Source organism: Ursus maritimus, unplaced genomic scaffold, assembly GCF_017311325.1.
Source record: "Ursus maritimus isolate PB19 unplaced genomic scaffold, ASM1731132v1 scaffold_14, whole genome shotgun sequence".
NCBI classification, from domain to species: Eukaryota; Metazoa; Chordata; class Mammalia; order Carnivora; family Ursidae; genus Ursus; species Ursus maritimus.
Genome location: NW_024423786.1, coordinates 33332584 through 33476762, shown reverse-complemented (window position 1 = coordinate 33476762; position 144179 = coordinate 33332584). Strand labels below are relative to the sequence as shown.

Below are 144179 nucleotides of genomic sequence, written 5' to 3'. Positions count from 1 at the left end.
CTATTAATAATGCCATTCAGTGCAACAAATGGGAAATGAAGAAATTTGTGACAAAACTTTTCAATTAATTTTTATGCAGCCTTTACTTTTTTGGCTAAGATTTATTTCAAGAATTATTGAATGAGCTTAGGAGTAGTGAAATGTATGTATACGCCATTAAGCAAGCTGCTCTTTCCATTAACTAAGAAAAGAATCTGAAGGTGGGGATTTAGGAAGGAAAGAAACTCAGCCAGATTCTAATTTCGTCTCCTTTCTATGTATACTTTTTTTTTTTTGACATAAATTTGTTTGAACTCAATCAGCACTCCTTTTGTGAAGGAAGTGTATGAAATGAAGGGGGTTTGAGAACTGGGCCAGTGTCTATGGCAACAAAACATTCTAAGGAACGGCAATGCACGTCAATCTTTCCTATCTGATAGCAGGAGAGGAGCTAGATGTACGTCTGGGGAAAGGTGGCAATCAGCTCCAATTTGTCTTGTGTAAATAAGGATTCTCTTTCCTTCAATGGAAGTTTGAAGCTTTTCATTTTTGTCTTTCCTGTCTACATAAATGTTCATGAAGGAGGGGCGCCTGGGTGGCACAGCGGTTAAGCGTCTGCCTTCGGCTCAGGGCGTGATCCCGGCGTTACGGGATCGAGCCCCACATCAGGCTCCTCCGCTATGAGCCTGCTTCTTCCTCTCCCACTCCCCCTGCTTGTGTTCCCTCTCTCGCTGGCTGTCTCTATCTCTGTCGAATAAATAAATAAATAAAATCTTAAAAAAAAATGTTCATGAAGGAAGCATTAGGCTTAGAGAAGACTCTCACAATTTGTAATTGCTTTATCTTTTCTCTCTTGTTAGTTACATGTTGTGAATACTGTAGGAAGGCTGAGTCGTTAACACTAATTATTTCAATTCTGATATGTTATTCAGCTTTGCAAATGTCAGTCCCCATATGCTTCTGTTTCTACACCTAACTTTGAAGGTTATAGATAAGATAAAGGTACGTATATCAAAATTATCAGTTAACAAATAATTCCAATCTTATACAGACTCTCCAGAAAATAAAAGAAAGTGAACAACAAGACTCAGGTCATTTTGTAAACTTAATACAATCTTGATATCAAAACAAAACAATGAATATTCAGGAAAAGAAAGTTCCAGGCCAATTATATTTACTTTTACACCAAAACAAAAATCCTGAAAAAAAATATTGGTAGACTAAATTATATACTATCATCATGCCAAGTTTGATTTATCCAAGAAATGTAAGGTTGGTCTAACACTAGAATAATTTGCTAGTGTACTTAATCACATTTAGAGACTAAAGGGAAAAAAATAATATAATCAATTTGGTGGGTTCAGAAAAAATATTTGATAAAATTTAACACACTCTTTCAGGATGAAAGTGCGCTTCTTTTTTTTTTTTTTTAAAGATTTTTAATTTATTTATTTGACAGAGAGAGAGACAGCCAGCGAGAGAGGGAACACAAGCAGGGGGAGTGGGAGAGGAGGAAGCAGGCTCCCAGGGGAGGAGCCCCATGTGGGGCTCGATCCCAGAATGCCGGGATCAGGTCCTGAGCCGAAGGCAGACGCTTAATGACTGAGCCACCCGGGAGCCCTGAAAGTGCTCTTCTTTAACCTATAAAAATGTCGACAGCAAATGTCCTTCATAATGGCGAGATCTTGAGCATTCTTATTAAAACAAGAATAAGACAAGCCTACCCTCTATCATCACTTCTATTTAGTGTTACACCAAAGCTCCTAACCAGATGAGCGAGAGATAAAAAAGAAATAAAAGGTATTGAGATTAGATAGTAAAAAAACAAATTGCATTTATTTGAAAATGATATAATTGTTTACATAGAAAACCAATAGAATATATAAATTACTGAAATTAATAGTTATGAGATGTAACTTATGTTTAATAAACAGATATGAATAATAAACATTCAATATTGTTTTTAAAAGGACACTGTTTACAGACACAAAAACAACTATAAAGATACCCTTTGCAAAAAAAAAAAAAGATACCCTTTGCAAAGCCAAAAACTGTGAGGTACTTTTAAATTAATTTAGCAAATATGTTTAAGACTTTTATGAAGAAAATTGTAAAATTTTGTGAAAGACATTTGAAAGTAACTCAGATAAAGAGATATGCCCTGTTCCCAGATAGGAAGCCTCTATATCATAAAAATTTCAGTTCTTCTTAAACTGACCTATAGATTCAGTGCAAGTCCTACCAAGGAACTTGACAAGCTAATGTTAAAATATATATGGAAGGGGGAGGGGAGATAGACAGATAGATAGATACGTTTAAAGGCCTCCCAAGATGAAAATCAAATTGGAAAGACTTGCCATGCTGGAAATCAAGATTTATTTAAAGCTTTAGTGATTAAGGTATTAGGATAAGCAAATATACTGATGGGGGCAAGAAAAAAACAAATAGGCCAATACACATAAGGAAACTTGAGATACGAGAGAAGTGGCAGTGTAGAGCAGTGAAGGAAGGATCCCAAACTCATCCCACACACAAAAAATCAGTCACTGGGGGATTAAAGACTTTAATGTGAGAAATACAACTTTTAGGGGAAGGAGAGATGAATAGGGGGAGAACAGAGGGTTTTTAAAGCAGTGAAAATATTCTGTAGGTTATAATCATAGTTATAGGTCATTATACATTTGTCTGAACCCACAGAATGCACGACACCAAGAGTAAACCTTAATGTCAACTGTGGACTTTGGGTGATTATAATGTGCCAATGTAGCTTCTTTGATTATGACAAATGTACCACTCTGGTGGGGCATAGTGACAGTGGAAGAGGCTGTGTATGTGTGAGGACAAGGTGTATATGGGAAATCTCTGTACCTTCCTCTCAATTTTGCTGTAAACCTAAAACTCTCTTTTTAAAAAATTGTCTTTATTTATTTATTTTTAGGTAAGCTCCACGTCCAGGATGGAGCACAATGCAGGCCTCAAACTCATGACCTTGAGATCAAGACTGAGCTGAAATCAGGAGTCAGACACTTAACTGACTGAGCTACCCAGGTGCCTCCCAAAAACTGACTTTAAATTAAAAACACACACACACACACAAATAAATAAATTAATAAACTAGTTAATTAAAAACAAACATATACAATATGGGAACTTTCTGGGATAGGGAAAATTTCCTTAATTAAGAGGCAACATAAGCAAATAATAAAGGAATATATTTACATATTTTACTACATTAAGACTAAGAATTTCTGTTAACAAATACACCATGAAGAAAGTGAAAAGATAGTTCACAAACTGATTGCAGAAATGTGCAATACATGTAAGCCACACAGGGTTAGTATTCAGAATATATGTAAGAATATGTGAATGAGAAAAAGGTAACCGAATACAAAGAGGAAAATACACAATCTAATATTGAAAGGATTAAAATATAGCAATGTCCACAATGGGCAAACTATGGAAAGAGCCCACAGAGGAATGGATAAAGAAGATGTGATACATATATACAATGGAATATTACTCAGCCATCAAAAAGAATGAAATCTTGCCATTTGCAATAACATGGATGGAACCAAAGGGTATTATGCTAAGTAAAATAAGTCAGAGAAGGACAAATACCATATGATTTCACTCATATGTGGAATTTAAGAAACAAAATAGATGAATATAGGGGAAGGGAAGAAAGAATAAAATAAGATAAAAACAGAGAGGGAGTCAAACCCTAAGAGACTCTTAACTATAGGAAACAAAATGAGGGTTGCTGGAGGGGAGGTGGGTAGGGGGATGGGGAAACTGGGTGATGGGCATTAAGGAAGGCACTTGATGTAATGAGCACTGGGTGTTATATGCAACTGATGAATCACTAAATTCTACCCCTGAAAATAATAATACACTAAATGAAAAGTAAAAAAAAAATAAAGGAGCAAAATATAAATGAATTTTCACAGAATGATATATACACAAATAATAAAAATACAAAGAAGATGAAAAACCTCATCACTAATCAGGAAAATGCCAACTAAAACCAATGAGAAACCATTATATATCTTTCAGATTGGCAAAATGAACACATCTGAAATACCAAAACTTAATGAGGATTTTTAACAACAGAGGTATCTGTGCAATGCTAGTAGCAGTATAATTGGGAACAGTTTTTAAAGAACAGTTTGGCCTTGGGGCCCCTGGGTGGCACAGTTGGTTAAGTGACCAACTCTTGGTTTTGGCTCAGGTCATGATCTCAGGGTCTTGGGATCAGGCCCAATCTGGCTCCCCACTCAGTGCATGAGGTCTGCTTGGGGTTTCTCTGTCCCTCTCCCTTTGCCCCTCCCCACACACATGCACATGCACACGCTTATGCTCGCTCTCTCTCTCTCTCTCTCTCAAAAATAAATTAAAAATCTTGGGGAAAAAAACCCCAAGAACTCTTTGGCCCTTTCTGGTAAAGTTGAGTCTATATGACCAAAAATAGGTATGAAATTATTTGTAGCACCATTGCTCATGAGCGGAAAAACAAAAACTATGAGACAAAAAAAATCATGAAAGTAATCTAATTGTTCGTTAATAGGTAAACGGATTTTTTTTAAATGTGGCATGTTCGAATAAGTAAGTTCTATACAGCAGTGGAAGAGTAAACTGCTCACATGTCAAGATGGATAAGTCTTTGAAACATGACACTAAGTGAAAAAAGCAAGTCACAGGGACTCCTGGCTGGCTGAGTCAGTAAAACATGCAACTCTTGATCTTGAGGTTGTGAGTTTGATTCCCATATTGGGTGTAGAGATGACTTAAAAATAAAATCTTTAAATGGGGTGCCTGGGTGGCTCAATTGGTTAAGTGTCCTCTTCTTGATTTCGGCTCGGGTCATGATCTCAGGGTCGTGAGATTGAGCCCTGCATAGGGCTCCATGCTGAGTGTGGAGCCTGCTTAAGATTCTCTCTCTCCCGGGGCGCCTGGGTGGCACAGCAGTTAAGCGTCTGTCTTCAGCTCAGGGCGTGATCCCGGCCTTATGGGATCGAGCCCCACATCAGGCTTCTCCACTATGAGCCTGCTTCTTCCTCTCCCACTCCCCCTGCTTGTGTTCCCTCTCTCGCTGGCTATCTCTATCTCTGTCAAATAAATAAATAAAATCTTTAAAAAAAAAAAAAAAGATTCTCTCTCTCCCTCTGCCCTTCCCCCATGTACACACGCACGTGCACGCACTTTCTCTCTCAGAAATAAATAGATAGGGTGGGGGAATGGGATAGACCCGTGATGGGTAGTAAGGAGGGCACGTATTGCATGGTGCACTGGGTGTTACACGCAACTAATGAATCATCGAGCCTTACATCGGAAACCGGGGATGTACTGTATGGTGACTAACATAATATAATAAAAAATCATTAAAAAAAAAAGAAAGAAATAGATATATGAATGAATGAATAAATGAATGAATAAATAAATAAAAATTTTTAAAAAGGAAAAAGCAAATCGCAGAAGACTACTTAGAGTATGAAGTATACAAAGTTTAAGAACAAATAAAGAACTATACAACACACTGTTGAGATACTATATTAGTTTGCCAGGGCTACCATAACAAAGTATGTGGATTAAACAACAGAAATTTATTTTGTCACAATTCTGGAGCCTATGATCAATGTGTGAACGGGGTTGGTTTCTTCTGTGGTCTGTCTCATCAGCTTGCATATAAGCTATCTTCTCCCTATGTCTTCACATGGTCTTTCCTCGTATATACATATCCGTGTCCAAATTTCCTCTTCTTGTAAGGGCTCCAGTCATATTACATTGAGGCCCACTTTAATTATCTCATTTTAACTTAATTATATCTTTGAAGACTCTACCTCTAAAGAGTCATATTCTTTTTTTGTAATCTTTTTTTTTTAGTAGGCTGTACACCCAACACGGGCCTTGAAGTCACAAGCCTAAATAAGGAGTCGCGTGCTCTGCCGACTGAGCCAGCTAGATGCCCCCCAGTCATATTCTGAAGTATTAGGAGTTAGGACTTCAACATATGAATTTGGGGGAACAGAATTCAGCCTATAACAGATACCTACATATAGGTCAAGATACAGTGGAAAGCAAAAAAATAAAAAATAAATAAAATCGATAACTAATCAAAACTGTGGGTCTTTTTGGTGGCTAGGAGAGGAATGAGACCAGAAAGTAGCGCACCAGAGTCTCCAGTCATCTCTGTGAAGCTTTGCTTCTTGTGTGAACACTGATGTCCACTTCTTGTATCTATTACGTATGTCCTTTTGTGTGCTTGAAAATTTCATAAAATCAACTTCTTCTAAAAAAAGAAAAATAGGGGGCGCCTGGGTGGCTCAGTCGGTCGGGCATCTGTCTTCAGCTCAGATCATGACCCCAGGGTCCTGGGATTAAGCCCCACGTCATGCTCCCTGCTCAGTGGGGAGCCTGCTTCTCCCTCTCCCTCTGCCTGCCACTCCCCCTGCTTGTGTTCTCTGGCTCTCTCCCTGTCAAATGAATGAATAAAATCTTTAAAAAAAAAAAGAAAAATAGAACATGCATATGTCAGGACGGTTTTGGTTGCATGCAACAGAACTCCAACCAAATTAGCTCAAGTGCAAGGGGAAATTTTTGGCTTAATATCCGAGAATAATAGAAGTCAAAATTGCTTAAACACGGATGGATCCTAGGGATTGATTGGTGCCCTCAGGTTCCTCACTTGCGCATTCTCTCCTCTCGTGCACACTTCCTTCTACCCACAGAAAGAGAAGCCCAAGAAGTTCCTTTGGGTTTGAGCACAAAATGTACTCTCTTCCCCTGAATATTCTTCATTGTCAAATTATCATTCCTTTCAAAATTATTTGGACTGCTTTAAAATATAATAGTAAATTAGTGTCCTAGATAAACATTTATGTCTTGTCAATGCTTTTAAATCTATAAGCAGAGAACATTTGGGGTTCAAGTTATGGTTTTCCTATTTCCATAGTTAATTCACTTCAGACAGTACTTCTGAAAAGAAAATGGGGAGTAATAGTAAGGTCCTCAAGTTCAAAGTCCTGCAGTTTTGGAGCATATAGCTAAATCTACAAAAGATGGAAGGTGAAATTCCTGAACATGTTAACTGTGGAAGTCCCATATTAGTTCATCTTCAAAAAATGAGTGCTTTACCGTAATTACATAACAAATTTTAAAATTTACATGTATTTCTCTTTTGAAACATCCATAACCTGGAAAAACGTAATTATGCATACATGACTACACAATAAAATGTTTAATCTTGAATAGGCAAGCCAATCAATCTCAAAAAACCAATCTCAGAAATAAAGGCCATCAAATTCCTACACTCAGAAAAAATTTATCAAGAAAAGAGAAATAAGGACATTTCATATGATAAAATGAAACTACTTTTGTTTGTTGTTGTAGTAACATTAAACTCAAATAGGCTCAGGCAGACCTGAAGAGAGATCAGGGCTTAACTCCTCTCTAAGCTGATGGTATTTATACCTCAAAGAAAGGACAGTAAATGAGGGGACAATTACAGACAATTGACAATTGACAATGGAAACATTATTCAAGAAGATGTGAATAATGCATCAAGATGGATAGAATTGGATTATATTTCTTCCCTTTGCAATTCTTGAGGGTGTGGTATTTTGCACACTGGCACAAGAAGGAAAGAAATGTTAAAAAGTGATTATAATACATTCAGCATTTACACATTGCATGTACCGAGGACTCCATTTATTGAGCACCTACTATGTGCCATGAACTACATGTTGAACCACATTATATGCAATTTCTCCCACATTTTTCTCTGGCTTAATTGAATTTAACCAGGTCAAAAGCTTCTCTGCAGAGACAAAAAAATAGATCAGTGGTTGCCTGGGGGTAAAGGAGGGAGTGTGGGTTGAATGTCATTTATTTTTGAAATTGGATTTTTGAGACTGATCGGCTTACCTAATCAACAACAAACATTAACATATAAAAATACAGTTGAACCTTGAACTGCGAACCATGGGTCCAGTTACACGTGGATTTTTTTTTGGATGAATATGGTTTAGTACTGCAAATATATTTTCTCTTCCTTATGATTTTCTTTTTTTTAAAAAGATTTTATTTGTTTATTTGAGAGAGAAGTGGGGGGAGAGCACAGAGAATGAAGCAGACTCCCCGCTGAGCAGAGAGCCCAACGTGGGACTCGACCCCAGGACCCTGAGATCATGACCTGAGCCGAAGGCAGATGCTTAACCAACTGAGCCACCCAGACACCGCTATTCCTTTTGATTTTCTTAATAACATTTTCTTTTTTCTAGCTTGCTTTATTATAAGACTACAGAGTACAATGCACGTGACATACAGACTATGTGTTAATCAGCGGTTTACGTTACCCGTCAGGCTTCCAGGCAACAGTAGGCTATTCGTAGTTACGTTTAGGGGACTCAAAACTTGTATGTGGATTTTCAGCTGCTCGCAGGGTCAGCGTCCCTAATCCTTATGTTGTTCAAGGGTCAACCGTAGTGTTTCTTCCAGGTTACAGTTGTTTCAAAAGATACGCATATAAATCTTAGTGGGGACTTTTGGAGTGATGATGGTGCTCTAAAGCCGGGTGGTGGTGAGGAATGACTTCTCGAAAGGTTTTTCCCCAAAACGCTATTCACTTAAAAATCAGGCCCAATGTGATATTGAAACTTGGTACTAATAGTAAAAATACTTAAGTGTATCCGCTATTATGTGAAATAAGTATTTGTGTCACCAGCCAGATCCCCAAGACTTGGCCTTTACCACTCACCTGCTTGTGCTCACTAACCTTTGTCTTACCCATTTCCCTAAACTCCTTTTTCTGGCTTACTTCTAGACTCGGGCCAATGAATCCCCAAAACACCCCCCCCCACGTGATGGCAACCACCCTGACAAGGTCCAGGCCCAGACCACCCACACCTTTTGAGCTAAACCTGAATTGCACCTGCACAGGTGGACCATGGAGTGACCTTTACCTCATTATAATACTAACACCTCCTCCCAAGGAGGAGCCTTAGCTCCATTTACATAACGTACAATGTATGTATAGGCATGTTTCCTTAAGGCACATCCGTGACCTTATGCCCATCTCTACAGAGGATGACAAAGCTTCCCTATCCAAATATTCATCCTAACCCTAAAACAAAAGGAACCCATTCACTCTCTCTCAGGGAGTCAAATCTTTGGAAGCCATTCCCCATGATCTCCTGATTTGCTATAAATGAAAGTTTTCTTTGTGGGAAAACTCAACCTGGTGCATTTTCTGACTCACCAAGGAATGAACTCATTTTGGTTGGGTTACATTTGTGCATGAGAAACGCTTCTAAGGAACAATTATAAAATTTGATCTGGGTTTTCATGACTATTTTATCTTACAGTTAATAATGCATTGCTAGAATTGTTAAAGCTCAAACAATAATTATGTCCATGATCAACATTCAGTTCTATTTAGTAGACAAGTTTTAAGGTGTCATATTTAATTAATGATTACACACACAGCTACGAAAACATCTATCTTGGTTCTTGCAGTTTATGCAAATTCCATGTAATTATTCTCCAAAGAGAATAGTCCACTTAAAATTCTTAAACTTGATTTAAGTTGCTTTTTTTCTTTATTGTGAGTTAGATAACATGATCCTTATTATCAAACGATAGAAAGCTACAGCCTGATAAAATGTGACTTAATTTTTACTGCAAAATTTATGTTCAACCTTTAGAGATGGATCAATCGAGATACACAAGGATTACAATCATTTGTGTCCTCAGAAGAGTAGAAGACCTCATTAAACCCACGTTTAAAATTTTCTGTTATTAATTGACGTATACTGCTATCAAAAATAGGCACAGGTGGAGTCATCTATAAACTGGCACTGGTGTCAAACTTGTCAGAGGCTAAAAGCAAAGGAGTCCCATTTTCAGGGTGTGCTACCATTAGGGTATATCACGGGTTCCCTCCAGCCACAGACGCTTTGCACACACTGTTTGCATGTTTGCCAGGCTCTTCTTTCATCCCTCATATCTGAGTACTGGCATCTCTTCCTGTGGGAAGTCTATCCTCAGCCCCAAGTCAGATCAGACCCCTTGTTAAACCCTCTCCGTTCTCCAAGAGGCCTTCGTTTCCTTCAGAGCATTTCCTTGGTTTGCAATTGCATAATCATTAAGTTAAACATTGAATTCATGCTGATCTCCCACAGTTCTACCCACCAGGGGAGCAGAGTCCTTGTTCCATTTTGCTCTTGATTGACTGTATCTCTTTCTTCTAATGAGTGGCACAGAGCAAACACATGAAGTATTATTCCTTGAAGGAGGAAAGAAAGACAAAAACGGGACACGAGATTATTTTCCTGGAGCCATCCTTCTTGAGGTCCAGCCGACCTCACCAAAGAGGGAAATGGGGTGATTGAAGTCACACATTCAGAAAGCAGTATGATTGTGACCATGTGCCTAGAGGCAAGCCATCAGGCCTGTTCTCTCCCAGGAATTTACATCTTGAGGGGATTATACAGGACAAACGCTTGGAGGTCAAGCCTCTTCTGAAAGGCCTGAGGTCCTACAAAGACAAGCTGTCAGCTTTTGTTCTGTTGGGCCCTAGAGCAGCCTTTGGGCCTTTGCTCTCTGAGACATGGTTCTTCAACTTTTATTTAAATCCTGCGAGCTACTCCAGAATTTTTTATTTTTGCTTAAATTTGCCAGAGTTCCTTTCTTTTGCTCACAGCCAAAGAAACCCAACTGTTACATTTTCCTACCTCCTTTATACTAATCGGATGTAGACTTCTATATTGCAGTACTTCTCAAGGCTAGGGACTGATGCTTTAAGTTTCAAAATTGTAGCTAGAGGAGTATGCTTCGTTTAACCTATACAAATGCTCAAACACGATGATTGCTTGGACCTGTTGGTTTTTTGTGTTTTTTTTTTTGTTTGTTTATTTGTTTGTTTAAAGATTTTATTTATTTATTTGACAGAGATAGAGATAGCCAGCGAGAGAGGGAACACAAGCAGGGGGAGTGGGAGAGGAAGAAGCAGGCTCATAGCAGAGGAGCCTGACGTGGGGCTCGATCCCATAACTCCGGGATCACGCCCTGAGCCGAAGGCAGACGCTTAACTGCTGTGCCACCCAGGCGCCCCTGGACCTGTTGTTTTAAATTGACCCAGGCCACCCCCCCTTTCCAGCCCTCCCTCCAGTGCATTTCTAGCACACCTTCTGCAAGACCCCCTCCATTCTCCATGTCCAAGCTGTGATGTGTGGGGCTTTTTCACATCCAAGTAACCTTTCTCAAAATTCAAACAGCTTTTTTAAGCTTCACATCCCTAAAACATAAAACTTCAGCTCCGTGAACTCTGTCATTTCTCTGGAGCTTCCCCCTCTACCCGATCCTTCCTCCTTCCCTCCTGTCTCACAATGAGAGACTCCTTCCTTGTCAAGACAATCCGTGCCCATCTATCTGTCTCTCACGGGGCCATCCTCCCGGCAGTCACAGCTACCGTTCATTGAGCTAGAGACAGTTCCAGATACTTTGCATTACTTCATTAAATCCTGACAACAGCCTTATGAGACAGGGAATATACGGCAGATCCGGGAAATAAGGCTCAGAGAAGTTAATTAACTCTCGATGAGTTCAGCGTACAACACTTGGCCTACACAATTCAATACCTGAACATGCTTGTGTCCTGAAACACTATGTTTTTCTGCCTCAGTATTTTTCAAATTTCTCATTATTCTGCAAATCCATGGCCCCTGCCAAAATAAAAGTTTTCCTGGATCCTGCATCTTCCTATGGCTTTCTTCTCTTCACTTTCCAGTCACCAAATCTACTATAGTCTAGCTTCTGCCCTTTTTAAAAAAAATTTTTAATTTTTATTTTACAGAGAGAGTGAGCATGCTTGCACGTGCATGTGCACACACACACACACACACACACACAGGTATAAGCGGGGGAGAAGGAAGGGGAGCAGAGGGAGAGGATCTCAAGCAGACTCCTCACGGAGCATGGAGCTTGATGCGGGGCTCAATTGCATGACCCCAAGACCAGGACCTGAGCCAAAATCAAGAGTCAGATGTCTAACCGACTAAGCCACTCAGGCACCCCTAGCTTCCGCCCTTTTGATCCCACTAAATCTGCTCCAAGTCTCATCACAAAAGGGCTCTGCCACACACAGACTATCTCATAACTATTGAATTCATCCATCCATTTGCCAAACTATTTTTTAATTTTATTTTTTATTTTTTAAAGATGTTATTTATTTATTTGTCAGAGAGAGAGAGAGAACGTGCACACGCAAGGGGAACAGCAGGCAGAGGGAGAAGCAAGCTGGCTGCTGAGCAAGGAGCCTGATGCGGGACTCGATCCCAGGACTCTGGGATCATGACCCAAATTGAAGGCAGGCACTTAATCGACTGAGCCACCCAGGCATCCCATTTGCCAAATTATTTTGAGCACCCATTCTGTTCCAGAAAGTGCAGAATATACACTGGGTGAACAAAACAGATAGTGTCCCTTCCATCATATCTGTGACCTCCTACCTGCCAGGTCCAGAGACCACTTTGGCCACTTCTCAGTTTTTTCCTATTTGATCTCTGTAGCACTGGTCATGCCAACTATTTTCTCCTTGAAATTTGGGGCTTTGGCTTCCATGAAGCCTCTTGCACCTGCTCTCCCTCTCCTTCTAGGATCACACCTTCTCAACTGCTCTGATAAGTTCCTCTTTTTTTCTATCAATTCCTTAAATGATGGAGTTCCTCGGAGTTCTATCATGGAGCACTTCAAAGTCAATAGCCCCAAACTCAATTTTCCTCACTCCCATTCACATCTTTCCCTCCTTATTCCCTTGTTCTTGCTAATGGCAGCATTTGACAACCAATCTCCCTCTCCCTTTCTGCCCCTACACTCTCATACAATGGTCAGAAGTGATAGTATTTTTCATCTTTAAAAGTTCAATTTGAGGGGTCCCTGGCTGGCTCAGTCAGTAGGGCATGAGTTCTCTTCATGCTGGGTGAAGAGAGTACTTAAAAATAAAATATTCATTTTTATTTACTTATTTATTTATTCTCTTAAGATTTTATTTTTAAGTAATCTCTACACCCAATGTGGGGCTTGAACTCACAACCCTGAGATCAAGAGCCACATACCCTACCAACTGAGCCAGCCAGGCACCCAAAAATAAAATCTTAAAAAAAAAAAAAAGAAGTTCTATTTGAATCTTTTTTATATCTTCTGTATCTGTACTTAGCTTTTTAAATATGTGTAATATAGTTATAACAATTGTTTTCATGTTTTTTCTCTACTAATTCTACTATCTGCGTGGGTTCCTAGTCAGTTTCAGTTGATTGATTCTTCTTCTTCTTATGGACCATGTTTTCCTACTTCTTTGTATGTGGGGTAATCTTTGATTGGATGCCAGACATTGTAAATGTTACCTTGTTGAGTACTGAATGTTTTTGTAATCCTGTAAGTCCTCTCGAGCTTTGTTCCAGGAGGCAGTTAAGCACCTTGGGAACAGTTTGATCCTTCCTAGTTTTTATGATTTGTTAGGAGGTCCAGAGCTGTGTTCAGTCTAGAGATAATTATCCCTCAATACTGGGGGAAAAAAAAAGAAAGAAAGAAAAATTTTCCTGATTGATCTACCCAATGCCATGAATAATTGGTTTTTCCATTCTGGCTGGTGGGAATGGTTACTGCTCCTGGTCCTGCATGGGTGTCAGGTACTGTTCTTTCTAATCCTTTTGAATGGTTCTTTCCCTGGCCTCATATACATGCTGGTCAGTACTCTGCTGGATAGTGTAGGGGGTGTCTCTGCAAATTTACAGGCTCTCCCTTTCTGTTAGCTCTTTCCTCTCTGGTGTTCTGTTCTATGAACTCAGCTGTCCTGTTCTCCCCAGACTCTTAACTTTCTCTCTTCGATGAGGGTGACCCCTGAACCCCACTTGTTCTCCCCTGCCTGCACTGCAATCTAGAAACTCTCTCAAGGCAGTAAGTTGGGGCGATCAATCAGAGTATTCACCTCATTTGTTTCCTGTTTCACAGGGATCTCTGTCCTTTGTTGCCTGATGTCCAGTGTTTTGAAAACCATATATATATTTGTTGTTTCAGGAAGGAGGGTAAATCAAGGCCTGTTACTCCAACTGAGCCACCCAGACACCCCTACTTCCTTCATCTTTATACGCCTAGTGTTAAATTCATCCAACCAATAAACGTTTCCTGAGCTCCTCACCATGTGCCGGGCATTGTTCTATGTCCTGGATGTACAGCATTGAACGAGACAGAGTCTTTGCATTTATGGAGTTTACATGGGGGTGAAAGAGGCAGCTAATAAACATGTAAAAGTAGAGCATATTTAGAGAGCCCAGTTAGAAGTCTGTTCCAGCCCTCCAGAGAACAGAGATGATATTAGCTTGGAATAGAGTGAGGGAAGGGAGGAGAAAGGAGAGAGAGCTGGATCCACTTGAGACACATTTCTGAGATAAAGTCAGTAGGGTTTGTAGATGGATTTCTTGTGGGTAGGAAGGGAAGGGGGGAAATTAAGAATGACTTTTATATGATAGGTGCCTAGTAAATTTGTGTATGAATAAGCTCCTTGATAATTGAAAACTAGTTTTAAAAAGAAGAACCTGTAGGGGCGCCTGGGTGGCTCAGTTGGTTAAGCGTCTGACTCTCCATGTTGGGTCAGGTCATGATCTCAGAGTTGTGGGATTGAGCCCCACGTCAGGCTTCACACTCAGCAGGGAGTCTGCTTAAGATTCTCTTCCCCTGCCCCTCCCCTGCTCACGCACATGCTCTCTCTCTCTCTCACTCAAATAAATAAATAAATCTTAAAAAAAAAAAAAAAGATGAACCTATAGAATTGATTCAGAATCCAACCGGCTAATTTCACTGGGAAAACTTGCCTTGTACTGACTAGTTACCATAGAATAGAAGCATTGAACAAAGTGGGTGAAGGTGGGCAAAAGGTACAAACTTCTTTTTTTTTTTTTAATGATTTTTTATTATGTTAGTCACCATACAGTACATCCCCGGTATCTGATGTAAAGTTCGATGATTCATTAGTTGTGTATAACACCCAGTGCACCATGCAACACGTGCCCTCCTTACTACCCATCACCAGTCTATCCCATTCCCCCACCCCCTCCCCTCTGAGGCCCTCTGTTTGTTTCTCATAGTCCATAGTCTCTCATGTTTCATTCCCTCTTCTGATTACCCCCCCTTTCTTTATCCCTTTCTTCCCCTACTGATCATCCTAGTTCTTATGTTCCATAGATGAGAGAAATCATATGATAGTTGTCGTTCTCTGCTTGACTTATTTCACTTAGCATTATCTCCTCCGGTGCCGTCCATGTTGCAGCAAATGTTGAGAATTCGTTCTTTCTGATAGCTGAGTAATATTCCATTGTATATATGGACCACATCTTCTTAATCCAGTCATCTGTTGAAGGGCATCTCGGCTCCTTCCACGATTTAGCTATTGTGGACAATGCTGCTATGAACATTGAGGTGCATATGGTCCTTCTCTTCTAAGTATAAGATAAATAAGTCCTGGGATGTAATGTACAGCATGATGACTCTAGCTAATAATACCGGATTGTATATGTGAAAGTTGCTAAGAGAGTAGATCTTAAAAGTTCTCATCACAAGAAAAAAATTATAACTCTACAATAATGGATTTTAACTAGACTTATTGCGGTGATCGTTTTGCAGTATATACACATATAAAAAATCATTATGTTGTACACCTGAAACTAATATAATGGTATACATCAATTATATCTCAATAATAATTAAAAAAGAATATTAGCATTGAGGTTAGACCCCAGAGTTAGACCTAATTTGACTTTATACTTGCTTACTGTCTGAACTTACTCAAGTTATATAACTTTGCAAGGCTTCAGTTTTATCATATGTATTATGGAGATAATATTAGTATCTATAGCTGAAGCGTTTTTTTTAAAACATAAATTGAGAAAAAGAAGAATAAATTGATATAAATGCTTTTCAAGTCCTTAGTACTATGCCTAATATAGTAGGTATTCAATAAAAGGGAGCTTATTTCAAGATAGTACTAGTGAAACAGCCAATTAGTTATTTTGTTTTCTATGTTCAAGGAGAATATCATGATTAAAATTTTTGTTCCTATCTAGTGATTCTCTGTAGAAATAAAGTTAGGTAATTTTTGTCGTGATGTATTTTGTGTTCCGTTAAAATTAACGAAGCTTTCAAAAATACAGACAAAATAAAATACAAAATTAAATGATTACAAAAATCTCTCCAACAGAATGAAAATTCTACAATGATTTAGTACTTTCAAGTACCTTTCTAAAGTGGCCCATTTCCAAAGATTTCTGATATTGAGAGAAGAACCTGTTGGTACATCTTCTAGCTGAGGCAAGGGGTTCTCAGTTCTCCTGAGCCTTTCTCGGGGAAAGGCGGGTGGACCCCAAAGAAAAGAAGGCTGGGTCCCCAGCAGAGAAGCAGCAAACAAGGTCTGTTGCTAAGTTCTTTAGAAATTAGTAGTGAATGAGATGAACACTGGTGAGCAAAATGAGAGACAAGGGGGGTTTCAGAATGGTAAGGACAATGAGAAGGAGGGAAGAAAAAAATCAGGGCCTAATGAAAAGCAGCACATTAGAGAGAGACACATCACTCCAAAGGCTGGGAAGGAAAGACATCAGTTGATGGGTGTTTTTACATATTTTGTAGAAGGGAAGAGAGAGAAAGAGAATATATACAAGAGGATAACAGTAGGAGTGAAGCCTGGCAATCCTCAAGAGCTGTCATCTGTGGTAATACTGTGAACATACTATCCCAGGAACTCTAAAGGCTAACATCTATTATTATCTCCATTTTACAGGGAAAGAAACTGAGACTCAGAGCGGCCAATTAACCTCCCCCACATGACGCAGGTGGTTAGCAGTGAGGCAGAGATTTGAATCTGGTTCTGTTTAACCAGAGCCTATTCTTTCCTGCATCTTCCCATTCTGCCCTTGAAATTTTTGCTAATAGGAGCAAAGCTACAGATTCAAATAGAATCTGAGAAACCAAGGTTGGGGGGCAGGGGGATGCAAAGAAAACGTACTGGCAAAATCTCCTATCTGCAGTTCTTAAATAAAAATTGATTTAATTGAACTCTCTCTGCACTTGATTTTTTTTTTTAAGTCTTGCAAAAAAGTGTAATCTTAAATCATGGTAATGAAACATGAAGATTCTTAAGTAATTTTCTATAAGGGGGTTTATTTTCCAAAGCTAAACTTGAAGTACCAACTAGTTCAGACAATCACTCAAATCTTGTGAGAATGGTAGTTGCTTAGTGTCTCTCTGGAGGGGATGATTCCTATTTCTGCATAAGAATTAGCTTTTACTTTATTAATGAAGTATTTTTAATGAGTTTAATATAATTAGAAAATGCATCTCTAGATGCCCAGGAAGGGAGTCATGACTTTCTACGATTTTATATTTTTTTTGTTAACTATTTAAAACCAAGAATTTTCAGCTTAAGTAGGTTTTGTTGGGACTATGTGTTATTATTGCATAGGAAACTGGACCCACACTGCCATCTGCTGTGTCAAGATTGGGTGAAAAATCACCCACATAAACCAGGCTTGAGGAATGCAAAATATACATATGGAAAGCCTGTATCTCTGTGCTTTATGGGAAATGAGTACAAGGAAAAATAAATGCTTATAGGTATATATTTCAAATTGTATTAAAAGTGTGGGGAGGAATTGTATGTGTGTTTTGAATATGACATGAAAAACGTAATAGAGAATAATATAACAAAACTTGGGTTCCCACCAACTATATGTAAAAAATGAATATTATCAGAGTAGAGCGCTTGGGGGCTCAGTGGGTTGAGTGACCGACTCTTGGTTTTGGCTCAGGTCATGATCTCAAGGTTGTAAGATCAAGCCCAGACTGGGGCTCCGCACTCAGTGCAGAGTCTGCTTGAGATTCTCTCCTTCTGCCCCCCACGCCATGGGCTCTCGCTCTCTCTCTCAAATAAGTAAATAAGTAAATAAGTAAATAAAATCTTAAAAAAAGAAAGAAAGGAAGAATGAATATTACCAATGCCTGTTGGTCTCCTTCGTCCCATTGTCCACCACTCCTACACCCATGCCAAAGAAATCAGTCTCAATGTCATGTTTATCACTAGAAAGGTTTTAATAAGCAAATGTGTACATTTAATAGGTAAATATGTTCACCTTCTACTTTTGTGCGCTTTATCTAGGTTTATCAGTGAAGTGGCCATGGCAGAAACACTTCATCCTGGGAAGCTAGTGGAGAGAGAGCTCTATTCCAAAATACCTGTTCCCAAGAGTATTTTCCCCCAATTTAAGACGTGCAGCTGCCCAGCTAACTTCTCCCTGGTTGTCACTAAGTCTTACGCCAGTCATGGCGCCTCCCCATCTTTGGCATGTCTACGATGCCACATAAATTATCAGCCTCTGTTGTCCCCTTACAGTTCATGGGCAAAGACATGCATTCTAGGTAGAGGAGAGCTAAAGACAAGACACAGAAATGAGACAGAATAAAAAGTGTATGTGGGGAAGAATAAAGAGCTTGTCACAGCTGGAGGATGAGGAGGAAGGGGAAACACAGAGGACATGTCGTACCACTGGTACACCGACTACCAGGGGCCGGGAAAGCCACTGCGTCATTCACAGAATAAAGGGAAACGTGGACACCGAGAGTCACATCGGGGAAAGGATGACACAACCGGTATGACTTCCGTTGCATTTGTATATTTTCAAAGAGCCTGAAAACTGAGGCAGCCGGCAGCTGGCGGACTTTGTAACTAAGGAGAGGAGCGCCTGGCAATTTCAGGGCCACCCTGACACAGGTAAGAGAGTCAAGGTGAGTGAGGGGTGAGCAGTCAGAGGAAGGGCCGAGGAGAAGAGCAGGGGGCGTGCGGGCTAGGACATAAAACTGGAGGAGTCGGTACTGAGACGCCACAGTACGCCACTCTGCAAATGATAAAAATACTGCCACCCCCAATTCTCCCGGCACCTGACCCCTGTTACTGGCTATAACCAGAGCCTTTTTCTTTTGGTTTTATCTTCGAAGTGTCCTTTTGTTCTCATGCACCTGGATAGAGGCAATCCCAGGAAGAAAGATATGGAGCCTGAGACATTGCACCATCTACACTTGCCACGCCTCCTCCAACACTTTTATGTAAGAGCAAACTTGTTTAGATGAATATCAGCCAACCGGAAGGGAAAGCGAAGCGACACCAGAGAGGAGCCCTGCAGAGGCTAGGTTACAGGGAGGAGAAAGCCATCTCCTGAGATGCTGTCACTAACGAGGGATCTCAGGCCTACTTGTGGCAGGCCACATCTTTCTGAATCAGGTGGCTATTTGTGTTTTTATGTTTGCACTCATGGGGTGAAAAGTGTGTGTAGGAGGGTAGGAGATGAAGAAAGTGAGGGGACCCCAAGCCATTCATAGATCTAAAGCAAATTCTATAATTTCTTCATCACAACAGTGACCAGATCTCAGATCTGGGGGCTCAGCTCTTTTTGGGTGCTATACTAGAAAGGAGGTGTGCTTTACAGAACAAACATATGTATTAGCTTTATTATGGCTTCAACAAATTACCACACACTTAGTGGCTTAAAACCACACAGACTTACTGTTTAAAAGCTCTGCGTGGACTGTAAGGGCGGAAGTCTGATAGAGGTCTCGCTGGGCTAACATCAAGGTGTTGGCAGGCCTGCATTCCTTCTGGGGATTTTGGGGGGAAATCCATTTCCTTGCTTTTTCCAGCTTCTAGAGGCTGCCTGCATTCCTTGGCTCATGGTCTCCTTCCACCATCTTCAAAGCCAACAACATAGCATCTTTTTGGCCCTATTTCCATTGTCACATCTCTTTCTCTGACCCTCTTCTGCCTCCCTTTTCCGTGTTTAAGGATGACTGTGATCACTTTGGATCCATTCAGATTATCTAGGATAATCTCCCTATTTTAAGGTGAGCTGAGGAGCAATGTGATTTTGATCTACAACCTTCATTCCCCTGTGTCATGCAAGGTTGCTTATTCATAGGCTCTGGGGACATTCTAGGAATGTCAGGGACATTTTGGGGGTGAGAGGTGGGGAAGCATCATTCTGCCTACTACAATGTGCTTTCATGTATAGGACCCGTCACAAATACAATTAGTTGATGGCACAATTCATTTTCCACAAAGGTTTCACCTTTTACTTCTGTGTGCTTTATTAAGATTGACCAGTGAGGAAGTCTCCATCACAGCAACTTCATCTTGGGGAGTTAGTGGAGAACTCTCCATTCTTATACCCTTGTTACAAAAGAGATTTTTCCCCAAATTTAAGACTCAGAGCTGCCTGGCTAACTTCTCTGTGGTTACCTATCCTCATGTGCCCTTTCTTTGGTTTGTCTAAGAAAACATGTAAATTATGAGCCTCTGTGGCCCCATTAGAGATTCATCTGTAGCACTTTCCCATTCTACCTGATTCCTTTTCTAGCAGGCAGTCATTGGCTTATAGCCATTTTAACGTATCTTCTTTCTGACAAATATTTGTTTAGAACTTACCGTGTATCAGGCTTTGGGGGGAAATGAAGGCAGGTGGCATGTCCTTGCCTTCACGCAGAATACGCTCTAGTGGAACACAGGGCTGATGACACGGGATAACAGATGTTGTCTGGGGAGCAGAGGGTGCGCGCTGGAGGTGCGAGGAGAGAAGGCCGTGAGAAGAGCTTCCCGGCAGGATGTGACATCTCCGCAAAGCCCTGCAGGACTAGCTACTCAGCAAAGTTACTCAAGGAAGTGCCATGAGGAAAACACTCCAGCCAGAAGAAAGAGCTCGAGGAGGGCAGTGATTTTGTCTGTTACTGCTCTATCCTTTGTGCTGAAACAATTCTTGGGACACAACCGGCACCCAATACAATCAGTGGTGCCAAGGATCGTGTAAAGGTGGGAGACAGGAGAAATGGCTACGTTGGAGAAAGTGGAAGATCAGTGTAGGGAGGCCTGGGGCTCGAAGGAGAGTGGTGAGAGGCAAAATCAGGAAGGTCAAGATGGGGCTGGTAAACACGCTAAATCCTTCGGTCTTTCAGGCAAGGGCAACAGAGTTTTTAAATTATTGTGAGATTTTAAGCAGCAGAGTGACTTAAGCAGACTCCCACTTTAGAAATCATTCTGGCCCCAAAATAGAGACTGGTTAGGAGGCTGTGGGCACGGTTCTGGGGAGAGAGGTAGGGGACTTTAAATAGGGTGGAACAGTGGGCCTGGAGACAGATGAGGATAATTTAGAATCATCCACTTAGAAACTGGAAGAAACCTTAGACAGCTCCTCTAATCTTTTGTTTGAAGAATCGGAGGTCAGAGAGGGTTAATTGACTTATTCCTGTAGTGGTTTTCTTTCTCTTCTTCCTTTGCTCTTTTGGTATTTCTTACAATGTTTCTCAAAATTGTGCAATTAAGACCCTCATCCCTTCACACCTGAACAATTTACTTAATTTAATTTTGCTTTTGTCTAATATATTGGTCCTTTGGTTTATATCTTCGGCTCCTGGAGACAGAGAAGACGGCTCGTTAACGGGCTCTGTCGAGGGGTGCTCACACATGAATCGCAAACACTGCACAGCAACGGTGTGTAAGGAGGAAAAGTGAATTCTGCAGATGGAAGATGCAGGAAGGTCTTCTTAGTTATGTATTTCTGAAAGGCTGTTGAACAGTTTCAAGCAAAACTGCAGAAATCAGCCTAGGATGCAACTTTCCAAGGGAGGGCTTTAATTATTTTGTCTCATATCAAAGTGGTTCTGCTGATGTCCTCTAGGAAGAGAACCATAGAAGTCCACAGCAGGGTCCTTAGTCACTGATGGTGAAAAGGGGTTCTAGGTAGTCCTGAGAGTGGCAGGCCTCCCAGTTATAGAGTTCTAAAACCACTGATTTTCACCATCAATCCAAAAGCCCCTGCACCAGCTGCTGATGCTTGATATACATGATATAATCACATTCTAATGTAAATTAAGACCGAGTGGTGCCCTGCCACGCCCTGCCAGGCAGAAATGTTGAAGGGTGTCTGATACATGGGTAGGGTGGAACTGTGGGAGTGAATTTTTCAAAAAGATTTATTTATTAATTGGAGAGTGACAGAGTGAGAGAGAGGTATTAGGGAAAGCCTTGGTAGATATAAAAAATATATGTCAGTTATCAATCTATTGGTTCAGCTTCAAATTCATCCTTTACATCTCTGTAAAGGATGGATCTGGGCCCTTTAAATGTTTCCTTCGTAGCTGACAGCACGTTAAGCTTTCTTAGTAGAGGGGGCTGGACAGACACTGCAGGAGGAAAGAGTCCTGTCCTTGCTTCCAGTGTGTCCCCTTGGCAGGCTCCTTGGCATTCAACAACTTAGTGGACGAGGCTTCCCCCACTTTCCAGTTTCTGCAGCACTGGCAGCTTCTCCAACATCAGGCTCATGCAGCATAGGCAGGATCTCCAGGGTCCAGTCCCCAGAATACAAGGCCTCAGCGTTTAACTCCTGTAGAGCATAGAGGCCAGCAGCCCCCAGTCATCAGCAGATTCCCCCAGCAAAGCCCTGGGGGCTCTATCTAAACTGCTGCTTATATCTGTTATTCCTGTTTTCTTGAGAGTTCTGTTTCTTTCTTACTAGGCAATCTCTCATTATGCCAGACCCCTATTAACTATGATTATAGTTAATACTTCTTTATATTAAATTTTCCCTGTTCAAATTACCATGTGGCTTCTCTCTCTCTTGATTGGACCCAGACTGATACAAATTCCTAGAAGCAAAATAAATACAAAACACCTTTTTAACTTGAAGATACCTTATTGGGCACTTGATAAAAGCACCAGTTTCCATGACAAAAAGTGTTCATTCATACAGAGATAAAATACAGGGGTGCCTGGGTGGCACAGTCGGTTAAGCGTCTGACTCTTGATTTTGGCTCATGTTATGATCTCATGGGTTGTGAGATTGAGCCCCACGTCAGGCTCTGCGTTCAGTGGGGAGTCTGCTTGAGATTCTCTCTCTCCCTTTGCCCTTCCCCACTCTCTCAAATAAGTAAATAAGTCCTTTAAAAAAAGACAGAAATGAAAATATAGTATGCAAAGAAATGGAAATGATTTACACATTCAGGATTTAGATGACTGAGCAAAGTAAGAGCATGGAGTTTTTTTCTGATGCTTTTCTACAGATATAAACAGTTCAAATAATCATAGCCATATTTGTTTACTTTTGGGTAAGCAAGATGTATACCTTTTATTATGTTAGGAGGGTCTGCAGTGCCGTTAAAGTTGGCTTAATCGAAAGTTAAATTCAGGGGAATCAGACAAGCAAATGACTTACAAGCATTCCTTTCTTTGGTAAAACCTAATGTCATCTTGAAGAATACTACATTTTCAAAACCTGCTGTCATCTTTAAGGAAACATTTCTTAATTGTTTAACTAGAAAACTAGAATTGAAGGAGACTAGTTCTGTCAAAGAGAGAAGCACGGTACAGCAGTTAAGATCATGGGCAAGTTATATCCCATCCCTATTGTGCAGAAGAGTGGTATGCAAGAGGGTATAAAACCATGAAAAACATGACTTATTGAAAAATACAGAACATGTACAATAAAGATCACCTCTCACTGTTAGGTGAAGGGGTATTAGGAAACAGGTTATACACAGTACCAAACTATCAGCCACCCAGATTATTTACTAATTTCAAAAGGGAAAATGGACATTTACAATTGAGAGATGGGGCAGTTACCACCTAAGTCTTCAAATTTGGCCGCAGTAACTGGACAGCCTAATGTGCTACACTGTGAACCACAGAGTACCACCTTAAAGTATTCCTAGTAAAAATGTCTAACTTGCTGATTACAGGAAAGATAGAGGATAGAGGAACAAGTTAAACCACACCCTGAGGAAATAATCAGACAAATCCTGATTGTGAGCCATTCTACAGGTGGGGCGACTGGTCTACATTAAAAGGGAGTAAAGAGCAATGACATCAGCAGAATGATGGAGCTGGCAGCTCCAAGCGCTAAGTACCCCTCAAGAAACAAACGAAACAGGCAGGAACTGTGAGCACCAGGGAATCTACTAGGATGGCTAAAATTAAAAACAAACAAAAAATGGAAAACAAGGGTTGGTGAAGATGTGGAGAAATTGGAACCCTCGTACATTGTTGGTAAAAATGTAAAATGGGGCAACTGTGGTGGAAAAGTTCGCCAAGGTCTCAAAAAGCTGGAGATAGACATACCATATGACCAAGTAATTCCATGCCTAGGTAGATACCCAAAATAATTGAAAACAGAGTGAGATGGTGAATTTTCTGCGTCAACGTGACAGGGCCACAGGGTGCCTAGATGTTTGCTTAAGCATCATTTCTCATGTATTTGTCAGGGTGTCTCTGGATGAGATTAGCAATTGCACCGGTAGACCGAATAAAGCAGAGGGGCCTCCCTAGTGTGGCCGGCCATCAACCAACCTGTTGAGGGCCTGGATGGAATGAAAAGGGAAATCAGGGGAGAATTGGCTCTCTGCTCCACTCCTTGAGACATCACTCTTCTCTTGTCCTCTCACTAGGATTTACACCCTGGGCTCTCCTGGTTCTCAGGCCTTTGGACTCAGACTGAACTATATCAGTGGCTTCCCCATGTCTCCAGCTTGCCAATCATGGAACTTCTCAGCTTCCATAATTGAGTGGGCTACTTCCTTATAATTCTCTTTCCTCTCTCTCTGTAGTACACAGACACACACACACACACATATACACACACTGACTAAACATAGGGATGCAAATAGATACCTGTAACCAATGTTCATTATTCACAAGAGCCAAACTGTAGAAACAACCCAAGTGTCCATCAAAAGAAGGATGAATAAACAAACTGTGGGATGTACATACAATGGAATGTTATTTGGCCATAAAAGGGAATGATGCATACTACAACATGGGTGAACCTTGAAAATATTATGCTAAGTGAAAGAAGCCAGACACAAAAGGACAAATACTGTATTGAGATAGGAAAGCGAAAGGGATCCCATAAAGGACTGCTTTTTTGCTGCCTCTATTCTTGCTAGGACCTGCACCCCCGCCTTACACATGCCTTAATGTATGCCCTCCTTGTAAAGGTCAAGGAGTTAATCATTTGTTTGGAGTCTTCTAGTATAATAGATAACATCTAAGGAGTGACCCAGCAAGGCTGAGGTTGTCATGTATGTTTTCCAAGACCACTGACTCCAGACGACTTGATGCCAAGACCCCAGGCTCCAGGGCATAAGTGACTTATGGAGGACACCTGAGCACTTGTCCTTGTTTTGACCAGTTCCTGGATGCCTGAGAGGACACACACACCAGACCACCATCCTCCATAAAAACCCCAAACCCCGAGCAAAGATGAGACTCTCCTGTCCTTTCTGCTGTACACTATCACTTACACTATTCAATAAACTCTGCTTTCACTTCCTCTTGGCTTGCATTTGATTTCTATTCTGTGCAAAGCCAAGGACCCTCTTGGCTGGTTCTGTGGGACCCTTTCTGGGTCTTTGGACCTGGCCAGCCTATATCAATATGATTCCATTTATCTGAAGTATCTAGAAGAGGCAAATTCATAGAGACAGAAATGAGATTAGAGGTTACCAGGGGGTTGCAGGGAGGGGGAAATGGGGAGTTATTGCTTAATGAGTACAGAGTCTCTATTTGGGGTGATAAAAAAAGTTTTGGAAATAGATATTGGTGATAGTTGTATAACATTGTACCACTGAATTGTGCACTTTAAGATGGTTAAAATGGCAAATTTCATTATATTTCCACAATAAAAATGAAAGATGTAGAGATTTGCTAAGCATTTAGTAATAAATATACTATGTTGTTATTCTGGTGGGGGAGAGAGAGATGATATTTAACAACCAAATGTAATGTGTAATCCTTGGTTGACTTTAGCTTTCTAAATAAAAAGCTATTGAAGATATTCTTAGGACAAGTGAGGACAATTAAATACAGGCAGAACATTAGATGTTATCATGAAATTGCTAATATTCTTAGGTACAATAATAGTGCCATGGTTATATAAGAGAACTTCCTATTCCTAAGAGACACATACTTTAGTGTTTAAGGGCAAAGTGTTATGGCATCTGTAACTTGCAAATGGTGATGCAAAAAAAGGTGTGTGGTAGCAGGCAATATATGGGTGTGCCTGCCCACGTGTGGGTAGAGAGAGAGAGGAAGAGAGAGAAAGCATATGTGGCAAAATATTAACAATCATCAAATCTATGTAGAGGATATATAGGTGCTCATTGTACCCTTCTGTCATTTTTTATTTAAATATTTTCATAATAATAACAGTTAGAAACAAAGTAACATTTTGAAAGCACACCACTGTATCTGTTACATGTTGGTTTACATCCTTTTAGCCTTTTTTTCCCTATGCACAGATAAGTATTCCTTAAAAAATACACACGAAAGCAAGGGATCAAATGTACATTGGTACATGTTCATTTATTCCGTCAAGTTAATTAACAAATGTTTATTTAAGTATATCTTCCACAGACCAGGTACATAAGCGAATATTAAAAGATCTCTGAGTTGTCACAGAATGTACCCCGTGAATTCAATGTGCCTCATTCATTACAAGCATAGTTTGTAAAAATCTTATGAGCAGACAGATGAAAAACTGTGAACTTTTAGTAATTGCATTATAATCCTCATCATGAAATAGCATTCAGTCAAATTTAATAAAGTTGTTGGCGTTTTTTATTTTTGCTGTTCTTTCATTTCACAATTATTTGCGGTCTACACTGTTCAGTGCCAGACGCTGCAGCTAGGGAGTTTAAGACATCAACGACCTGCCCCTCTGAAGCTCACTCTGACACAGGATTTTAAATGCATTCGTACACTGATCAAAAGGGCAGGGATTAAGGGGGGCGGTGCAGAGAATGGGTTCCTGATTTACCCATTAGTGGATTCCGGAGGAGGTTTTGGAGGAAATGACGTCTAAATTTAGATCTTTAAGAATGAACCGGAGTTCAACTCATACAACACTAGTTATAGTTCGGAACAACGCTCTGGGGTTAAATTGTTTGCTAGTCCTTGGGCGAGTTGCTTAACCTCTCTGTGCCTCCGGGATAATGTTGTAAAGCTCCAGAAACAAAATGCTTAGATCCCCGTCTGGCACAAAAGAGCTAAATTTACTGACTACTTGTGATTGTCGCAATTTAAAAAGAGTTACAAGGTACCAGGCTTCATGCTAAGGTCAAAGTCAGAAATAAGACAAAGCCTGTACGCGGCCTAGGAGTCTCTCCCCAACACCCTGCCCTCCAACTTATTTCATACCCAAATAACCTCTCTTGCAAATGTAAAATACGGAAAATATTCATTTCCTAAAAAGTTTATGCTTTTTGTTTCTTCATATTTTTTCTACCTACACCTGAGCTGAGGCCCTTTTCTGAGGGCTCCGAGCGAACTCGGGGTGCTACAACTCCGAGGAACCAAGGCCCCCAGTCCCCAAGTCTCAGTGGGTTAGAGGGTCTCAGGCCTGGCAGACGAGGCGTGGCCCCGCAGCCTCGCCCCCGCCGAGCGCACCCGCCAGCACGCCGAGCTTTGATTGGCCCGTTCTCCCAGCTCGCCGGCATCACTGTGTCCAATCGGCGCAGCGCTTGTTGAGCGGCGGCGGCAACAGGCGTACACAGGGGGTTGAGCGTCCTGTGGAGAGAGCGAGAGGTCAGGCCATGAACTTGGGGTAAGCTGGGCCGAGAAGGGTGGTCTTTAGTAAAGACGGGGTAAAGCTGGGTTGGCCTTTGGAGCCCTTCGTGGAACTCCTTCCTAGCTTGCGCCGCCTTCAACGGCTTTGCCGGCTCCCTGAGGCGGAGAGGGGGCAAAGGGCCCGGGACGGCCTTTGCCCGCGCCGCGTTTCCCCATCATAACTCGGAGTAAATCTGCCCGGGACCTCCTTTCCGCGCTCTCATTGACCTCAGGGTGGAGAGGAAGAAGAGGCGTTAAGCGGGGAGGGCAGATGGAGAGATAAAGCTTAGCGGCTTCCCGGGAGAAATCCTGGCCCAGGCCCCCGGTCCTTAACGCCTCTGGCTTTGGCGTCTTTGCAGGCTGTCGGAGCGCCCAGATGAGTTTAACGATGGTACTGCTAGGAATCGGGTCTTGGAATCGATGCCCTGCCAATGGTTGGCCCCTAATAGACCCTCATTAAGTAGTGGTTGAATAAAAAGGACTGTTACAGGGTTTTCATTACTGGGAAGTTTAATATTTTAGGAAGATGAAAAGTCACCCAATTCAGACTACTGCACATCATTTAGCAAATGAATTTTGTGTGCTAGAATGCGGAGAGAGAAAAATAAGTCTGCCCCTGAAGGAGTTTACAGTGCAATGATGCTGAACAGACATGCTTTTCGGATTCAGTTTTTTGTTTGTTCGGTTTCACCGACGTAAACACGAACTGTTCTAACCCTGCCACAGGGAAACCTTTAAAACCCATTTTTTTCCAGTGTTTTATCTTCATAAATTAAGTTGGGGTATTTTGATGTCCTCTACTGAGCAACACTGCAAATTTCGTTGTTACCAATCAGACTTTTCCCAACCTTTCTCTTCCTTGTCTGGCCCGCTAGATTTAATTTTGTCTCTTGGACATCACTTTTGTCTCTGTTGATGTTTAATGACACCCCCCTCCCCGCCTTAGGAAACAGTGAATTAAATGTGGACTATTTTTGTTTTCAGTGGAGTTTTTATTAGGATCTTATGTTCAAGTTTCCTTGACAGTGTCTGCTGTTACACTGTGCTCTTGCATTGGACATGCACAAATAAATTAGAACAGCCAGAGTTTATTACAGATTTATTGTTGTGATAGTAAACTATCACTATGCTCAAAAAGTTAATCCTGGTGGCAGTGTTAACAGCTCACTTTCAGCTTAATGCTGTAGCATGCCGTAGAGTGTGTTAGTCATGACATCATTATGAAACTAATAGATAATGTGCTCCTTTAACTTAGGTGGGGAGTTTTTTAAAAGCGTTCTTTTCAGTCTAGAGTTATGAGAGTTAAATAATGCTATGATGATTGAATTTATTGCTTACCAGTAAGAAAATGAAGTTTCATGTTAAAGATAACAAATTCTTTGCATCATTGGAAAGTTTCAGGAGTTTTTCCCTAAGCGTTTTATCTCAGATTGGAAAACTTTTTTTATTAAAAGTGGCTTACTATTTACAAGATTCCTGTATAGATTCAAAAGAACATATTTACTTTCAAGATTCAAATGAGCCTTTCATTTCTATTTAAAATGTTGCTGCTTCTTAAAAATGACAACTTTCTTTTGTTTTGCAGAGATGGTTTAAAGCTTGAAACTGAATTGTTGGATGGAAAAACCAAGTTAATATTGTGTCCATATGGTATGCTGTGTTACCAGAAATCTAAAATGTTAACTTTTAAATTTCCTACATAAAGTTTACACGACTTTAATATACTTTTTGCTTGTAATAGAGTAATTTTAAAATGATACTTTGCAAAAAGCTGTTTTTGGCCAACTTTCTCAGATTTATTTTTAGCTAAGTAAAGTCAGATTACATCACTGCTTACCACTGTCAGTATTTATTCATAAAATTTAATTCTTCAGTAAATTTCATATTAATATTCATAATTGCATAATGAATAATTTAGGTGAAATCTGTGTAATTATGTTCTGTGCATGTAAAGTGTGTTGTTCAAGAAAATTAAATTTGTAGTAAGTCCACAGTTGCTAAAGTCATTTTTAGTATTAGTTTTAAAACTCCGGATACTTTGGTAGTCTTCTTTTTCACATTATTTTCTTTTTCTCTGATCTGCTTATAGTTTTACCTTGGAAAATAAAGAGAAATGATATAGAAATACTTGAAGTACACTGTAAAAGTTAGAACACTCAAACAGGACCTAAAGTTAATGCTTTGGGGGTTAACATTTCTTCTAAATATCTTCTTAAAACAATGCTAATTAAAATTTTCTTTTGTGACTGCCTTAGTATATTTTTGTTTGATAGTTCAGTAATTATTGTTTTCTTTTGTAGAATGTAAATCAAAAAATTCTGTGAAGGTAAGCCAAATGATCTGACCTGTTTTTGAATGTAAAATGTGGTTTTCTTTACAGTGGTTTGAAAATAATTCCTATCAATATATTATAAGGGCTAGGGGATAATGAGAAGTTATTGTTCTCTTGCTTTCAGACAGGTTCTTTCACAGAAATGGGATCATAATTTTTCAGTTTAAAAAGTCATATAGAACTCTTTCTCTAGATCAGTGCTGTCCAATAAATCTTTTTGTGATGATGGAAATGTTCTAAGATCAGTGTTTTCCAAGATGGTAGCCAGTCCCAAGTCTTGTGTGGTTATTGAGCACTTAAAATGTGGCTAGTGTGACTAAGGAAGTGAATTTTTAGTTTTATTTAATTTTTAATGTGAATTTAGTAGCTACTATGCCAGACAGTGCGGTTCCTGTGATCTCTAAAAATATATATTCACACTTTAAAATGAAAATATTTTTCTTTTCGTACTCAAATTTCGCTTTCCCACACCAAAACGGTGTATTTGATTGACAAATTCGTACATGCATTTTGCTTTCTCTTTTAAGAGATCATACTTGAGCTTAATGATAATTTTCCTTTTAAATTATTTTTATCAGGAACCCAAAATGCCTTTACCACTTTAACAACTTTTTGATATCCTACTTTTCTTGTTCCCTATTTCTTTTTCCATTTTTAGATTCATATCAGCAGAAGTTTCAACTCTCCCACAATTTACTGTAGCCCTCTTTTTTCTTTTATCTTTGTAACATCTTAAAGTCTTTCTTTGTGTTTCTTGAATAGAACTCAATTTGAATGATGTGGCACTTTTCACCTGTGAGCTCTTGATGGCTTTGCTATTTTTTCCAGGTTTAATTAAGGGGAAGTTGATTGAGTATCCAGCATAAACGAGTGATTATAATCAGAGTAAATCCACATGCTAGTTATAAAAGTTATTTCTTCCTAAATATGGTATATAGCTATATATGTTGTGTGCTTTTTTTTAGTCAGAATGCAAGTTGTATATTTTTTCCTGGTCCTGGACTATTTAAAAAAAATTTTTTTTAAAGATTTTTAAAGTAATTTTACAGGGCGGCAGAGGGAAAGGGGACTATTAGCAGTTTCTGCACTGAGTGCGGAGCCCCACATGAGGCCCTGGGCTCCATCTCACAACCCTGAGATCATGACCTTATCCTAAACCAAGAGTCGTATGCTTAACTGGCTGTGCCACCAAGGCACCCCAGGTCCTGCTCTGTTAAGATACTGCAACTAATTATTTTATTTGAGTCACATTAACAAATACTGCACTCCTTTTTGAGATCTTAGATAAAAATTGCTTGTCATAGTTGATTTCCGTCTTCCCCTGGCCTCTTTTCTCTTTCGCTTTTTTCCCCTTTCATTGGTCTTTAATGGATTTGCTTTAGTACCACATTTGTGAAGACATTTCATTGTCTTTTTAACCAACTTAGAACATATGGTGGTCTCCTTTCATGCTTATAACAAAATTAACTAGTTTTGGACTTTTGATAGAATTATTACAAGATTCTACTAGCAATATTTCCACTAGAAATATCTTATTCTAGGATTCTTTTTTCCAGAATAATGTGTCTCAGCCGATGTTGATCTTGTTATTTACTGTCTTAGAGCAAATTGTTTGGTTTTATTCCTTTTGCTTTGGGGACTTCAGAGTACTGATGATGATAACTATGTGAGGTGATGGATATGTTAATTCGCCTGATTGTGGTGACTGTTTCACAGTGTGTGCATATATCAAATCAAATTGTACACTTTAATATGTACAATTTTTAATTGTCAATTATACCTTAATAAAGCTGGAAAAAATACTGATGACACCTAAGTCTCTCCTCTATATTGATTTTATTTTAAGGAGTTTCTCTTCCCATATTTATAGGGGTTGCTGAGATCTTCCTTGTCGTTTCTTTACTCTATAGAAGACAAAAAATACACAACAGTAGTACTTGTCTTTTTTGCTTAAATCTGTTTTTTAATCTCCCAAATCTCAGTTCTGCAGCTATATGTTGGATTCTCTTTTCCATAAGTTATTGGTGAATTCTCTTCTCATAGTACTTTCTTTTTCTACTGGGAGACGTTCCTGAGTGACCACAGCACCTACTTAGAGTTCTGGTTTTCCCCTTCCTCACAGGTTGAATTACTATCATCGTCACAGTGTGCTCTTTAAACCCAACTGAACTCTCATCGTCATCAAATTTAACGCATGTGTGGTCAGAGTACTTTCTTAATTTTTTCAAAATCCCTTCTGCATTTTTAAAAACCTGTGGTAAGGAATATGAAGTAAAGATTGTTACCATCTTAATTTCTAAAGGTTATTGGAGGAGAAATGAAAGAAATATTAATGATTCAGTGTCATGAGTAATTTACAAATTCCAAAGTCTTATGCTTAAAATTGTCTCATAAATTAGTTGAAATATAAAAAATTTTTTTCCACAGGTATTTCTACATGTGAGAATCAAAGTAGTGACACACTAAAGGGTGTATACAATATTAGTATTAACTAGCATATAATAATTTAAAATGTTACTTTTCTCTGATTCTTTCTGGGGCCTTGGGATCCTGGCCCCATATAAATGGTAAACTCAGCTGATATTAAACCAATGCATTGACTTTGTTTGTATTATGAAAAAAATATTGGTAGAATTAAAACTAGTTAAAAGAGCAACTTGTTACATAAAAATGTTTTATGACATGAAGACTCTTCTTTGATCTATTAAAATTCGTCTGATCTAGTAAACACTTGGGGAATTATTTGGGCTAGATTTCTTTTTCTTATTAAGTAACCTGAACGTAATTGAATATTTATTTGGTTGTTCATGATTTTTTGCTGGTTCCATTTGTTGTTTTTTTCCTGCTGTTTAGCTACAAAAAATAATCAGGGGCCACCTGGGTGGCTCAGTCAATTAAACATCCCACTCTCGATTTTGGCTCAGGTCATGATCTCAGCGTTGTGAGATCAAGCCCTGCTTTGAGCTCTGAACTGGTTGTGGAGCCTGCTTGGGATTCTCCCTCTCCCTCTGCCCCCCCCCCCAAAGTAATCAGAGTTGAGCTGAATGTATATGGACCTCATGCCAGGTCATTGCCCCCCTCCCCTTTTTATTAAATATTTTCAGAAGATTTTTTTTGGTACATTTTTTTCTTTTGTAAGTGGAATGTAGCCAGATAATTCTACATAAATTAGAGCTCCAACTAGTAGGTTTCTATTTAAAAAGGATTTATTGAAGCTATAAAATTTTAGTGGAGTGCCATTCTTGGCTGTGTTTCTTCTGTGGCTGAGCAGGAAAAAAATGAGTAAAACCTAGGCCTTGTTTTCTGGAGGTAGGGGTATCAGTCAGGCAAATAACTATACAATACAGGGAGATACAATGTATGCCATGGTAGGGTTATAAAAGGCAGAGAACACTGCAAAGAGCAGCTCTTTATGGTTTGAGGAGACCAGGGAAAGCTTCGTAAAAGGAGGTGACATTTTAATTAGAACTTAAAAGATGAGGCAGATATTTATAGGTAAGGGGGTATGGGAGTGTATTCTAAGCTTAGACAATAGTGGGCAAAACACCAAGATAGCATAATTTGCATTTGGGGAATAGTGTGTCTCTTGGGGAAGTGTAGAACATAAAGCTTGGGGGGGGGGTTACAGTCTTAAGGAGTTTAAATGTATACTCAAAGAGTTTGAACTTTACTGATTTGTGTGTAGGGAGCATTAAAGAATTTTTGAAAAGCAGAGTCCATACAGTATAATTTGTGTTGTAGGAAAGGGCTTCGGACGGTTTGGTAAAGACAGATTATAATGGGGAGACCAGTTATGGGCCAGTTACAGTTCAGGGAGAGTTTTAGGAGTTCCTGAACATATGTAGTGGTAAGTGAAATGGAAAAAAGGGGACAGAAATGAGAGACTTTCAAGATATGTTAATGGTATGCACTGCACTTCGCAGTTTGAATGAGCAACTGATTAGAGATAGGAAATGTTCAACTATCAGCGACCCCAAAAAAGGCCAATATGAGTCAAAGAAAGGTGACATCGTAGGAGCTATAGCTAGAGAATGAGGTGGTAGGGCTCAGTTGTAAAAGCTATGCGCAGTCTGCTGCTAATTTGCTTAATCCACATAGTGGTGGTCAAAAACTAGAGTGAATTGTCAATATCTAAAAATTAGAAAATTTAATGTAGAAACTGACATTTTTGGTTCTCTTGAAATATTGGGTAATCTAGCAAGCAGATTCAGGTTCCTGTTTGGCAGCGTAGGCTGGTTCTGAGTGGTAGCTGCTTCCTTTAGATAGAAAAATGCTCTCAGCTCATCCCAGTTCCTCCTAAGCCTAATGTACAGTAGGTATTTGAGGTTGCCACCTCTCACTTAGAGAATTAGTTATATTAAAATAGCCTCAGGGGTGCCTGGGTGGTTGAGTGTCCCACTTTTGGTTTTGGCTCGGCTCGGGTAGTGACCTCAGGGTCATGAGGTCAAGCCCTACATCAGGCTCTGCACTCATTGCGGAGTCTGCTTGAGACTCCCTCTCTCCCTCCCCTTCAGTCCCTCCCTTCCCCCCCTAAAATAAATAAATGTTAAAAAGAATGTTTTTTTAAATAGCCAGAAGTTGGGAGGGTAAAAAGGCATTTTACATTGTGGTATTGGTATTATCAAAAGCCTAAAGCCAGGAACAAATAGGATGTAGATGAGATGAAGAGGCTAATAAACAGATCTTGTGGCTGATAATGCAGGTACATTTTGAAAAGTAGGATGAAATGGAATTGGCTATTGGTCAAAGTGTGGTTATATATTTTGTAAGTTACTGAAAGACCAGGAGAGTTGGGATATAAGCTGGGTGAAAGTCATGTGGTATCTACCTCACTCCTTGACAGCAAGTATCTTATTAATCTTTACCTCTAGCTCTTTTCCATATTGGTGAGCACATAAAAAGCAAGTTAATTTTGATTGAGTGACCATTGAATTAATTTAATTGCGTTTGCCAAAATGTACAGATTATAAAGATATGAGATAGGCAGGCTGTAATCTAGTAGTGTGGTAATGAAAACCTGAATTTAGGCTTATCATCATGTAAATGTTGAGAAAAAGATATTTGGAAGGAAGGAATGACCAGTACTTGCGCAAAAGCTAAAGAAGACCATGAAGGAGAATAAAGTTCAAGATGACTCCATGCTTACTGGTCTGAGAGATGAGAACAACAGTGCTGCAGAAGTGGGATATTTTGGAAGGGGGAACAAATATGGGGGAGAGATATAATTCAGTTTTTAAAATAGTATAGTTGAGGATAATGAAAAACTTGCTTAACACCTACTCTCTTCCACTCACTGTTCTGTACTGGGGTTGTAGATAGTGGTGGACAAAGTATACAAAAATTTCTGCCCTAGGGAGTTTACATTGGAAAGGGGTTGAATGGGCATACATTTAGCAAAATAAATATGGAATGTTACAAGATGAAAATTGCTATAGAGAAAAATAAAGGAGAGAAGGGGAAGAAGAGGCACAGTCACTTCAGGGGCACAGCAGTCTTTGGAAAAGGGAATGCTAGGTAGGTGGGAGTGTGAGTGTAGAACAGGAAAGCTGCGATAACACCCCCTCCCCCCGCCGCCACTGCCCAAAAATGAAACCTACAATTTTAAATAGGGTGGTCAGAGAAGACCTTATTGAGTTACTGATGTTGGAACAAAGATTTGAAGGAGGTGAGTGCATGAACAATATAGAATCTGAAGGAAGAATGTCCCAGTTAGAGGGATTGACTAGTGCTAAGGCCTAAAACTGGAGGTTCTTGTTGAATTCAAGGAGTAGCCAAGAAGCCCATGTGGCTGGAGGCTAAGATAGATAATGAGATCAGAGAGATTAGGTAAGGGGATAAGTGTGAAGAGTGCACAGATCATTAGTCTTTTTTGATCTTGGTATGAACTTCAGTTTTTCCTCCTAAGTAAGATAGGAAACCATTAGAAGCTTTTGAAGAAAGTGACATGATCTGACTTAACCTATTAAGGTACTCACTATGGCGGCTGTGTTGAGAACCTACTGGGAGAGCAAGGGCAGAAGCAAAATCTGAAGGCTTTTCAGTAACTTAGGCAAGAGCTAATGATGTCTTGGGGTAGAGGGTTGGCAAGAGAGTTGTTCAGGAGTGGTCAGATTTAGGATATATTTTGAAGATGGAGCAAAACAAGGTTTGATGACAAGTGTGGCTGGCATATTGAGACAATAATCGATAATTCCAAAATTTTTGTCATGGGTAGCTGAGATGGGAAAAACTGAAGGGAGCAAGTAATTTAGGGGCATGTGGGAGATCAAGAGTTTTGTTTGGGGCTTGTTGTTTTAAATGGCTGTTAACCCAGTAGAAGTGTTTGGAACCTCAAGTTAGGGGAGAGGTCCATCCTGGAGACAAGTTCGGGAGTCATCAACATATGGATAATATTTAGAACAACCAGGGTAATGAAATTAGCAAGTGAACGAGGTGAGTTAGAGCTAAGAGATCCTGGGACTAAGCAACTTTAAGAGGTTTGGGGGAAAGGGAGCCAGTAAAGACTGAGAAGGAACAGCAAAGAACCAGAATTGTGGAATCCTCAGGAAATGAAGTAGAGAAAGTGATTCAAAATGGGAAGAATAATCCCAATAAGTCTGGTAAGATGATCTGTGGATCAGTCACTGAATTTGCAATGTAAAAAGTTATTAATGACGATGAGCATTTTTGGTGGAGTGGTGTGGGTGAAAGCTTGGCTGGAATAGGATTGTGGGAGATGAGAAAGTGGGATCATGTATTCTTTTTTTTTTTAAGATTTTATTTATTTATTTGACAGAGAGACAGCCAGCGAGAGAGGGAACACAAGCAGGGGGAGTGGGAGAGGAAGAAGCAGGCTCATAGCAGAGGAGCCTGATGTGGGGCTCGATCCCGTAACGCCGGGATCACGCCCTGAGCCGAAGGCAGACGCTTAACCGCTGTGCCACCCAGGTGCCCCGATCATGCATTCTTAAAGATGATAAAGATGTGATCTAGCAGGAAAGAAACAGCTGATGATTCAGGAGAAAGCAAAGAATTGCTAGAGAGAGATCCCTGAGAAAGAAAGGATTATGAGAATATCTACAAATAACAGGAGTACAAGCAGTTTGTATGAGTACAATGCTGGTACAGATTAAGTGGTAGAAACTTGGAAGTTTTTTCTGAATGCTTCTTTGTAAGATTTTCAGTGAAATAGTGATCAAGATCTTCAGCTGAGAATAAATATGAAAGAGAAAGTGTTAGTTTTGGGAAAGAGGAGAAAGTTGAAACTTGTTAAAAGAATGAGAGAGTAGGGGCGCCTGGGTGGCGCAGTCTTTAAGCGTCTGCCTTCAGCTCAGGGCGTGATCCCGGCGTTATGGGATCGAGCCCCCCATCAGGCTCCTCCGCTATGAGCCTTGCTTCTTCCTCTCCCACTCCCCCTGCTTGTGTTCCCTCTCTCGCTGGCTGTCATTATCTCTGTCAAATAAATAAAATCTTTAAAAAAAAAAAAAAAAGAATGAGAGAGTAAATGAATTTGTGAAATCGTAACTGCTGAGTAGCATGAAGGGCCCATTTGTTGTTTTGGATTATGTATTTAAGGTGAAACTAGATATTGTGGCTTTGTGTTTTTCTTCCTGGGTGCGGGCACAGAGCAGGTGAAGAGTTAGATTTTACCAGTCTGGGGATTTGCAAAGCATGTATGTCAGAACAGAGAAGTTGAGAATAGAAGACGGTGGTGGTTATGGCTAATCATGGAATTTAATATTGGTAAGGGAGGACAAGAGGAAGGTGGTAGGATAAATAGATTATAGATCCCAGCTGAGTTAAAGAATTATCAGAACTGGGATATGCAAGGAAGTGAGCTGGGGAAAATTGGGTGTTGGGTCATTGTGCCATACTTGAAATTGAGATTATGGAGGGATTGCAGTTAGGAGTAGATACAAGGTTAGTATCTACCATTATGAGAATGAGAACCTGAGGTAGCATGGAGGACAAGAATATAGTTCAAGGAAATGAGAGGCCAGGAAATTGGAAGAATGATCTGTGTGGATATGAAAGCACTAATAATTAAGATAGGAGTTATGTTAGAGGGATGTTGACCTACAAGTTAATTTATTCAAGAAGTAACTAACCTATGTTACTAACTCACAGGTCTGTAGATACCTATAAAGAAAAGAGGTGATCTGAGTGATATAATCATGACATGAGATTCAAAGCTGGAGTTTGGAGAGGTCCTGTAACAACTAGAATAAAAGTTCTATATTCATTATGTAGAGAAAAATAATAATTTCCAGTTATTGATGAAGCTTTCAAGTGAAGATTTGCAAAGGTTAAATGTTAGTGTCTCATGCATATAGTGTCTTAACAGCAGAGTGGAAAAAAGTAGAGGCCTGAAATCACAGATTATGTAAAGATAATTGTTGATTTTTCATGGGCTGTTATAAAGAATACATTTTTGGTGTTTTAACAGATGGGAAATAAGACCAAGATTGCAAAATGTCCTTTAAGAACAAAACAAACTGGATACATTCTGAAATCAACCCAAAATACTTGTATAAGGAGTGGAAAACTTTTGCAAAAGAAGAGAATGGGTTCAGAAACTTCACTGGCAAAAGGTGAAAAAAATAGTATGACTTTTTCACCCACTAAGGATATATGCAAGCAGTATGTAGATAAAGACTGTCTTTATGTCCAGAAAGAGATTTCACCTGCAACCCCCAATATACAGAAGACTAGAAACACGATAAATACATCTGTAGTAGCTAAACAGAAGCTTTGCAAAAAGCACATTACAGCTGAAAATATGAAGAGCAATTTGGTGTGTCTAACACAAGACCAACTACAACAGATTTTGATGTCTGTGAACCAAGGAAATAAATCTATTTCCCTGATTGAAAATGGAAAGGAGGAAACAAGTAAGGTTTTTCTGAAGTTTTAATTAATATTAATGTTACCAGTATGTGTTTTAGAATTTCTCATTCTTTGGATTTTACATAACTGTGCCTCTGAAATTCTGATTTACCATGTAATAATCTTTTAAAATATTCTTTTAGAGAACATTCTCGTGCAAAATTACTTTTATAGCTATAATATGCCGTATTTTAAGATTAATGCTCAGAGTATTACAATTATGGTACCATAGCCTTAAGAAACCCAGTTTCGTGAACTCTAGAGTAAAGATCTTAGTACAAAAAGATGTTGTACTTATTCCAGAATGTAGAAAGCTTTACTTACATTAAAAATAATTATATAAAATGCTCTGAAAAATCACTATAGTATTTCTAGTGAAAATTGAAGGAACCTTACTTTGAGTATTTGACTTGAGTTGCTGAAAAGGATTATTTTCTTGGCCCCTGCATTGTACCTTTCCTGACCCTTAATCCTTGCTGAGGATTGGCAGCACCATCTTTTTAACCAATATAAAATACAGACTTGGAAGAAGTAGAAGAATGTTAACATGTCTTCTGTTTCATTAGTCAGGGCATTGTATTATGTTTTTAAAAGCCTTCTGATTTCTTTAGCTTTGAGCTAAGGAATTAATACAAGTAGAAATGTGATTAAAATTTTGTTAGGCAATAATGAAATAAATAAAAATAACATTAACAGTCACCAGGAAGAGGCCCCAGAACTGATTTGGGGACAGGTAGCTTCTGTACATTCCCAAGATATTCAAGTTGGAGTAACTTGTCTTGGTCTAGATTATTCTTTGTAAAATGAGGGATCTGGGTCTTTACAGCTAGAATTGTAGCCTAGAGAACAAAAAATAAAAACTTATTACGTATAATGAGAGAGAATATCAACAAAGCTGAAGGCAACATTTATCTAATCAAATAATGACCTGCATATTAAATATACTTTCTCCTCATTGGGAAAGTTAGCACATTAAGAAGAATTAGAGTAATTTCTGAGCCAAGCATAGGAGCCTGTATAAAACATTTGGAAATAGATACAACGGAGGCATATAGGCAGTGGTCCATATAAAGTTTTCCATTGATATCCCAGCTAAATGAGAAAAATCAGGGCAAGGTAATGAGTTTTTCATAAACCAGTTTTGCATTTATTCTTTAAGTTGTGATTTGTGTTTTATATTATTTGTAAAAATATTGCTAGCAAGAGTAAATGGAAATTTTGTTGTTGCTTGTTTGTTTTCCTGTTAGACACAAGAGGTTATACAGCAATGGCCATATCTCTGGACCATTTAACCTCTGGGCTCAGTTTCCTTTTTTGACAAAAGGGAATCATAATACCCACCGAAGGACTGCTTCGAGAGGTGATTACTTTGGTAATTTGTAAGGCAGTGTTTTTAAAGTGTGTAGCAGTACGCCAAAATAAGGTATTGTAACACATGCAATTTTAGTGTTCATTTTAAAACATGCATTTTTACCTCATAGGTCAGGGCAGTCTACATTTAAACAGTATTTCCAATCAGCCAGAGGATGAGAACGTTATGGGAGTATTCCAAAAAACTGAGGCTCTTTCGTCTGTCCTGGATGAAAATAAATCTGTTTTAAATAAAAATCAAGAGACATCTAAGCAGTATGAGCAGAAAATTGCCATGTATGTAACTCATATCTGTTACTGTGGTTTTGCTTTTCCTTGACTTTCATGTGAAATATTTACTCTGAAGACGGAGAGCTATTTAAGTTTATTACTTAATATTTATGGAGTAGCTTCTATAGAAGCATATATTAAGATTTCTGTTATTTTTTTGTGTTTTAGAGAGAATGTATGGAAACCAGCTGACATATTCAGTACTCTGGGGGAAAGAGAACGTGACAGAAGTTTGTTGGAAGCAAAGAAAGCCCAGTGGAAGAAAGAACTTGGTACATAATTATTATACCTTTTATTATACTTTTGTTGCCTTAAGGAATATATATTGAGGTTGAAATATATCTTTCAGTATGATACTATAAAAAAAAATCTTTTTTTATAACATTTTTTTATAACATTTGCCATCTAGGCTAGTTTGCTGCAATAAAAAAGCTTTGTGGTTTTATATTCCTTTAGGTTGTGTCTTTTTGCCTGGTAGTCTCTTGGTGTGTACCAGAAGACCAGAGATGAACAATAAGTATTAATGTCATCAGTATCATTCTGGAGCTCAAAGATTCCTAAACTTTTCTCATTTCCTGAGAATCCATTTTCATATTTTTCCATTGTAGAAATCCTATGGATTTAAAGATGGTTTTATTTAAAAATAGAGTTCATTCTTTAAAATAAAACACTTTGATCAAGAATCATTAATATGGTATCAGTAAGTATATTCCCTACAAAAACGAGCTTATTGCTTTTTTTCATCCTGTAGACCGTATAACAGAAAAATATATCATTTTGTTAGGATCTTAGAATATTGATAGTAACTAAGAAACTCTTGTTTCTTCTTGGACTAGACTTATGGTCTAGGTGTCAGAATTTGGAAAATATATGAAGTAACAGTTGTACTTTTTAAGAATAGCTGTACTAAAAGCATAAAGATGGACTTCACCCTCCATTTAACTAGGAAGTCTTTCTGTGAGGCAGCCGTAACACTGCTGAGACAAGCGATAGAAAAGCAGAAGAAATTGGGAATGAATTGATATTGAAAGTCAAGGTAACAGAAGTTTGAAGAAATTAAATGTATGATAGCAGTATCTGAAGGTTTCGCGATTTGATGTGTGTATATCATACTTTCAGTTTTAAATATTTTCTTTCAATACAAATTTTGCTTATCAAACTGTAATACCAAACTTCTGAAGTTGGATGGAACTACTTGGAAATGACTGAAATGTTTTATGCTTTATTATCTAAAAAGTTTACTTTCTTTTATTTGACCCTATTAAAAAAAGCACATCTCTCTTTCTTGAAATCATGCTTTCATTAATATTCTTGAAATTTAAGTTTATACGTCTCTGAATTTTTAAGAACTACTGATGGATTTGGGGCCTAGTTTTTATATCAGTTTGTTAGACCCAAGATTTTGTTTTCTTACTCTTCAGCAGTTATGAATAATAGTGGCTGACATTTATTACGTATTTACTTTGTGCTAGGCACTGTACTGAAATAGGCACTATTCTCATTTTACAGAAGAGTAAAATTTACTGAGTTTTAGGAAGATGAACAGCAGTTTGCCCACAGTTACGTAGATAGGAAGTGGTTGAACTTGGATTTGATTCTAGGGTTCTCTGAATCCAGAGGTTTATCTTTTCAGTCTCTTAGTAGTAATCGAATGAACATTACAGGACAGTAGAACCTCACAGTAATTTGCGTAATATAAAATACGTTGTTCTGAAAAAAATTGATTTTTATTGCTAATTATAATAAACATTTTATATCCAGTTTGGTTCTGGTTAAATGTTTTATTCCATATCTCTTAAAATTCTTCTCTGTCTTGTTGAATTAATCTCCCTAAAAAACAATTTTGATTAGATCTGTGTTGGAATCTGCGCTCTTTAAGAAGGTCATGATTTGTTTACATGATTTTTTTTTTACAGTTTTTGTACATTTTTTTAAAAAGGACATTATTTACAGATGAACAGGTTGCTTTAAAGAAGAAAGAAAAAGAAGCGTCTGAAAAATGGAGTAATCCTTGGAAAAAATTTGAAAGTGATAAAATAATATGGGAAAATTTTCAAATTCTTGACCAGTCTAAGGTAAGAGTATCAAAATGAAGCATTTATGGAATATAAGACATCTTAATTTTACTTTTTAAAATGTTAAGCCATGTTCATATCATAAAGCTTTTTAAGAGTTATTTTTCATATGTTACTGTAAAACAGTGTTATTTTGAATTTAATTATGACCTCATCTAGTCTCTGTTTGTATTCTGTAAATTGTCTTACTATGTAGGTGAGTGTAGAGGCCTGAGGCACCTCCTTTAGGCTCTTGTAAAAGAGCTCTGCAATTTTTTAGATGACTACGAAACTCTGCCACTGACCATGTGGTATCTGCCACAAGGTTATATCAAACATAAGTCATTACTTATCAAGCATAAGTACACACCAGGTGTTCCTTAGGTAGTGTTTTAGTGACCTTTAAATTTTTCCTGTGTTTAATATTATACAGAGAAGAAGTACCCTTGTTTTCTCTTTGTTTTTAGACTTACGCTAGCTCTTCCAGCATTCTGTCACAGTCTCCCAGTCAGATAACAGTGGTCCAGGCTGATGGGCACCCACTACCTAGAGCTAGTCAGATTTTAGAGGTAAGTCATAAGAGTCATTACATTGAATATATAAGCCCTTTAGTACTTGATCTTTATATTACCTATTTTCCTTAAAAGAGTGGACCTTAATACTCTTATTTTTACTTACCAGTTAATTTTTACTGAGTGCAGTATGCTCCTTAAATTTAAAAAAGTTATGAACGGTTTCTTTTTTATACATATAGTAATTATTCCTTCCTAGTGAACATTTACATTTTAACAAATGTATTCTGAAAATAATGTAGTAATCTAAAGGGATGATTCTGATGAGAGACTTTTTAGCACTGGTAGATTTCTTAAAGAACCCCGCCAAGTTAGATTGTTTGCATGGCTTTCATGGCTGTTTGTTCTGCTCCATATAGGGCTGACTTGCCTATATCAAAGAGCTTTGTAGTTCTTGACAATTTTACATTAATGAAAGGAATGAAATCTGAATTGTACTTCTCCACATTCCCTAAAGCACTTTGACTGTTGAAAGGCACTAAATTAGCCTTGATAGAAGACATTTTGCAGAGATCTATAGTTTTGGATGATAATTTTTTTAAGTGGGGGAGGGGCAGAGGGAGAGAATCTTTAGCAGACTTCGCTCCCAGTGTGGAGCCCAACGTGGGGCTCAATCTCACCACCGTGAGATCATGACCCAAGTCAAAATCAAGAGTTGGACACTTAACTGACTGAGCCATCCAGGCACCTCTGGATGATAATTTTGAGTGTAGAGTTTAAAAATTGATGCATGCAGATACTACTAAAAACTACAACTAAAACTATTTGTGAAGTTGGTAAGAATCAGTTGTTAGCTTATTTACATTTCAGCATTAGGATTGAAGAATTTTTAATACTAAAAATATTAACATATTTTCAGTTAGCATAAAAATATTAACATATTTTCAGTTAGCAAAAAAATTTAAGTTGAAATGTTAGTATATCATTTATTATTGCTTAATTTGCACCATTTTTTTAGGTCGTTTACTATCTGTGAGTGAGTCATACTATGACTGTTAATGCAAATAGCCGTATGAGGTGACTTTTAGGTGTTTTTATGTTTTGTATATATTTTTAAATGCTAGCATGCATCCTTTTTTATAATCCAAAAAACCAATAAAATTATTTGTGTTTCACAGGAGATATGGGAGTTGGGAATGGGAGAAGGACTAGAAAGTAAAACACACTAAATGTAAGGCTGGACAAACAGTGGTTAAAGAGTATGATTATCTACTCATCCTCATACTGTTTAAATGTAGTTTTTATGCATTTATGTATGCATGTGGTAAGATACTGGAGATATGCTATTGAGGGGAAGTGAATTTAACTGTGTAACTAAAAAACCCCCCTTAAATATCTGAAAACAGTTGGTTTCAGAAATCCAAGCCATAGCCAGAACTATTTATATCTATTTGAATATCAAGTTAACATTTTCATGTAATTAAGAGGAGCAGAAATTTGGTTGCAGGCAGAGTCACTAAGGCCAATTTTGTTAAAACCCAGGTAATGCTTAGAACAGTGACTGACAAATAGCAAGTGTTCAATGAAGGTTTACTCTATTTGTAACTTACAAAGCAGATCCATTTGGAGCTATGAGACTGTTCAGGGTCAGGGTCAGTTATCTCACCAGCTTCCCTTCCTCTTTTTTCTTGATTCTCAGTCTTACCCCACCTCCCCCAGTAGAATGGGCCTGTATTCTCATCCCTGTATTGTTCAGCCCAAACATTCTTTTGTACTGTGTAATTTTGAACTATTGTGTTTAAGCTTCTTATTGCTACCACCATACCATAGTTCTGCATTTGGCCAATAAAAATTTCTACTTTTATTCCTTTTTAACCTTTTTTTTATTGTGGAAAAATACACATAACACAGAATTTACCATTTTAGTAATTTTTAAATGTGCAGTATAGAGGGATTAGGTACATTCACGTTGTCAGGCAACCATCACCATTGTCCTCCTCCAGAATTTTTTTATCTTTACAAACTGAACTGTATCCATTAAACACTCCCCATTTTTCCCTCCCCCTAACTGTTGGCAGCCATTCTAATTTGTCTATGAATTTGACTATTCTAGATACCTTCAAGTGGAATTTTGTAATATTTGAATCTTTTTGTCTGACAAAGTTCACTTACCATTAAGTTTTCAGGGTTCATCCATGTTGTAGCATATATCAGAATCTCATTCCTTTTTAAGGCTAAATAATATTTCATTGTGTTTATAACAACTACATTTTGTTTATCCATCCAAATGTTGATGGACATTTGAGTTGTTACCCCTTTTTGGCTGTTGTGGAATAATGCTGCTGTGAACATTGGTTTACACATAATCTCTTTGAGGCTTTGTTCTTAATACTTTTGGGTATATACCCATAAGTGGAATCGTTGGATCCTCTGGTATTTTATATTTAATTTTTTTTGTTAAATTTTTACCAATTTTCTTTTCTTTTTAAGAAGAGAGTTTTTGGTTTTTGCTTTGTTTTGGTTTTTTTTGTTTTTTTGGGGGGGAGAGACAGCACACACAAGCCGGTGGAGTATGAGGGGCAGTGTGGAGAGAGGAGGAGCAGAGGGAGAGGGAGAGAATCTTAAGCAGGCACCACACCCAATAATAATACATATGAATGTCATCTTAATATGTATATATATATGTATGCATTAATATGTATGCATAATCATAATTGGATAATATATATGTGTCTTCTCCTTTTTTGACTTTTACTTTGATTTAAAAATATACATCCTAATAACTGTTAAAATTTCAAGAACAAGTATAGACTTCTTCAAGCATTTAAAATAAGAAGACAGAACAAAAATCAAGTTAACCTTAAATTTCTCCTCTGTAGATAATAGAACAGTGTTTATAGGGTTTAATAGATACCCTACATATACCCTTGGGGCAAAGAATTTAATGCCTAAACAACATGTTCACATGTAAAGGGAGCATAAAGATATGTTCAGATCTGTAAGAATTGATAAAATATTTCTCCCAAAGATCTTTCCCTGATTTTTCATTTTTTTAAAGAAGTTTTTAAAGATTATTTCTGGGTCAGAAAATGAATCAGAATTAAAACACAGTAAGGAATTTGTGGTTTAAAAAAAGGGACTATATAGCTTCCACAAAGTCTCTGAGACTTTGTGAAATAAGGTAAATTGCAAAACAGTACATATGATATAACCATTTCTATGTTTAAAGGGAAAAAAATATGGACGATGTATCAACAAATATGAATACATAAAAGAAAGCAGATTGTTGGCATTGTCTAAGTCTGGTGAGAGAGTAATGGAAGCAAAGGGAAACATTCCACTTTTGTTCTTTATGCTTTTGTTTGTTTTATGCTTTATGCTTTTGTGTTGATGTGTTGCATGATCTCTCTATAAAGACAGAGTTAATTATGATTCTGAAACCCACGTAAAGGTTAAGAATGTAGAAAGCAAAGATAACCACTAGCTTAATTATAAACAGAATAGCTAGTGTAATCTGTACACACAGAAAACAAAAATCAACTCTGAAAGGTCAAAAATCTTTTATTTAAAAGCAGAGGTATGAGAACCCCACAGACCTTAAAAGAGATACACTTGAAATAAAATTACACATTATTAAAAATAGATTATATAAGCCAATCAAAATTTAAAAAAAACAAAAAGCAAAATTGCTAGTAATTTTAGAAACATTACTTTGGGAGAGAAAGCTGTTAACTTATTTATTTTAATGTAAGCTCCATGCCCAGAGTGGAGCCCAGCATGGGACTTGAACTCATGACTTTGAAATCAAGACCTGAGCTGAAATCAAGAGTTGGATGCTTAACTGAGCCACCCAGGCACCCCCATAATAAATTATTTTTGCTAAAATGTAGAGTCAATAACAAAGATGTAAAAATAATATTTTTGTGATTTGTAAGCCAAAAATAAATATGAGAAATTGAGGCACATTTTTACTAGGGTATTATCAGAGTATTTGGACAATAAAAGTATCAGTAATTTTGTTTTCTACAAACACGTGTATCAAATTTTCAAATATCAACAGAGAAGTCACAGAATTTGCTATAATGTTATAAGAAAAACATAACCAAAAATTAAAGTTAAGCAGAAAATACTGACAACAAATAAGCTTTTACAAGCTTAAAAATACTAAGATCCCATCATCTCAAGATTCTGAACCTTGGTTGTAAACTGCTAGTACTTGCCCTTAAGGTCAGTTCCTAAGATACTGGAAAAACGAGTATTTTTGGTTTGTTGAATTGGTAGGTTGCGTGTGGTAGAAGTTAACCCACCATCTCTGTGGGAGAAGAAAATAGGAAATGAATGGTTGGAATTCTGTTCTTGTTAATATGCTTCCCCCCATCCCCTAATGTCATTATCTTAAACAGTGCCTCACATTTACTGTAAGTCAGATCTCTGTTCTAGCTGTCCCATAGAATAAAATCCTGGGCCAGTCCTTGCTTAAATCTTACTTCTTTGCAGGCACTTGGAAGATCAGGTGGAGACTACTCTGCCCCTTCCTGTTCATACTCGCTTGTCTGGTGAATTACGGTTACAATCTAAGGAGTGTTCTCAAAAAAGAAGCTCTGAGGGGAGTGATTGTTTTTAGTGCCTGAAGTTTCCATCCTAGGGCCAGGCTAGTCTCCTCTGCCATTGCTGCTACTGAATATATTGGCTGTTCGTTGCTGGACAAGTTTGGTTGATAATGCCAGGAAAAAAATTAACTGCTGCAAATAACATAAATGTTAGAGGAACAACAATTTCAAAGGAAGAACAGTGCAGATAGAGGATATCAGAGTCTAACAGAAGCAAAAATATTAGGACAGATGAATTCATAAATTTAGTTTAATGAATATAATAAAAGAAGTAAGGGAAAGTGTTATAAGTGAGAACATGGAAGAGAGACAACCATGCAGAAAATTTAGGTGTGAAACATACAATAAAGTATAAAATATAATAGATGAGAAATAGTGGGAATGATAGAGCTAGGGAATGAATAAATAATTGGAAAGCCATATATATTTTTAAAAATCTTGAAAAAGGAAAGGACAAATGGGGAAAAAATTTTAAGGCAGTATGAAAATGAAAATAGAAATGCTGACATTCCCTCCAAACAAGAGGGAAATTTGGAGAAGAGAGGAAATACTTGAAAAAGTAATTGAGATCAGTTTATTAACTGACCCTTGATTTAAAGGGCTAGAGAGCACCCCGAAAAGAGAATAAGGAATACCTCACTATACATACTAACCTGAAATTTAGGAATATGGAAGACCAAGAAATTCTAAAGGCCTGCAGAAAGAAAGAACAAGCAGTATATAAAAGAACAAGTTTGAGCTTCACTTTTTCTGGCAGCAACACTGGGTACAAGATAACTATGGAATCATATTTTCAAAGTTGATGGAAAGAACTTAAAACTTAGAATTTCATATGTAGCCAAGCTATCATTATCTATGTATCTATGATAGATAATAAAAGATCCTCAGCCATTAAAGTCTTCTGAAGATTTTTATTAAAAGATGACATTGAAACCAGTTTTGAATGAAGTGCTTAACCAAAAAGGTAAGGTAAATTAAGGGATGCTGCAAGAGATTTGTGGTTATTTACCTTGGTAGAGTTGTTATCTTTATAAAAAATATATACTTGGGGCACCTGGGTGGCTCAGTCGTTAAGTGTCTGCCTTCAGCTCAGGGCATGAACCCAGGGTCCTGAGATCAAGCCCCGTATCAGGCTCCCTGCTCTGCTGGGAGCCTGCTTCTTCCTCTCCCATTCCCCCTGCTTGTGTTCCCTCTCTCTCTGGCTGTCTCTCTCTCTGTCAAATAAATAAATAAAATCTTTAAAAATTATATATATATATCCTTAATAACTGAAAGGTCTAGTTAATACCAACCTTGATGTGTTGGCAGAGGATGGCAAGATCAAAGGATATGCGAACATATTAAAGTTCTTATTAGAAGATGATATCTTCGATGTCAAAAATTTAAAGCCTTAAAAATAAAGTGGGTAAACTGAAATGTAAGATTAAGGTAGAAATAGGACCAAATGTATCAATAAATATAATAAATCTAGGTGAAGCAAAACTCACCAATTAAGAAAATTACTGATTAGAATAAAGAAATCTAGATACTTTCTAGAATACAAGACACACCTAAAGCATAGGAATACAGCAAGGTTGAAAACAATAGGATCAAAAAAATGCTAACCAAAATAAAATTGTTATTGCTGCACTAATAAAAATAAGACAAATCATTATTAGGGATGGTGAGGGTTGTAAATATAGATGGGAGATTTAGCATATCAAGAAGGTATAGCAATTTTTAACGTGCGTGAACCTGATAAAAATATATGAAACAAAAATTGGTAGACTCAAATAAAGACTTCAATATCTGAATTGAGAAATTGTTAAAACTGCAGAGAAATTTTTTTAAAATATTTATTTATTTTATAGAGAAAGTGAGACCGTGAATGGGAGGGGGACAGAGAATCTCCAGCAGAATCTGTGCTGAGCATGGAGCCCAATGCAAGGCTTGATCTCACGACCCCGAGATCACAGTCCAAACCAAAGCCAGGAGTTAGACACTTAACCAACTGTGCCACCCACGCACCCTAAAACAGCAGAGAAACTTATAAATTCTTTATTTAAACAGAGATTTCAGTGTAGAAATCAGAATAGCAAGTTGGTCCTAGTTAACATATCAGGTTTTTGTTTTTGTTTTAGATTTTATTTATTTGACAGAGAGCGAGACAGCCAGCGAGAGAGGGAACACAAGCAGGGGGAATGGGAGAGAGGAAGAAGCAGGCTCCCAGCAGAGCAGGGAGCCCGATGCGGGGTTCGATCCCAGGACCCTGAGCTGAAGGCAAACGCTTTAACTACTTAGCCACCCAGGTGCCCCAACAGATCAGATTCTTTGTTCAACAATTGGGAAATACTTTCTCAGGCACACATGGATATTTACAAAAAGTGATTTGTGTTAGGACATAAAGATTCAGATAAAATTTAAATAGCTATTGTAAAGTGATCTCTAACTACAAGTAACTTAGAAGTTACTAATAAGAGTTTTTTAACTACTACATACGTATTTGGAAATTAAAAATCACACTGAGTAACTTGAGTAAAAAAAAACTATAATGGAAATCACAAATACTTGGAACAAAATGATAATGGTTACACACCAGAAACACATCAAAAATTCAAGAGAAAGTGTATTAGAAAAGAAAACCTTTTAAGCAGTATGCTAGGTGTCCATATTAAGTTAGAAAAAGGAACAACAGATTAAATTAGAAGAAATCATGAAAATAGGGGTACCAGTCATAACATACAAAGCTGAAAGTTGCCTGTTTTGAAAGAAATAACAAAATATATCTCTAGAAAAGACTGATCAAGAAGATAAAATTATGAGAAAATGGCATAATTGCAGGTGGGGTAATTTATTAGCAGATAATTTATTAGTGGATATCTTATGCCAACAATTCTGAAAACTTAGGTGAAATGGAGAAATTACTGTAAAAATCATAACTTAAAGTAAGTGACTTGGGGGCACCTGGCTGGCTCAGTTGGTAGAGCATGTGACTCTTGTAAGTTTGAGCCCCATGTTGGGTGTACAGATTACTTAAAAAAAAAAAAAAAAGGAACTGACTTAAACGAAACACTTGAATAGTCTTGTTACTGTTAAATGTAGATCTGGTTAGAAAGATTTCCCCACAAGGGAAGTAAAATGTCCAAGTGGTTTTACTAACAATTTCTACCAAACTTTTATGGAATAAATTCCAAGTTTATTCAGATACCCAGATGGTAAAAATATGGAATAGCTCCCAATTCATTGTACAAGACCAATATAAACTTGATACTAAAGCCAGGAAAATAAGGTTTATTTTATTCAGGAATATACACCCAAAAATTCTAAAGAAAATATTACCAATTAAATTTCAGTAATATATAAAAAGGTAATAAATATGGGTGCCTGGGTGGCTCAGTTGGTTAAACTTCTACCTTTGGCTCAGGTCATGATCCCAGAGGCCCCGGGGATCAAGTCCCACATCGGGCTCTTTGCTCAGTGGGGAGTCTGCTGCTCCCTCTGACCTTCCCCTTCTTGTGCTTTCTGTCACTCTCTCAAATATGTATTTTTTAAAAGTAATAATATGTCATGACTAAGATTTTTCCTAGGTAGTTAAGGAAATATTTTAAAATCCACAGGTATACCATTTTAATAATGAAAGAAAATATGTTGGCGGGGGCGCCTGGATGGCTCAGTGTGTTAAGCATTCAACTCTTCATCTCAGCTCAGGTCTTGATCTCACAGTTGTGAGTTGAAGCCCCATGTTAGGTTCCATGCTGAGCATCAAGCCTACTTAAAAAAGAAATCTCAATAGGTACACAAAAAGTATTTGACAAGATTTACCCCAATTCATGAAGGAATTGCCTTAAGAAATTTGTCTGAAGGAATTTCCAACTTAAAAAAGAAACACATTGGAAAAACTGGGCAGCTATATTTAAAAGAAGAAACTGGACCACTTTCTTACACCATACACAAATATAAACTCAGAATGGATTAAGGACCCAGATGTGAGACCTGAAACCATAAAAATGCTAAAAGAGAGCACCATATGCAGTAATTTCTCTGCCATTAGCCACAGCAGCATTTTTCTAGATCCATCTCCTCAGGCAGGGGGAACAAAAGCAAAAATAAACTATTGGGTCTTCATCAAAATAAAAAACTTCTGTACAGTAAAGGAGACAACAAAACTAAAAGACAACCTACTGAATGGGAGAAGGTATTTGCAAATGATATACTTGATGAGGGTTTAGTCTCCAAAATATATACAGAACTTAACTTGGCATACAAAAAAACAAGTAATCCAATTTAAAAATGGGCAGAAGACATGAACAGACATTTCTTGAAAGAAGACATACTGCAGATGGCCAACAGACCTATGAAAAGATACTCAGCATCACTCAGCATCAGGGAAATGCAAATGAAAACTATAATGAGATATCACCTCACACCTGTCAGAAATGCTAAAATCAAAAACACAAGAAACAACAAGTACTGGCAAAGATGTGGAGAAAAGGGAACTCTCATGCGCTGTTGGGGGGAATGCAAACTGGTGCAGCCACTGCGGAAAACAGTATGCTCAGAAAATTAAAAATAGAACTACCATATGATCCAGTAATTGGCAGTACTGGGTATTTACCCAAAGAATATGAAAACACTAATTCGAATGGATAGGTGCACCCCTGTGTTCGTTACAGCATTATTTACATTAGCCAAATTATGGAAGCAGCCCAAGTGTCCATTGATAGATGAATGGATGAAGAAGATATGGTATATATACAATGGAATATAACTCAGCCATAAAAAAGAGTGAAATCTTGCCATTTGCAACAACATGGAGCCAGAAAGTATTATGCTAAGCAAAGTAAGTCAGAGAAGGACAAATACCATATTATTTCACTCAAATGTGAATGTAAAAAACAAATGAACAAATTAAAAAGGCAAACTGAAAAAACAGACTTGAAACCAGATCTGGTTAAATCAGACGTAAGAAACAGATGACAGAGTTCTAAGGTGATTGAGTGCCATGTTGAGAATGTCTTGTAAGAAGTTCAAAGGGGCCATTTGTTTTTCTTTTCCATTTTCATCTCTTAAGATAACATTTTTAGAGCTAGAATTATTCACTTACCTACCTGAAGATAAGATAATACTCCTTTTGAAGTGGTTCTTTTAAGCTTAAAGAAATGTGATGGTTTTTATCTCTTTGAAAAATGTAAGAATACATGAGATATTAAGATTTTTTTCTTTTATATAAATATTTCCTTCCTTTGATCAAAGCAATTGCTTACAGACTAGGAGCTTTGTCATTGTTTCTGTTAAAAACAAAGGCGGTGGTGGGGGCGCCTGGGTGGCGCAGTCCTTAAGCGTCTGCCTTTGGCTCAGGGCATGATCCCAGCATTCTGGGTTTGAGCCCCGCATTAGTCTCCTTGGCTGGTAGCCTGATTCTTCCTCTCCCACTCCCCCTGCTTGTGTTCCCTCTCGCTGGCTGTCTCTCTCTCTCTCTGTCAAATAAATAAATAAAATCTTTAAAAAATAAAATAAAAACAAAGGCGGAAAGTAACATCAGGTATATTGCCATTGTAGTATTCAAACTACTTTTTAAATTATGTCTTGCAGTTATTCCATATAATAAAGTATTTGTTGCTTAGCTTTTGCCTTTCAGGACAATTTGAGTAGAATATATTCTTTTCGGGGCGCCTGGGTGGCACAGTGGTTAAGCGTCTGCCTTCGGCTCAGGGTGTGATCCCGGAGTTATGGGATCGAGCCCCACATCAGGCTCTTCTGCTGTGAGCCTGCTTCTTCCTCTCCCACTCCCCCTGCTCGTGTTCCCTCTCTCACTGGCTGTCTCTATCTCTGTCGAATAAATAAATAAAATCTTTAAAAAAAAAAAAAAAGAATATGTTCTTTTCTTTTTGTTAGAGCATACCAAATTCTCATAAATTAAGCAACAAATTTTTATGCTACTGTTTAATTTTTGTTTTTTTCTTAGAATTCAAGGACTTAACCTGAACACAGTATGTTTTTCTTACTGAAACGTCATAGACTGTGATAGGGCTATAGCACTTACATTTGCTCTTGTAAACCTTTTATTGAATGGAAAAGAGGGATATCCTAGAAAGACATCATGATTCAAGAGAAAACCTCTGGCTCTCTTACATCCTTCTGGCTCTTGGTCCAAAGGCAACATTTGTTGTATTCTGAAGCCAAATGTAAAACAATATTCATCTATTGTAAATTATCAGTAACTCCTTTCAAAGTGTAAACAAAACTATTAGGATAGACTTTTGAAAAATCTTATAATTATTTTAGATAAAGGATTTATTTTTCATTAGAAAATTACTTTTTTTTTACGTTTAGTTCCTTGTTCTTTACTAGTATATGTTACAAATATTCTGAAAATTGAAATACATGTTTAATTTTTGTATAACTCAAATTTTTTTGTTTACAGTTATTGTTCCTCTTAGAGATAAATGCCTTTCTGCTTAAATCTGTATAAATTTTTGGCAAGATTTATAAAGTGGTTAGAAAAAGAGAGCTCCGCTGTAGATAGTTTTGATGACTGTTGTTTAGGAAGCATTACCACCGGAGCGCCCTTTCAGTGCCTTGAAACAAGAACAGCAGAGGAAATGGATTGAAGATTTGAATAAGCAAATAGAAGATGATCGGCAAAGAAAAATAGAGGGAAAAATTACATCTTCAAAGGTAACTTATAAATTTATGTGGATGATATAAAGGGAAAAAATAATTTGAGTCTTTAATCATAAACCTAAAAGTATCCTAAAACTATTTGACAAGACTACAGTATTCAAATTATTACACATTTGCTCTTGTAAACCTTTTATTGACTGCATTTAGTTAATGATTTTGCATGGTTTCTTAAAAATAACTTTTTAGGAATTTCCTTATTCTTTGAATTTCTCATATTCTTCATGTTAGTTATCTAAGTAGATATGGAATTAGTAAAGAATGTAGCTCCGTTAATTTTTATGATGCTTATTCTGCTCTATGGTGATTTTTAAAAATTGTGTTTGATTATCATTTAGGACTTTATACATGAGAACAATTGGAAAAATTCTTAGTAATTCTTATTTATCATGATTAGGGTGAGGAACATGACAGATGGGCAATGCATTTTGATTCATTAAAGAACTATCCTGCTTCTCAATCTCAAATGTCCTCTCGGTCACCACACAACCAACCAGAGTACTTCTGTGTCTCTCCGGACACTCAGGAACTGGCTGATCTCCGCAGTGTTTATACACCTACAACTGGAAGCCAGGTCGAACCTTCAGAGGAGGAGCATATAGCAAAACCGGTTAGAGATATAACCACGGCAAATAGTCAGAAAACAAAGTAAGTTTATTTTTCAGTGTTTATTAATGTTTAAGAAAATCTGTGTGCTTTATTAAAAGGACTGTGGTTATATTTATAATATGTGTTAATTGATTTCAGGTTTGGTATTTTTCTTTAAAGTAGAAGTGACTAGTGGATATATCTGAAACAAAAATAATTTAGCATCTTGTTAAAATTACCTTTTGGGAGTTTTGAATAGCTAAAGTGTCTGTCTTGCCAGCTTTCTCCGTTCTATGACTGCTCTCTTGGATCCAGCTCAGATCGAAGAACGTGACAGGCGACGACAGAAACAGTTAGAACATCAGGTATTGCATTGTAAAATACTGTTCTTTGCATTAATAAGTATTAGTCATGGCCAGTGGATATCTAAATAAATGGAAATTAAAATTCTAATATAAATGTACAGCACAAGCCCTCTCCAGTCCTGTGATGAATCTAATTCTTACTCCAGCTGGCATTAATATTAAAATTATACTGATGCTGAGAACCAGACAGTATCACATAGTACAGCCTGCCAGAAGAGAAGGTCTTTAATGTTGTGTAAGTTGTATATATGAAATGGCACTAAATCTAAAGTTAGTACTGGTTATTTTTTTTCATGTTTTTAGTTCTTCTGAATTTCGTTTAGGATGAGAATTAGTTCTTTTAAGGGAACTATATAGGGCATTGAAGTAGAATTCTGATTGAGAAATCTAGCAGATAATATAAGAAAGGAGACTAAGATTAAAATTCTCTCCTAATTTTAGTCTAACACTAAAGGGACTTAAAATTCTGAATAATTCTTTAAAACCTCTGATACATGAAGAATTCAGTTTAATTAATATTGTTAGTCTTAATCAGTAAGTGAATTACAGAACGACTGCTACTTACCAGGCACTATGCTAAGTGCTGAGATTTTTTTCTTTAGTTGTTTTTGAATTACTTCTTCTAACAGCCCTCCTCTGGTTAAAGAAAATCATATAGAATTTGACAGACGAGAGATGGGACAAATACATTGGAAATTTGACATTTTAACTTTATTTATATATGTAATACTATATTATATATTATCTGCTACTGATAAACTTATTTTAGAAATACAAATGCTTCAAATGGGTTTTTTAAATTTGTGACAGTGCTTTTTATGATTTATGATTTATAACTAGAAAGCCATCACTGCTCAGGTAGAAGAGAAACGCAGGAAGAAGCAGCTGGAAGAACAGCAAAGAAAGAAGGAAGAAGAAGAAGAGGAGCGTCGCTTAGCACGGGAACGAGAAGAGATGCAGAAACAGTATGAACAAGACATACTTAAGCAAAAACAAAAGGAAGTAAGTATATATTTAAAAAATTTTTATTGAAATATAGTTGACACACAGTGGTACATTAGTTTCAGGTGTACAGCAACAGTGATTCAAGAGTCCTGTATGTTATGCTGTCTTCACAAGCATACCATACACAATATTATAGTACCATTGACTGTATTCCTGTGCTGTAGCTTTTATCCCTATGACTTCTTCATTTCATAACTGGAAGTCTGTATCTCCCACTCCTCTTCCCTCATTTACTAACCCCTGCTTCCCCGGTACTGGTTTGTGGGTCTCTTTTTGTGTTTGTTTGGGGTTTTTTGCTTTTCATTTTATCTTTTTAGATTCCACATGTAGTGACTTCATATAGTATTTGTCTTTCCCATCTGACTTATTTCATTGAGCATAATACCCTCTGTGCCCATCCATGTTACTGCAGATGGCAAGATCTCATTCTTTTTTATGGAATAATACTCTACTTTTTGTATATACCACATCTTCTTTATCTATTCATCTGCTCATGGACACTTGGGCTGCTTGCATATCTTGGCTATTGTAAATAATGCTGCAGTAAACGTACAGGTGCATATATCTTTTGTTTCTTTTCGGTAAATACTCTGTAGTGGAATTACTGGATCATGTGATCTACTTCTAATTTTTTGAGGAAGGTCCATACTGTTTTCCACAGAGGTTATACTGATTTCCATTCCCACCAGTAGTGCAGGAGGGTTCCTTTTCTGTACATCCTCACCAACACTTGTTGTTTCTAATCTTTTTGATACTAACTATGCTGACTAGGGTGAGATGATATAATTATGGTTTTGATTTGCATTTCCCTGATGATTAGTGATGTTGAGCATCTTTTCCTGTGTCTGTTAGCCATTTGTATGCTTTGGGAAAATGTTTGTTTGGGTCCCCTGCCCTTTTTTAAAAATCAGATTATTTTGGGGGGGGGGGACACCAGGGTGGCTCAGTTGGTTAAGTGTCTGACTCTTGATTTCAGTTCAGGTCATGCTTACTGGGTCGTGAGATGAAGCCCAATGTGGAGCCTGCTTAAGATTCTCTCCATCCGCCCTTCCTTGGCCCCTCTCCCCCATTCATGTGCTCATGCTCTCTGTCTTGAAATAAAATGAATTTGGGGTTTTGATGTTGAGTTACATTAGTTCTTTTGTGTATTTTGTTTATTAACTCCTTTTCACATTTATTGTTTGCTAATATCTTCTCCCATTTAGTAATTTGTTGTGTTGTTTTGTGGATGGTTTCTTTTGTTGTGTAGAAGCTTTTTATTTTGATGTAATCTCCAACAGTTTATTTGTGCTTTTATTTCCCTTGCCTGAGGAGACAGATCTAAAAAAACGTTGATAAGGCTGAGGTCCAAGAGGTTACTGCTTATGTTTTCTTTAAGGAGTTTTATGGTTTTAGGTCTCACAGTTTAGATCTATTTGAGTTTATTTTTGTGTATGGTGGAAGAAAATCCAGTTTCATTCTTGTGCATGTAACTGTCCGGTTTTCCCAGCCTTTTTTGTTGAAGAGACTGTCTTACCCATTGCATATTCTTGCCGCCTTTGTCATAGATTAGTTGACCATCTAAACATGGTTTTATTCCTGGGCCATCTGTCCTCTTCTACTGATCTGTTTTGTGCCATTACTATACTATTTTGAGTACTAGCTTTGTAGCATATATGACTTGAAATCTGAGATTGTGATACCTTCAGCTTTGTTCTGCTTCCTCAAAATTGCTTTGGCTATTTGGGGTCCTTTGTGGTTCCATAAAGATTTTAAGATTATTTGTTCTAGTTCTATGGAAAATACTATTGGTATTTTGATAGGGATTACATTGACTCTGTGGATTGCTTTGAGTAGAATAGACATTATAATACTTTCAGTCCATGAACATGGTAGTATTTATATTATAAATAACATTATAGAATAAAAATGGATGTATTTTTAAAGGAAAAATAATCAGAAGTTGAACATTTGCATGTATTTTGAAATTTTGAAGGTGTATGCAGAAACACTGAAGTTTTGCATTTATAAAGGTTATGAATGAAAGGGAAAAGCTAGAGAAGGTTTAATTATTTTAAGGGATTGCTTCACAAATGCTGTATTGCTTGGGTTTTTTCCTCTGCTAAGAAAGGCCAATACAGTACAGGACAAAAGTTATCCATGTGCTTCATTTTGAAATGTTTTCTAAGCAATGATATGTATATATTTTTTTAAAGATTTTATGTATTTATTTGACAGAGAGAGAGACAGCCAGCGAGAGAGGGAACATAAGCAGGGGGAGCGGGCGAGGAAGAAGCAGGCTCCCAGTGGAGGAGCCTGATGCAGGGCTTTATCCCAGAACGCCGGGATCACACCCTGAGCCAAAGGCAGACGCTTAACGACTGAGCCACCCAGGCGCCCCTCTAAGCAATGATTTTTAATAAATATTCTAGATGTGTTAAAAGAAATGATTGGCCTTTCTGTCTGTATCCATTAGTGAACAGGAGCATATATTTGCTGTGATTGGCTGGGATTGATGATACATTTTATTGCTGTGTCAGAGTTTTCCTGTGTGCTAAATAAGAGCCTTTTTAAAAAAGAGTAGATACCTGGTTAGCTAGGAGAACATCTCTATTAAATGGTACACGCAGCGTAGGTATGATTGTGTCAGGTGCCATGTTTGAGCTGACCTGACATGAGCAAATCCTACAATGACATGTGATTGCCAGGGATTTGTGAGGTTTAGAGTAGAGCATAGAGCATTTCCCCTGGCCCTGGGAGATGGAGCCCAGAGTCTGCATTTTCTTGATATTTCCCATTTTCAGCCTTCACTCAACACTTAGCTGATGAAGCAGCAGATGGTCTGGGTTTAATTTCGTCATGTTGAATAGGTTGAGCCAACTACTCCTATGAAATAACTATGTACGTGAAAAAGTCAAAGGATCATTTGTTTGAATTGCAAGAAATGGCCATAAACCTTGTATTTTACCTCTTAATAATCTATTTTTAATCTTAATGGAATTCTGATGGAAATGACCACTGGTTTTAGAAACTTTGAAAACTATTACTATAAACTTCAGTGGGTAAAAAGAGTTCTTATATTTGTGGTCTAATACAGCTGTAGAATATGATACTAAAATGTAAGCTCCAAAAGCGAGAAACTTTGCCCTGTTGACTGGTTCTCCCAGTATCTTGAATAGCGCCTGGCACATAGTAGGAGCTTATCTGCTCAGAGTAGTCAAGTCTATACGTGTTTGATGATTATATTTAATAATTTTGTGCACTTCAATATTAACAGGAAATCATGACTCTCAAGACAAATGAGCTATTCCAGACGATGCAGAGAGCACAGGAGCTAGCACAGAGGCTGAAACAAGAACAGAGAATCCGAGAACTGGCTCAAAAGGGACATGACACTTCTGGATTGATTAAAAATCTTGGCGGTAAGCACTTCACTAGAATTTTACTTATAATATCTTTTGAAGAGGATTTTAAATAACTGCCTCTTTTTAATACCTTTAACACGCCTGTTGACTGAATATTGTTTAAGGAATTTCAGACCTTGAACTAATGTAACTTCATAATGCTTATTTTATTTGGGAAATTGCCTTAAGAGCAGAATTAAATAATGTTACACTTCCCAATAATCTTTTACGATATAGGAAAGATGTTAGGGTTCAAAGCTGACAGCCAAGAAAGAATTCTTGAGATACCTTTGGTGCAAAAAGGTGGTTTTATTAAAGCACGGGGACAGGACCTGTGGGCAGAAAGAGCAGCACTTAGGGTCATGAGGAGTGGCTCATTATATACTTTCAAGTTGTGCAGGGTTAGGGACAGTGTAAGTTTCTAAGGAATTTGAAAGCAAGGTTTCCAGGACCTTGAGGGGGCTAGCTATTGTTGGGAAAAGGTCATTTATTACTGTCTGATAAAACCTTAGTTATGAGACCCTTCAGATTATATCAGTGGATCATATGATTGGGGGATGATTGTCAACATGTATCGGGGGCCGGGACGGCGGTAGAGATAAAGGAAGTTTCCGAAGGAATTTTTTTTATCTTAAAGTAGACTTACAGGATTGTGGGGGTTGGGCTAAGATTGCCTTTTGCCCTTAGCAAAGTGTCAACATCCAGGCAGTTGAGTTCCTAGAGGAATGTCACTGTCTATTTCAAGGACTTGTCAATGGGCTGTAAGTAGTAAGGAAATTTAATAATTTTTCTTCTGCGTTTGTTTCCCATTTTACATAAATTTTCTTATGTTTTGCTTACAGTAGGTAAAATGTATATTTTTTTTGCCCGGTTTTTTTAGAGAAATCTATGAAGTGATCTCCCCCTGTATTCAGTATGGGATAAAAATGCAGGTCACTTTTTGTAAGAAACTTTAGGATAGCCCTTTTACATTTTTATTGCAGTGTTCACACTGATTGCACTAAAAATCTTGTGTGTATTTAGTTGCTGCTACACATACTTTCTGTTACTCTTTCTGAACTGTCATTATGTTGGATAATATATTTCTCTTGCCAGTTGATAAAAGTGGAATATAATGCATCTACTAACAACATTTCAAATTTAGGACATGGCTTGGATGATGTCAGTGGTAAAAAGAATACATGTACCAATTCTGCAACCTCTCCCAAAAAGGATACTGCTGTACAAACAGGTATTTGTTTAAAAGTTGTGATTTGGTTTAAAATTTACTTAAAATTAACATCACAGTTAGAATTAAGATCAATTTAGAATTGAGCTCTGTTTAAAAATGAATTCACCAAAATTTTCAATAAAAATTAGAAAATAAAGGGATCTCTTGATTTTTAATTTCTCTGCAACAGTTTTATTGAGGCTTAATTCACATAGCATAAAGTTAACCTTTTAAAGGATACAATGCAATGTTTTGGGTTTTTTTTTTTCTTCAAGTTTTTATTTAAATTCTAGTTAATATATATGGTGACGTTGTTTCAGATGTAGAATTTAGTGTTTCATCACTTACATATAATACCCAGTGTGCATCACAAGTGCTCTCCTAAATACCCATTACCCATTTAGCCCGTTCCCCCACACACCTCCCTCTATAACCCCTCATTTTGTTTTTGTTTTTTTTCTTATTTATTTGAGAGAGAGGGAGAGCAAGAGAGAGAGCAGAAGCAGAAGGGAGAAGCAGAGGGAGGAGAGGGAGAGGCAGACTCCCCGCTGAGCAGGGAGCCCGATGTCGGGCTCGATCCCAGGACCCTGAGATCATGACCTGAGCTGAAGGCAGACATTGAACTGACTGAGCCACCCAGGTGCCGCAATACCTTCTAGTTCCATCCAGGTCATTGCAAATGGCAGAATTTCATTCTTCTTGATGGCTGAGTAATATACCATCTTCTTTATCCATTAATCAGTCGATGGACACCTGGGCTCTTTCCATATTTTGGCTATAGTTGATAATGCTGCTATAAACAGGGTGCATCTGCCCCTTTGAATCAGTATTTTTTGTGTCCTTTGGGTAAATGCCTAGTAGTGCAATTGCTGGGTCATAGGGTAAATCTGTTTTTAACTTTTTGAGGAACCGCCATACAGTTTTCCAGAGTGGCTGCATCAGTTTGCAGTCTCATCAACAGTGTAAGAGGGTTCCCCTTTCTCCACATACCTGCCAACATCTGTTGTTTCCTGTGCCATTAATTTTAGCCGTTTTGACAGGTGTGAGGTGGTATCTCATCATGGTTTTGGTTTGTATTCTCCTGATAATGAGTGAAGTTGAGCATCTTTTCATGTGCTTATTAGGCATCTATATGTCTTTGGAAAAATGTCTGTTCGTGTCTTCTGCCCATTTCTTTTTTCTTTTTTTTAAGATTTTTAAATTTATTAGAGAGAGGGAGCACAAGCAGGGGGAGCAGCAGGGAGAGGGAGAAGGCAGCTCTCTGCTGAGCAGGCTGCCCGATGGCAGGACTTGATCCCAGGACTCCAGGATTATGACTTGAGCCGAAGGCAGACGCTTAAGTGACTGAGCCACCCAGGCGCCCCTTTTGCCCATTTCTTAACTGGATTATTCATTTTTGGGGTGTTGAGTTTGATAAGTTCTTTATAGATTTTGGATACTAACCCTTTTTTGGACACATCATTTGCAAATATGTTCTCCCATTCTCTAGGTTGCCTTTTAGTTTTGTTGATTGTTTTCTTCGCTGTGCAGAAGCTTTTTACCTTGATGAAGTCCCAATAGTTCATTTTTGCTTTTGTTTCCCTTGCCTCTAGAGACATGTCTAATAAGTTGCTATGGCTGAGGTCAAAGAAGTTGCTGCCTATGTTCTACTCTAGGCTTTTGATGGATTCCCGTCTCACATTTAGGTCTTTCACCCATTTCGAATTTATCTTTGTGTGTGGTGTATGAAAGTGGTCCAGTTTCATTCTTCTGCATGTTGCTGTCCAGTTCTCCCAACACCATTTGTTGAAGAGACTGTGTTTTTTCCATTGGATATTTTTTCCTGCTTTGTTGAAGATTAGTTGACCATAGAGTTGAGGGTCCATTTCTGGGTTCTCTATTCTGTTCTGTTGATCTGTGTGTCTGTTTTGTGCCAGTACCGTACTGTCTTGATGAGTATAGCTTTGTAATAAGAGCTTGAAGTCTGGCATTGTGATGCCACCAGCTTTTGTTTTCTTTTTCAAGATTGCTTTGGCTGTTTGGGGTCTTTTCTGGTTCCATACAAATTACAGGATTATTTGTTCCAGCTCTGTGAAAAAAGTTGATGGTATTTTGATAGAGATTGCATTGAATGTGTGGATTGCTCTAGGTAGCATAGACATTTTAACAGTATTTGTTCTTCCAGTCCACGAGCATGGAATGTGTTTCCATATCTTTGTCTTTCTCAATTTCTTTCATGAGTGTTCTGTAGTTTTCTGAGTACAGATCCTTTGCCTATTTGGTTAGGTTTATTCCTAAGTATCATAGCTTTTGGTGCAATTGTAAATGGGATTGACTCCTTAATTTCTCTTTCTTCTGTCTCATTGTTAGTATATAGAAATGCAACTGATTTCTGTGCATTGATTTTATATCCTGCCACTTTGCTGAATTCCTGTATGAGTGCTAGCAATTTTGGGGTGGAATCTTTTGAGTTTTCTACATAGAGTATCATGTCATCTGCAAAGAGTGAGAGTGACTTCTTTGCCAATTTGGATGCCTTTTATTTCTTTTTGGTGTCTGATTGCTGAGGTTAGGACTTCTAGTACTATGTTGAACGACAGTGGTGATAGTGGACATTCCTGCTGTATTCCTGACCATGGGGAAAAGCTCTCAGGTTTTCCCCATTGAGAATGATATTTGCTGTGGGCTTTTTGTATATGGCTTCTTTGATATTGAGGTATGTTCCCTCTATCCCTACACTGTGAAGAGTTTTAATCAAAAAAGTATGCTGTACCTTGTCAAATGCTTTTTCTGCATCAGTTGAGAGGATCATATGTTTCTTATCCTTTCTTTTATTAATGTGGTGTATCATGTTGACTCATCTGTAAATATTGAACCATCCCTGCAGTCCAGGAATAAATCCCACTTGATCATGGTGAATAATTCTTTTAATGTACTGTTGAAGTTGATTTGCTAGTGTCTTGTTGAGAATTTTCACATCTGTGTTCATCAAGTGTATTGGCCTATAATTTTCCTTTTTGGTGGGGTCTTTGGTTTTGGAATCAAGGTAATGCCTCATAGAATGAGTTTGGAAGTTTTCTTTCCATTTCTCTTTTTTTGGAACTGTTTGAGAAGAATGTGTATTAACTTTTCTTCAAATGTCTGGTAGAATTCTGGGAAGCCATCTGGCCCTAGACTTTTGAATTTGGGAGATTTTTGATTACTCATTCATTTTCTTTGCTGGTTATGGGTCTATTCAAATTTTTTTCTTCCTGTTTCAGTTTTGGCAGTTTGTATGTTTCTAAGAATTTATCCATTTCTTCCAGATGCTTATTTTGTTGGCATATGATTTTTCATAATAGTCTCTTACTATTGTTTGTAATAGTTGTTTGTAGTTCTGTGGTGTTGGTTGTGATCTCTCTTCTTTCATTTGTGATTTAATTTATTTGGGTCCTTTCTCTTCTCGTTTTGATAAGTCTGGCCAGGGGTTTATCAGTTTTATTCTTTCAGAGAAACAGATTTTAGTTTCATTGATCTTTTCTACTATTTTTTATCTCTGCTCTTATCTTTATTATTTCCTTTCTTCTGCTGCTTTAGGCTTTATTTGCTGTTCCTTTTCTAGCTCTTTTAGGTGTAAGGTTAGGTTGTATATTTGAGATTTTTCTTGCTTCTTGATGTAGGCTTGTATTGCAGTATACTTTCCTCTTACAACCACCTTTGCTGCATCCCAGAGGTTTTGGACTGTTGTGTTTTCATTTGCTTCCATGCATTTTTTAAAATTTCTTCTTTAATTTCCTGGTTAACCTCCTCTTTCTTTAGTAGGACATTCTTTAACCTCCATGTGTTTGTGGTCTTTCCAAATTTTTTCTTGTGGTTGACTTCAGGTTTCATAGCATTGTGGTCTGAAAATATGCATGGTATGATCTCAGTCTTTTTGTACTTTGTTGAAGGCCTGATTTGTGATCCAGTATGTGATCTATTCTGGAGAATGTTCCATGTGCCCTCAAAAAGAATGTGTATTCTGCTTTAGGATGAAATGTTCTGAATATGTCTGTTAAGTCCCTCTGGTCCAGTGTATCATTCAAAGCCATTGTTCCCTTTTGATTTTCTGCTTAATCTGTCCATTGCTGTAAGTGGTGTATTAAAGTCTCCCGTTGCTATTACTGAGTTTCCTTATGTTTGTTATTAATTGATTTATATCTTTGGGTGCTCCCAAGTTGGGGGCGTAAATATTTACAATTGTTAGATCTTCTTGTTGTTAGACCCCTTGTTTATGAGATAGTACCCTTCTTTATCTCGTTACGTTTTTTGGTTCAAAATCTAGTTTGGTATAAATATGGCTACTCTGGCTTTCTTTTGACTTCTGTTAGCATGATAGTTTGTTCTTTATCACCTCACTTTCAATCTGCAGGTGTCTTTAGGTCTAAAATGAGTTTCTTGTAAGCAGCATATAGATGGGGGGGGTGTGTGTGGTTTTTTTTATATCCATTCTGATACTTTATATCTTTTGATTGGGGCATTTAGTTCATTTACATTCAGAGTAATTATTTATAGATAAGAATGTAGTGCCATTGTATTGCCTGTAAAGTTGCTGTTTCTGGAGATTTTCTCTGTTTCTTTCCAGCTTTTGTTGCTTTTGGTCTTTCTTTCCCACTTAAAGGGTCCTCTTTAATACTTTTTGTGGGGTGGTAGTTTAGTCATCATGAACTCCTTTAGTTTTTGTTTGGGAAGCTCTTGATCTCCTTCTATTCTAGATGACAACCTTGATGGATAAGTATTCTTGACGGCATATTTTTCCCCTTCAGCACCTTGAATATATCAAGCCACTCTTTTCTGGCCTGCCAGGTTTCTTTGGAGAGATCTACTACTACCTGATTTGTCTTCCTTTGTAGGTTAGGGATTTCTTTTCCCTTGCTGCTTGCAGGATTCTTTCCTTACCTCTGTATATTGCAGATTTTACTGTGCTGTGTCTTGGTGTTGGTGGGCTTTTGTTGAGTTTGATGGGAGTTCTCTGTGCTTCCCAGGTTTGGATGACTGTTTCCTTCCCCAGGAAGAAGGAAGTTGTCATCTATAATGTGCTCAAATAAAACTTATGATGCAGTGTTTTTTTAAAGAGTACAATTAGAGTTTATTTAGAGTTATGCAACCATCCCCACAATGAATTTTAGAACATTTTTATCACCCCCAAAAAGAACCCCTGTGTTCATCAGCAGTCGTTCTCCATCTTCTCCCTTGTCTCCAGTCTTAGGTAACCACTAATCTACTTTCTGTTACTCTAGATTTGTCTATTCTAGACATTTCATAAATTGGAATCATACCATATGTGGTATTTTGTGCCTGGATTCTTTCACTTAGTGTAATGTTTTAAGGCTCATCATGTTGTAACATGTAGCAGTACATCATTCTTTTTCATCACTGCATAATATTCCATTTTATGCATATACCACATTATGTTTATTCCTTCATCAGTTGGTGGACATTTGGGTTAATCCTGCTTTTTGGCTATTAAAGATACACTATGAACACTAATACAGAACTTATGTAAGACATATTTTCAGGTCTCTTGGGAGAGAAGAGTAGCATTGCTGAGTCATATATAACTGTATGTTTAGCATTTGAGGAATTGTAAAAGTTTTCCAAACTCTGTCATTTTATATTTCCATTAGCACTGTATGCAGTTTCTCTTGCATGTTCACCTACACTTACTACTCTCATGGTTATAAAGTGGTATGTGATTGTGGTTTTGATTTACATTTCCCCAGTGACCAATGATGTTGAACATTTTTTCATGTGTTCATCTTATTTAAGATTTTATTTATTTGAGAGAGAGCAAGCAAGTGTACAAGCAGGGGGAAGGGTGAGCAGGAGAGGGAGAAGCAGGCTCCCCACTGGGTAGGGAGCCAGATGCAGGGCTCAGTCCCAGGACCCTGGGATTATGACCTGAGCCAAAGGCAGACGATTAACCAACTGAGCCACCCAAGCACCCTCATGTGTTTATTTTGATTTTTTAAAAATGTGATAAGGTAATACCCATGTTGGGCATTATTATAGGTCTCCATGCTTACTGTGAATCCTTTCAATCTTTTACGTATCTTTCTGGGAAATTTTTTTTTTTTTTTTTTAAGATTTTATTTATTTGACAGAGATAGAGACAGCCAGCGAGAGAGGGAACACAAGCAGGGGGAGTGGGAGAGGAAGAAGCAGGCTCATAGTGGAGGAGCCTGACGTGGGGCTTGATCCCGTAACGCCGGGATCACTCCCTGAGCCGAAGGCAGACGCTTAACTGCTGTGCCACCCAGGCGCCCCTGGGAAATTTTTTTTTAATAGCTTTATTTTGATTGATCCAGGAAATCCCTTTAACTTTTCGCTTTTTGAAATCCAGGGATAATTGACATATATCATTAGTTTCAGGTGTGTAACATAATGATTCTATATTTGTGTATGCTGCAAAGTGGTCACAGTAAGTCTAGTTAACATTCATCACCATCAGTTACAAAATTTTTTTCTTGTGATGAGATCTTTTAAGATTTATTCTCTTAATTGTGGAATTCTTATTAACTATAGTCACTGTGTTGTACATTACATCCCCATGACTTATAAACTGGAATTTGTACCTTGTGACTCTTCACCCATTTTGCCTTTCCTTCCCCTCGCACTGCTGCCTTTGGCAAAAATATCCCTATCTATGAGCATCTGTGTGGTTTTGTTTTGTTTTGTTTTGTTTGGTGTGTATATATATATAGTTTTTAAGATTCCACATATAAGTAAGATCGTTATGGTATTCTTCTTTCTCTTTTTTTTCTTAGCATAATGCCCTCAAGGTCCATCCATGTGGTCACAAATGGCAAGATTTCATTTGTTTTTATGGCTGGATAATATTCTTTTGTGTGTGTGCACACACTACATTTTCTTTATATTTGTCTGACACTTAGGTTGCTTCCATGTCTTTACTATTGTAAATAATGCTCCAGTGAACATGGGAGTGCATATATCTTTTTGAGTTAGTGTCCTATATATACCCTGAGGTGGAATTGCTGGATCACGTGGTAGTAGTTCTTTTAATTTTTTGAGGAACTTTATACTGTTTTCCATAGTGGAAATTTACCAATTTACAACCTCCACCAACAGGGCATGAGGGTTCCCTTTTCTCCACCTCCTTGCCAATTCTTGTCATTTCTTCTCTTTTTGATACTCAACATTCTGACTGGTATGAGGCCATATCTCACTGTGGTTTTGATTTTCATTTCCCTGATGATTAGTGATGTTGAGCATCTTCTTACGTAGCTCTTAGCCATCTGCAGGTTTTCTTTGGAAAATTGTTCAGATCTTCTGCCCATTTTAAAAATCAGATTGTATCTTTGCTTTTGCTATTGCATTGTATGATTTCTTTATGTATTTTGGATATTAACCCCTTATCAGATATATCATTTGCAAATATTTTCTCCAATTTAGTAGGTTGCCTTTTCATTTTGTTGGTTTCCTTTGCCCTTTGCTGTGAAGAATGTTTTTGGTTTGATACAGTCTTACTTGTTTACTTTTACTTTTGTTCCCTTTGCTTTTGGACTCAGATTAAAAAAATCTTTGCCAACATCAATGTCAAGGAGTTTACTACCTATGTTTTCAATTCTAGGGGTTTTGTCTCAGGTCCTTTATTCAAGTTTTTAATCTATTTTGAGCTCATTTTTGTGTATAGTATAAGATAGTAGTCCAGTTTCATTATTTTGCATTTGACTGTCGAGTTTTCCCAGCACTGTTTACTGAAGAGACTGTTCTTTCCCCATTGTGTATTTTTTGCTCCTTTGTTGTAAATTAACTGTCTGTGTAAGTGTGGATTTATTTCTTGGCACCCTGTTCTGTTCTTTTGATCTGGGTCTGTTTTTATGTCAGTGACATACTATTTTGATTACTATAGCTTTGTGATGTAGTTTGAAATCAGGTACTGTGATGCCTCCAGCTTTGTTCTTTCCCACAGTTGCTTTGGTTATTTAGGGTCTTTTGTTTGCATAGAAATCTTGGGATTGTTCTATTTCTGTTGAAAAATGCCATTGGAATTTTGATAGGAATTGCAATGACTCTGCAGATTGCTTTGGACAGTACAGATATTTTAAGAATATTAATTTTTCCAGTCAGTGAGCATGGAATGTCTTTGCATTTATTTATGTATTCTTCAGTTTCTTTTAGTAATGTCTTATCGTTTTTCATTGTACAGGTTTTTCACATCCTTGGTTAAATTTATTCCTAGGTATTTTATTTTTGATGCAATTGCAAGTGGGATTTTTTTTCTTAATTGCTCTAAGTTTTAGTGTATAGAAACACTGCAGATTCTTGTATATTGATTTTTATATCCTGCACCTTATCAAATTTGTTTTTTCTGACAGATTTTGGTGGAGTCTTTAGAGTTTTCTATATATATAAGATGTTATCATAAATAGTTTTTCTTCTTCCTTTCCAGCTTGGATGCCTTTTCTTTCTCTTGCCTAATTGCCATGGGACTTCCAGTACTGTGTTGAGTGAAAGTGTGGAAAATAGACATCCTTGTCTTGTTCTTGATCTTAGAAAAAACTTTTCACTTTTTCACTGCTGAATATTATGTAAGCTATTTTCTTGTCATACATAGTCTTATGTTGAGGTATATTCCCTTATACCCTATATATGAGAATTTTTATCATAAATGGATGTTGAATTTTTGTCAGATGCTTTTTCTGCATCTGTTGAGATCATATGATCTATATCTTTCATTTTGTTACTGTGTTGTATGTCTTATTGGCAGTTGTTGCAACATACTTGCATCTCTGGAATAAATCCTACTCGATCATGGTGTATAATTCTTTTAATGTATTGTTGAATTCTGTTTGCTACTATTTTGTTGAGGAATTTGGCCTGTAATTTAGTTTTCTTGTAGCATTCTCTGATTTTGGTATCAGGGTGATGCTGGCTTCATAAAGTGAGTTTGGAAGTGTTTCCCTCCTCTTTTATTTTTGGGAAGAGTTTGAGAAGGATTTGTATTAATTCTTCTTTGAATGTAGGGTGGAATTCACCGATGAATCCATCTGGGCCTGGTCTTCTGTTTCTAGAGAGGTTTATTACTGATTCTCCTCACTTGTAATAAGTCTGTTTGGATTTTCTCTCTCTTTATGGTTGTATGTTTCTAGGAATTTATCCATTTGTTCTAGGTTGTCAAATTTGTTCGTGTGCAATTGTTCATAGTAGTCTTATGATCCTTTGTATTTCTGTATTGGTTGTAATGTCTTTTTCATTCTGAGTCCTCTCATTTTTCTTGAAGGTTCTAGCTAAAGTTTGTCAGTTTTATCTTTTCAAAAAAACAGCTTAGTTTCATTCATACCTTCTGTTGTCTTCATAGTCTCTATTTCATTTATTTCCATTCTGATCTTTGATATTTCCTTCCTTTTACTGACTTTGGTGGTTCTTCTTTTTCCTTGAGATTGGAAGTTATGTTTATTTGAGATTTTGTTTCTTGATGTGTAGGCATTTATCAAATTTCCCTTCCCTTAGAACTGTTTTTACTGCATCCCATAAGCTTTTATGTTGTATTTCCATTTTAATTTGCTTCAAGACATTTATTATTTTTTTGGCCTATTGACTAAGTGGCATGTTATTTAATCTCCACATGATTGTGAATTTTCCAGTTTTTTGCAGGTAATTGTTAATTTCTAGTTTCATATCATTGTGGTTGAAAAAATGCATGATGTAATTTGAATTTGCATGAATAATAATTATTAAGACTAACTTTGTGGCCTACCATGATCTGTCCTGGAGAATGTCCCCTGTGTACTTGAGAAGAGTGTGTATTGTTTCTTTTAGAGTGAATGTTCTGAATATATCTGTGAGGTTCATCTGGTCTAATGGAAGGTCTAATGTTTGTTTTTTCACTTTCTGTCTGGATGATCTATCCATTGATGTAAGTGGTGTTTTAAGTCTCCTACTAATACTGTACTCCTGTCAGTTTCTCTCTTTAGGTGTGTGAATATTTGTCTTAATATATTTAGGTGCTCCTGTGTTGAGTGTATAAATATTTACAAATGTTATATTCTCTTGTTGGATTGACCCCTTTATCATTATGTAATGCCCTTCTTTGTCATAATTACTGCAGTCTTTGTTTTGAAGTCTATGTTTTGTCTGATAGAAGTGTAGCTACCTTTACTTTCTTTTCCATTTGCATAGAACATCTTTTCCCATCCCTTTATTAAAATGTCTGTGTGGTTCCTTAAGTGAGTCTCCTATAGGCAGTCTAATTTTCTTACCCATTCACCCACTGCATGTCTTTTGATTTGGAAAATTTAGTACATTTACACTTAAAGGAATTATTGACAGGTGTGTCCTTCTTGCCATTTTGTTCATTGTTTTCTAGTTCCTTTCTTCTCCTCTATTGTCTTCCTTTCTTTTGATGATTTTAATAGTATTAGATTCTTTTCTTGATCTTTTGTGTATCTGCTGTAGGTTTTTGCTTTGTGGTTACCGTTAGGCTTACAATAATTTATAAGTCTGTTTTAAGTTGGTAACAATCTAAGTTTGAGTGCACTCTAAAGTTCTACCTCATATCTTTTTATTTTTTGTATCCCTTAACTAGTTATTCCAGTTACGGTAATTTTTACTACTTTATTGTTTTAACCTTCAGACTAGCTTTATAAGTGCTTAATCCACTACTTCTATTTTGTATTAATGTTTACTAATGAAGTTTTTATTTTCATTTTTTTTTTTGTTGATTAGCGCCCTTTGTTTTTTCACATTCCTTTTAAGGCCAGTTTAGTGGCGATGAACTCTTATTTTTTGCTTGTTCGGAAAACTTTTTACTCTCTTTTAATTCTCAATGATAATTGCCACATAACATATTCTTGGCTGGAAGTTTTTCTTTCAGCACTTTGAATATATTGAGCCACTGTCTTCTGGCCTTCAAAATTTCTGCTGAAAAATCTGTCTTCTGAGGGTTCCTTGCAGGTATCAAGTTGATTTTTCTCACTTTTTTAAAGATATGCTTCTTGTCTTTAAGTTGTGACATTTTAATTATAACGAATCTTAGTGATGGTTTGTGTTTCAAATTTTGAATTCTCTGTGCTTCCTGAATCTGGATATCTGTTTCTTCTCCAGGTTAGGGATGTTTTCAGCCATTGTTTCTTCAAATAAGTTTTCTGCCATTTTTCTCTTATGGGACTCCATGTAATTTGAATATTATTCTACTTGATGTCCCATAAGTTCCTTGAGCTATCTTCACTTTTATTTTTTTGATGCTCTGATTGGATGAATTCCACTATGCTGTCTTTGAGTTCACTGATCCTTCTGTATCATCTAGTCTATTGAACCCTTCTAGTTTATTTTTCACTTCAGTTAGTCTATTCCTTGGCTCTGTGACTTATATTTGGTACTTTGAATACTTATATTTTCTTTTTGAAGTTTTTGCTGTGTTTATCCATTCTTTTGAGTTCTGTGAGCATCTTTATCAGCATTACTTTGAACTCTATTAGGTAAATTGTTTCATTAAGGTTTTTTTCCCTGAGGTTTTATCTTATTCTTCTGTTTGGAACATATTCCTCTGGTTTCTTCATTTTGTTCGATTCTCTGTCTTGCTTTCTATGCATCAGATGAAACAGCTGCCAGGATGGAAGGAAGGGCCTCATGTAAGCACTGAACCTATAGTTCAACCCTACCCTAGCTCTTGGTTGTCTCTCAAACCTTTGTGATAGTCCATGCAGCTAGTTTTATTTTTAAAAGCTCCCAGTAGTTGTGTGTGGCAAGACCAGTCAGTGTACTAGAGAGGGATATCTGAGTAAGCACTTAGATTCAGGCTGTGTGGAAGCCAGACCTCCAGGCAGCAGCAGTCCACTAGAACCACAAGCAGAAGCCCCCCTGGCCTCCAGGGCCTGGTGATCAAGTGGTACCCACTGCATAGCAGCTTCAGAAACCAGGGTATGACATAAAATCCAGGGCAACGGATGTGTATAAAAGTTCCCCTCTGGGAGATAGTGACGCTGTGAAGTAGGACAAGAAAAGCATGAAGACACCTGCCAGCTGGAGTGGGGGGGGGGTGAAAGGTAGCACCTATTAGGGGTTCAGGGTAGGCCTAGGGTTTTTTTTCCCCCAAGATTTTATTTTTATTTAATAGAGAGATCATGAGCAGGGGGAGAGAGATAGAGGGAGAAGCAGACTCCCCACTGAGCAGGGAGCCTGATGCGGGATTTGATCTCAGGACCCTGGGATCATGACCTGAGCCAAAGGCAGACACTTAACCGACTGAGCCACCCAGGCACCCAGGCTTAGAGTTTTAAATGAAGGTAGTGCCTGCCAGCCTCATTTCCCTGGAATAGTATCCCAGTAAGTCCCTAGATATGTGGTAAGTTAGATGCCTGCCCCTTAGGCCAACACTTTATGTGAAAGAAGTTCATTTACTTATATTAATAACTCTGGGTACTATTGGCTGCCTCTTTGCTGGGCCCTGGGGCAAGTTAGTCCACAGAATAGCCATTTTTTCCTTCAGCTATAGCTTTGTGGGTCTCATGGACATGAGCCCTATTGGCTTTCAAAGCTAGATGTTTTGGGAACTCCTCTCTCAAGAGCAGATCTTCAAAGCTGGGGTACCCAGTGTAGGGTTCAAACCCATTGCACCTCAGGGAGAAGCTCTGGGTTACTTACCTGAAAGCTGCTCACTTATCTAAAATTATTCTGCTTATGAGCTCTTGGTATTTTATGATACTTTGCTCTTAAGCTTGATGAATCTTATTCAGTCCCTTCCCTATGTCCAGATAAATAACAGAATTATATGACTCTTACACATTATTTAAGGGGAAAGTGAAAATAATTTTTTAAGATAGTGAAATTATGTGTATTATCACTGAATAGCTCTAAATAAGAGAATTTAATCAGTCAGGGTCCCAAAATAGAGTAATTCAAGATGGCTTATGTAGAAGGGGACCATTTCCAAAGAACTGGGTGTGAGGGAATCAGAGATAGTTTATGACTTTGGTGCTAGCAGCAGCTAAGCTGATTACCAAAACCTAGAAGGCAAAAGTTGTGTTAGAGGTAACTTTGAGGGGAGCAGTGACCTTTGGTAAGGGGACCGTGTCAGCCTTAGGTCAACACAGGGAATGAGACAGTGGAATAAATATCCTGACTTCATTTGTTTTCCTCCCTTTAATCTGCCTGTGAACCCTCTTGACTAAAGTTGGAGGACCCAGGAACCCATTGATATGGTTCATACCAGTCTGCTTGCCAGGGCAGAGAGTCATGGTAGAAAAAGGTGTTAAGTGGGTATAGAGTGGCAAAAGATAATCCAGTATTAAAATGATGCAGGCTGGGCAGCCTTACTAGGGATTGGTCCTAGAGTATCTGTAGCCTGGAATGCACACCTAGTAAGTGTCCAGGATAAGAGAGCAATAACTGGACTATTAATTTTTTTTAATGTGCAGCACAGACTTTTCATTAGCTAATTGTGTATTTAAAATTTTAATCATGAGTGAAAGAAAACCTTTTGTAGAATTGCTCAACTGGCTTCATAGCTATTCTTATCGAAAGTAAGGAAATTTTTTTTGAGGAAAATTTTCCAATGTTGTATGTGATTCAGCAGTGGTCTGCAGGCAGGAAATAATGGTATATGAGTCATATGGATCTGAAAGTACAAAAAACAAAACCATCAGCAATATTTCCCTAAAAATTTGGTTCCAAGAAGGGAGGTATAAAAGACATTTTCCCAGTACTTCAAACAAACAACGGAAGGATATTTTCCAGATCCTGTATATTTATGTACTTTAATTTCAAACCAAGTTATGAAAAAAAAAATCACTTAAATTTTTTACATTGTTTTTGATGAAAAATTTTGTCAGTTACCATTGATACCAAAAATGTAAATTAGACTTTTGCTGAGAAAGAAATATCTATAAAGATGGTATTATATATGGCTTTTGTATACTCTAAATGAAAGCCAGGACAGTCCTGTGAAACGTTTCTTTTAAAAAATGGTCTCTATTATGTGATGCTAAGAATGAATGAATCATCTGGGGTTGCCTAGATGGCTTGGTAGGTTTAAGTGTATGACTTTTTTTTTTTTTTTAAGATTTTATTTGTCAGAGAGCAAACGAGCACACAAGCAGGGGGAGCAGCAGGCAGAGGGAAAAAGCAGGCTCCCCGCTGAGGAAGGAGCCCTATGCGGGACTTAATCCAAGGACCTTGGGATCATGATCTGCGCCAAAAGCAGATGCTTAACCGACAGGCACCCAGGCGTCCCAGTGTCTGACTCTTTATTTCAGTTGAAGTCATGATTTCAGGGTTGTGAGTTCAAGCCCTGCACTGGGCTCCACACTGGGTGTGGAGCCTACTTAAAGAAGACTGAATCATGTGAAGTTGTGAAACATGCTGTGGCATGGATGACCAAGGCATCTTGCTGAGTAAATAAGCTGGGCATGGGGTCCAGGAAGAGTGCACAGAAACAAATATCCTATAGGTCACGTATAAGGAGTCTAGGGCGGGGTGGACAAATTCATAGAGATGGAAAGTAGAGAGGTTGCTGGGGGTTGGGAGGGAAGGCGGTATGTGGAGTTACTGCTTAGTGCATGGAGGGTTTCTGTTTGGTGTGAATCAAAGGGTCTGAAATTGTGGAGCACTGTGGGTTTGCTCGGTACAGTGAATGGTATACTTAAAAATGGTTTAATGTAAGATTTAGAACCCTTGTGCACTACTGGTAATGTAAAATACTGTAGTCGCTATAGAAACATACAGCATTTCCTCAAAAAATTCAAAATAATAATTACCATATGATCAATTCCTGTTCTGTGTATACCCAAAAGAACTGAAAAGTAAGAAGAGCTACTTGGACACCAGTGTTCATAGCAACATTATCAATAACTAAAAGGTAGAAGCAATCTAGATGTCCCCTGATAGATGAATGAATAAACCAAAGTGTGGTATACACCTACAGTGGTATATTACTCAGCCTTAAAAAGGGAGGAATTATGACACAAACACATGGATGAACTTCGAGGACATTATGCTAATATGAAATAAGCCTGTCATAAAATGACAAATACTGTATGATTCCACTTCTATAAGGTACTTAGAATAGTCAAAATCATAGAAAGTAGAATGGTGGTTGCTGGAAGCTGGTAGGGAGAATGGAAAGTTTTTTTAATGGGTATAGAATTTGGGGGGGGAAAAAACCAAACTATAATGCCTTTGAAAAAAAAGTTAATTCTGTGTTAAAAATTAATCCTCTGAAATTTTTCTCTAGATGACTTAAATACAGGAACATTCACCAGTGCAGAATCATGCTGTGGAACAGTAATAGAGAGGGAAATTCTAAATTGTTCATCTCCTGCAGAATTTAATGAACAGTTTAACACTAAGAAAGACAAAGAGGAACTCATAAATCAGGTTAAAGGAGCCAACTTAGAAAAAGAAAACAGTTGGTATAATGATCAGTGTAATGAGTTTGCAAGGACAGAGAAAACACATATGAAGAAATGTCCTAAAAGGCCTGATTGGAATATAAATAAGCCACTCAAAAGGTATATTCCAGCATCAGAAAAGTACCCTAAACAGCTGCAAAAGCAGAGAGAAGAAAAAAAAGTAAGAAGGCAGATGGAACTGCTCAATTTGGTAGAAAGAAATAATCCTGGACATCTTTGTCAAAACAGAGGCACTTCACCAGTTCTTCCTTCATGTCAAGAAACTGAGCCAAGGTTCAGGTGGCATCTAATCAAAAAGGTAAAACTTTTCTGTCTTAAAAATATTTTAAAGTATGTATTGATGTTTCTAGATTGAAAACAGTTCTCCACAAGCTTATTTTGACAAGGCTGTTCTATATGTGAGCAAGAGTTAAGAAATTTGCTTTAGTTTATATCAGGGGTTGTCAGACTATGGCCTGTGGGCAAATCCATCATGCTGTAAATCAGGTTTTATAGGAACACAGCCAGGCTCATTCTTTTATGAATTGTCTGTGTCTGGCTTAGAGTAGTTGCAAGAGACCACCACGTGGCCCACAAAGCCAAAGTGTTTTACTATCTGGTCCTTTACCAACACTCAACACTAAACCCTGTATAGATTAATGCTATTCATTGTTCAAACAGCCATTCAAAACTTGTTTGTAGTTCATATAGACAGAGGATAATTTTACAAGGCCAGGAATTACTGCATTGGTTTCATGACTGGAAAAATACAAAATCTATCCCATTATGCAGTATCTGTTACTCAGTTATCACCCTCAGATTATTTCAACAAATTTTCAAAAATATTTGTGGGAACTACGGCAGTACTGTTACTCCTGTCCGCATTTATCTACCCTTTAGGAAGAAGAGCCTCTGAAAAGTAATGCTTTTGGCAAGGAAAGGTACGTTATGGATTGGATTGATTCCATAGCTACTTAGTGCTGTGTGGGACAAAAGAAGTACAAAATATTTTGCTTAGAATATAGGTAAGATCAAAGCATGTATATGAAGTCAGCAACAGAAAAGTATAGGGACTTAGAGGTGAGAAATAGAGGTTTAAGGGAAATATGACTGACATTTTACCTAAAATTTGAAGGACTGGGTCTAAACATCTAGGTAGGAATATAGGTGAGGTATTGTCTGCAAACTTAGCTAAAATAGTTTTGACTTCGGGTGCCTGGCTGGCTCAGTCAGTTAAGTGACTGACTTTTGGTTTCGTGAGGTCGGGGTCATGGGATCGAGCCCCACGTTAGGCTCTGTGCTTAGCGCAGAGTCTGCTTGGGACTGTCTCTCCCAAATAAATCTTTTGACTTTCCAGTTATGTCAACAGTGGAAAAGACCTTCTCCTTGGATTGAGGAGGTTGTGAAGAAATGAGTAGTAGGGATAGTGAGAAATCAGTTAACCAGTAGATTTAGGTAGTTAGAAATTTTATTCTATGCCTTTTATGCATGAACCAGGTGGTTTAGAGTTGTGTCAGAATGTGGCTCTAACAAGTCTGGTTCACATGGTAAGTACATTGTTTCGAAGAAACATTAGGCTTAAATCAACTCAGCCAGTGTTGATCCTCATTTTTCCTCTATACTGTATATATCCATGGCAAGTAAAAAGTCGTCCTGTTCTGTTGCCATTTTAGGAAAGGTATCATAGAACTCACTTCTCTTCCTAGTGTTTCTAAAGGTGTTACATGTAGACTAAATTGAAATGTGATTAAAGAGTAGATATGCTTAATCTAAAATACATAATTTTGCATTAAAAATTGTGTTTTTGAAAAAAACAGGTCTCAGTCACCACCAGTTCCAGTAGTGAAAAACAGAACACAACAAACTCAGACACTAAAAAACAGTAATTATGAAAGAGAGAATCTGATCTTAGAAGGCAGTCAAACAGAAACATCACCTGGGCCTTCTGAACCATCCCATTTTATCCCCTATGTCCGAACCAATGAGATTTATTACCTTGATCCAGATGCACCACTATCTAGGCCTTTAACCCAGGATCTTCAGTACCAAAATCCACATGGTAAGTAAAATAGAAGTATCCTTCCCCCCAACACTAAATTCAGAATCGAAATTAATAATCTTGCCCTTAGCCAGGAGAGGTAGAATTTCTCTTTTGGGGTCCATTACTAAATTTTTTAATTGAATATTACTTTATAAGTTTATTAATGAATCCTTAGACTACTATAGGATAGGGCTATATCACATTAGAGATGGTATTTGACTTACCACTTTCATCTGTCTTCAGACTGTGACCAAGAACAACGGCAGCTATTTGATTCTGATGTCAGGGACCCACTTCTTAATCCTAACTTGGTGAAAAACAGGGATCGACAGCAAGCAATCCTTAAGGGACTATCAGAACTGAGACAGGTAGGAGCTTTTTCACCAAGCGTGAATGTAACTTTTCTGCATATGGCTAATAGAGGGCTGTGTATTGGAAAGGCTAATTTAAAGGCCTATTTGGTTACATGAATTTATGTGACTTTTATCACATCCCAGTTAAAAATAAAATTCACTTTCCTTCAATTTGATTCACATTGCCATCTTAAATATTCCAGTATGAAATCATGAGGCAGTTCTAATATTAAGACAATTTTATTGAATGAAAAAAGCATACATATTTGAAAAGGTAAAACATGATTAATAAGCCCTAAAACCCAAGACAGGAAATACAATTAAATTCTTAGTAATGCAGTTCACGTTTTTTTTTTTTTTTAATTGAATGTGTTGGCAGTGTCCAGAACAGAATATTGATGTCAGTCCCAAAGAATAATAAAATTCGGTGTGAAAGTATACACATAACCTTACCCATCAGACTATATCTCCTCCTCCCAGATCAGTTACTGTCACTTCTCATTAGCTTGCTCAGGCAAAAATAAAATCCGGTAACACATTCAATATTTAAGGCTATAACCTTTATCAGCTGGCCTTTAAATACCAGTCCCTGATCTTAGGAAAAATAAACTGCCACTTTAGGAGTGCCCTCTTCCATGTCCAGTCATTTACATATGCCTCTTACATTTTAAATTGTCAAGTGTTGCTTACCCAGTTTGTTCACATAGAGCTAGAAAATCACAATAACAATTATATAGAAAGTATCCTCCTCTAGTTCTTTAAATGCTAGCTTTGGTTACATATAGATTGCATATGTAACAAGGAGTAAATATTTTAAATTTTCCTTTAAAGTGACAAGGCACTTTTCTTAATAGAGGTAAAAGTTGTGAGGTCAAGAGGCAGGAGTATATACCATGTACATAGTGACCCACCTGTATAGTAGCCACTTCCTATTTCAGCAGGGCCTTGTCTAAGCCACTAAGGTTAGTGCAGTCAAGAAAAACACTGGATGTTATTAAGGGAGACTCCTTCAGTGCGTCTCATTACCATTTTAAGAGCCTTTGGGGGATTTCAGCCCCATAGCTAAAGTCATCCCTACTGGTCTGAATGCTAAAAACTTAATCTTACACATATGTGGTAGCTATACAATATCTAAGTGAGAAAGTCTGATGTAGGTTTTTTGAGTGGTTAAAATTCAACATGACAAAGATAAAGCTGAAGCTATGGCCAAGTAACTGAACTGATTACAGGTTTCCAAAGTAAAGTAAATATAATTCTGAATTAGCAGGGCTGAAATGTACAATAGGAATAATTTGCAAGTCTGCTGCACACCTTACTAACGTATCAATGTGATTTCAGGGCCTTCTCCAGAAGCAAAGGGAGTTGGAAACTAATCTCATGCCTTTAGCTGCAAATCAAGAAGAGAATTTTAATTCTTCGTTTTAAATGTAGAAAATCAAATCCTTCACATTTGTTGCTTCTAAATTATAAAATGTGTTCATTGCATAACTGTATTTTCCAAATAACCTAGATTTATTTTAAAAATGCTTATTTAAAACTTGTACATTAAGTAGTACAATGCTGTGTGTGTATATATATTTTTTACAATAAAACAGACATTTTTGTAAAGCTTAGTAAAAAAACATTTTTCTGCTCTATCACAATCTAGGTATTTAAATACTTTCTACTTACCTTAAGACAGGTTTCTGACCTGTTCACAGACCACGTTCTTCTACACTTATGTAGCTTATTACTGAAATATACCACTCAGGTATTTTGTTCTATAAAAAGATGTAAGAGGTTAGAACTCTTCCAAGTTCTTCTGAGGGGCCAAAGGAAGGTCTGACTTAACACATCCCAACTTTAACTAAAATAGCTCAGTATATCTTTTCTCTAATTCCTGTTTTTAGGACTTTACAAAAACATTTTACAAGTTTGCATTTCTGATGCAGGCAGTTATTAGCAATAGATACGGTTTTAAAATTGATCATCATATACTTTGTGAATTTTAAAAGTTATTTTTAGTAAAACACTTAAGTTTTTACCGCCTCAAAAATATACATTTTTCTAAGACTACCAATTTAAAAATCTTTAGCAAAGTTGTTCCAAATTTGTTCAATGCCTTTAATAAACAGAAGCCTATCTTTTAGAAATATGAAACTGAATTTGGTTAAGTCAAGGACCATACGAAGCACTGAAAATTGTAATGATCCAATACCTCAAATAAAAAGGTTGACCCAAAATTTTAGCAACAGGCAAATTTTTACATGGCTAAGCCTAAAGATAAATACAATGCTGCCTGGTATTAAGTCCTAAGTCTTATATACATAGTTTATCATCTAAATTGAAACTGCATTCATTGTTAGTACTGAGCCAAAATCTTTTAAATATCTATTGACAGCACTGGCTTATACCTGTATAAAAACACTACACAAAAGCTTAAAATAAATACAACAGTTGATTGGTATGTCATTTCAGCAAAAGTAGTTGGTATCATCTGACAGAGGGGGGGAAGAAAAAGAAAAGCCATTGTTTACTATACTTTTGCAAATTATCTAACTTGATATATAAAACGGGCTTCAATTTGAAGCCCAAGTACAGGTAACATATAAATGTAAAACTTAAAAAGTGCCAACATGAGATAATTCAAGTACAATATATGTTAAAAATATATATATTTATTTCAATTTTCAGATGCTTCAACTGTTACAGGTCATCATGATTTAAATAAGAGGAAAAAAACATTGAGGAAGGACAAGAAACCTTTTGTTTAGAGAATGAAATATAAATTGTTAATTCACTTATAAGAAACAGAAAAAGTCCATAACAACCTATTTCAAAAAAAAGTTACTATAATTATTTCTCTTTTGAAAACGGCCTGGAAGAATCACTTTTCCCCCAACTTAATGGAGATGGAGATTTATCTCTATCCAGGCTTTCAGTATAAGCAGATAAAAAGTAATTTTCACTTTCTTGAGTCTGACTTGATGAAAGGGCATATGGTGTCCCCAAAAATGTCTGATGAGTGAGAACATTAAAATGACTAAACTGATGGGACATATTTAATTGACTGTGATAAACCTGAAAGTTGCTATATGAATCTTGTTCAGTTGCATTGCTGTTCTCTCCTTCAGAGCATACTACAGCAACAGAAGCTCGCTCTTCAGAATCAATTTGATAAGTCTTATCTTCTAATAAACTTTTTTGCACGTCAAGAGACGATTGCAACTCAATTTGAATATTCTTATTTTGATCTGTTCCACGTGATCCTTTGGTCTCTTTCGCCAATATTTCTGAATGAAAATTGCTGCATACTTCTATTTGTGAGATTTCATCCCCTGAATCCAGAGACATATCCTCTTCATCCTTTTCATCGTTTTCTAAAAGAGCTACATTTAAAAAACAAAAAGTCCTCCTCTATTGAAATACACAATTTGTTTAAGTTTTAAAATTATACACTACTCACACAATATAATGCGTCAGGGTCTGCAAGTCCACAATCCCTTAAAGCTTGGTCTTCTGCCACAAGTTCACTTAGTCACAACACTCACACTAGGTGTGAATGTCCAGACAATCCGATGCTAAAAGCTTCTGCGAAATGTGTTCACGTTTAATGTTGGGAAATCCCAACTCCCAGCTCCAAAGGGGTTAATGTCAAAACAGCATCTAAAGTTATACGGTAATTCAGTATTTGACAAGACAAATAAAAAATAAAAATTTTGACATCTAGCTTCATTGGATTACGACTAAACTGGTTAGTTCTAGCAAATGTTTGATCATCTCTGCTTTTCATCAAAAACGAAGTATGTACATCTTTCATTTAACATAAAACCTGGAACCAAAGCAGAGGCCATCTCACAAAACACAAAAGCTATGGATATATCCCTGCTACTTTGTACTTAAATTGCTATATACATCTGGGGAGATTCTGTAGCCCAGTGCTAAATTCCCCATAATCCGATGTCCTCCTTTTTAAAAACAGAACCCCTTGCTGACAACAGCACCTGATAAGGTTTACATACCCTCAAAGAGAAAATGCCTACTCTGGTAGTATGCAGCATACTTAACAGTTGTATTGACTACAGCATAATAAATGAGCAGATTTTGTGTATGCTAAGTATAAGAATGGTAAGTGCCTTGAAACACTTCTCCTGAAGCTGTTTACATGGAGGGCGAGTAGTTCAAAGGAGGCATTTTGTTCTATGAAAACAACACAAAACCATTCCTCTTTTTCTGTCTGCCTTAAAGAAAAGTAAAACTACTGAAAAGTTACCTGACTGTGACTCAAGATTCTCATTAGCACCAAGCAGTGGAAGGTTTTCTTCTGTGATTGAGTTGTGATAGCCCACAAGATTTTTAAAGTTTTGCATAAAGTCTTCAGTAGTCGCAACCACTATCCCATTATCTGTATAACTGGAAAGCATCTTGATATTCTTTTCTAAAAAAAAAAAAAAAAAAAAAAAAAAAAGATCAGTATAAAACATGTGAAAACCTACATGGACAATGATGTCTGCCCCCACCCCCATGAAAGTGCTTAACACCCACTACCGGCAACAAAACCCTTCCATCCACATTCCTACATTCATAATAGAAAGCTTAAGACGGCACTCTTTACCTGTTAGAAAGACTATGTGTCGTTGCTGTATGTTCTGAGCCTGAAGTCTGATAAGGCAATCCAATTCTGGAGCATTTCGAGTTTGTGAATCACAATTGTGGTATGACAAAATTTCAACCAGATGTTTCTTCTGATAGACATTCAGAAGTGTCAACAAACTTAGAGCTTTAGCATTCAATCTGTGGAAGTAAGTAGTTCAATATCTGGATCTGCATTTCTAAAATTTAGTATGGATGTTTTTCCTTCAAATTAAAACCGTAATTTCTCAATTGAGGCAACCAATGACAACTGCACTGCTTTAGTTCACTGCCTGACGGACAGGTGCTTCCTAGGAGAGAGAGGGGAGCAGGAATTGTGCAACCCACATTTAAGTCCAGGGGTTTTCTATGGGTGTGAAGCCTGAGAGTCACTATTCAGCTTTAGACTAAAATCTCATTGTACGTACTAAATAACAACACTTCCCCCTTTAGCTTTACTAATTTAGAATGTCAACAAAGGGCACAGGAGGACAAAAAAATACAAATCTTCCCTTCAAAAAAATACATGGCTCGAAGCTATTTCTACACCTCCAAGCACAACGCAACACGTGGTAGAAATTACTATTGTCAGGAAGATGAGGGTACTGACTTTGGGCCTCATTACTATCTGTTCACTGTTATCTGTTACACAAAGGTAAAGGCTTTTCCAATGCCTATTTTCACATAATTTGAAGATAAAACAAGTTTTTAAAAAGTGAATTTCTACAAAAAGTTAAATATTTTTCAATTATTTAAACCTGAATTTCCCTAAATGTTTTCCTTAGAATTAGAAGGTATTAGAAGAAAAATGTTTTGCCATCTAAGTTTCAAAAATGCTATTTGACAAACTGTAAAACAGAATTCTTAACTACAGTCTCTCTCAGATCCTTAAATATATAAATACACTATATGGACTCTAGTAGTAAGACAGAGTATCCAAAATTCATCTTATTATAGAGTTGTTTGTGGAACCTCTCAAGTGGACTAGTAATCCAAGGATCACTAGGCATTTTGGAAATCTTACATAAATTAATGTCCTAATCACAAATCCCCTTACCACGTCAGGATTAATATTTCAGTGTGTGTGAACAGATTAACTGCCTAAGGTAGTCCTCAACTGGGGGAGAGCCTGATCTAGTTACCACTAGATCAGGTAAAAAAAATAGAGTGCTGACTATTCCATTTTGATTACTATTCTAAACCCTCAAGTGGCAAAGATTAAACCAATTTTACCTATATACCGGACTAGAAATTCAGCTTTAGCAAACCTCTACCTAAGTAAGAGTACTATTTCCAAATAGGCTAGAGTAACTACATTGCCCCTTATGACTGGCTAAGAACATCTGTGAAAACTAAGCAACATCCATAATCTATAATCACAGAAAAACAGAAATTTTATGAACACAATGTTGACATCAACAACCATTATATAGTTATTTTTCAAATCTTACCTCCCCAATTCCTTTAGTTTTTTCTGAAATTTACAGTGGACTTTCCATTGCCATTTTCCTTCCGGAGTACTAAGTTCTTCGAGGAATGTCAAAAAATTTTTAAGGTTCTCTGTTAGAGATAATGAAGTTCATTTTAAATTCAATATATAACAGTCACTCAACAAATGAATTATGGAAGAAATGTCTGTTGATACTATATAGAAATATCTACTTTCCTATGTAGTATTTTCTCTTTTTTCCCTCCAAGGGAGACAGACATCATCTATATATACTCTTAGATTTAAGAATATCTACATAACAACAAAAGAACATACTAATAACAACAAAGCAAAGGGATCCAAACGCAAAAAGGTGCAGAGAGACTTGCTTTACATCAGATTTAGAGGAAATTATTTGCAGTGACTAAGAGATAAGGAAAGAAATTTGAGGTAATAAAAAGAAAATGATGGAAATGTACTCATCCATTCGGCCAGAGATAACAATACTTTTTTTTTATTGTTATGTTAGTCACCATACAGTACTTCATTAGTTTTTGATGTAGTGTTCCATGATTCATTATTTGTATTAACACCCAGTGCTCATTGCAATACATGCCCTCCTTAATACCCATCACCGGGCTAACCCATCCCCCCAGCCTCATCCCCTCTGAAACCATCAGTTTGCTTCCTGGAGTCCATAGTCTCTCATGGTTTGTCTCCCCCTCTGATTTCCCCGCCTTGGGCATTAGGAGAAGGAAGAGAAAACAGTACATTTAAAAAGCATGACTCATTAATGAGAAAAAAACCTAGAAAGGAGAAAAGTTTATGCTCCAAATAAAGCATAAATCTTACCAATTGTGATAACTTCTGGATTTAGAATGGATTCATCAGATACAATACAACCTCCAGATACAAATAATTCATTATATGTATGATTTTTAACATCATCCAAACTATCAACACCAGCAAAACTAACGCAAGAGAGCTTCTTTAAAGTCACCAAGCCAGGTACCTATTTAAATCCCAAAAAAAAAACAAAAAACAAAAAAATAAGGACAGATAAGAGCATGAAATGGTAAGACTCAGGTGTGAAGTAACCTACAAGAAAAGTCTAACGAAATACAAAAATATTCCCATGTCCAAAGACATAAACCAACATCTCTATACTGGTACATACCATGAACAGAACGCTCTGAGGAAAAGGCACCTACAACTGACCTGGCAACAGAATGATAAAGGGCAACCTGTCTGGGCCTGTGAGTGCAGTCAGAATTCAGAGGAGGGCAAGAGCCCATGCAGTCAGGAAAGCCTTCAAAGGGCAGCAGGACTTGAGACCGGTTCCTAAGACTGGATGGGGGACCTCCAAATGCAACGGAAAGGGGAAATGGTTTGGCAAAGAGGGGGTACAAACAGGTTTTACCTGGGACATACAAATGAAGATGACAACAATATAAAGAGAATCAACAGACCCACTGACACTCAAAGAGTCAATATTCTTAGTCTTGGTGAGTGACAGGGAGGGTCTGTGCCGTGCCGCAATTTAAAATTTTGCAGAGGTACAAACCTGATCACAAGCTAATTCACAGACGGATTGTTTAGGTCTCAAGCCCTAATCTCCCAACCTTGAAGTTTTATCTCTTTTAGACCTTAAAAGGATATTTTAAAAGCAAAAAGCTTTAGCCTCAAAGACAGTTTTATAACCAAAATAAGAGTGAATTTGACTTAATAGTCTACCTTGTGAATGAAACCTGCAATGTCTTCATTCTGAATAATAATCAATAGTTTATCTAATTTTGATCTTCTTTCCAAAAATTGTTCTGGATGACATTCTGTATTGCCTAATTTGATAAGATATTCCTGTTAAAGAGAAAAACTACATCAACATTAAAAGGCTTTTTTTTTTTTTTTTTTTTGCAAATATCCACTTAACACCAGAAATGCAAGATAAACTGATAGGTAGTCACTTGGTAATGATCACTAGTAAGGATGACTTTACGCTATGGACCTTAGAGGTCATCAGGTCCACTCTTATAGAAGAATCTATAACTCGGAGCTTAAATGGCCACAGTCACAATGTTACAATGCTATGCATTCAAAGCCAAGTAAGTGCCAGTGGTGGGTAACAAAAAAAACCATAAGAACAATGGATTAGCCCAGGTTCTTAACCCAGTTCCATTATTTATTCTGGACAATCCGGAGCCCAATCATTAACCACTCCCTCATCTCATTTTCCTCTTCTTTCAAGGGAAGCCCTTGGTTATTAGCAGCAAGGCTACTGTTATAGTACTCCTTCCCTTACAAAGCACTTTCCTGACTACTGGAGCTCATTTAATTCACAACAATCCCGAAGTCATTCATACAGAGCTTCACTGTGTACCATGACATTCACATACTATTTAGCCATGTCTGTCAAGTTTACACCTTCAAATAAAATAGACCCTCCCATCTAATACCTCTCTCCATGTTGGTGACATGGTCCTACCTTTCAAAGGACACATGGTAGTAGTACAGGCAGTTTCCTTTGTTCTTTGCTTGCTGGTGGAATCCTGAAGTAAACTTCAGGCTCCTAGAGGTCACATTCCTCATTTCACAGATACAGGAGCAGATTAATTTTCTCAAGGTTGGCAAGGCTGGTTAGACAGCCATTAAATCTAAACCCAGCCTGCCTCACAACCAGTCTGCTGCTCTATCAAGAACGGTCTACAAGCATCACCCCAAAGAGGATGTTTCTGTGTATCCCTGAACTAAAGCAGTATCTTCTACATTATTAGATTTTGCTCTAACCTCTAAATCTTCTGGGCAGATCTCAGAACAGCTTCCAGACAGGTAACGAGAAGATAAATTACAGGCTGGCTTGTAATTTTTGGTCTTTTTACATTAAGAAGCTTTAACTGCAAATTCATTTTAAATTAGAGCACTGAACTCCTATTATAATAAATCCATTTGACTCCGGAAATATTCAGGAAGCTTAAAATATTATTAATAGTATTTTTACTCTATTTTAACATTTTTGCTGGATATTTTCCAATGGATATTAATTAAAGGAATTAAAGTTCTGATCTATCCAATTTGTAAAACACACAGGATCCTTCTCTTCTACATAAGTAACAAAAATAGAATTTATTCTATGCTAGAATGAATTAAATGCACCATTCATAAGTCAATCATTTTCTGTAAGTGTGATACAAATAGTTTACAAAATGTGGTGGGGAAGGTAGGATAATGCTGAGCACACTGGCAAACCGTATCCACTCTATTCTCTCATCTAGAAACCCTGACACACAGCTATCGCCCCCACAGGTACTATGCTTGAACATGCTGCTGGGAGTGGAAAAAGTTAAGAAGCTCTACATTCAATGATACAGGGCAAAAATGCAACCAAGAAACTCCTAGTAAGTCTGGTTTCATCTTCCCAAGAAATCACAGGGAATTAGTAGAGAAGGCATACTGATCACTCTTCCTCCTCCTCCATTTCCATGTTCTTCATGTTCTCATGGGTACGCTACATGAAACATGCTGACATCAAAGAGACCCCAAACTGACAAAGGCTCAGAATATATCAGCAGTACAGTTTCTGGGCCACTGTCGGCTCTAAGGCACTTATTTATAGTACCTTCCGCTTCCTCTAACAAAAAAGGCAGAAACTCATCATGGTAAGTTAATTCCATAAATGGGAGCAGGCATTTATTTTAAAACCTATGCCATTCCCTTAAGGGATTAAAATTTGGAGTTTAGTAAATACTAACTGTTAATATTAAAACACTGATACAACTGTTCCTGTGTGTCATAATTTACCTATTGTTAAAATTTTATGTATCTATGTCTGTATCTACACACACACACAAATACATGCATGTATTTTTAAAAATCAAATACTTGAAACACTAGTCTTACTCTGTAGCTTCAGTAGAAAAAAATGTACCTTGCAGTGAGGAATCTTTCATGATTGGGGAGTCTTTCAGATCACCATGTTTTTTTTGATCAAAAAGGCTGTAGGGAACCTTGACATGACCAGGGTATCAAGAAATGCCAAAAGATTATATATATCATCATTAGGTCATCCCTGGACAGTTTTTTCTATTTGATTGATAAAAACCCCATAAGTAAAACACCGACAGCTTCTTCTACCTCTCTGTATCTTTCCCATTAAAAATCCAAGTAAGAAACATTTAAAATCTTTGAATCAACAGTTTAACAGTATTTGCAGTATACATACAAATGGTCTCTAAAAATCACTGGATAAAACAAGATTCTAAATTCTAAGAAACTTAGATCAGAGGTTCTACGTTTACTTGAACTTACTAGTCTTATTCTATTCTGTATTAAATTATGAAAATATATGGTCAACATTTAAAAACAAAAAAACCCTCCATTTTATAGAGATCAGACCCAACAAGGCAAGTTTATATAGCATTACTATTACCTTCTCATTTAGTTACCTTTATTTCTTTACAGAGCACACTCTCTTCTTCTTCATGAATATAAAATTTCACAGTATTTTTCTGGACATCTTTCATGATTTTAACCAAACTGTTAAATACTTCAGGTTCTAACTGGCTTATAAAATTTGAAAGAGCTGGTTGGGCAGAAATGTTTACATCACTGGGCGACTTTGTTGTTTCTTTTTCTACCGGTTCCCGGGCAATATCACCAGGTACAGTATGATCAGAAGTCACCATCAGCTCTGTGGCATGGTGTGGCTGGTTCACTTCTACTTCGGTTAAACCCAAAGCTGAAGAGGAATGCTGCTCATTGGAGTTGGTGTCTTTCAAAATATCACTACAAAGTGGCTCAAGGAGCTGTTTACTGTTGAAGTCACTTGAGGAAACTGGTAGGACAGGCTTTCCCAGAGGATTCAATGCTATCTTACTACCAGAATCCTTAGGACTGACTGGTGGCAAATTCCCACCCTTGGCCGACGCTTTGATAATAATAGTATTTAGTTTCTCATGCAAGCCATCTACAAACTCCTGTACACCAGCTTTGGAAGTCTTAGAATATATGAACTCAGAAAGCCGTTTCATCTTCTCTTGTGTTGAAAAAATAGGTGTGGAAATTCTACTGACATATGAAACATTCTTTTGCTTCAAAATCTCTTCTATTTTCCTAGAAAAGAGATTGTACTCCCCTAACACTGTCCTCTCTGTGGTTTCACACATTGTGGGTGGCTCTGCTGCCGGCACACACTGCTCCTCCACTGTCACCACCTGACCTGTCAACACGTCATCCTCAGTGGTGCCCTTTAGTGTGTCTGTAAATGGAGAGGATGGAAACTGGTAATCAGAACTTCTCTGTCTACTTATTACCCGGGGGTCGTTAGGAAAGGCCTCCTGTGGTGGCAGACACACCAGTTGTTCTTCTGGTGATTTCATACCTATATAGGAAGAGTTCATTATTATAAGAGCAATCCAAAAAAATAACATCTGAAAACACAAACTCATAAATAGGAATGTCAGATCAAAGTGTATATTTAAAACTAATTACACACTGGAAGGTAGAATAAAAATCTCAAATAATGGTATTAACCCCATTTTCTTTGTGCCCTACTTATGGCTGGTCTTTGGATTTCAGTAGCTAGACTAACGAGTTTGGATGTTATTTTCTTTGATTCCTTTTGAAGTGTTCAAACATGTGCTAATTTGGCATCAATACAAATTAAGTGTTTGCTTATTTCTGCTTCCCAGATAGATCAGAGGGAAGAGACCATATTTCATATCTGCATTAACAGTAACACTCTTGAGATGAAGACGTCACTCAGCTACCTGATGTTAATGGAACCAAAACTCTTGACTTTTGACAGCTAGCTCGATCCATAGACTGTACTTTTTTCCCAGAAATTCTAAATTCAAACACAATGTTTTTAAAACTATATTTCAAAACAGATACCCTAGTCCCTTTTTAAAAAGATAAGGGGAAAATATGTTTACAGCAATTATAGTAATATTTTAGGGAAAGAAAAAATTTGTGATCTTTGCCTAGATGATATTACACAATTTTATTATTTATTTTTAAAGATTTTATTTATTTGACAGAACGAGATAGCGAGAGAGAACAGAAGCAAGGAGAGTGGGAGAGGGAGAAGCAGGCACCCTGCCGAGCAGGGAGCCCGATGTGGAGCTCAATCCCAGGACCCTGGTATCATGACCTGAGCCAAAGGCAGACACTTAACGGCTGAGCCACCCAGGTGCCCACGATTTTATTTTTTAACTAATTTTTCTTATACCTTAGCCAATATTTCCTAACAAATTGCTGTTGTAGTCTATGAAATGGTACCTCTATATTAGGAGGTTGCAGGTACAAGTATAGTTTTCAAAACTATTGTACTTTAAAGATATAGTGAACTCCCTATTCCACTTTGCACCCAGGTGTGGCAACATACCCTCTCCACACAAATTTAGTTTTGGTTTTCCTCACACTCACTTTTCTAAAGCTCTTAACAGCCTCAGCAGCAGTCAGCTTGTGACATTTCCCCACCAACCTTGGTAGTTACCATGAACCACTCTACCCATTAACTACTGCAAAGGCACCTGCTGGCAAGTAAGACCACAACAGGTCTGTAGGTAGAAGAAGACGGGGGGGGGGATGTACCAAGGTAAGAATTAAAACTGTATGAAACTGATAAAAAAAAACCAGAAATTCAAGTTCTGTAAAATAACTCGAATACAAGAACATCCTTAAATCTGCAACACGGGGTTTAGTGCACACATAAAATGTCTGGAAGGATACATAAGAAATTTGTAACAGAGGTTGATTCACGCAATGAAACTAAGCGTCTGGGATAGGGCTGCAAGACTTTTTGAAGTATTTTACTTTTTGAAATATTTTTGTACTTCTTGAGTTATTTACCATATATCAAATGTGTGATTTATTTAAATAAAAATATTTTAAATTGTACCTTGCAAAACCAACGGGTGGGGACTACCACCTATAATTTTTAAAATTCTAATTATGTATTATTTCAAATGAAATACCTGCTCCCAAAACGTACAGCTGAAGTTCAGACCAAAAGCTTACACCTGAAGGGCTATGGATAAAGGGAATTTTTTAAAAAGCTGAATAAAGCTTAAATCCATGTAGGGAATTTTCCGTATTAAAGAAAGTTTAAACAAATCCCTTTTAAAAATGCAAATTACCATCACCTAATTCCATCTTGCACAAATTTCCTCTATAAGATTCTAATCACTAAAACTGACTTTATTTTTAAAAATGTCTTCATCGGTAAATGATTTAAACAAAACACACATCAATGTCAATAACGCGTATTTTCTACTGGTTGTCATTCAAGCACTGCAGTACTTTGAAAGGGGAATAGTGAGTTCTCTAAAGGCAGCATCATTCATGTATTTACATTTTCAATCACAGAATATAAGAGAGGACTGCAGGTGCCAATGGCACATGTTGAAGCATAAACAAGATACCGGGCTGCTTCTAATGAGAAAGAATTACACAGATACAAAATAGGTGAATCCCAGACGTAATGCTGAATGAAAGAGCCAAAAACAAAACATGTGTAAATTCCATTCCATTTACCTTAAATTTAAAACTAATTAGGTAAAACTAATCTATGGTAAAAGAAATTAGATTAGTGGTTACTGTTGGGTCAGGGAGAGTACTAACAGGAAGGATACAGAAGAAAAACTGGGGGTGCTGGAAATGTTCTACATCTTGATTTGGGTAGTGGTAACATAAGTCTATACACATGTAAAAATCCACTGAGCTGTGTAATAAAGATTTATGCACTTTCCTGTATGTCATATGTCTGATGTTCCTGTTTTGCTTTTTTGGGTCATTTTTCCTAGGAGGAGACAAAAGATTTTCTTAAAGAAAAACCATTCAGTCTTTTTTTAATTCTGCAGAAAGGAAAACCACAAAGATATACTAAAATTAAGCCGCTTAGCTTTCCTTCCAAATTAAGAAAAAAAAAACACTACCACTTAAGATTTCTGAAAGAGTAAGATAAAATGAAATGGAAACAAACAAAAAGGCCCACCACCAAACTCAAAGCAAGAAAACAATGCCTATGACCATCTGCAGAGATGCTGAATGGACTAAACTCAGACAAAAGAAAAGGTCTTCTAAGAACCAACAGCAACTAGCTCATCAGCAACATTTGTTAACCGTTTCTGGAATCCCAAAGTTTCCTAATCTCTTATTCACACTACCTTATTCAAATAACCAGAAGAATTGGGTCAAAAAATTCAAGAGTAGGAATAATGAACCTGAAAGATAACTGGCCTCAATCCCTGTATTTTTTTAAACTTAAAAGAAACTTGAAGACTGTTTCTCATAGGATATTCTACAGAAATGAATTAAGAAAAATATTCCAATCTTCCCAAGTCATCACATCAGATAGAATCACTATAGTGAAGAAAACTTAATCTCTATGAACAGTGACTTCTTTAGACATATTCTTTGAATAAGAATATTTGATACAAATCAAATAATGATTTTAAATGCAAATATGATATTGTCCAAATTTTCTGTAATAGAACTCAAAATGATGCCCTATTGATAGAGAACCAGAAATGCAAGTAGCAGTTCTGAAGAAGGGAACATCGGGAGGAAAAGCAAAGGGAGCCTTCTCACCTGGTGTTTGTTTCTCACCATGTTTCCCCAGCTGGTCTTCTGGGCTTCTTGCATTCCCCCCTGAGGGAAAGCATCCATTAGATTTGTAGACTCTCTTCAGATATTGGTGATACCTATTAATAAGCACCTTTCAGACAACCCCAAATGCTAACAAATCCAAGTACTACTCCATCTTTTGCCTAAAATAATCCAGAAGGGTCATTCAGAAATAGGAAGTTGCTTCCCTTTGATGATGGAATATCAACACCTAGATGCTGTGCCTTCAAATGGCTCTGGATATCAACTATGAAGCTACCTAAATGAGGAATAGTTTGGATAATCATTTGTATTGACTACTTTCTTACTGTTTCTCCCATTCAAGCCAACATCTCCAGCTCCTACGTACCATTTACTTCTCTACCATCACTTCTAGGCCTTTTGCTCCCTCTGGTGAAGTACTAAGTAGAGAATGGTGCTGAAGCCCAATGGAAAATCATCAAGTTTTAGAGATTCTTCTCAGAGTCCTTGGAGGTTCTCAGTAGCTTCTAGGTCACAAGCCAGTCTAACTTTTTAGCAAAAAGGTGTTTTTTTTTTTTTTTTTCTTTTTAAAGGTCTAGGAATGGAAAAGATGTGCCCTGGGAATATTTCCAAAAATGCTTAGCTAACAAAGATGAGTAAGAACTTGGAATATTAAGAGTATGTCTATATGTGTGTGTGTGTGTGTGTGTGTGTGTGTGTGTATGTGTTTGCAAGAGGAATCAGAATACTGCACAATAATCTTTCAACATTTATTAACCTAGTCTTGCCCCATGGTCCAATAAGCTTTCTAGGGATTTCTGCATTTGATCATTTCAGGCCATTCTCTATGATGATCTGATTTCTCTAAGATAATTCAATATTAAGAAATGAAGTTTTTTTTTTTTTTTCAAATAGATGAACCTCAACATGACCACTTCTTAGATGATAGCTTCTGATGGTGAAGTTTACTCTAATAATTTGAGAAGACAGCATTTAATCTGTTGTCCCAAAGACCATCATTTCATCTCTGTCACTACCTCACCTTATTAGAAACTCAATTTCTGCCAACAATTTTCATTTGGAAATCTGCATGCTAAACTCGATTGGGAAAGTATGTTTTAAATCCCCCTTTACAGGCTGTTGTGCAGATACTTGCTGATGCCCACCAAACCCAGCAACAGTCAATGACGAACATTACATCGCTCAAAACAAGATACGAAGATGTCAGAGCCAAGTAAGATGAACCACCTAGTGACCCAAAAAAGGAATCTAGAAAAGATGAAACCCTTCAGGAAACTGCTCTTTAAGTAAAATCAAGCAAACCGAAGTCCCAGTATACTTGTTCTTACCTGTAATTGGAATCAGTTTCCAATGTATTTCAGTCTCTTCGACATTTGACTTAGATTGTCTGCGGAATCCATGTTCAATGGGAACAGTGGGACACAAACTGCAATCTTCAAAATTATTCATGCTAATTAAATTTGGATCCTAAAAATTAGAGTACATATTCAATAGCTTTCTTTTCAATTAATTTTTATGTCCAGAATAAACAAGTAGGCTCCACATCCAATGTGGGGCTTGAACTCACAACCCTGAGACCAAGAGTCGCATGTTCCACTATGTTTTGACAGCAAATCCACAACCTTCAATCTACACGTTACAAATGAATAAAATCAGCATGGTTTTAAATTAAAACATAATTTTTTCCCTCAAAACATAATTTGATATTCATTTAGAGCGGCAGTTGGTAAACTTTTTCGGTAAAGCACCAAATATTTTTGGCTTTGTGAGCCAGATAATCAGGTCTGCTGCTGTAGTGCAAAAGCAGCCAGAGGAAATACCTAAACAAATGGCTGTGTTCCAATGTGTTCCACTAAAACCTTAGTTACAAAAATAGGCAGTGGGCAGGGGCACCCAGGTGGCTCAGTCAGTTAGGAATCCGGCTCTTGACTTTGGCTCAGATAATAATCTTGGCGTTGAGAGATTGAGCCCCATGTTGGGCTGCCTAAGATTTTCCCTCTCCCTCTCATGCATGCACGGGCTCTCGCTCGCTCTCTCAAAAAAATAAAAAGGCAGTGGGCAGAGTTTGGCCCATGCTCCCATCGACTCAATTTAGACTATTAGATGTCAGGAAATGATAATAATATAAGTTACATAAGTTACATTCCCCAAGTGGGTCTCCTGCATCATCCTCCCCCTAAAATAAATATCCTAAAAACTACATGAAGAAAGCCTGGGGACATGCATATGACTTTTATTCAAAGGCAGGGAAGAGTTTTAAAGGAGGGAAAAGTAAATTAGAAATAAACCCTTAGGAAAATGGCGCCATCCTGTTATTGTTATTCTCCAGAGATGCAGCCACTTTTTGGGGCAGACGAGGTTACTTCTCAGCTAGAGACCAGTACTCTCTAAGGCTGTTTCATAAACAAACTGGATGTCCTGTCAAGCAATGCTGAGAGTCATTTCAGAGGTAATCCTTAAAAGACACTCACTTTCCATTCCTATTTGCATGAAAAATACGAGTACCTAATCTTGTTTCTAACACTGATGCAATGGCTTTGGTCACCTTATCTGCCTCACTTTTGGGTTCTAGTACTGCAGCAGAAAGTCAATCTTTTGAGGATTCAGGTTTATTAACTACATATAAACTGATATACATAATCCTATAAGCAGGAAAGAAAACAACTACTTCTGCATTTATCCCTTTGTAACAAGGAATAACTTAGAAATACTACCCTGGACAGATACTTTCACTGCAATGTGTATTTTGTTTCTTTTTAAAAGGGAAAAAAATCCCACTGAAACACACCTATATCCTCTTTCAGACACACATTCACAAAAGCAACAAAGATAATCAAGACATATGCTTACTTCTTTCAAATGGAGTTTATGGTCAGCGCCTGCTTCACTGGTAGAAACGGCAACAGGATACTTCAACAGTGATGTATCAACTTCTAGCAATGGGCTCTGAGTGCCCTTAAAATGCACATTTTCAATTTTTGCACAAGTAGGTTGCTCATATTCTTTCTTATCTGGGGGAGAGTTCAACTCATACTCATGCTTTTGCCTCAGCTCTTCATAGGTATCATCAGTGTTCAATCCTAAAGCTTTGTTGACTGTGTCTGTCAAGGATGCATCAGAATGACGTGCATTTGCTAGTGTTTCTGATAACCAATTAAATAGTCGATGGATATCAGCAACACCGGAGTTAGAGGTATCCTGCTGCTGCTGTCTCAAATCAGCATCATGCCCAAGAGAGCCAACAGGCTGCAGAGACTCTGAAGGGAAAGAGAGAGAAAAACCATCTCTTAACAAAGTTAAGTTTGGAATGTTTGCATAAAAACTTAAAAATCAAATATACCTAAAAATTAATTATCATAAGATATTTCTGGGCAGGAATCCAAGCAGACCACTGGCTTAGACTGTAGAAGTACATCCATTCCTTTCTTTACAAATACAACTGGTTCGAAAATTTTGCACATAGCTGGCACCTGGGTGGATCAGTTGGTTAAGCGTCTGCCTTTTTCGCCTCAGGTCATGATCCCAGGGTCCTGGGATTGAGCACCGCACTGGGCTCCCTGCTCAGCGGGGAGCCTGCTTCTCCCTCTCCCTTTGCTGCTCCCTCTGCTTATGCGCTTTTTTCTTTCAAATAAATAAAATCTTTAAAAAATAACTAAAAAATAAAAAATAAAATTTTGCACATAGCTAAAAATTTCCCATAAGTGAAAGTTTATCTTCTTCATAATTTGAAAATTGTATTAATGGAGAAATGTGCTCAGACATCATGTTGGTAGTATGGATAATATATATTAATACCTGTACTATAGTTACCTTAAACTCTACTACCAAAATCCCAATCAGTTTAATCCCAGTTTTATCTGACTTAAAAACAGGTAAAATATCTGTACTTGATATTTTGCAAAATGTTAGGAGAATATGCAGGTTACATTTAAATCTACCCAAAAAACCATGGATTAATTTGATTTCTATCTCTTCTACACCTATTAGATTTTATCTTTAAGATAACGACTGATATTCTTATAATCTAAAACCTCATCTTGAATGACTAGATTACTTAATTTCATAACAAGGCTAAGATACGAGACACAAAAGCATCCTGAAGCAATCTATACCAAACTTGCACGAAGAACAAAAAGCACTATGAGAGAAAACATGTTAAGACATGGTTACAAGCAGGTATAAATCTGGGTAATCTGCGCAACCATTATATTTAAAACCTGCAAAGGGAATAGACATTCAGAAGTCATGCACTTTCTAATGCTGAAGGAGGGTAAAGCCTGGATAGATGTCAGGTTTTCCAATTTAAGCAGGGTATAATGTACCACAGAGGGGAAAAAAAATTTAGTAACAACAAAGTACATCCTGTATGATTCTCCCTATATGAATTATAAAATCACAGAAGTGGAAACACTAATACATAGAGACAGAAAGCAGACCAGTGGTGGGGTGGGGTGAGATTACAAAGCAGTATAAGGTAACATCTGGGGTAATGAAAATGTTCTGTATATTGGAGTGGTGAAAGCGTAACTCTCAAAATTCGTCTTTAAATTGTGCCCTTAAAATGGGTACATTTTATATAAATCATACCTCAAAAAGGTTAATGTTAAAGGGAGTAGGGAAGATAGGTGGTTATCTCTTATAAAATGAGTGAATTCACCACCACATCAAGATGAGGGTATTTTAGAAGTTAGAATCCAATCTTTAAATCTCTATTTTAAGAAGTGTACAAGATGACTAAAAAGAAACACAAATGCAAGTCTGAGTGTCACTAGTTCCAGTTTAATCTATCTCCCCCTTCTCCCTGCCCTACTTCTACTCTGGCCTACTAGCATGGCTTTCCCACCATTGTAATTATTGATAAAGTCTGACTGTCACCCACAACTATTTTTTCACATATATAAATTAGTCAGTTATCAGCTAAAACAGTACTGAAATTTAAGTATCTTGACCAGTGCCAGTGCTAGTAAATACACCCAAGTTTAGGAACAATGTTTTAGAGTCAGTCACAACTAAGTTATGAGTTAAACATGGATTAATGAACTACGTAACTTTAGGTAAAATTATTCAACTTCTACAGATTTTCTCATCTGTAAATTAAGGATGATAATGTCTACCACTCAAGAAATAAATGAGTCCCTATATGTAAAACCACCTGGCACATGGTAAGCACTTAATTCTCAAGACACCAGGTCAACAGTGTAAGACAGTGCAGATCAGTAAATGTCAATAGGTTCGGCATGGCATAAGCTAAAGGAAATAAAAACCATCAAGAAGCAGAATAGCCAAAAATCTAGGGAGGGATCTGAACTGCAAAGATACGAGGCTTGAGAGAAATGAAAGATGCTTCAGAAAGAAAGAGGAGTGTAAAGGGCTGACTATGACATATTTGAGGAGAGAGATGAACCCTAATCAAGGAATATGTAAAAAAAAAAGAGCGGGAAACATGGTTACCCAGGTGGGACATAGCCAATCTATAAAAAACCTTTGAAATGCAAAGCTGAGACTGGAAGACTGAAATGGGTGACAGATGCCAGGAAAGTCACCCAAGAGGTAAGAACAAGATAAAAATGATGGAAAGAAAAAGAGAACACAGGCCAAGTAAAGAAAAAACACTTGAAAGTTACTAAGATGACAGCACTGTCAAAAAGAACTTTCTGCAATGATGGAAATGTTCTCTATCTGTACTATTTCAATACAGTGGTATGGCTTATGAAATGTTCCAAGTATAATACATGAATTTTATTTCATTTTAATTTAAACTTATATAACAACACGTGGCCAGTGGCTACCATATGTGCAGAAAGAGGAAGTAAAGGAGAACAGGTAAGTGAAAAGTAACTGAGGATACAAGTACTGATTGCCCAAAGAACAGCATAAACGCTGATTTAACCAGGTCAGTTCTGAGAAACACTGAATTTGAACCAATACAAGTAAAAACATCTTGGTAAGAAACAGGAATGGAATACTGATATCTGCCATAAACAACAAGAAGAGCAGCAGCACAAAATTCAAAGGTCCATGAACTCAAAGAAGGCATTTCATGCTTATTTTAGCAGTGTGAAGATATTAAAAATCAAGATGAAAAAAGGTTTTAGAGTACTTGCAATATTGAAACACACACTTAAAAGAAGGGTCTCCCATTTCTGTCTTTTACTGTCAACTAAAACAAAATAAAGAAAAATAGATAAAAGAAAAAGCCAAACATATTACTAGGCTCCTGGGGTGGGAAAAAAATGTGTATTCATCTAAGAAATCAAATTTTAAAGCTCAGAAGGTTCCTGTCACTAAGCAACATGCTAAAAGAACCCAATATTCAATGCACTTTCCCAATTATAAAATTAATGGGATATAAAAGGACAAGAACTCCAATTAATAGGACAATAGCCAAGCATACTTTATTTTCCTCATATTAGCCTAAGCTACACAATTAAGAAACTGATGTCCTTTCTTTACAAAAACAGGGGACAGGCTGGAATGGTTCTGAGGCTGTAACTTGCAGACCCCTGTACTAGGGGAAAGGACAGAACTACTTTACTATATTTTTGGTTTTATTTTTATACTATATAAAAGCAACCTGATATTTTTACCTTCATATAGATGGCAATTTTCAGATAAATTACTGGTTTTGGCGAGCTTTCTCATATTTTCAGGTAGATCCTCAAGCTTCCTCTTCAAGACAGTTTTGCTTCTCATATCTTCTGTGTCTGAGTCCCCACCCACATTTTTTTTCCTACACTGAATTAAATTAATCAATTCTTTGACTCTATCCTTATCATAATCCAAAGAGTGCGAGGACTTCTGCTTTCTAGGTATAATAGTTTCACCCCTTGAGTTATTTCGTTTTCCAAATTTCATTTTTGTACCATTCATTTCTTCTTCTTGGCCTTCATAATCTGAGAGTGGACTGAACTGTTGAAGTTTTCTATTTTCTTCAAAAAGCTCTTTTAATTTACAAATTGGTAACTGATACATTTCAGGCCGAAAAATATAGGCATGCAAACAATTATCAATATGGGATTTATTTTTTGGAGCTGAGTATAAGAATTTTTTATCATCTAATCGTGAATCGTATGGAAACATGATAAACTCTCGTTTACCTGAACCAAAACCTCGCTTAAAAAATTCATTTACATACTTTTCAACAACAGAATGAAAATTTATAGTATTTATATTTTTGAATTCCTTTCGACACTGAATCAAAGCAAACTGTAAAAACTGAGTTATTTTTAATACATCTGTCATGCTCTCATGTCTCTTCTGTGGAGCTGCATTAGTTGAACCTTTCTGTGCTGTAAACAAACAAAAAAGCAAACCATGTTAGCAATCAAGAATCAAACACACACGCACAAAATCAAACACAGATCTATATGTTGTCAAAGAAATTCAACATCCATACATTAATGGTAAACCAAACTAGCAGTATGTACCCTAATACATATATGCAATATAGAAATAAATGAAGAGTACTGCTTCTAAAAACAGGCCAAAAAGAAACTAAAACAAGATTGCAGAAGATATTTTTAAAGGGGAAAAACACCCATTCATTGAAGATCTTCATTTCTTATTGTCCCTAGGCATTCAACTAGTGGCAAGCAAAATGTAAGGAGAAATAAAGAAGCAAGGGAAGATCTGAGGCTCCTAGCAAGAGAATCCTGCAACTGATAGCAATGTCACTCCTTCCTGCTATACTGTAATAAGTTTAACTTTACATTAATGTTCTACCCCCATAAGCAGATATCTAAACACCAAGTGGCTACAACTGAAAATGTCATTCTTAATCTAACAATGAAATCCACCAGTGGGAATTTTACCTTACTAGAGCATTGAAGTATTGAAACAGTGAAGAGCAAATTTTCTCTAACACCAGTGCAAAAAATTTTTATTAATTTTAAATGGCCTAAATTTAACCTAGCACATGATCCTTTTATTGTTGCTAAAATTTGAATGCAAAAATGAACTCAGCTAAAGAATACTAATATAAAACCCTAAAAAATGAAGCTAATATGGTATTTTAATAATTACAATCAATGTTTATTTAGTGAAAACACTGTTAATCCCCCAAATTTTCCATTAAAAAAAATCAAGTCATATATAATTTATGTTTTATTTTGCTAATACCTCTTAATACCTCCAGTATTTCCCAAAATATGATATAAGAAACAAATATTTACTGACTTATCTGGAAAACTTCAATGAAATATAAGTATCTATCAGTGACTTGATTTAGATATTCAAAGAACTTACAAGTAACTATGCCTCTAGGTTCTTGAAATAGAAATAAAGCATGTAGGACTCGAGACTTGGCAGTTTGATGTTCTAAAAAAAACAGAAGCCAAACTGATTAGCAATATGTTCTAACGAAAAAATTAAAAAGAACTGTAAAAATTAAAGAGATCACCTACCATATGGAGAAACCATTTGACAAGGAGAGAGAAGAAAAAGGTATCCTCGGTCTCCCAAAGGTTTAACAAGAACCTGCATTTTTGGAAGAAGGAAGAAGTTGAAGCTGCTTCATTATTACTCATCATAAGGCAGGCATAGAGCAGTTTCCAATAATTATAAAGAAAACAAGTTATTGATCATCTTTCTTCAGGAAACATATTGCTACCAAATTAAAAACTCTACCAACTCTCTGATTAACAGAATTCCAATCGAACAAAAACTCCCCAGTTTCCATACAAGTAATAACAAGAAAATATTACTGAACGAATTCCCCTAATTATGAAACCAACTTGATTTTTCCTTGACACTAAAATACAAGGACCAAATTAAAGACTTCAAATACCTTCCTCGACAATTCAAAAGACATGTTATTAATTGCCAAGGCAGTATGCTAGATGCTGGGGGTGTAAAACAAGTATACCACAAACATTACCTTTCATTAGTTCAAGCTAATCTCAAATGAAATGTGTTGCTATAACCTAATTCTTCACATAGTTAATGAACACCTTTCAACCTAAGGCAATTTGCCTTGCCAGAAATAACTTCAAAGACAAGCAACACAAGAGCCTTGATCATGAGAAATTTATAATTGGGTGGAGAGAGTAACACAAGAAATATCAGTAATTATTCAAGACAGAAAAGTTCTCAAAAACATATAAAAAAACAACAGGAAGAGAAAAAATATAGTTTACAGCTGGAAAAGATACTGAGAGTGTACTTCAGGTGGATTTTGAAGGATGAGAACACTGCCACGAGCCTAAGATTATGGGAAGGACATTTCAATAGAGTCAACATGAGCAAAGGCAGAGTTATAACTGATGGTTTGCAGGCATTAGAGTACTTATGACTAGCAAAAGGGTGATGACAGACTAGGACAAACATGCAAGTCTAAAAGGAAAGATGTGGGCTCAATTGTAAAAAGACAAGAATGCCAGGTTAGCCAGGAATGCCCTCAAGAGTATATGCCCTTTTGGGGGCGCCTGGGTGGCACAGCAGTTAAGCATCTGCCTTCAGCTCAGGGCGTGATCCCGGCGTTATGGGATCGAGCCCCACATCAGGCTCCTCCGCTATGAGCCTGCTTCTTCCTCTCCCACTCCCCCTGATTGTGTTCCCTCTCTCGCTGGCTGTCTCTATCTCTGTTGAATAAATAAATAAAATCTTTAAAAAAAAAAAAAAAAAAGAGTCTGACTCTTGGTTTGGGCTCAGGTCATGATCTCAGGATCGTGGGATCAAGAACCATGCCAGGCTCCACATTCAGCGGAGAGGCTGCTTAGATTCTCTCTTCTCTCCCTCTGCCCCTCCCCCTGTCACTTCTCTGAAATAAAATCTTTCCCCTGAAACTAATACTACACTATATGTCAACTAACTTGAATTTATAGAAAAACTAAATAAAATAAATCTTAAAAAAACAAAAATGTGTTAAAAATATAAAACAGCAAGCTCACAACCTAGGAGGAAATAAGCTACCTGAAGTGAGATTTAGCAGAAACAATAGATTCCAACACCCAAGGACTCCAAATTGAAATTATCAGATGAAATATATAAAACAACAGGTTATGAGCTGCTTAAAGAAATAACGGGTAGAACTGAAAACATGTTCACACAAAAACTGGTACACAAATGTTCATAGCAGCTTATCTGTAACAGCCAAAGAATGGAAGCAATTGATGAATGGACAAAATGTGGTATCATCCATCCAAAGAAAATACTGTTCAGCCACGAAAAGGAATGAAGTACTAATACGTGCTACAACATGGGATGAACCTTAAAAATATTATGCTAAGAGGGATGACTGTGTGGCTCAGTCAGTTGAGCGACCGACTCTTGGTTTCGGCTGAGGTCATGGATCCCATGGGTCGTGAGATCGAGCCCCACGTAGGACCCTCCATGCTCAGCGAGGAGTCTACTTGAAGATTCTCTCTCTGCCCCTCCCCCCTTAAATAAATAAATTTGAAAAAAAAAAAAAAAAAAGTATTACACTAAGTGAAAGAAGCCAGGCACATACTGCATGATTCCACTTATATAAAATGTCTAAAATAAACAAGTCCATAAAGAAAGAAGTAGATTCATAATTACTAGGGACTGGAGGAGAACAAATAAGGAGTGTATGCTTAATGGGTGTGAGGTTTCTCTCTGGGGTGATCAAAATGTTCTGAAAATAGATAGTGGTGATGGCTGCACAACACCTGAATCTACTAAAAAACCACTGTAAAGTGTACACTTAAAAATGTATTTTGATAAAAAAAAAAACACCAAGGAATATCAGAATATAACCTCTACCTCCTATAACAGTACCTGGCACATGACAGGTACTCAGTAAGTATTTCTGAAATAATTACAAAGAATCTGTCTTTAAAAAAAAAAAGAAAGAAAGAAAAGACCAGGCAGACCTCAAGAACAATTAAATATAACTTTTAGAAATCAAAAATATATGAAATTAGAAACTCAATGAATGAATTAAACAGCAAAACAGACACAGCTAAAGACAGAATTTGTAAACTAGAAGACAGTCATGATGAAATTAGAATGCAGCACACAGAGAAACAAGTGGATATAAACACAAAAGGTCACAGACATCAAGTACAAAATGAAAAGATCTGACATACGATGCTCTAGGGTCCTAGACAGTTTAAACAGAATGAAGGAGAAATATAATCAGATAATAACTAACTGTATAACAGAAATGAATATGTAAACCCAGATACGAAAGAATATACGCCAAGCTGGATAAACAAGAAATCTACACCTAGGTATGTAATTGCAAAACACCAAAGGTTAAGATTAAAAAAGCAGCCAGAAAAAAGACGACGACCTACAAAGGAATAATAATTAGACTAAGAACTGACCTCTCAACAAAAATAGAAACCAGAAGATACTGTAATAACAGCTGAAGTGTTAAGAGAAAGTAGCTGTCAACACAGAATTATGCACCCAGGATTTAACCATTAAGGAATACACTTTTTTTTTCCTTTGGGCAAATCTACCAGGAGGGCATGTTCAAAAATTGCCCAAAGTCAGTTTTTAGATCAAGTATCAACAAATTTCCAATCACCACCTGTTCTGATGATAACATAATTAAATTAGAAAAAAATTAAAAAGTAATATATTTGGAAATTTAAAAACAATCCTCTATATCATCGTTAAAATAGAAATCACAAAGGAAACTAAAAAATACTAAGAACTGAATAATAAAACATTAAAAGTTGTGGAATGCAACTAAAGCAGTGGTTGGAACTCAAAATTCACTGGCCATTTTTCCAACTTCCAAAGAAGGCAGAAATAACAAACTGAACCATCCAAAGGTGGAAGTTAATCAAACTAACAGCTAAAATTAGTAAAAGATTAAAACAAAGATATAACAGAAGGTTGAAACTGTAATTTGATTCTTAAGACTAATAAAATAGATAAACCTCTGGTGAGTGACTAAACAGGGAAAACAAAATGAAAATATTTTCATGTAATACTGATCACAGCAGCTATTAAGAAACTATATAAATGAGCTTTGCAATAAACACAAACACACAGAAGAAATGGACAATTTCCTAAAAACCAAAAAAACCATATGTCCGAACTTAACCAAGAAAAAATAGAAAGCCTGAAAAATTCAACTCTTAAATAGAATCAGTACTTTAAAGTCATCCATAAATGAAAGAAGACGGTTTTGCAGTTTAGTGCTAGCCAACATCCAAAAAATAGATCATTTTAATCATATATATATCCATCTTTTGTAAAATGAGGAATACTACCTAATTCAATTCTGAGAAACTAGTAGAATGTTGATATAAAAACTAGACAAGGACAATATGAGAAAGAAAGATTACAGGTCAATCTCACTCATTATCACAGATAAAAATTTCTATACAAAACACACAGACCAAACCATGCATTTCAAGAAGGAAAAAAAAAGCAGAGTTGGTGGGGTTTTTTTGTTTTGTTTTGTTTAAAGTAGGCTCCAAGCTGGTGGGGCTCAAACTCATGACCATGAGATCAAGACCTGAGCCGAGATCCTGAGCCACCCAGCTGCCACTGGAGTTAGTGTTCTTAATCAGCAACACAAATACAGTTTGATACTGGAAAAAGATAAAATAGAATTCATCTTATAAGTCTATAGGATAAACTCTGCATGTAATGGTTCACTTATGTGTCAACTTGACTGGGCCACAGGGTGTCCAAATATTTCGTCAAATTTTATTCTGGCTTCTTCTGAGAGCATTTTTGGATGAGGTTAACGTATAAGCTCTCCTAAGAATCTCCAGCTTGCTGAATGCAAATCTTGGAACTTTTTAGCCTCCATATTTGTGTGAGCCAATTCTTTATAATAATCTCTTTCTATATATGTACATCCTACTAGTTCTGTTCCTCTGGAGAACCCTAATACAGTAATATTCCAAGTTACTATCTTGATAAATGCCACCTCCAAAAGCGTTTTAATAAATTCAAAACCCATCATGGTTAAAAAAATAACGAAAATTTTTAAACTGATAAAGAGATCTGTGAAAACCTACTGCAAACTTCCTACCTAGTGGTTAATGTCAGACATGTTCTTTTGAAAATCAAAAAGACAAGAGAATGCATACAACTACCACTTTTATTCAACATTATACTAGAGATCCTAGATTACACAGTAATACAAGAAAGAGAAATAAAAAGCTTATGGACTAAAGACGAAAAAAAACAAAACAATGTTGCTCCCAGACAATAAAGTCTATACAGCAATCCCAAATAATGTATAAAAAAGAACAAATTATTTAAATTTCATACACTGATCTAAAATAAAAATCAATATATAAATGTCAATTACATTTTTATATACACAACAAACAGAAAATGTACTGAAATGGAAAATATTATTTATAATGGCATCAAAAACAGTAAGATGCCTGCGGATAAACTGAACAAAAACTAAGCAAGATGAGTATCCAGAAAATTATGAAACTCTATTAAAAGAATACCCTAAAGGAGTAAAAAGATAATTTTGTTCATGGATAAGACAATATCACAAAAGACATCTATTTTCCCAAATTTGTTCTACAGATTTAATAAAATTCCAATTTAAAAATCCCAATAGGGTTTTTTGGGGGCAAAGAAGGGGTCGGGAGGGGGAACCTTAGAAGTTGATTCTAAAATTTTTTTTAAAAAGCAAAGCTGAGGGGCACCTGGGTGGCTCAGTCATCAAGCGTCTGCCTTCGGCTCAGGGCGTGATCCCGGAGTCCCGGGATCGAGCCCCACATCAGGCTCCTCCGCCGGGAGCCTGCTTCTTCCTCTCCCACTCCCCCTGCTTGTGTTCCCTCTCTCGCTGGCTGTCTCTAGCTCTGTCAAATGAATAAATAAAATCTTAAAAAAAAAAAAAAAAGCAAAGCTGAAACTTAAATTTTGAAAAAAACTAAATCTCATATAGCAAAACACGCCTAAAACGGATGAAAAAAGTGGGGCAGTTGGCCCTACCTCCTATCAAAGCTTCTTAGTCGAGAAAGGCGGGACTATTCAATAAATGGTTCAGAACAACTTGTTACTCATTTTGGGGAAAAGTGAAGTTGGATTCCTACATTATATAACACAAAAAAAAAACCACACAGGCAAAATCATAACACATTCACAAGAAAACACATTCACAAGAAAACAGGCAAAATCATAACACATTCACAAGAAAACCTATAGGATCTAGGGGGTAAGTAAAGATTTCTTAAAGTCACAAACAGTGCTTAATACTCAGGCAGATAAAAATTACATTAAGAACATCTGTTCTTCAAAAAAACACCACGATTAAAGTAAAAAGGCAAGCACAGATTATGAAAAAAACTTCTAGCACCAAAATATATATAAAATTCCTCAAATTAGTAAGAAAACACAAGCCACTCAAAGGAAAAATAGACAAATGAACACTAAACAAAAACGAAAGGATGATCAACTCATTTCAGGAAAATACAGGCTAAAATCACATTACAATATAATTTATAACTACCAGACTGGTAAGATTTTGCCACAATCTGACTGTACCAGTGACTGTGTGAATTAAGGAGAACTTCCTGGTAGTAGGGGATATAAATTGGTACACTTAAAACAATATCACCTTATCTTGTAAAGCCAGTCATGTGTTTATGTTATGATTCAATAATTCTACTTATAGATAATAAATCTAATAAACTAGATATATACACAAGAGAAGAAATTCTTGTACATGTACATCAGGAGATATATAGAATGTTCACATCAGAAATAACATTCAAATTTAGGGACATCCATCATTTTCCTTTACATTAAGTTAGTTTTAAGAATTACTTACTTATTCCCTACCAAAAGAGAGCTCAACATAATTTTACTTACATTATAAATCTCCCTGTGAGAAAATAAAATTTCCCTAGATTTCTCAGTGCTCCTCCCCTAAAACTAGCCTTCTGATACACAGAAAAGTAAACATAAAGATAGGGAATGTTTGCTTTCACATCCCCCAGAAATATTTTGCTCCTCACGTATTTTCAGAATTACATCTGTAGCCAATTATCTAAGTAACTGCTCTAATCGAAAAGGATAATTAAATTTCCCTTATCTCCCTGAGAGTGCCAAGTGAGTACACCAAGACGGCCAAGAGGTTATAGTACAGATTAGTTTCTATGTTAAGCTTCAAGGTGCCAGGAAGACTTAAGTATTTTATATTTCAAGGATGAATGAGTCCCAGAAACTGAGAGATGTCTTTAGGTCCCAGAGGGCTAAGTGGCTCCTGAAGAGATTTTATTTATTTACTACGGGGTTGGAGTTAATATTCATCCTATTTTCAAGAAGAACTTTCCAGGAAGGGAGGGAGATAGTGGCCTCCTTCAATAAACATATTGTATGGTGACTAACATAACAAAAAATTATTATAAAAAAATAAAAATAAAAAAATAAAGAAAAACCATTTTCCCTCATCTTTTGCCTGTGGAATGTCCAGCTACTTGCATAGGATAACTGACCTGTCTTTCCTTGGGTTGCCCTAAGGTTAAGGACTAGGGCAAAGGAAGGCTAATATATTACTGTGAGGTATTCATTAAATCTCTGATCCATAACACTTTGTGTACATATTCAAGATAAAATTATTGAGAACGCAACAGTTCTCAATGCATGTTCCATAATCATTAGAGCTATGAAGAAAGTAGCTATAATTAGAATAATTCCCACTGAGGTTTGTAGGAAAAGGTATAGCTACACAAAATACCTAGGGTCCATTAGATTCAGGTAGTGTATCCTTGTGGAATGATCATGCCCTCTAAGACACAGAATCTTACTTTATTTCTTAATTCTGGGAAAACCTAGTCCTCCAAGAACCTCATATAGTATTTGCTCAAGTGAAGAGTAAAATACCAGTATCTTCCTATCCTGATTCTCACTACTAGAAATGGAACAGATACTACAATTTTCTGATAAACTCCTCATTGTCAAGACTCAATACTCCGTTTCTGAAATGCAAGAACCAAACAGATTTGGATAACCCATTATCTCATCATATCCAAACTACTATCTAAACTTTCACTTTCTGAGCTCTGGAATTAAATAGATTTTGATCATGACGAATAGTTATATTTCAGAAGAAAACAAGAAATGTAAATATAAAAGTATATTCATATATAGTCAGGGTGCATGTGTGTGTATGTTTGTGTTCTAAGATGCCTAGCCCAAAGATTTCTAGTTGGTTAGTCAAAAAGTTATTGTTAGGGGCACCTGGGTGGCTCAGTCGTTAAGTGTCTGCCTTCAGCTCAGGTCATGATCCCAGCATTCTGGGATCGAGCCCCACATCGGGCTCCCTGCTCAGCGGGAAGCCTGCTTTTCCCTCTCCCACTCCCCCCTGCTTGTGTTTCCTCTCTCGCTGCCTCTCTGTCAAATAAATTAATAAAATCTTAAGAAAAAAAAGTTATTGTTAGGGGCGCCTGGGTGGCTCAGTAGGTTAAGCATTTGCCTTCGGCTCAGGTCATGATCCCAGGGTGCTAAGAATCAAGCCCCACACAGGGCTCCCTGCTCAGTGGAGAGCTTGCTTCTCCCTCTCCCTCTGCCCCTCCCCCTGCTTGTGCTCCTGGTCTGTCAGATAAATAAATAAAATCTAAAAAAAAAAAAAGAAAAGTTACTGTTAGGTGTCTACCAATTCCTAAGTGTATAAACTCTGCCTTAAGTTCTGTACATAATTTGACTCTTTCACCCATAAACATACACATATACAATGAAATTCTACAAAGCCATTAAAAATGCAATTGCAAGTTCTGAAAATCATTGATACTAATCTCCATTTGACTACCTGGAAATTGAGGCTCAACAAAGTAAGGAGTAAAAGGAAGTCAACTGCTGAAAAACTCGTATCACATGGCATACTTGTGCAAAAAACTTCTTCCCCTCTCTACTGAAATGTTCCATCAACATTTAAATACGAGCCCCTCTCCTCTGTAACCACTTCCTCCCCTTCAGCTAAACTACACATTATAGCATGTATTCATTTTCTGTTCATTCCTGAACTCATTACCACTGATGCCTGACTTAATCCCTCTATCCAAACTCAATAAAATCAGTTTCTATTAAAATTTGATACTATCTAGTAAAGATCTCTTAGATCATCTCTTATATCATCATTCTCATCTTTCTCCTCCAACCCACTATCACCCTTTAATGTAATGCTAGTTTCCTGCTTCATCTCCCCTCTTCAATTCATTCTCTACAGAGTAACCAAATAAATTTCCAAAACACAGATGTGATCATGTCACACACACAATCAAAACGTCATGCTACTTCCTTTAAAACCCAAGAGCTCTTAGGATTACATCCAAACTTCCAAACATTTGAACACTGTCTACATAACACTGCAGGACACAGCCCCCTACACACTTTTCTAGCCTCATGTCCTACCACTGTCTCTCAACTACTCTCGTGTTGTTCCTTTATCTCTTTTCAACCTAACCAAGCATCTTGTTCTTTCTGAATCTTCAAATATGGCACCGTCTCTACAGGAACAAACCATATCTATCTAAGGAACTTCTTTTATCACTATATAATTCTGAAGAATAGTCTCCTTATCTCATTTTTTACTGAAGTATACACCTGCATAAGTAAATGGTATTCAATAAATATCTGTTGTCACAATCACAAAATACAATAAAGATATTTCATGGGGAAGACTGCCTTGCAGAAGGACTAGTGTCACGGCTAAAATAAAAGGACTACCAATGGCCATAGTAAAACTGTTTGCTAAATAGTAGCAACAAAGACAGAGAACTAATGGTACTTTCAAAGGCAAAAATGAAGTAAACTGAAATAATATGATCACTTATTCAAATGCTTGTTTCTAAGGGAGAATGAGGAACATTTTAAAACCTTTCACTCACAAGTTTTTCTTTCTCTAGTTTTTGTAGTAAACTCTCCATGTTACTTCCAATTCTTGTTTTTTCTACAACTTCATAAAGGCTGCAATACATTCCATTCTTCAAAACTGACATAAGAAAAAATACATAGTAAATATTCAAATCAAATCTGCTTTTTATATATTTTAATAAAATTAAATTACTCACCTTCACTTGGACCTAAGTATGTTTCCTTATAAAACAGCGCTGGAGGGATTTTCTGTTTCAGATGATCAATACTCATAACCATTTCAACATCTAACTTCTCAGGACTGAAAGAAAATTGAAAAAGCATGTTTGCCCCACCTGTATGTTTAATTCTAGCAATGTTATTTCCTCCCCTCCCCTGCCCACATGAGGATCTTGGTGGAAAGCAGAAGAGCACACTTATTAATATGTAATTGATTCTAAAGCGGATTTGATATGGGAAGTCCAGATATATACAGAAATAGAAAGCCTGGCAGTATCACCAACCACCCATCTTTAAGCCAGAAGCTAATCCTTTTTTTTTTTTTTTTTAAAGATTTTATTTCTTTATTAGACAGAGATGGAGACAGCCAGCAAGAGAGGGAACACAAGCAGGGGGAGTAGGAGAGGAAGAAGCAGGCTCATAGCAGAGGAGCCTGACGTGGGGCTCGATCCCATAACGCTGGGATCACGCCCTGAGCCGAAGGCAGACGCCCAACCACTGTGCCACCCAGGCGCCCCCAGAAGTTAATCCTACACACCAATTTTACTAAACCAAAAAGAATAAAAGGCTGTCCTTTTATTAAAGACAATTCAAGTATGAACTGTTAAAGTAATCTTCAAACATTTATGAAGGCCCATAATATTTACTGTGGTGGTAGCAAAAGATCATTCTAGACCTTTCTATCCCAATATATGCTGCACAGGACTGAAAACAGTCTATAACTTTTAACTTAACTCATCACATCAAAGCCGTTTCCAACAAAGAACTGATAACTTTTAAGTCTACCATGTTCAAATTGCTAACATAATTAGGATAAAACTTTGAAAAATCACTTTTAAAATTTAAAATCACTCAGAAAGTTTTATGCCATAAATGTGTATGAATATTTAGCCCACTCTCAAACCAAGACAGTAAAGTAGAGGGCTCATTTTGCCAACTAAGTCTCCCAAGTTATCAATTTTTTAAACAAATTGACATTTATATTCTTTTGGACCGAAGTAAAATTTAAATATAAGAATAAAAAGCAAAAGAAGAAACTGAATAATTAGCAACCATTAATTGTTATTTTCTTGTAATATAACATACTTACAGCTTGATAGGCAAAAAAGCACGAGTGGCTGATCTCAGAGAAATATAACACAAAAGCTTTCCTTTATTTAAAAGTTGTCCTTTCCACAAGGTGTAGTTAAATTTATCTAAATAGAAAGAGTAACAACACAATTCAGCCACTGGCAGCCCAGAAGTAAATGTATGTTTACTAGATAGAAATAAGGGAAACACATCTAGAAACGTTTAAGTAGAAGAACAGCAACAACAAAAAACAAAATGAACAAAAAACACCCATGACATTTTTATTTATAAGAGAGTTCAAGCATTAGGATTTTTGTTTTAGTATCTTTTCCCTTGCAGAGTTATTCTAGCTGCAAAAAATAACAAATTTATTTGTCTTCATATCAGAAAGTTGAAAAGCAAAGACAATACATTTACTGCCCTCTTATTTCCCCCAAAGGAGACTATATTAAATCCAGTTAACTACATGAATTCCTATAGCATCTCATACCTTCTACTCACTCTTTTCATTGTGGAGAAACTTGATGACAGAAAATGTCAGTATTGCTTTTAATCTTCTTTAGGTCTTATAAATCCTAAACCTCTAAATACAATATTTTAAAAGCTGAGTTGTGAAGCTTATTTTTTACATTTATCAAAGTGCTAAAATCCTTTGGTCTATTCATAGTATCAGCAGCTTCCAAAAGAGACCTTATGCTTCAACAACCAACAACCAAATGTTGAAGCTACATCATAACATGGCCTCACCTCCTTTATCAGACTTTGCAGATTTTTGTTCATTATAAAAATAAAGCAAAACACTAATTTTTTACTATATGTACTTATTTTTTCAATTTATGGAACTAAAGGAAAGAAATAAAAGAATCTTACCTGTGTTTCTATCTGCATTGAAACTGTTTGATCTATAAATAAAAAACAAAAAAAGAAAAACATTACTGATTGGTAACAAGAAAGTTAACATTCAGGACCTTGACAAAAGTGCTATTTTTAATAGTATAATGTACAAGAAAATTAAGTCCTTCATCCAAGTAGGAAGAACATATTTATTAGCTACTTACTACAACATTTAATAGATCCAAGTCTACATGAAGAAAACACTTGGCTCAAATTACCATATCTGTCCAAATTTACGGGAGCTTTTTCCCAAAAATAGTCATCAGGAGATAACAGAGTTCATTAAAGTCTCTGTGAATTACTTTATTTTGGTGATGAGATTTGAAGAAATTGCCTCAATATATATTTAGACCTATTCATTAAATATTAAATGTTTAATATTAAATTAAATATTAAATATTAAATCTATTCAATAAATACTTACCAAGCTCCTATAATTTATCAGGCACAGTTTTAGGTAACAGGATTACCAAGATGAACAAAACCCTGCCTTCACAGAGTTCACAATCTCATGAAGAGGACAGACAACAATAAAAAATTAAGTATCTAATTTACCTGATGATGGTTTTAAGTGCTATGGAGAAAAAGACAAAGCAACTAAGGGTATGGGGTTAAAATTAAAATCATGGAAGACCTTGCTGATAAAAGACACCTTTAAGGAGAGATCTGATAAAAGTGTTAAATATAAATGATGCTGCTAATTGGGAAAAGAGAACAGCAAATGCAGAAGCCCTGTGGCAGAAACGTTCATGGCAGCATTCAAGGTACAGCCAAGGATGTTCAATCAATGCTCATTTTAAATGATACGGAGATCAAAAGATGGTATCAAAGAAGAGGCAAAGAAAATTAGCAGTTACTATTCCTGGAGGTATGACCTCATAATTAAGTGCTGGGTGTCTTTTAAAGATTACTGTTGAATGGCACTATTGTAACTATATCATGGAAGTCATATATACACAGCCACAAGAAAAATGAACAAGTGTCTGGATATCATATGAATTGCTACTTATGGCTATGGATGGATGGTTACCAGGGTTATTTGCTGACACAAAAAAAGTGTGCTGGATCTCAAACAACTTAAATGAAGACATGAGTTGATCTGGAAAACCAATGAAAAAATTGACCTCAAAAATGTATATACTTCATGAAATTTGGCTTTTTAAAACAGTATTTCTAAATCAATAGGTATCAATTTTACCAACCTTTTTCTGGAATCACCACATGGGAAAAAAATAAGGGAAACTGCTTTGTATTTGGTCACTTTACATTAGCGCTTATAAGAAATCACCAGTGGTACTCAATTCACTAAAAATCAGAATCCCTTAGAAGCTTTTAAAATTACCAATGCCTAGACTCCTTAAAAAACGTTTCATTTCTTAATTGGTTTGAGGTGGGACTGGATCATCTTTCATGAAGTTCCCCAATGTTAGGAGAGCTAATACACAAAATTTCACTTTTAAAAACTGCATTTTACTCAACTATGCAAACCTTCAGTATCAAGGAAAAAAGGGTCAACTGGTGAGGTGTAAGTAAACTTTAGTTTTTATTTCCACATAAATTATGTTCTTCACACTGACCTTTTAAAAGTCATCATGAATACTCATGCATCTAATTAACCACAAGGTAAGAAAAAAAAAAGGGAAGAAAACAAAGTGTTCCTCCTAATTCAGTAGTGCAGGACATGTAAAATAATATTCTGGATGATGTCTAAAACTCCTGAGTCTTACCTTGATGAAGGCACAAACTTCGGAGTTTGTATATCATCTTTGTAAGTAAAAGACACAACCGCATATGGACACACATGTCTTGGTCTTCGCCTGAGTTCATCAAAGCTATACTCATAAAAATAATACTAAAAATAAGAAAATGCAAAATTAACTTCTGTAAGAAGACAAGATGTACACAGTAGAATCTTTATTTGCCTGATTTTTCAGAAATATAACACCATTTAAAAGTACCTCTAACAGAAACTATCTTTAAGCACTGCTTGTCAATTTATTTAAAATAATTTGTACTTTATATTCATTTTATGATATAAAATATTCTGCTTCTCTATCTATCTTAGTTGCACTAATAGGTACTCTAAAAGCTTACTTCTGAAAAGCTGACTGCTGGGAATGTGCAACAAATTTCCTCATAAAAATGTTATAAATGGACATTTGTAAGCTCCCAAGTCAGCCCAAAAAGTCAATTTGATATAAAAAAGTAAATTGCTAAGGACACAATCTCAACCAAATCTAGCATTTTGTTCATTCTTTTTTTTTTTTTTTTAAAGATTTTATTTATTTGAGAGAGAGAGAAAATCAATGAGAGAGAAAGCACAAGCTGGGTGGTGGGGAGAGACAGAAGGAGAAGCAGACTCCCTGATGAGCAGGGACCCAGATGTGAGGCTTGATCAAGGACCATGGATCGTGACCTGAGCCGAAGGCAGATGCTTAACCGACTGAGCCACCCAGGTGCCCCTGTTCGTTATTTCAAAAGAAAAACATTATTGGTTCCAACTGCAGACCAAGCAGCAAAGAGGAAGTGGAAGAGATTATGAACACTGGTGACAAAGGTAGCTAATTCTCTTCGTACTACCCATCTGCCTCTCCCCTTCACCTACCGACAACATTCATTAGGGTTTTGTGACTTGCAGAATAGTGATTTTCATTAAAAAGAATGCCCTAGTTTATAAACAAAGCATTGTCCTTCAAAGTCCATTTATTCCCTTGGGAAACTACTGATTCCAATAATGTTGCTACTGCTCTAAAAATGCCTGGAAATTTTGGAAACATCAAGATAGTTTACAAGTTCTGTTAGAAAAACCTAATACTTTAAAAAAAGGCGGGGGGGAGAAAAAGCTACTGCTGCCTTCTGCAACTATTGTCCACAAGGTCATCAACTGGGCCAGCTCAGATGACTTTGGTGAATATAATTTTTGCTAAAAGCCCCCAACAATATGTCTTGTCCATTCAGAGTCTTCAAAAAAGGGGGCAATTATACTTGAATTTTGAAAAAAAGTTTCACTTACAAATGAGTGTTAAAAAAAAAAGGAACAAGAATAAATCTTTTTATATATATAAATAAAGATTAAAGAAAGAAAAAAAGAACATCTCCAGGGGGGTTAGCATACCACACCTTTTCCCATACAGTCCATTTGGCTATATACATTTTTTACACACTTGTTAAAAAAAATAATTCATTACTTTATACAGTAGTCCCCCCCCAATATATGCAGTTTTGCTTTCCAGTTTCAGCTTCTGTGGTCAACTATAGTCCAGAAGCAGATGGTCAGACAAATGGTCAGAAGGTCAACAGTAGCCTAACACTATGTCATAGCGCCTACGTCATTCGCCTCACTTCATCTCATCATGTAGGCATTTTATCATCTCACATCATTACAAGGGTGAATACGGCACAATGAGATTTTGAGAGACACCACATAACTTTATAGTATAATTGTTCTAATTTATTATTCTTGTGATTAATCTCTTACTGTGCCTAATTTATAAATTAAACTTAATCACAGCAATGCAGGTATAGGAAAAACATAATACATACAGAGCTCAGTACTATCCATGGTTTCAGGCATCCACTGGGAGCCTTGGAACGTACCCCTGAGGATAAGGGGGGACTACCGTAGTCAAACATCATATAAAAACATAATGACTAAAATTTGGCAAATATACACTTTTTTACTGTATATCAATTGTATCTGAATAAAGCTTAAAATTTAATTGTTTGCATCTTATAAAAATGTTGATTAAAATAAATATCTATCAAATCAATAGTATAAAATTACCTGAATAAGATAATTCAAGGGGCTTCAACTTTACCTTAAAGGATGAGTAGTATTTTATTAAGCAGGAGATCTTTCTAGGCCAGAATCTAGGTCAAGAGAAGCCAAGGCTTCAATATGAAATGAGGTGTGTTGAGGGCAGTGACCATAAAAAATACCAGGTTGGAAGAAATCTCAATATTACTCTGTAAGTCTAGGGAGCCATGGTATGTTTCTCAGATGTCTTGAAAACACTGAACAAACAGTAGTGAGAAACACTCTGGTAGTGTTATATGGAAACCAGAGGTTAGACTGGTGTGGTGGCAGAAGGTACAGAAAGGGAAACAATTTAAATGATTTGGTGACAAACAGATACGAAGTCGTAACACTGAAATGAATCCAGGCACCTACCTGAGTAAGCTCATAGGCTCTGTAAGCCAAAAGTGATGTAACTCTATTGGCATTCTTTGACACGTGACATTCGTGTTTTGGTGTTGGGTCCAAAGCACTTTTATTTAATATAGATTCCAAACTTTTTACACCCATGGGGTCATATATACTCTTTATTTTGCCCTAAAACAGACAAAACCTTTTAAGTCCACCTAAACTTAATTATTGACTATATGACGTTATAACATACTTCTTCAAATATAGATCACCTATGACAACAGTTCTTTCCTTTAATATCTGGTAACACTCAACACCTTTTACCAACGTTGAAGCAGTAAAAAAGACAACCATGGGGGAAAAAAAAAGTGCTGTTCGAATTTGCTTATCAATAAAGAAATAAAAATTTTATTTACAACACCGTTCACTAGCCTAAATGACATTATCAACATATTACCCTCTTCATTCTTTTCTTTGGAAAGAAATCAAATAGATCAAAGATGGCAAGCCACTCTTGAAAATATCTTTATATACTAAACTAAGCAAGGGCTGATTTTAAGTTAATCAAACTCCTAAAGACAGGGCCAACTAAAATCCAAATCAAATGTTGTCCTTGATATATGAAATTTAAACGTTAAAATTACCTTCATTATTTTAAAAATAATGACATCGCCCACCGTCCCAGCTTCCAAAGGATTAGCTTGTAATAAATCAGCATACCTAGAAAGATAGATACCTAGTGAAGAGGGAAAAATTAAAGAATTTGAATAAGGGCACAAATACAAAAAAGAAAATCCAAACATTTATCCTAATGATAAAAGATAAAAGGTATGACACCTTTTTAAAAAAATGTAATAACAGTAAAGACAGCTGATATTTAACCAAGACAGAAACAACAAAAATAACCCCCCCGAAACATGAAACTAACCAAATTTCTCAAAATCACCAGGACTAGACTGACTTTAAAAAAAAAAAAGAGAGAGAGAGAGAGAGAGATAATCTTTGATCAATTTGAGTCAGAAACAAAGGGTAAAACTGGTTTCACATTGTAGAACCTGAAACTATCCTCCTTTTCTGGGAATATGACAAGACATACATCAATTTAATGCGGCAAAATTAAATAATATATGTTTAAATGGCAATTCAATAGATTAAAAAAAAAAAGATTACCCATGGAAGGACTGCCAAGAATTGTTATTTTGGACTGGCCCACCTGTAATCCTTTTTCACATATGCTTTGAACCTAAATAAACAAAACACTTCATCTCACAATCATAATACATTAAAAACATGAAAAGATAATTTGCAAACTTGCTCTAAATAAAACCCAAGCTTCTAAACTATGTTAAGTTCTGCATTACAGAAATTTTATATATATGATAGTTTATGATTAAATATCAATGTGAAACTGGCTTATGCTTCCAATGTAACCATAGCTTGAATCCATTTTTTGTTTATACTAGGTGTGACAGACAGTCAGAATTCATGCCACCCACGTATATAAACATCCCCTTTTAGAGAGAATTAGAACTGGCAAAATATTTAAATAAAAATTCCACCTAAACGTCTTCAATTGAAGGAGAAAAAATAGTTCCCAGCATATATAACTAACAATATAGAAGATAATCTTATTTTAATAAAGGGAAAATTATTCATTATCAAGCACATCCTAGGGAAAGAAAACAGGTTTGGTCAGAGAAAAAATAAGCACATTTGAAAAACAAATTACATCACAATGAAATACCCTGCCCTACTAAATCATTTCTTCCATTTATACACCATATCATTTACACTAACTTATAAAATACTACTTTATAATTATAAAGTGTATTGTTACATTGCAAAACTAGTAACTTACAATGGAAACATCCTCAAACTGTTTTGTATAAAGAGTTCACTCACCTGGTATCGATCAACCATAAGAAATGCATAGGATTCTGAAAGTTCTTTATCTAAACGACCGTCAAACTTCAGTTCTCTTCGCTTTTCTGTGAACTAAATGAAATTAAATCTATAACAACTCCTTAGTATGTGATTATGTCTTTCAAGCTAAGAGCTTCAGTAATTTTATTCCTAAGAAATCCCAAATGTAACCAAAGTAGAAATTATCTTTTCTCTCCCTGTAATTTCTGTGCTTCAATTTTTTCATTATAATTAGCTCTTTACCTCATAATAATCAAATAGGCATCTAGTGTTTATCAATTTTAGCTAAATTTCTACTAAAGTTTTACCACATCCCAACTCTCCCACAGATTTTTAAGTTCATGTTTTAGTTACCTTTGCATCTCTCAGTTTACTTAACATGATGCACTGCATACAGTAGGTGGTTTAATCAATCTCTACTGAATGACCAACTTTTGGACTATAAACTCAATTAGGAAACAGAAAAGGTTTCATTTCTTTATATCTACAGTTTCAACGCCAACTATTTATGACATGCTCCATACATACTGCCAGGATAAAAAAGCGAGTTTGTCTAAGTATAACTAAACTCCAAGTCACCCAAAACTGACTCTCACTTTTAGATACAAGCGAATAGCTATACACTCAAAATATGGAGCTAACACCTAATAGATTTATATGCAGTATTCAGGCCATTACTGATGTTCAGTATTCAGTAATATGATTAATCAATCATTAGACTAAATTTCCATAGAAAATTAATAAATAACCCCTACCATACCATGAAACCACATCAAACTATCAGGGTTTTAATTTTCTTGGGGAGCCAGTAACTTCACGGATTCCTTCAAAATTCAACTCTGGCAGCACTGGGTTAACCAACTCACAACGTACAGAATTAATAGTACTTCATGTGCATTAGGAAGCAATAATCACATAAAATATTTCTAAACATCTCATTTATATTCCCTCAGAACTATGCATTCTGGCTTTTCCTAAAAATATTCTAATTTGTACATGAAAATACTTTGTTTACACTTTTTCACTAACAATTTCTACTAGTGATATTAAGAGAATTCAACTAGTAGACAATAATTGGGGAAAAAATTTAGCATATCCTAAAAAATACATACATTGGATTTCATTAATTATCTTCCAATTTAGACATAATATAGATTACAGATTTCATTTAATTAATATGCACTTAAAAGAGCAAAGGGCCTTATAAATTTATAATTAAGCCATTATACAATAAGCTATTCCTATGCTTAAGATTCATTTTTAGTAAGTTATTTCACATAATTGAACATTAACTTATCTGAACAGATAAACAGTGCTATATCAACAATATTTAGAAAAAAGATGTCATTTAAAACTTGTTTTCCTTTCCATAATTTGGCTTTCCTAAAGACTAGCATTTTTAAAGAAAAGGAACATAAAACAACTTCGAGGCTATTAACTGGTTCCGAAGAATCTTACAATAAGCACAATTTAAAACATACCTCTTTCTCCAAAAGTTCATTATGTATCAAGCAAGCACGTTTGTAGTTAAAATTTGTAACTGAGGTTGGTTCAAGGTAAGATGAATGGAGAATATTTAGAACATCTTCAAATTCTCGAGAGCCTGCAGTTAATGGCTGAAAAAGTGCTAAAAAAAAAAATAATAATAATTTTAACATTATTCCATCTTAAATGTAGTCTCTTAAATTTTGTGGGTTTACTATAACTTAAGTGAAGTTGAAAAAGGCATCAAGGCTATCTTATTTTGTGATATTCTAAAGAGACATTTATTAATTCACTGAAGAAAAATTAACAATCAGTTGCCCACATTGACCAGTTCCTTCAGCAATGAGCATCTGGCACTACAGATGCAGACAAGAGGTTACAATTTTGCAAACCTTAAGAATGCTATATTAGGCAACCTAAATTGCTTTACGACTTTCATAACAAGGAACCTGTGCATATTCTCAACTTGTCTCCACTCCTATCTTATGTTACACTGAAATAGTATGTCTAGGACCATTTATTTCAGCAAACTAAATGCTTACAGCATAAATGACTGTATAAAAACATTTAAGACACTTAGGTGTCTATAAAATTCTTCTATCTGGTTTTTAGTACTGAAGTTAGAATAAAATATGCTATATCCTTTGGCTTCTTGTATTACCAACATAAAGTAGAACATTTATTATGAAAGTTTAGTGAAATGGAAAGATGTAGAGCTTTGGAGCCAAGCCTGGACACAAATATCAAATCTAGAATTTATTAGCTTTGTGGGAGAGCCTGGGTAAATCAACCAAAAATAAGCTCAGTTCTCTCATCTGTAAAGAACTCTGGTTATCCTAATAACCACGAAATTCTACATTCCACACGAGACAACACATGGAAAAAGCTCTAAGCACAGCATCCAGTACAAAGACAATAATACTGTTTATCCCCCCGCCACAACTATTCCACATCCCCATTTAATTTTTAAAATACTTAAAGTCAAATACCTGATTTGTTCTTGGACCAGTGGATTACTGGTCTAATAATTTCGAATTTCCACTTTACGCATGAAATAGTTTAACTAATAAATTTCAAAAGTCTGCACATATAAATGTTCCCCAAACCAAAAAAGGAACCACTTATATTTCACTGTATACAGAAGTATCCATAGAACTTATGTTATACTGTATTACCTTAACTTCTTTTGAGACACTATTTCTAAAGAGTCAATAAATGTCACAGTCAAAATACTTTTAGGCTACTACTAAAAACAGCATTCTCCTTGTACATATTCTTAAAGATTAGTACTAGAGAGCAGCTAATAAAGTTTACTGTACTTTCTATACATGGTATTTGGCTTTAAAGGACATGATGTCAAATGACATATCCATCCATCCACTTACCACACTATGTATATATTACAAACATGTCTGTAAAAATGTAACATTCAATAACAAAATGTATATAAACAGTTCCTACTACTTTGGGATCCCACACTAAAACAAAGAAATAAAGCCAACACAGTTATGATGCAATAGACACTAGGGGTAAGCAGGGGGGGAAAATCACTCAAAAGGACATACTATTAAACACAAAATGTGTCCTAAAATCAAATTTGTAGATGAATATATTCAATAATCTATTGATTGTTAAGGTCCACAAGAACAAGGACTGTATCTGCTTTGTTCATTACTCTATCTTTAAGCATTGGTCCTAAGTAAGTTGAATAAATAGATAAATTAGTAAAGAAAATAAGAATAAACTTTGTCAAAGATTTTTTAAAAAACTGAATACAAATATATTCTACAACTACCAAAGTATCACTGCTATCATCTTAAATCTCACAAATTCAACAATCCAGTAATATGTAAAGCAAGATGAAAGCGTAAAAGAGGAAATACACCCTTATTCAAATCTGTTTTACAGAATGTGGTAAGAAAAAACATCTTTGTCACTGTTCCCAACAAAGTTGGGAAAAACTTGGCAAGGAAAACAGCATGTGGAATAGTCTTTACAGGCTTTCACATCCAAAATGGGTTAAGTATAATTTTAAAAATTGAGTTTTATGCAGGAATGATTTTTGTTTCTCACAAAGTGACTTCAGACATCTAAAATACTCCCCCCAAAAGTACCATATGGCTTTAAACTTCTATGAAATTTTACACGCCTACATAAATTATTTTCCTTAGTTAAGCTGTCCCAACACTACTTTCACCATTGATCTCATCATTAATGAAAAATTAAATCATATAAAGGGAGCAACTGTAGATGAAAATATAGAAAAAATGCCTGTGTCCTAGGTATTTTATATTTCAAATGACTCTGCTGGCTTTACTACTTAGGCTAGTTATCATTTTTTTCCCCTCCCAGTTATCATTTCTACAAAAATAATGTTGTAACTATTTTCAAGGATTTCAAGTCAATGTGCTGGTAATAATTAGAAATTTAACAAGTTTATGTTCCGAATGTACATTCCCTAGTGGCCTATTTTGTACTTAATAATCCTCTTAACACTGAACATCCTTTGGTCACTTCTCTTAAAGAGAACACATACATATCATAATCTTAATTATGGGTCATTATTTGGGGCAATAATAAACAACCCTGTGACTATCCAAATGGGGAACACAACACTTTTTATATTATTTCACTTAAGAAAGTAATACATTTTTCTCTGGATTCTGACAATTACTGAATTGTCAGTATGTCAGTACTAATCATTAGTACGTCATTGTTACTACTCAGATACTAGACTAAGTGCTTTACATGCATTACCTCATTTAATCATTAGAACCATCCTATGAAGTTCAATTACACCCATTCTACAAATGAACCTAATAGCTAACAGCTAATGTGGCCAAATTTACACAGTTAATGAATAGGGCAGGTAGGATTCAAATTCAGGCCGCTTAGCTTCAAATCTTGTATCCTGAGGTCTAAGTAAAAGATTTATGTATGTGTACACAAGAGCTGAAACTAATCATTACAGAGTGGAAAAATAAAATCGTGTCCTCATTTTAGACCAAGAAATCATATAGAAGACTTAGACCTAGGAAACTGGGTATAAAAGGAAAAGAACTTGATGTCCAGGATTATGCTCTTTCTACCTTACGTGGCTTCTGTCAGAGAAATCTTTTTTCTCATTTTAATGCATTTAACAGAGCCAAAAGCCATCACACACTCTTTTTTGGTTTATAAAGGTTACCAGAAATAACAATAGTTCCTCCACACATTAAGAAACATAATTTTGCTTATTTACAGGATTTCTATCAAATACATGTCAGACACATGGCTAATGAGTCAACTTACGTAATTCACAAAGTTTCCTTATTGACAAAATTGATCAGATGTTTTATGGGACTGAACAGCAGAGTTAGAAAGACACTAGGAGATTTATAATTCAGACAAGGAAAATGATTATATCACAGAATTAGAACTAGAATTCAAGTCTCCTGACTCCATATTATCAATACTATCAATAGAGTATTTTTTTTAATAACTGGTAGCATATAAAACATATTCAATTTAATGTTATATTTAAACAGTGGGAATAGACATAAAACTTAGGTCATGAAACAGATTGGTTCCTTAGTTCAAGGAACATTTTTTTCAATTACTTTTACCAATTTACTTAGTTCAATGTCATGTATTAAGATGCGTATATGTAAAACAAAAAAAATCATATATACATATATGTAAAAACAAGCTAACTTTTAAAATAAAAGACCACTGTTACCAAAACATACAAATAAGACAACGTGAACTTACCACATTCCAATTTAAGTAACTAATTCGTGGAAGAAAAGGAAACAACCAAGAGTGGGCTGTGAATCATGTGTGTTCTGTAATTCTCTGAATCCATCCGACATCTACTGGTATTGATTAAAATACAACAACTATCCATGTTCCTTTCAATAATTTACATGAAAGATTTTAAAAATCATTTTTCTTCAATCTAATAAAATTGCTACAGACATAATACTTTAGGAATGGAGGTTTCATCTCTAAATCAAGATTGATCATAATGGGGTGCCTGGGTGGCTCAGTCGGTTAAGCGTCTGCCTTTGGCTCAGGTCATGATCCTGGGGTCCTGGGATCAACCCCATCATAGGGCTCCCTGCTCAGTAGGAAGTCTGCTTTTCCCTCTCTCTCTGCCCCTCCCCTACCTGCTGGTGCGCACGCTCTAATAAAATCTTTAAATAAATAAATAAAACATAGGGCAGAATTAAGAATGAATATGCTGGCAGAGAATAGACAGACAAGTACAAATACAAAACTGTTGACTTTTTCTGGCCTGGGGCATAAGTCAAAGAAAATTTTACTACTATTACTTAGAATGTATATACACCTATCAAATGTTTTATATGGATGACTGGATTCTGCCTATACTTCCCTGGTTACTTCTACGTAGGGAAATCTACGGTACTTAGAACCCAACCATCCATATATAACTACTGAAACACCATGCAAATATCCTTTAAGGATACTTTGCCCCAGAGTCTTCAAAAAGACAATTGCAAATTTTGTGGGAAAAGATTGGTCTTGGGGAGGAGAATTAGCCATTAATTATGCTGGACTAGACCAGTATGGATGCAGGTACATGAGTAGTCTTACGCCCTACAGAAAACATCAACCAATAAACACTTTCCAGAAAGTGAATCATCACTATTTCGTTTCCCAAGAACTTTGCAGGGAAAAATATCAAATTGCCAATTTTAATTTGCTTTTAATGACTTATAGTATTAGATTTTAAAGTAAAAAAAGGCAAGAGTGAAACATCTACTGACAAAATGCAATTGTACAATTTGGTTAAATGTAAGAACAGTGCCTCTTTACACTACAGAAAATAGCCCACCAATAAACATCACAACGTACATCATCAAAGAGTAAATTTTACCCTTCCAGTCAACAGTTACGTCACTTAATGTCACTACTGATTAAATGTGTTAATTTCATAATAAACGTTTCTGATTTTCAAATACCCCAGAGATGAAGATGTACTAAATATTTCTAAATATAACAGAGGTTAAAAAATTTTTTAATAAATCAGATCAAAAGCTAACAAAAACACTTATATTACAAAAATAGAAGTCTTGCTAGTTTGAGTAGTGTTAAGTACTATATACCTAAGTTCAAATTCCAACTCTTCCTTTTACTAGCTGTATGACCTTGAGCAAGTTATGTGTCTTCTGATCACTTCGGTTTCCTCATCTGTAAAATGGGAATAATACCTACTACATAGAACTGTTGAGATTTAGTTAATACATGTAAATTGCTTTAAACAATGCCAACAACTTACTAATAAGCACTATAAAGTGTTTGCCAATATTACTAATTAGAACGGCAGTATTCTGGATGTTATGCTATTGTCAAAACCAAAAAAAGAACTTGGGAGTCAGAAAGTTACAGTCACATAGTATTTAAGGTACCAAAAATAATCGAGTCATAACGTTAAATTTCACTGGAAAAGCATAGTCACAAGCAAAGGTCTGCCATATTAAAATATGAATGCAAACGAATCTTTGATACTGAAAGGTTCAGAGGTATCTACTGAAAATGATCTAATATTCATAATAAATGACTCATATGACCACAACTAATATCTAGCCAAATCCTGTACATAAAGTGATACCTTTCAAGAGGTGATTTGGGGATGAAGTGTGAAACTAGCAGCACCTGCTGTACTATTTCTGATAAAGCATTTTTTTTAAATAATAAAAAGTTCAATTTTTCTATTAAATTCTATCACCAAACACTATCTTCTTTCAGTTTGGACAGGATAAAGTCCACGGTGGTAAAATAGCTGCTTATTTAAGTTTTAAAAGCTCTATTTAAATCGTTACTGCATCATTTCAACAGCTGCCGCTTAGTGCATAAATTTTCACTAAACATGAAAAAAGTCCAGTGTGTTTTATTTTCCTTACCTATAACCTCCCTGACAAAACAAAAGTTGACAACCTTTTGCCTCTAAGTGAAAATAGAAAACATAAATTTTCCCCAAGGAGCATCAGACCCCGGGGGGAGAAAACAACTAGGTTTTAGATTTCCTAATTCTTCAATTATAGTCACTTTTAGTGTGTTTAAATAAAGCCTATTTTACAGCAACCTCTGGATTTACCTAATTAAAAAAAATCACATGTAAACACAGTGCCTTTCAACATTTCCTGGTGACTTCCCTCATTTCAAACTATGAGGATTTCTACAACAATATTCTGGTCCTATCAAAAGTTAAAAGATGGTAAATCCATGGTTTACGGTGTACCATAAACCATATTCTTGGGTACTTAAACGAGAAAAAAAAAAACCGAAAAAAAAATGGACTTCAAAATTTTATCAAGCTAGGAACAAGAAAAAAGTTCAATCTCCCACCTCCTTACCATAGTCCACCTGAATGTACTTCCAACCTATTCTGACAATTGATAATTTAGGATGAACATCTGACTTTCCTCATATAGACTATATCATACATCTAAACTAAATAAACCGAAGAACTGACAGCCCTGACCTTTACAAGTATCCTCTTGAACTCTAAAATACATTAATTCACTTAAAAGATATTTCTAGAAACATTCCTCATGCTAGTGGACAAAGGTAACTTCATTTTTGTCAACATCGTTTCTCACACCATGGATTTCCTTGGCTTTGTCATCGAAATACAAATTAACACTTTGACTTTATTTGTATATTACTGATAAAAGGCTCTAAGGATTTCAGTTCAAATTAACACTTTGACTTTATTTGTATCTTACTGATAAAAGGCTGTAAGGATTTCAGTTGTGCAAATGGAGATGGTTAAGCACATGGAAAAAGGAAGCTCATGCTTAATTCAAGATTCCAAGTCTTTACTAAGATTTAAATTACAAATTAAAAAGCTTTCTGAAAAAAAAAAAAATCCTATAATTTTCCAAAAACTAAAACACGAAAAGCTGAACCACGAAGTAAAACAAAAAGAAACTTTAAATTGACTAAATCCAGAGTATTCCAAATCACTGGATAGTCAAAAATAGTGTAACAGAAAACGGTAATACTAATTTTGATCTCCATTAGAAATGTGTCATAATATAGCATTAAGTCTTAAAAAGGTAAAAGTAGTTCATGTAACTGTTCCTATATTGGTTCCAAAATATAGACTGGCCTTTAAAAAAAAAACAAAACAGCAAAACAAAAAAAACTTAAGTTCTCTCGTCTGCAAGATCAAGTTGGGACTCTTGGGCATAAGCTAACTTCTATTTTTTTTCCACAGGGAAATTACTGCACCAAGAACCTACCTTCCCATTCTTCTCAAATACAAGAGAAAACATACTGAAGTTCGGATTGAAAGAGAGAGAGAGACCTACTTAATCTAACGCTTCAAAAACAAGGGGAAAAATCTACATGGAAATGAAGTGTGATGGAAAATACCAGTGTGCATGGATCACATCTAATGGAGATTTCTAAACAAGGGGAGACGCTGACATCGAGCAAATTTCAAGTAGACACTTAGAGCTGAAGAATTTCCAAAGGGAGCAGCACTTTTGGTCCTCTGAATGCAGTGGCCTTGGAGAAAGCCCCAGAATCCATGGCCACGGGCTATTTCCACAGTGAGACTTGTCAGAAGCATCCTTAGGAGGACACACCAGCTTCTGTGCCTTCAGGGGCTGGGAGGGAGGGGCGCCGAGCACCATCTTTCCTCTCTGGGAGCTGCAGCCTTACGGACAAGCTTCAAACCTGAGCTACTTCCAACTTCCACGGGGAGAGGGGGAGCAAGGGAGCGTGGTTCCACCGCTTTCCTCTCGCACCAGGCGCAGCAGCTGGGTGGCCGTGGCAGTGAGGGGAGAGGCGGCTGGCGCTGCATGCGTGTTTACGTGTCTCGGATGGGTGTGGGAAGAAGAAACAGAGAGGTTCTAATGAAAAGATGGAGGGGAGAGAGAAAGAGGGGTTGGGAGAAGAAGGGAAGCACCACCTTTCTTTTCTTTGCTCTTCCTGGGGATCTGAAAACTCCTCCTAACGGGTCTTTCGGGCTCTTCGGGGCCTTTGAGGAGAGCGGCCGCGCCCGCCTCAGACGAGTCCTGAGGCTGCTCGTGGCTGACGCTCGGGGCGGCCGAGGCCGCAGCGGTTTCCTCAGGCCCGGCGCCGCCGCCGGGCTCCGCGATGCTGAGGCCGCCGCCGCCGCCGCCATTTTGTGGGGAGGACTCAAGCTCCGGAAGCGCCTGCTTCATCTCGTCGTCTCCGCCGCCGCCACTTTCCCAGCTCGCGTCCGTCGGCGGAGAGGCCTCCGTCTCCCCAGCAGTCGCCATCGCGCCGGCGTGAGGAGCTCCGGGAAGCTTCTGCCGGCAAGGTCGGCGGGGGTGGGGGGAAGGGGCAACGGGCCGGCCTCGCCACCGAGCTGCTCTCAGCCCACCCACCCCCTTCCCCCCGTGGCCGCGGGCCCCGGTCCCGACCCAGCAGCCTCTCGGGGGCCCCAAAGCTGGCGCCCCAACCGTGCCGCCCGGGCCCAGGAGCCGCTCCTCGCTCGGGCAGTTCTTCTGCCGGCCCCCGCCACTCAACGTGCTCGCGTCGGGGCCGGGAGGGGGCGGGCCCGTCGCGGGCCGCTCCGCCAATGGAGTCGCGACGCCCGCCTCCGCGGGTGCGGATAGACGGCGCAGGGGGGCGGAGCCTCGGGGCGCCCGAGCCCGCCAAAAGGGGCGACGGCAACGCCCTGCGAATACCTCGACGCCGCGGCAGGCTTCAGGATGGACAGAGCTTGAGGCGAGCTGCAAGTTCCCGGACCGCTCCTGGCCAGCGCTGCAGGGGAGGGAGGTGCGCCTGGACCGGTCCCGCGAGGCCAGGCGTCGCCTATCGTAGTAAGATAACCCCTTTCTCCGCGCACAAGTTTCGTCCGCCAAAAGAGGATTTAAGCAGTGGATGCCGGAGGAACCGAGCTCTGTGAAATATTTACGTGCATACGTGGGCCTGGAGAGGAGATAAGACAATGGACTACAGCGGTAACAACCTGAAAGCCTCCAGGCTTTGCGATCTGCCTTTCCCACCTGATCTTGCATCTTTACAATACATTCTCCCCGCCCCCTTTGATCCTAATGGGTTAGAACCAGAGGCACGCCTCCAGCCAGCAGTCAATACCTGGGATCCTTTAATGTGACTTCACAGCCTAGTGTGAACAGAATTTGGTTCTGGGGAGCTTAAAAGAAGGGGGGTTGCGCAGGCTTCTAGACTTTTTTCCTTTGGTGTTTTTCAGTCTTCCTGTATAGAGTATATATTAAAGAAAAATCTAGAAGCTTACCGCCACATTAAAAGATATACAGCAGGTGGTCGCTCTCCTGCTGTATTAAAATAATTTGTTAGGCGGAAGGCGTTTTAAATACTTGATGCTAACTAAATTGAAACTACTATCATGGGTTATCTTGAGTACAGGCAGTATTCACGGGGTGCTTTCTGTATGCCAGGCACTGAACGAAGCATTATACACACTATATCTCCATTTAATCCTCACAATAACAGATATCAGGAAGATCTATTATGCGCAATTTAAATAAGTTTTGCAAGACATTGAAAAACTTAATAAAATCAGAATTTGAAGTCAGGTCTATTTAACTCCGACATAGAGTACTTGCACTTCACTGCATTTCTAAGACAATCTTCACAGCAGGACTGCACCTTTTGTGAATTTTATGGATGAAGAAATGAGGATAGATATTGTGCTCAGTCTCCAAGCAGCAGGATCAGGATTGGGACCCAGATCTCCATTTTCAAACTCCAGCTGTCTCCCAAGAAGTTGACTGACAAACCTATATAATATAATAAAACCCTAGGCCTTGCCACGTGGGTACTACTTAAAGAGCATTCCCCAAGGGCAACAGGAAAGTTGGATTCCTCTGTCCTGTATTAAATAACATCCCAGCTAATATGGGAAGGCTAATCAAGCTTAGCCAATCTATTTGCATCACCTTAGTAAATCACAGGAAAGTGAGTTTCAAAGGATTACTCCTTTTATTAAATAGTTAATGTAAACACCTTTTTAAATACTGAAGAAAACACTAGGGACTATGTTGAAACAATACTACATTATTTTAAGCTAAAAGTAACTTTTTAAATTTGGGGAAGAGACTTTACTTACTATAAAAGAGGCTACAGAAGATCAGAAACCAGATGTTGAGGTCTCCAGATGGTAACTCTCTTTTTTGTTCGTTCCTTAAAGGCATCCCTACAAGCTCATTTTTAACAGATTAAAAGATAGCTAGGAACTAATTGCACACTGGTGCCTTTACTCGACTAACAGCCTTTTGTCATTTGCTCAGCAAAAGCCAACTATACTCAGAAAGTAGAAACCCTTAGGCTATATATAAGGCAAATACACAGGTTGTTGGTAGAGTACCTAAAACTTAGGCATGAGAAAACCATTTCTACAGAGATTGAATCTTAAATTTTGTGAGGACAAAATTTTTCTCCATTTCAAATCATTTATTTTAAAAAAATTTTAATGAATTTATCATTATACCTTATAAGGTAAAAAAAAATGGGCAGCTCTAACATAATTTTAATTATAGATAGCAAAAATTTTTGTTTAGCTGGATCACATTACTAATATTCAATATTAAAAATATTTTTTAATTGCTTATTGGGAGCTAAGCACTGTTGTATGCTGAGGATGTAACAAGCAAATGGACATGGTTACCTCCTTCGAGTTTACAGATCAGTGGGGACTATATGTAAAATTAGGATCTATGGTGATGGCTAAGCAGAGACAAAGAATCAGCTACAAGAAAGGGATATAAGGGGCAAATTAGCTAAATCCTACCTGTCTCAGGAAAACTAACACAGTAACACAGGCTATCCATATGTGTATTTATATATGTAAGTATATAGATATCCAGTATATATATTTGGCAGAGGTGGGGGAATGCCGGTGGCGGGGGCGGGGGGAGCCACTACAGATGTACATTGTTCCAGAGCAAAGGCTACCAAAGGTTAAAAGTATAAAACCTATGCTGTCCCCTACCCACAGTAATGAACAAAACAATAACACAAAGAACATCAGAGAATAATATGAGGCAGTATATAATTATTCAGGGACCACAATCACCTTTTAATACTTAGAAACATAAAAATAACACAGTTCAACATCTCACTTTAAAAATAAGGAAAGACAGTGGCCCAAGATCACATTGCCACCAATAAGAGTTAACATTTATTCAGCACTTCCTATGTGTCAGGCGCTGGTATAAAAGTTTTACATGTATTATCGCATTAATCCCCACAAAAAGTACTAATGTCATCCCTATTTTACAGATAAACTGAAGCTGAGTGGTTATTTAACTTTCTTAAGGTCATTTAGATCATGAGTGGCAGAACTAAGATTCTAACCCAGGCAGTCTGCCTCCAGAGCCCACACTCTTAATAACCACTATATGCTAACTTCTCTTGATAGTGGTAAAATGAAGTCCAGAACTCAGTGTGTTTCCCACTATACAATTTCATCTCCCTTCCTCAAACAGTACTTTAAAAGACAGATTATGGGGCACCTGGGTGGCTCAGTCATTAAGCGTCTGCCTTTGGCTCAGGGCGTGATCCCAGAGTCCTGGGATCGAGCCCCATATCAGGCTCCTCTGCTGGGAGCCTGCTTCTTCCTCTCCCACTCCCCCTGCCTGTGTTCCCTCTCTCGCTGGCTGTCTCTATCTCCATCAAATAAATAAATAAAGTCTTAAAAAAAAAAAAGATTATAAGTGGCATAGAGTGCCTGTGGCTCAGCTGGTTAAGCATCTGCCTTCTACTCAGGTCATCCGGGGTCCTGGGATTGAGTCCTGCATCAGGCTCCCTGCTCAGCAGGAGCCTGCTTCTCCCTCTCCCCTTGCTCCTCCCCGCTGCTCATGCTCTCTCTCTCTCTCTCTTTGTCAAATAAATAAAATCTATTTTAAAAAAGGGCAGATTGTAAATGGTATAACAACAATAACTATCGGTATTACTGATGGATAAAACTTTGATCTAGCAATTGTACTTCTAGAAGTTTATAGTACAGATATACTCATTCACATTCAAAATGTCTATTTAAACATATCTATTGTTGTTTATAATGGGATATCAAGTGTTTGTAATAGCAAAGGATTGGAGACACCTAAATGTCCACCTAATGGCATATATCCATCCACACAATGGAATATTATGCAGCCATAACAAGGAATGAAGCACTGGCACACACTACAACAGGGATGCGACTTGAAAACATTGTACGAAGTGAAAGAAGCCAGATACAAAAGGCCACATTCTGTATTATATATTCATGTGAATGTTCGGAATAGGCAAATCCATAGAAACAGAAAGCAGAGTATTGGTTATCAGAAGCTCGAAGGGGGAGGGGTATTCAGGGAATGAGGATAGACTGCTAATAAGTATGGGATTTCTTTTTAGGGTGATGAAAATATTCTGAAATTAGACATGTTGATAGTTGCACAACTTTGCACATATACTAAGATCCACTGAATTATGCACTTTAAAAGGATGGATTTTGGGGTGCCTGGCTGGCTCATTCCACAAAATATGCAACTCTTAATCTCAGCATTGTGAGTTCAAGCTCCATGTTGGGCATAGAGCTTACTTTAAATTTTTTTTAAAAAAGGATGGATTTTGTGATATATCAATTATATCTCAATAAAAAAAAGGAATAGAAGACCTACTCGTTCCCTGAGGACAGAGACTCCAAGCAGCGGAGACTCTCTCTTTCCCCCACCGCTGGCTTTGATAAAGTAAACTGCCATAAATTCTACAGCTGCCAACAACTTGAAAACACTTAAAAGCAAATTCTTTCCTAGTGAGTCTCCAGGTGAGAATGAAGTCCAGCTGCCATCATGACTTCAGCCTTGTGAGACCCAAGCACAGAAACCAGCTACGCTATATGCTCAGACTCTGGCCTATAGAACCTGTAAGATAATACATGGATATTGTTTTATGCACTAAGTTTGTGGTTTGTGGTAATTTGTTATGCAGCAAAAGGAAACAAATATAGAGACTACAATATACTTGGTGCTTTCTAAGTACTTTGCATATGTTAAGCTTATTTAATTTTCACAACTTGATGAGGTGGGTACTCAAATGATTCCCATTTTTCTGTTGAAGTAGCTCATTATGTGCTTAAAAAAAGGCAAGGTACAGAACAGGATGGATAGAATGTTAGCATTTGCACCAGAAAAGGGGAAATATGGTTAAGTATATGCACCTATTTGCATAAAACTTCTGTGGGAAGCTACACGAGTAACTATCAACATTGGTTTCCTATGGAAAGAGAACAGGCTCTGAAAGACAGAGATGGGAGAGACTTCACTCTATATCCCTTCATACTTAATTTTTTTTACAGGTTTATTTATTTATTTGAGAATGGGGAGGGGAAGAGGGAGAGGGAGAGTCTTAAGCAGACTCTGTGCTGAGAGCAGAGCTCGAGGAGGGGCTCAATCTCACAACCCTGAGATCATGACCTGAGCCAAAACCAAGAGCTGGACACTCAACCGATTGCACCACCCAGGTGCCCTTATCCTTTTACACTTTAAAGCATATGAATATCTCCCTTTAAAAAAAAAAAAGAATGCATCCCTTACTAAAAGAAAATTACTTTTTAAAAAGAAAGGGAAAGAAGATTTAGAAAAGCGTGCTCGGAAGCTGTCATTGTCATTATTTAGTAGCTCATGGAAGAGTAAAACTAATATCTTAATAATCATCCAGAAAGCCAATACAGAGATTTTAGAAGGGTCCCTCTGTTTCAAACTAGAGGGATTATAAACTTCCACATGATGATCAAAGCTATTAGGTAAGCGAGTTACAGGATTCACACATAGTAAAACAGAAGCATTAATAATAGTACTTTGAAGTAAACGAAATCACTAAAAAGATTGGTAGTAACAACATACCTTAACATTTGCAAAGCAATTTCATGTGTCTTTTTCAGGTAATAGAAGTTACTCACGCTCACCCATACCTTGAGTCTTCAAGGTCACACAGCTAAGAGACTTTTTTTTTTTTTTTGACATTTCCATTGAAAAACAGCAGTATGGAAGGATAATGAATCCTTCCAATTCATAGAACTTTAAGGATCTTAGAGATTAATTAGTCCAGCCCATTTTTATGAAAAAGACAGTATTACAAGGCTACAACTCCATGCCTGTTCAGATTCATCAAAAAATATGAAACTATCATTCCTTCCATTACACTTCAGATAAAACAACAATTCTACTTCCATGGAGTCTTCTTTCCCCGAAGTACTTACCCTATTACTCACTGAACAGATACATTTCTTGAGTGTATCCCAAGTAAGTATAAGAAAGACCCTGTAGTTGGACAACAAACTTGTTGAAATTCATTCATGTTTGATGTCTGGAAGAAAAACTTTCATGCAGTGAAGAGAAGGCTCAGTTGAAGATAAGAACACAATTAGGGATGAGCAAGCATGCAAGTATCCCTTCAACTACACAACGGACTCTGGTAACCACAAATATTAACTAAACCCAGGAGTCAAGAGCTGTTACTAAGTTACTGTTTTTGTTTTGTTTCTGAGTCAAACCCTTCTAAGGCTTCTGTTCAATTTAATACTATGGTTGAATCTCATAGGCACAATGTTAAATGAAGTGAGTCCAGATACAAAAGAGTATGTTATAGTATGATTCCATTTATATGAAGTTCAAGAACAGGCAAGAAAATCTATGGTGATAAAAGAATAGTGGTTTTCTTGTGTGTGGCTGGGAGAGGGTGTTGACTCGAAGGGGACATGAGGAACTTTCTGGAATGATGGAAATGTTCTATATCTTGATCTGGGTGGTTGTTACACAGTGTATACATATGTAAATATTATCAGACTATACATTTTACAGTTGTGCACTTTACCCCATGATGGTATTCTTCAATTAAAACAAACAAACAAACAAACAAACTCTTCTGAGGGTTCTCATTATTCAAGGGATAAAGATAAGAATTCTTCACATGGCCCATATAGCCTTGCTGATTCCTATCCTTCTGTACCTTTTCATTTGCACTCCTCTTCCCTAAGCCCCCAATTGGTGCTTCCTCAGTCTGGCACACTTGCCAAGCAACCCTGGCCACATGACCAACCATAGCATACGCTGTTTCCCCAGTGTGGTGTGCCACCCTCTTCCCCATTAGCTCCTGCGCTTCCTTTGGCTCAATCTTCCCTTCCTTGTGTAAGCTTCCTCAGTCATCTAGGTTGGGTTCCCCTGTTTGGTGCTTTCATAGAAACTTGGTTCTTGCACCCAATTTACTTCCCACTTCCATTAATCTGTAATTACTCCCACATTTGTGGGATTATTTAATCCAATCTCTCTCTCCCAGTAGACCCCGTGGTCCACTCCATGGGCTGAGGGGCAATATCTGGGTTTGCTTACCATAGTATTCGCAGGACCTGGCACAGTGCCTGATACATAGCAGGTGTTTACGAAGTATGTTTTGACTGCTGAGGACAAAGAGAGTGGCATCTGGCATTTTCTGGCTAGAAAATTGCTAACATCTCACATAACCCAATTTGAATTTACCCCATTAAGTGTTTACCGGTATATCTTGCTTTATGCCACCTGGATTCATTGTATGAGAATCCGAATTCACTGAAAATATAAATGAGGACATGTCTAGCAAATGCCCTTTAAATGATCTATACAAATTCACAGTGTCTTGAATTGCATTTGAGAAGACAGATGAAACTCATCTGCCTGATCCAGGACTTGTTGAAATCAAAAGGATTTAACAGTTAGAAGTGATTGTTGTGTCATATCAGCTGGTGGACCGGTACAGACCTCATTATAAAATCATTTATACATGGGACGCCTGGGTGGCTCAGTCTGCCTTCGGCTCAGGTCATGATCCCGGGGTCCTGGGATGGAGACCCTTGTCGGGCTCCCTGCTCAGTGTGGAGCCTGTTTCTCCCTCTGCCCACTCCCCTGCTTGTGCTTGCGCTCTCTGTCAAATAAATAAATAAAATCTTAAAAAAAATCACTTATATCACTGCCACTTCCACCTGAAGACTCAGATTTAGACCAACTCTGCATTGTGGGCTTCTCTAAGAAGGAGGATGGTGCCGAGGAAACAAGTCACGCAAAGAGAAAAAAAAAATGTTTAAGAGGAAGTGGTATACTGCAAAAGTGCAAGCACTGGTGAAACGTGTGAAAAAAAAATTCAAGTTAAAAATCTTTGTTTTTTTGTTTTTTATAATAAAGGAAGGCAAAAGAACGTCATGTAGGAAATCATGTTTTCAGAATAAAAGCCATCTCACCACTCAATGTGGAAGACTGAATAAACTGGAAGAAAAGGTGTAATAATACAGAAAGAACATTTGAATAACTCCTTATGATTTACCAAATGCTTCATTCATTCTCTCAGCATCTACTTCTTGGAACCCCATCTGCTACCAGGCCCCAGGCTGGGCTTCTGGGTGTATGATCAGGATAGATCCCCAAGCAGATCTATCCTGACCCTAGGTTTGGCATCTGGGGCTTCCCATTCCCTCAATGAATCTTCACAGAAGTTGTCAGAGAAACATTGCCACTGTGGGCAGAGGAGGAAATGGTGGCTTAATTGTCTTGCTGAAGGAAACACCACCAAGAAGTGATGGAGCAGGACCCAAATTTGCATCTCCTAACTCCAATTTCAGGCTTTTGCAACCTCATAAAATCAACTTGCTTGCTGGCCTCTGGGATCCCTAGTTTCTTAATCAAGGCCCTCAAGAGAAATAAGGAAAAATGACGGAGGGACAGCACTATTGCATTTCAGTCCCTCTCCAGTGTGGCCTTTTTTTCTCTTCTCTTGTTTGTCTCTCTATGCTTGCAGGGCAGTAGGAAACTTTCCACCAAATCCCTTACAAACACAAGCTTCTTTCATTTTTACTTGTTGCTTTATTTTTTAAAAAAAGATTTATTTGTTTATTTGAGAGAGAGAGAGAGAGTATGAGCGGGAGGGGCAAAGAGAGAGGAAGAGAGAACTTCAAGTGATCTCTGCAGTGACATAAGCCCGACACAGGGCTCGATCTCACGACCTTGAGATGAAGACCTGAACTGAAACCAAGAGTCGGACGCCCTAACCAACTGTGCCACCCAGGTGCTTTGCATTTTTATTTGTGTCTAATGGCACCTACAGATTTGTAGATGGTTTTTAGACAGAAGCAAATCACTCATCTACTTTCCTTAACTGACAAAAACTGAACCAGGAGCCTTCCCTTTTACATCACATGACCCAGGTTATTGCTCTATTATTTGGTGCTTCATACAATACAGAAATGTATTCAGACTGACTTTAACTTTGGACATTTTCTCCCTGATTCATAAAAATCTAATAATAAGAGATGTACTTGACAGGACTTTTTGCTACATAGTAAATACTGATCTAAAAGAACATTACTGGGGCTCCTGGATGGCTCAGTTGTTTGAGCCTCTGACTCTTGGTTTCAGCTCAGGTCATGATCTCAAAGTCGTGAGATCGAGCCCCACATGGGCTCCACACTCAGCACAGAGTCTGCTTGAGTTTCTTTCCCTCCCCCTTTGCCCTTCCCCTTGCACGTGTGTGAATGCATACACACACACTCTCTCTCTCAAATAAATAAATAAATAAATGAACATTATTAACTGATGAATGGATGAAGATAACATGGTATTCTCTATACAACGGAATACAAAGGAATGAAGAACTGGTACGTGCAAAGTAGATGAACCTTGAAAACTATGCTAAGTGAGAGAATTCGTCAAAAAAGGCTGCATTTGGATTGATTGCACTTATATGAAATGACCAGGATAGGGAAATCTATAGAGACAGAAGGTACACTTGTGGTTACCTAGAGCTGGGGCGTGGGTGGATTTAGGGGTGAAAGCTAAAGGGTAGGGTTTCTTTTTAGGATGCTGAAAATGTTCTAAAGTTAAATGTAGTGATTATACTAAAGACTGTGGATTGCATGCTTTCATAATTCAGTGATATATGAATGATATCAAAACTGTTTTTTTTAAAGGAAATTGACAAAGTGGTCCACTAATAACTTGAGGGAAATACTTTTTCAGACATACGATGTAGGAAGTGATTTTGACCTCCAACCAGTGCTTACATCTGTGTTGACTATGTAAAGATAACTGAATAAATAATTTTCTATGTTTTCTCCTCAAAGAAAAAGAACGAACACTAGATTCTACCAATATAGCAGGAGCATAATGCAGATATAACAGCTAAGATATAGTCTGGGTCAATGAAGGCGGCAATAATTAACATCTATACTCTATTCGTGTCTATAGTCAGCCATTATAATATGTGCATATACAAGTATCAAAAGTGCTAGCTGTGTCTTTTCTTGATTTTTATGTTGTAAAATTTTTTATGAAAGTTAATTAATATTAACCTCTATTAAAAAGAACACTAAACAGAAGTCCCTGTGAATTATCAATATAAAATATTCCAGATTATTTTCCTTAAAAAAATCCATTTCTGCTATTTAACATAAAAGTTAGATTATTGTTGAGCTTTAAATACCTTAATTCAAACATTCTTTTCCATAATATCCCCAAACACACACATGAAAACATGTTTATCCCAATTATTCTTCCATTTAATGTAAAAAATTCCTGGCTAGAAGAGATTTGCAAAATTAGATCTTTACAAAAAATATGACCTAGAGTTTTAGTACCCCCCAGTGGCTCTGAAAAGATAGGCAACTAATTATTATAAGTTTTCTTCTAAGAAGTCTTTGGGGAACCAGCCAAGTTTAAATAGGGTAATTGGTAGGTCTATGGTTGCAATTTACATAAATTATAGAAACATAACACCAGACATTTATCTAATTGAAGAAAATGTGGTGTTCAGTTACTTATCTAGAGGAATCCTACTTGTGGTTTGTGCCATTTGGTGATCAGTCCATTCTCCTGAGACTCTAAATGTGCTTCTCTGGGGACAGCATATGGTAAGTATGTTTTAAAATTCATTTTGCTTTACTTCGCGAAGGCTCAAAATATATATTAATATAAAATACTGTTCATGTATGTTTTTTAATAAAAATAGCATTAAAATAATGTAACTCCAAAATTCCTTTACAAGATGTTTATCCATATCCCTACTGGAGATGTTGATTAGTTACACTCACCATTATGGGCTGCTGCTTCTTTAAATGCTAACAAATTAATCACTTCTCCTAATCAATCTGCTATCATAGGTCCTATGTCCCTTAGTTGAGTTTCTGTTTCCTATAAATATAATAAGCAATGTAAGACATGTAATATTATCAAATTTTCCCAAATATTTCTTACACCCTGTAAGTATGAAGTTACCATATCTACAAAAAGTATATTTGACAGATCTTACATTTTTGCAGAATTGCACACCAGAGGACATATCCCAGATATTTAAGCTTCATAAATTATCCGAGCAAAATTCTACATCTCTATGTCTGAGGTGGAGTCAAATTGCAAGTTTCATCATAGAAGCATATCTTAATGACTCGAGCAACCTCCAAACACAGCCAGTCTACAATAACCTAGGAAATTTGTAAGACAGGAGAATGCTTCATACCCTCACAGTGGGACACTGATCATTTGGAGCTTACCACACTCCTGTTACTGGTACTCGTTTACTAAACCCATTTAATTATTTAGCAATTAGTTATTGAACAGTATGCGTTTGCCAGGAGCTGTATCTGATGCAGAGGGTTAAACATCAGACGTAGTTCCTGCTCATAAAGATAATAAAGCAATGAAGCAAACGAGACCATCCAGTAGAAGCTCACTGAGTTAGCAAAGGCCAGAGATGAGGAGGAAGTGAAGTGGCAGGTGGCATGACAGGAACCCCGGTAGAGGTAATAGTGAGGGAAAAATGGACAAAGATACTAATGTGAGAAGCAAAAAGGTTTATGTAGCAGGGAAGCACAGTGGCCCTTGTGCTGGAAAACAGGGTGAGGTGGGAAGTAAGAAGCAGGCTGAGCTGAATCACCGACGCTCACGCGCTATGTTAAGAAACTTGGACCAATTCCTGAAGGCAAGAGATAAGAGCTTCAAGACTTTAGGTAGGGCCTGACCCAATCATTGTGGTTCTCATTACAGAAGGTGGATTTTAGAGAGAGAACACCAAAGCAAGAAGACCAGCTAGGATACTGTTGCTAAAATCTAGGTAAGAGATGGCTTAGAACCTCACCAGCTTTGGTTGTTACCAGCCTTGATGCAAACCAAGGTTGTGTTACAGTGTGAGAGAATTTCAAAGGGAAGAAGTGAAGAGTTGGAAGAAATCAATAATAGTTACTAAGGAAGCTGTTGCTGTTCTCCTTGCCACCATATTTCTTCTTTTAAAAAACATATGACAGTAATCTAGAATTCACTGAAAGGACCAAGTAGTAAACCATAAAATGATGTTGCCAGGTGTTTTTAAGTGGGCTGTATAAAGGACAAAAACCCTACCAATTCACAATTCAGATGCAGAAGACCCTACAATACTTCACAAATTTCAAGCTAGCCACACCTCCTATGAAACATTACAAGGTGTTTCCCTGTTGGAACTGCATAACAGAGGACCACAGGGTTTGAAATGGACTGATACAGCACGAATGTTTAAGAGCAGATAGTAAGAAGATTGAATGGCTTAAGATTTTCTCTGTCCATTCTAAGACTAGAATCAGGTCTTATCTGTTGTGTCAAAATTGGATTATGTAACATTTAAATACACCATACTGTGTTTACTATAAAGATAATTTCAGTGTTTAGAAAATACAATTTGAAGCAGACACTTGAAGAATGTCTAAGACACTTTCTTGAAGCTCTAGGCTCTGAGAACAGAATCTATCACTGGGCTAGTGAACACAACACTTAATGCTTAATAATCTTGTTGCCAAAAACAGACCCTTGGGGGTATATACATAAACTTTCCAGCAGAGGGCAGCAAAACTTCACTAAGCAGTTTTTAAAGAGCCTAGCCACTTTTTTATATTGCTTAACAATATTTTTTAAATATTCAGCAGAAGACTATGTGAATATATATGTGTTTATATATGTTCATATATACGTATATGTTAGTTTATCTTATACCTAAACTTATATCTTACCTGATATATAACATATATATTAGTTTACCTCATAGTAATCACGGAATCTCGGTACTTACTTTAGGCAGAACAGAATTCCTCCCAGAGTTCTAAGACTGCTGAAGGCTCTTGGCTGGATAGGACCTGAGGCAATAGCAAGAGGGGAAAAGGGTGAGCCACAATACCTTAATGGAGTCATTTGCGGGTGGTTTGTCAACTCTTTTACAAAGATCATGGCTTAAGGTACATGGGATTCTTATGTATGTATGCAGGTATGTGTGCGTGTATGTATTTATTTCTCCCCTCCGCGTCAGTGGGATTCTTTTAAAAAATACGTTCCAGCTATGTGTCTGAATTTCCTTATCGATAAAAAGTAGATAATAATTGTATCTGTACGTCAAGGGGTTCAAAATTAAATGTAAGAAAGTGGAACAGCGTTCACTGTTTCTTGGAAGTTATTTTAATTTATTTGTTAGTATTATTTAATATTACTGTTAAATTATAATCAAATATTATTTAACAATATTATTTATTCCTTTATTTACTTTTATAATATATGACTTTATAAGTATAATTAACATATATATCGCTTATAATTATAACATATTAAAACATTAACGTATAACAATGATATAATTATATAATATATTTAATACTTTAAAATATTATTAATATTTTAAAATATTTTATTTATTTATTTGACAGAGACAGAGAGAGGAAGAGAGAGCACAAGCAGGGGGAGCAGCAGAAGGAGAGGGAGAAGCAGGCTCTCTGATGAGCAAGGAGTCCGACATGGGGCTTAATCCCAGGACCCAGGGATCATGACCTGAGTCAAAGGCAGACAGACGTTTAACTGACTGAGCCACCCAGACGCCGCTTAATATATTATAAATATTATAGAATACAATATATATTGCTATATATAATTATTTTTTTAAATTATTAAACCTAACAGAAAGTTTACCATTTTAACCATTTTTAAGTGTATGGATCAGTAAATTCACATTATGTGCAACTAAACCTCAGAACTATTTTTATCTTGCAAAACTGAAACTCTATATCAATTAAAGAAGAGTTCCCTTTCTCTCTCCCCTAACCCATGGGAACCACCATTCTACTTTCTGTTGCTATGATTTTGAGTATTTTGGTTACCTCATGTAAGTGAAATCATACAGTATTTGTCTCCTTGTGATTGGCTTACTCGCTTATCACAATGTCCCCAGGGTTCATCCATAGATACCATACCATAGATATGGTGTATATACATATATATATATGGTATATTTATATATATATCTTTTATATATATTTATATATATGGTATATTTATATATATATTATATATATTTTATATATATGGTATATTTTTTTTTTTTTTAAGATTTTATTTATTTATTCGGCAGAGATAGAGACAGCCAGCGAGAGAGGGAACACAAGCAGGGGGAGAGGAAGAGGAAGAAGCAGGCTCCCAGAGTAGGAGCCTGATGTGGGGCTCGATCCCAGATCACCAGGATCACGCCCTGAGCCGAAGGCAGACGCTTAACCGCTGTGCCACCCAGGCGCCCCTATATGGTATATTTTTAAATAAAAATTTTAAAAATGATTATAGGACTCCTGCTTCCAGTTATACTGGGATAATTAAGATCAGACTTACCCTCCCCATATAAACAACTAGGAATTGGCCAAAATATATAAAACAGTAGTATTCAGACATTAGACAATAGGAAGTATGGTTTGGGATCCCTGAGAGAAGGGAAACAAAAAGGTAAACTCCTACTGCCACCCCAGATTTTTGCCTAGAGTCAATTCTCAGGCATGGATGCAGGGAGGGGAATGCAAGCAGAGACCAGCAGTCTTTTCTGAGTTGAAAAGTTGGAGAGGCCAAGGTGACTAAATGTTGTTAGGCAGAATTCTAAAGAATAGGGAACTGGGCAGAAAGAGACTCAGAATTCTGACTAAGACATCCCCTGACCATGCATATGTAGATGAACATTCATAAGACAGGGCAAATGAAGACTGGGTAGTTGTAAATTGAGCAATACTCAGAGCTGGGTGGAGAGATGTGGGCACTTCAATTAATCAAAATCCTCAACTTAGTAGTAAGACTGAAAAATTCCCAGAGTAAAGGCTAATTTACATGGGTCATAGCAAAAATTAAAGTAAGTCTTAAAAGGGTCAAATTGTTTCATAATTAACTTACCTGCCAGTCAGAACAGAGCCTAACATTCTATAAAGGAAAACAACAAAATTCAGACACTCATAACGTTCAGTATCTGATTAACGTATTTCTAGACATGAAAAAATCAGGAAAATGCTGATTCATAACCAAGAGGAAAAAAATTAATAAAAAAAGACATAGAAATTATAGGGATGATGGGACTAACAAACAGATAATAATATTAAAACAGCTATTATAACAATGT

General features: G+C 37.0%; 2 protein-coding genes across 16 annotated transcripts; one reads left to right on the top strand and one right to left on the bottom strand.

Moving 5' to 3' along the window:
• Positions 1–27563: 27563 nt before the first annotated feature.
• CCDC66 (coiled-coil domain containing 66) lies at positions 27564–80225 on the top strand. Of its 13 annotated transcripts, none has more exons than XM_008703639.2 (19): positions 27564–27653; positions 29241–29305; positions 29956–29981; positions 38413–38857; positions 40334–40499; positions 40662–40765; positions 42447–42568; positions 43015–43116; positions 54195–54326; positions 54856–54977; positions 55198–55282; positions 56123–56284; positions 59544–59688; positions 60815–60901; positions 76071–76546; positions 77128–77168; positions 78045–78286; positions 78512–78636; positions 79960–80225. In XM_008703639.2, the coding sequence occupies exons 1-19, from the start codon at positions 27643–27645 to the stop codon at positions 80044–80046; spliced, it is 2745 nt and encodes a 914-aa protein (XP_008701861.1). In that variant the 5' UTR covers positions 27564–27642; the 3' UTR covers positions 80047–80225. The 13 variants fall into 13 exon arrangements, with proteins under 13 accessions (XP_008701861.1, XP_008701859.1, XP_008701864.1 ...); XM_008703637.2 differs by having other exon boundaries at positions 54727–54977; XM_008703641.2 differs by having other exon boundaries at positions 27566–27653; positions 38413–38557; positions 54727–54977.
• Positions 78846–129307, bottom strand: TASOR (transcription activation suppressor). Of its 3 annotated transcripts, none has more exons than XM_008703643.2 (24): positions 128698–129302; positions 120770–120915; positions 119268–119360; positions 118536–118608; positions 118010–118101; positions 117390–117551; positions 114946–115070; positions 113195–113226; positions 112344–112449; positions 111232–111335; positions 111049–111152; positions 101668–101740; positions 101510–101581; positions 99853–100554; positions 96116–96522; positions 94594–94732; positions 93248–93307; positions 89101–90035; positions 86396–86518; positions 85514–85673; positions 84684–84792; positions 83216–83394; positions 82874–83038; positions 78846–81989 (listed from the first exon to the last, which is right to left on the bottom strand). In XM_008703643.2, exons 1-24 carry the CDS (start codon positions 129029–129031, stop codon positions 81457–81459), a joined length of 5028 nt encoding a protein of 1675 aa, XP_008701865.2. In that variant the 5' UTR covers positions 129032–129302; the 3' UTR covers positions 78846–81456. The 3 variants fall into 3 exon arrangements, with proteins under 3 accessions (XP_008701865.2, XP_040484596.1, XP_040484597.1); XM_040628662.1 differs by having other exon boundaries at positions 81866–82266; positions 128698–129307; XM_040628663.1 differs by having other exon boundaries at positions 81866–82266; positions 89968–90035; positions 128698–129304.
• Between the last annotated feature and the right edge of the window lie 14872 nt (positions 129308–144179).

Coding starts and splice junctions, on each gene's coding strand:
- TASOR (XM_008703643.2), bottom strand. CDS start 129,031: ATGGCGACTGCTGGGGAGACGGAGGCCTCTCCGCCGACGGACGCGAGC. Junction 117,552..118,009: donor TTATTTTTAAAATAATGAAG/GTAATTTTAACG, acceptor TGTCTGTTTTAG/GGCAAAATAAAGAGTATATA. Junction 115,071..117,389: donor GAGCCTATGAGCTTACTCAG/GTAGGTGCCTGG, acceptor TCTTATTTTTAG/TATTATTTTTATGAGTATAG.
- CCDC66 (XM_008703637.2), top strand. Junction 59,689..60,814: donor ATTGATTAAAAATCTTGGCG/GTAAGCACTTCA, acceptor TTTCAAATTTAG/GACATGGCTTGGATGATGTC. Junction 78,287..78,511: donor TCAGTACCAAAATCCACATG/GTAAGTAAAATA, acceptor ATCTGTCTTCAG/ACTGTGACCAAGAACAACGG.